This window comes from Nycticebus coucang, chromosome 2 (genome assembly GCF_027406575.1).
Source record: "Nycticebus coucang isolate mNycCou1 chromosome 2, mNycCou1.pri, whole genome shotgun sequence".
Classification (NCBI taxonomy): Eukaryota; Metazoa; Chordata; class Mammalia; order Primates; family Lorisidae; genus Nycticebus; species Nycticebus coucang.
The window spans coordinates 45646739-45770612 of NC_069781.1; the positions used below are offsets into that span (position 1 = coordinate 45646739).

The 123874-nt window shown below is 44.5% G+C and overlaps 2 protein-coding genes across 4 annotated transcripts; one reads left to right on the forward strand and one right to left on the reverse strand.

Moving 5' to 3' along the window:
• Window positions 1-10660: 10660 nt before the first annotated feature.
• On the reverse strand, window positions 10661-31070 carry CHMP5 (charged multivesicular body protein 5). Its single transcript, XM_053570723.1, has 8 exons — window positions 30830-31070; window positions 29971-30075; window positions 28423-28469; window positions 23247-23340; window positions 23043-23114; window positions 18650-18758; window positions 15806-15918; window positions 10661-11935 (listed from the first exon to the last, which is right to left on the reverse strand). The coding sequence occupies exons 1-8, from the start codon at window positions 30896-30898 to the stop codon at window positions 11885-11887; spliced, it is 660 nt and encodes a 219-aa protein (XP_053426698.1). The 5' UTR covers window positions 30899-31070; the 3' UTR covers window positions 10661-11884.
• Window positions 31071-31260: 190 nt separating this feature from the next.
• BAG1 (BAG cochaperone 1) lies at window positions 31261-75504 on the forward strand. Of its 3 annotated transcripts, none has more exons than XM_053570716.1 (7): window positions 31261-31794; window positions 33639-33767; window positions 35269-35351; window positions 38284-38397; window positions 44280-44387; window positions 45459-45521; window positions 54310-57827. In XM_053570716.1, exons 1-7 carry the CDS (start codon window positions 31653-31655, stop codon window positions 54418-54420), a joined length of 750 nt encoding a protein of 249 aa, XP_053426691.1. In that variant the 5' UTR covers window positions 31261-31652; the 3' UTR covers window positions 54421-57827. The 3 variants fall into 3 exon arrangements, with proteins under 3 accessions (XP_053426691.1, XP_053426683.1, XP_053426687.1); XM_053570708.1 differs by lacking the exon at window positions 54310-57827 and adding an exon at window positions 75371-75504 and having other exon boundaries at window positions 31508-31794; XM_053570712.1 differs by lacking the exons at window positions 45459-45521; window positions 54310-57827 and adding an exon at window positions 46354-46637 and having other exon boundaries at window positions 31508-31794.
• Window positions 75505-123874: the final 48370 nt, after the last annotated feature.

Consider the following 123874-nt stretch of genomic DNA (forward strand, 5'->3'; position numbering starts at 1 on the left):
GTACTAAGTGCTACACTGTTAAGAGTGGCTAATTCCAGACAAGCGCAGGGGCTGAGGAGGCCACTCTCCTCAGGGCTTCTTCCCCAAGCATTGGAAGGATGCTTCCTTTTGTTTGGCCAGAAGGCTTCTTGGATTGGCCAGAGGACACTTTGACAACCCAGAAATACGAGGTGGGATTGATTAAGACGCTGGGCGTTTGTTCTTTCCCACAGATGGGTAACATATTCTCTCGCAAGAGAACACCCCGCTGGGCTATATTCTGAAGCACCGGGACACGTTTGATCCCCAGATGCTGAAAAAAGAATGTATGGTTTTCTTCTGCACCCAGGCCTGCCCTCAGTATCAACTCTCCACTGGTGAACAATGGCCCACAGAGGGTACTCTTAATTATGACACCATTTTTCAATTAGATACTTTTTTGTAAATGAGAAGAAAAGTGGTCTGAAGTACCCTATGTGCAAGCTTTCTTTTTCCTCAGGGACAACCCCCACTTGTCCCACAACTCCCACAGTTTCACAACTGTGTGAAACCTATCAGATAGATTCAGCTCTCCTGGCTGTAGTAACTTCCCCAAATGGTCAGGGATTCCCAAGGGAGACGCTGTCACAACCCAACCCCTACCCCTACACCTTCCTCTGTGTGTTCAGAAAACCCCAGGAGGGAGGCTGTGTCAAGAGTTTTTTCTGGTCCACTGGGACCCCCAAAAGGCAACCATATGCATCTTTGTGTCTCTTAGTGGAGACTGCTGGTGGTGAAAGGGGAAGTGCATGAGTATACACGCCATTTTCTCTGGCAGATTTGAAGCAAATTAAGGTTGATTTAGGAAAATTTTCTGAATGACCCTGATAAGTTACACAGATGTTCTCCAAGGGTTAGGACAAAGCTTTGACCTCTCTTGGAGAGATGTAATGCTACTACTAGATCAATCTTTAACTTTTAATGAGAAAAATGAAGCCTTGGAGGAATCTAGGAAAGCGGGGTGATTTGTAGTTCATGTCCAATACTGATGGCAGTATGTCTCCTGAGGAAAGGGACAGATACCCCACGGGAAGACAGGCAGTTCCCTTTGAGGATCCTGAATGGGACCCTGAGAAACAAGGTGACTGGTGGCGTAAACATTTTCTTTTTCTTTTTCTTTGCAGTTTTTGGCCAGGGCCAGATTTGAACCCGCCACCTCTGGTATATGGGACCAGTGTCCTACTCACTAAGCCACAGGTGCCGGTTGGCGTAAACATTTTCTTACATGTATCCTGGAAGGTTTATGTCGGTCCAAGAAAAAGCCTACGAATTATTCTAAGTTATCTACTATTAACCAGGAGCAAAATGAGAGTCCCTCAGCCTTTCTTGAGTGGCTTAGGGAGGCAAGGAGAAAACACACTCAGTTAACACCCAACTCCTTAGAGGGCCAAATTATTTTAAAAGATAAATTTATCATTCAGGTGGCCCCAGACATTCGAAGAAAACTCCAGAAATTGGCTCTAGGCCCAGATCAAAACCTGGAGAATCTTCTTAAAATGGCCACGTGGTCTTTTATAATAGAGATCAGGTGGAAGAGAAGGAAAAACAGAGAAAGGATAAAAAAAGAATGACAGCTCTAGTAATGGCACTCCAACAAACAGGCACCATCAGGGGCAGAGGGAAGCCAGAGGAGCTAAGAACAAGTGCTTCCAATGTGGTCAGGCTGGCCACTTCAGGAAGCATTGCCCCCAGCAGCACCACCGGCTGGGCAAGTCACCTGACCCCTGTCCAGAATGCAAGGGTGACCACTGGAGGGTGGCCTGTCCTCAGAGGCAAAGGCCTCCGGGAACAGTGATCCCATCAGCACCCAAATTGGACTGAGAGTGCCCGGGGCAGATTCTCATGGCTCCAGCTTGTGTCATCACCCCTCAGGAGCCCTGGGTTTGCCTCATAGTGGAGGGCTAGGAGATAGAATTTCTTCTGGACACTGGAGCAACCTTTTCTGTACTTCTCTCTAACCCTGGTCTTTTATCGCCCAAATCTGTAACTCTACAGGGGGTGTCAGTTTCCTCTTTTTAAATTGCTTATCCATTAGCCAGGCATTGGTAGAACTTGCCCAAAATCCTGGCAACTCAGTCCTAACAGGAGGATTGTTTGAGCCCAGAAATTGGAGGCTACAATCAGTTATAATCACACCACTGCAGACCAGCTTGGACAACAGAGCAAGACCAAATCTCTTAAAAAAAAAAAAAAAATCTGGCGGCACCTGTGGCTCAGTTGGTAAGGCGCCGGCCCCATATACCGAGGGTGGCGGGTTCAAGCCAGGCCCCGGCCGAACTGCAACAAAAAAATAGCCGGGCATTGTGGAGGGCGCCTGTAGTCTCAGCTACTCGGGAGGCTGAGGCAAGAGAATCGCTTAAGCCCAGGAGTTGGAGGTTGCTGTGAGCTGTGTGATACCATGGCACTCTACCGAGGGCCATAAAGTGAAACTCTGTCTCTACAAAAAAAGAAAGAAAAGAAAGGAAAAAAATTGCTTATCTATATTCATTGTCCATTTTTCAGTTGGAGCTGCTGTATTTGTATTGCTGATGGTTTCTTGTATGTTGTAGGTATTTGTCCCTTGTCAGTTTCAGAGACTTAAATTGTCTTCTCTTCCATTATGTCTATTAATTTTGTTCTTTGTTGTACCCAAATCCTTAATTTTGACAGGCCAGCTCCCCCCAAAAAACCTTACTGTCATCTTTAGAAATTACCAGGTGTATTGGTTTGGGTCCTACCCGGAGAGAAGAACCCCATTTATTGAGCAGGAACCACATTTTTTTGAAAAGGGAAAGTTTTATTTAAAGACTTAACTGTAACAGGGGACTGGAATAATAAGGGATTAGTCTAACTAGTTGTAGCCACTACCCGTAGGGCTGAGGTAAGAGTGTCCAAAAAAATCCCAGACCAGAGCTGAGGTACAGACTTTTAGAGGATGTGCCTGTGTCTAACTAGGTGCCAAGGAAGTTGCCAGATATTCTTCTGGAGTGCTGGTAAAAGCCATTCTTTGGAAGGTGTCTCACCAGAGGCACTCTACTATAACCATCTGTGGAGAATACCATAAGTTTCTGGCTACTGGCCACTATACACTGCAATAGCCAGGCAGTAAGGAAGTCATGTGCACTGAGGCACTAGATAATGGAGAAGTTACCCACACCATAGAGGCCTGTCCAACTGAAACAGCAGCAACAGAAGCAAAACCCTTTCCTCTTGCAATCTCTCTCCAGTGCCCTCTACTGACAAAGTTTAATACCTGCCAGCTGGCAAAGGATAAATATTTAAAGGGCCCTAATCCATATTACAGAGTGGGTGCTAAACACAAATACAGAACTGAAAGGCAAACTCAGAACCAGGCACATTGGAAAATCTACTCATTATTTTCAAAACTTGTAATTAAATAGAAGTGAACAAATATTTATCTCCTTTTTCCTATATAAACAGTACCTTCACAACACACAAAAACCTATGGCTGAAAGGTGGTGAAAGCAGTGTTGAGATGAAAATTTGTGACTATAAATACTTACTAAAAAAATAAGTCCACATAATGGACTATTATTCATCAATAAAAACAAACAAAGCTGATGCAGTGGAGCACACCTATAGTCTCCGTTATGAGAGGCTGAGGCAGGAAGATCACGTGAGCCAGGAATTTGAATCCAGCCTGGATAAAGCAGTGAGACCCCAGCCCTAAAAACAAACAAAAACCCCAAAACAAATGAGCTATTAAGCAATGAGAAGATTGGAAGAGTGGAAAAAACTCAAATGCATATTGCTATATTAAAGAAGGCAATATTAAAAGGCTATAAACTATATAATTTTAACTACACAATGTTTTGGAAAAGGCAAAGCTATGATAACAGTAAAGAGATCAGAAGATGTTAGTGGAAGAGAGAGATGAAGAGAGCACAGAGAATTTTTAGGGCAGTGAAATTATTCTGTATAATACTACAGTGGTGAATACATGTATTTATACAGTTTTTATTTTATTTTATTTTTTTTGTAGAGACAGAGTTTCACTTTATGGCCCTCGGTAGAGTACCGTGGCGTCACACGGCTCACAGCAACCTCCAACTCCTGGGCTTAAGCGATTCTCTTGCCTCAGCCTCCCGAGTAGCTGGGACTACAGGTGCCCGCCACAACACCCAGCTATTTTTTTGATTGCAGTTCAGCTGGGGCCAGGTTTGAACCTGCCACCCTCGGTATATGGGGCCAGCGCCTTACCGACTGAGCCACAGGTGCCGCCCAAATACATGTATTTGTACAGTTTTTAAATCCTCTAGGATGTACATCAAGAGTGAACAATAGGCCAGGCACAGTGGCTCACACCTGTAATCCTAGAACTCTGTGAGGGCAAGGCAGGCAGATTCCTTGAGTTCAGGTGTTTGAGACCAGCCTGACCAAGAGGGGACGTATAATCCCAGCTACTTGGGAGGCTGAGGAAAGAGGATCAACTGAGCCCAAGAGTTTGAAGTTGCTGTGAGCTGTGACACCACAGTACTCTACCCAGGGCAACAAAGTCCCCAACCAAAAAAAAAAAAAAAAAATTTTTTTTTGATGAAATTACCAAGAAAAAGAAATTACTAAAATTGGGGATGAAAGAGGAGGCATTGCTATTGGCCTTACAGAAATAAAAAGGTCGACTTGGTGCCCATAGCACAGTGGTTACAGTATCAGCCACATACACCGAGGCTGGCAGGTTCGAACCCAGTCTGGACCTGTTAAACAACAATGACAACTGCAACAAAAAACAGCTGGGCGTTGTGGCAGGCACCTGTAGTCCCGGCTACTTGGGAGTCTCAGGCAAGAGAATCGCTTAAGCCCAAGAGTTTGAGGTTGCTGTGAGCTGTGACTCTATGACACTCTACCAAGGGTGACATAGTGAGACTCTCTCTCAACAACAACAAAAATAAAAGAAAAAAAGGAAAGAAATAAAAAGGTTAGTATGGGGCAGCACCTGTGGCTCAAAGGAGTAGGGCGCCAGCCCCATATATTGGAGGTGGTAGGTTCAAACCCAGCCCTGGCCAAAAACTGCCAAAAAAAAAAAAAAAAAAGGTCAGTATGACCTATGAGCAACTGTATGTCAACAAATTAGATTAGGCTTGGTGCCTGTAGCTCAGGGGCTAGGGTGCCAGCTACATACATCAGAGCTGGCAGGTTTGAACCCAACCCGGGCCTTCCAAACAACAATGACAACTACAACCAGAGAATAGCTGGGCGTTGTGGCGGGTGCCTGTCGTCCCAGCTACTTGGGAGGCTGAGGCAAGAGAATGGCTCAAGCCCAAGTTGATGTGAGCTGTGATGCCCCAGCATTCTACTGAGGGCGACATAATAAGACTCTTGTCTCAAAACAAAACAAGTTAGATAAGATACAGTGGACAAATGCCTAGAAAGACACAGACTTCCAAAACTGACTCAAGAATAAATAGAAAACCTGAAGAAACCTATAATGAGTAGAGTGAATTAGTAATCAAAAAACTTCCCATAGGCTGGGCACTGTAATCCTAGCACTCTGGAAGGCCAAGGCAGGAAGATAACTTGAAGTCAGGAGTTAAGAGAACAGCCTCAGCAAGAATGAGACCCCCATCTGTACTAAAGTAGAAAAATTAGCCAGGCATTATGGTGGGCGCCTGTAATCCTAGCTACTACGGAGGCTGAAGCAGGAGGATTGCTTGAGCCAGGAGTTTGAGGTTGCTGTGAGCTAATGTGATGCCACGGCACTCTAGCATAGGCAACAGAGTGAGACTCTCTCTCAAAAAAAAAAAAAAACCCGAAACAAAAACTTCCCATAAAGAAAAGCTTAGGACCAGATGGCTTCACTAGTGAATTCTACCACATGTTCAAAGAGGAATGAACACCAATCTTTCACAAAGTCTTCCAAAAACTAGGGGAGGGGGGAGTGACTTGCCAAATCATTTCACAGATGAGAATCTTTACTTTAGGGCAATTACCACCTACTCTTTCACTGCAGAAATTGATGGTAACAGCCCAGACTGCTTGTCCATGAAATTGGATTCAGAATGATCAGGCACCCTAGAGCAACAATTCTTAACCTTGGCTACAACTAAAAACTACCTAGGGAGATTTTAAAAATCCAAATGTCCATACTGTATCTAGATATATTATATCAGAATCTATGGGGGTAGGATCCAGGCAACACTATTTAAAAAAAACTCTCTAAGTGACATAACTACAAGAAAACATAAAACAGCAGTTCTCAACCTGCGGGTCGCAACCCCTTTGGGGGTCTCCTGCATATCAGGTATTTACATTACGATTCATAATAGTAGCAAAATTACAGTTATGAAGTAGCAATGGAAATAATTTTATGGTTGGGAGTCACCACAACATGAGGAACTATATTAAATGGTTGCGGCATTAGGAAGATTGAGAACCACTGATATAAAAGGATAGGGATGATAGAAGTGCCAACTTTCTAATCTATTGGATTATTCCAAATCCTTTACTCCTGCCAAATTTCCTACAAGTACCCGTACTCAATTCTTCCACCTTATGGTTAACAAGTGAAATACTGACCAGTGAGGTTGTCTAGTGTTGGGTATAGGAGTAATGATCAGAAGCTTTGTGGTACCTGGGACTCTATACTACAGGACTCAACCTCTCCACTTTCCTTAAATTTACTGACATTAATGTAAACCTGCATGCACTACAGTGTAGGCATGCACTTTGGCTTTTACTCAATTATTGGAAGAATTAGAGTGACAAAAATTAAGGACTCTTCGGGTAAGTGGAAACTGTATGAGAAGAGGTGAGGAATCGTGACTATAGGGTGGTAGAAACAAAGCAATTATTAGAGCATAAAATTGAAAAGTGGGACATGTCATAGAAGCTGTAGAGGAATTATTCAGAACTTATTCTTTTAACCTGGATGGAGGTGAAACACATTTTCTCTAAAAGTATCACAAGAATGGAAAAGTAAATATCCAGTGTACTCAGTACTAATATGAAGCCAGTAGACAATCTAATACATACCCACATAAGAACAACTCAATTCAAGTTGAGGGGAGGGGGAACAAGTAAGGGGGGGAGAGGGAAGAAGGGGAAGGAACTGACCTGCTCCTATTTTTTTTTTTTTTTTTGTAGAGACAGAGTCTCACTTTATCACCCTCGGTAGAGTGCCGTGGCATCACACAGCTCACAGCAACCTCCAACTCCTGGGCTTAAGTGATTCTCCTGCCTCAGCCTCCCGAGTAGCTGGGACTACAGGCGCCCGCCACAACGCCCAGCTATTTTTTGGTTTGCAGTTCAGCAGGGGCCGGGTTTGAACCCGCCACCCTCGGTATATGGGGCCGGCACCCAACCTGCTCCTATTTAATGGGCACAATGTAAGGGTATAAAGCACATCTTTTGGGTGTGGGGCCCAACTATAAGAGGGAATCTACCTGACAAATGCAAATATTGTAACCTAGTTGTTTGTACCCTTACATTATCTGAAATAAAAAAAAGAGAGAGAGATATGGAGATTTGGTTTTACTGCCCAACCAGGAGTGCTGTAGCAGGATCATCACTCACTATAGCCTTGAACTCCTGGCTCAAGTGATTGACCCACCTCAGCCTTCTGAATAGATAGGACTACAAACAGGAGCCATTATTTCCAACTAATTTTTTTTTTTTTTTTTGTAGAGACAGAGTCTCACTTTATGGCCCTCAGTAGAGTGCTGTAGCCTCACACAGCTCACAGCAACCTCCAACTCCTGGGCTTAAGCGATTCTCTTGCCTCAGCCTCCCCAGTAGCTGGGACTACAGGCGCCTGCCACAACGCCCGGCTATTTTTTGGTTGCAGTTTGGCCGGGGCCGGGTTTGAACCCGCCACCCTCGGTATATGGGGCCGGCGCCCTACTGACTGAGCCACAGGCGCCGCCCTCCAACTAATTTTTTTAAAAAAATGTTTAGTAGAGATGAAGTTTACACTATGTTGCCTAGGCTGGTCTTGACTCCTGGCCTCAAGCCATTCTCCTGCCTTGACCTCCTAAAGTGTTAGGACTGCAGGTGTGAGCCACTGCATCCAGCCTATTCAGCAAGTGACAGGAACCCAACTCTAACTAGATTAAGCAGAAAAGGGAGTTTATTGGCAGAATCCTCAGAGAGCCCACAGAATCAAAGGAAGGGTTGTAAAGACCTGGAACACTGACAATTTCAAGGAAGAAAATTCAGAGTTCCGTGTCATAAGGATTCTTTCATTCTGTCTCTCATCTTGGCTCTTCTCTGGCCTTCTCATGCTGTCAGAGTTATTTTAAAAAATAGATTCGATGGCTCGGTGCCCTTAGCACAATGGTTACAGCACCAGCCACATATACCGAGGCTAGCGGGTTCCAACCAGGCCCGGGCCTGCTAAACAACAAGAAAACAGCCAGGCATTGTGGTGGGCACCTGTAGTCCAGCTACTTGGGAGGCTGAGGCAAGAGAATTGCTTAAGCTCAAGAGTTTGAGGTTGCTGTGAGCTGTGACACTAGAGCACTCTACTGAGGGCGACATGGTGAGACTCTGTCTCAAAACAAACAAAAAAAATAGACTCAAGAGTTTAAAAAATTAGACTCAGATAGGTACAGCCTACACACATAGACACTCCTATACACTGGAAGAGTAAAGATAGTGCTACTCTAAAATCAACATATTCCTAAAATCCCATGGTTAGAATAGGGTAGGCAGTTTCCTAAAAGAAAGAGAATGATGTTCTGAAAAGACTAAGCAGTAAACCATTACAGATAGGCAGAGGCCAGGTCATAGGCAGCTTCTTAAGTCCTGCTGGACGTATTACAGAATCATACAAGAATTTAAGGCAGGGCTCGGCACCTGTGGCTCAAGCAGCTAAGGTACCAGCCACATACCCCTTAGCTGGCAGGTTTGAATACAGCTCGGGCCCACCAAAAAACGATGACTTCAACCAAAAATAGCCAGGCATTGTGGCAGGCACCTGTAGTCCCAGCAACTTGGGAAATGGAGACAGGAGAATCGCTTGAACCCAGGAGTTAGAGGTTGTTGTGAGCTGTGATGCCATGGCACTCTACCCAGGGCAATAGCTTGAGGCTCTGTCTCAAAAGAAAAAAAAAGAATTTAAGTCAGATTTGTATTTTATTTATGTATTTTTTTGAGAAAGAGTCACACTTTCTCATCCTTGGTAGAGTGGTGTGGCATCATAGCTCACAACAACCTCAAACTCTTGGGCTCAAGTGATCCTTTTGCCTCAGCCTTCTAAGTAGCTGGGATTACAGGCACCTACCACAACACCCCGCTGTTTTTATTTTTTATTTATTTTTTGCAGTTTTTGGCCAGGACCGGGTTTGAACCCACCACCTCCGGTATATGGGGCCTACTCCTTGAGCCACAGGTACCACCCCTGGCTATTTTTAGAGATGGGGGTCTTGCTCTTGTTCAGGCTGGTCTCGAATTCCAGAGCTCAAGCAATCCACCCAAAGAGAAATGTTTGCTGAGAGGGAACACCAAGAGCTTAATTTGTATATGTTAGATGTTAGGTAACAGCATTTAAATGGCAATGCTCAGAATTGAAAATATGGGTCGCAGGTCTAGGCTAATGACAGTTATTTTGAGTCATTAGTGCCTAGGTAATATTTGAAATAGTGGATGAAATTTCTCAAGGAATGCATGGATAAAAACTATTATGGAAGAAATAGTTAAGGGGATGAGTGAAAAAGAGGGGTGGCGCCTGTGGCTCAGTGGGTAGGGCGCCAGCCCCATATACTGTTGGTGGTGGGTTCAAACCCGGTCCAGGCCAAACTGCAATAAAAAAATAGCCAGGCGTTGTGGCAGGCGCCTGTAATCCCAGCTACTCAGGAGATTGAGGCAAGAGAATGGCCTAAGCCCAGGAGTTGGAGGTTGCTGTGAGCTGTGATGCCACAGCACTCTACTGAGGGCAATAAAGTGAGACTCTGTCTCTAAAAAAGAGAGAGAGAGAGAGATATGAGCATGGAAGAGATTAAGTGGCCAGATTAGAAGAAAAACCAGAACTCAGTGAAGCCAAGCAGGGCTTTAAGAAGGTAATGATGAATAATGAAATGATTGTTCCTAGTGGAAGACTTCAGAGGGTAAAGTTAGGAGGGATGGGAGAGGGTCAGACCTCTCTGAACCTATAACTAGACCACAGACTCCTAAAGAGAGGAACTGTGATTGCTCTTGTTATCCCCTGGGCTAGTACAGAGACTTCTACAAAGCTGCCATTCATAAATGTTTATTAGTTTGATCTGTAGACACATGAAAGTCTGATGCACATGGCACTATGGCCAGGCTGGAAGGGAAATGCTGCTGGCAAGAGGTTGAGGATAGGAAGATAAGAACATCAAGCAGCCTGAAATCAGGCAGGAGTTTGAACTTGCTGTAGCAATCCAGTATCTACCAAGAAAAGAATGAAGACTTGCTTTTTTATTATAATCCTGTAACGAAAAGAGCATGTTGCAGTTAACAAAGTACTTATGACCATTACTTCAATTATTCTTTATAAAATCTTTGTAAGTTAAGCACAATTTTATTAATAAGGAAATAGAAGTTTAGGGAAGTTGAGCAGACTAGTCAGTATTTAGTGGATGGTAGACCTCCCAAGGCCCAAGCCCAAGTTGTTCCTTGCTATTTTCTCTATAACACAGCACTATGGTTAATTTGTTTTCTGGAGTAAAGTCTTCAGCTGGAGTGATATTATTAAAATGATATCCTTTTGAAAAATATTTATTGAGTATAAATAAATGTCCTATACATTAAATATCAAGAAATATTCATAATTGAATACAAGTCAGGCTGTAATACTGAGGGAACCATAGAATCAAGATATCTACTCATGATACAGCAGTGGTAATTCCATTCCCATATTGGACACAGTAATGATTTGCTCACAAGACACAACAAAACTCATCAGAAAAAGGCTATCACTTTAACAGATCTATAATGCCCCAACAGAAAAAAAAAATTTTTTTTTAAAGAGACAGAGGCTCACTTTGTCACCCTCGGTACAGTGCAGTAGTGTCATAGCTCACAGCAACCTCCAGCTCTTGGGCTTAAGCAAATCTCTTGCCTCAGCCTCCCGAGTAGCTGGGACTACAAGCACCTGCCACAAAGCCTGACTATTTTTATTGTTGTTGCAGTTTGGCCGGGGCTGGTTCAAACCCACGACCCTCGGTATGTGGGGCCGGCGCCCTACTCACTGAGCCACAGGCACTGCCCAGAAAATGTTGTGGTTTTTTTGTTTTGTTCTTTGAGATAGGGTCTCACTTTGTTGCCCCTGGTAGAGTGCTGTGGCGTCACAACTCATAGCAACCTCAAACTCTTGGGCTCAAGTGATTCTTTTGCCTCAGCCTCCCAAGTAACTGGGACTACAGGCGCCCGCCACAACAGCTGCTTACTTTTAGAGACGAGGTCTCACTCTGGCTCAGGCTGGTCTCAAACTTGTGAGCTCAGGCAATCCACCCGTCTCGGCCTCCCAGAGTGCTAGGATTACAGGCATGAGCCACAGTGCCCGGCCTTATAAAATGGTTTTGAATCAGAATATGAATAGCCCCAATAATTTCATCTCTGTCTTATCAATTTATCATAGAGTTACACTGTTAAAGATTTTAAAGATTCCCATTTCTTTGATTTTATTTTAAATGATCATTAATGAATGAAAATAAGTCATACAAAGCCAAAGATACTCTTAAGTACGTTAGCCTTTCATAAGAGAGAAAGGAATCAAATTTTAGTACAAAGAAAGCATCTTCAAAGGGATGAGTCTCTTACTGGGGTTGGGGGGGAAGCAATGTAATTAACCTTTCTTTCAAAGAAAAGAAAAAAACCTAAATCTGTTATGGAAAATTCGGAAAGATCACACATTTCCCAGTCCCACAAGGTATGTTCATTTTATACAAGGTACTTGAATGATGCAAGTCTATGAAGCAGGAATCTGTGGCAATCCAAATTCATCCACCAGGACTCCATCCTGTGAAAAAGAAGCAATGCTTAGTGCCATTATTTTTCACTTGATAAAAAAAATGATTATAATCATTTAATAGCCAAACTCACTTGCAAGTATTTAATCAATCAAAACTAAAATCCCATCCTAAGATAAGAATGAGCTTTGGCATAAAAGGTGAAGGAGGAGGTGATGAATCAGAAAAAGAACTAGAAAGGATCAAAAGAGGGGTGGTCCTTTGCAGGGTAAGGAAAGAGTAAAAGAGGGAGAAAGAGACATGTAAAAGTAAACCTGGAAAAAAGGAGGCTGGTAGTGTCAAGGAAGAAGGGCTGAGGACTTAGGCCTTGCCTCCAGATTCTCGTTTTCACTCTGATCCCTAACGTGGACCAGGCAGTCAATTCCATGCCATACTTTACTACAAAATCATAGGCAGTGATACTACTATCAATTAAAAACCCATATCTCTGGCCAGGCACGGTGGCTCACAACTGTAATTCTAGCACTCTGGAAGGCTGAGGCGGGTGGATTGCTTAGCTCAGGAGTTCAAGACCAGCTTGAACAAGAGTGAGACCCCGTCTCTACTAAAAATAGAAAAACTAGCCAGGCATTATGGCAGGTGCCTGTAGTCCCAGCTACCCTGTTTCCCCGAAAATAAGACATCCTCTGAAAATAAGACCTACTTACAGGCAAGATAAGACGTCCCCTGAAAATAAGACCTAGCGCATCTTTGGGAGCACACCTTAAAATAAGACACTGTCTTATTTTCGGGGAAACCGTATACTCAGGAGGCTGAGGCAAGAAGGATTGCTTGAATGAATCCTATTTACTCAATTTTGATATGAGGACAGTTAACGACAATTAAGGTCACGGTGGGGGTGGGGGGAAAGGGAGAGCAGAGAGAGAAAGAAGGAGATAGGGGTGGGCAAAGGAAGAGCAGAGAGAGGGAAGGGGGAGGGGGGTGGGGCCTTGGTGTGTGCCACACCTTTTGGGGGCAAGACACGATTGCAAGAGGGACTTTACTTAACAAATGCAATCAGTATAACCTGATTTATTGTACCCTCAATAAATCCCCAACATTGCTTGAGCCCAGTTGTTTAAGGTTGCTATGAGCTATAACGCCGTAACACTCTACCTAGGGTGACAGAGGGAAACTTTGTCTCAAGAAAAACAAAACAAAACATAAAACAAAAAATCCATATCTCCACAGCACATTTAACTTAGGAATCTGCAAGTTTCTAAAGGTAGAAATAGGCTTGGCACCCGTAGTTCAATGGTTAGGGTGCTGGCCACTTATACTGGGTCTGTCGGGTTTGAACCCAGCCAGGGCCTAAACAACAATGACAACTGCAACAACAACAACAACAAATAGCCTGGTGTTGTGGCAGGTGCCTATAGTTCCAGCTACTTGGGAGGCTGAGGCAAGAGAATCACTTGAGCCCAAGAGTTTAAGGTTGCTGTGAGCTGTAATGCCACGGCACTTTACCGAGGGCGACATAGTGAGACTCTGTCTCACATAAATAAATAAATGAAGTAAAATAAAATAAAAGAAAAGTGAAAATAACATAGATGTTTCAGGGGCTTGTTACTAGGGAATTGAAAAGATGGGCTATCGTAACGTTAATAAAATTTATTTCATATGTGCTGAGAAAAAGCAACCTATGCACCTGGAACCCTGAAGCAGCCAGAGAGGTGGGCATGGAATATGGTGGGCAGCAAAGAAAGGTAAGACTACTCCAGGCTTTAGGGAGAAGGGAGGAGTATGAGAGAGGAAGATGTACATTCACAGAACTCAGCTAAAAGGAACCTGAGAAATTACCTGCTTCCTGCCCTTTACTCTCTACATTTTATAGGTGGGAAAAACTGATGAGGTTCAGAAAGAAGACATGAATTTCTATAGGGCTGGAACTGGCTTATAATAAACAAATATTCTGTTTATTATATTGTGCACACTCAATATGTATGTGGGGAGAAAAGGCAAACAACAGTGCTATAAATATCCAGAGGCAATAGAAAAAAATCTATACCAGGAACAAAGACAGAATGACTGAGATTTTATAAGCAGTAAAATAATTTTATTTATTATAATAATAACCATGTAGATTTGGACAGGGGTTTAAGTTTGCTAAGTCTTTTACATATAAGATCTAATTTGCTTAACACAACAATTAGGTGAGATACTTGTATTTTATGTATTATCCGTATATTATATATATTTTACTCTTTCCTTACCCTGCAAAGGACTATCCCCCTTTTGATCCTTTCTAGTTCTTTTTCTGATTCATCACCTCCTCCTTCACCTTTTATGCCAAAGCTCAACATTATCTGTATTTTATATATGCAAGGAATAGAAAAGCTCAAAACAGCTAAGGGTTTGTCATAGTGCCAAGTATGCTGATTCTTTTTTTGTTTTGTTTTGCTTTGTTTTATTGAGGTATAATTTACCATCTTTACCATTTTTTTTTGTAGAGACAGAGTTTCCACCGCCCTCGGGTAGAGTGCCATGACGTCACACAGCTCACAGCAACCTCCAACTCTTGGGCTTACGCGATTCTCTTGCCTCAGCCTCCCGAGCAGCTGGGACTACAGGCGCCCTCCACAACGCCCAGCAATTTTTTGGTTGCAGTTTGGCCGGGGCTGGGTTTGAACCCACCACCCTCAGCATATGAGGCCAGCGCCCTACTCACTGAGCCACAGGCACCACCCCATCTTTATCATTTTTAAGTGTACAGGTCAGTGGTATAAACAGATTTATATCCTTTCCCTCACCTTCATCTTCCCCTTCCCGGCCTCTGGTAACTACCAGTCTACTCTATATCATCCTGATGGCCACTATTTTAGTTCCCACAAATGAGTGAGAACACGTAAAGGGAAAGAGATTATTCATTTCTATTTTCAAAATAAAAGATGATCACTGTAAGAAATTTTCAAGGAGGGGCAGGTATGGTGGCTTATCCTATAATCTCAGTGTTTTAGGAAGCTGAGGTCTGTGTCTGGCTTAATCCAATGGCCTCCAGTTCCATCTAGGTTGCTGAAAATGCCAGGACTTCACTTTTTATACAGCTGAATAATATTTCATTGTGTGTTTATACATACATTTTCTTTTACCTGTTTATCCATTAATAGCACTAAGTTTGATCCCATATTTTGGCTATTGTGCCCTGATCCTTGATTCTTTTACCTTGTTGAATTACAATCTTTCCATATTAAGTTTTATATTGAAATTATTAATGCCTATGGTAAAAAAGAAATCCACTCAATTATTAACTAGTGTGTCTGGAGAGTGAGATTGTTTTTTATACTGCTGTCTGGCAAACCTCGTGCATGTGTTGCTGATGCTTTTCCAGGAAATGTCTAAAATCTATCAACAGTATCCAGTGCTAGCTTATAAAGAATATATAGGTTATTTTTTTTGTTGTTTTTAGAGACCGAGTCTCACTTTGTCACTCTCAGTAGAGTACCGTGGCATCAAAACTCACAGCAACCTCCAGCTCTTGGGCTTACGTGATTCTCTTGCCTCAGCCTCCCGAGTAGCTGGGACTACAGGTGCCTGCCACAACGCCTGGCTATTTTTTTGTTGCAGTTTGGCCGAGTCTGGGTTTGAACCTGCCACCCTTGGTATATGGGGCCAGCACCCTATCACTGAGCCACAGGTACGCCCTGATTATATAGGTTATACAAATTGTTAGTGTATAAAAACATTCCTGAGCCTCAGTGACACTATTTAATACAGCTGGTTCATCATCCAATGTAGGAAAATTGGGCTCTCCAGGGTTCCCAAAATAATGACCAGGACTGTCTTTCCTTGTTCTAACTTAAGGCTACCTTTTAGAATCCCAGACTGGTGGCCAAGCACAAAACCTTACCATTTTGCATAGAAATTATAGAAAAAGATTTCACCTTGTTTTTTGTGTCAGTGGGAACACCTTCTGGAATTGCAGGTGCAGATGCTGCTTCATCCAAGTAGGAACTATCTTCATCAGCCAGAAGCTCATCACCCAGTGCATCCAACTCTGAGATTGAAATAGCATTTCAAAAACAAGAAAGAAAGAAAATTGGTAGCTAATGTTAAGAATGTTAGCCCAAATGATTTGTAATGAGATGAAAATGTAATTCCAAAGGGAAAGGGATTATTAATTTCTATTTTCTTGGTTTTTTTTTTGCAATTTTTGGCCGGGGCTGGGTTTAAACCCACCACCTCCGGTATATGGGACCAGCGCCCTACTCCTTTGAGCCACAGGTACCGCCTTTCTTTTCTTTTCTTTTTTTGAGACCAATGTTTTAGGAGTCTGAGGTGGAAGGATCACTTGAGGCCAGGAATTCAAAACCAATGTGGGTAACATAGCAAGACATCTCCTTCCTCCCTAACCCCTGAGGCTCTACAAAATACTTTAAAATTAGCTGGGCATGGTGTCATATGTCTGTAGTCCCAGCTACTCAAAAGGCTGAGGAGGGAGGATTGCTTAAGCCCAAGTTCCAGCCTGGGTGACAGAGCAAGAGCCTGTCTCTAAAAATAAAAACTAAAAAAGAAGAAATGTTCAAGGAAACATGTGATAAAAATCCATGAAATACAAAAAGCAAAAATAAAAGTAAAATAATCAGCCTTTTCTTTGTCATGGCAATGGGGACCAATTCATTGTCCATGGCGAATGTATCTTGCTCTGTAAACCTCTATCTTGCTCTTGCTCTGTTAACATCCTTCTTCCTCAATAAACTCTGTTTCATGCTTGTGGGGGGTAGAGGATGGAAGTAAAACAACCATTTCTTCATAGGTCACAAGGCCTCAGTACAGGCAGTCCCCGAGTTACAAATATCTGACTTATGTATAATGCTCATTTACGAATGGAAGCTATTATAGTAAGTCCCCAAGTTACAAACATCTGACATACAACTTGCACTTGTGAATGGCAGCTATTAAAGGTTATAGGTAAATGTACCTATTCTAACTTACATACAAATTCAACAAACCTACAGAACCTACCTCATTCATAACTTGGGGGCTGCCTGTATTTCTAAGACTCTAGGATTATCAGTTGACCAATTCAAAGTAGAAAATTCTCACAGTAACAAATATAAAAAGTTCTCTTATTTATTGACGGACTTGAAAGAACGTAGTGAAAGAGGGCGTGAGATTGTTGTATGCTGTGTGACCATCATGTGAAATCAGACTTTAAAAATAAGTCTAGGGTGGGCAGCGCCTGTGGCTCAGTGAGCAGGGCGCCGGCCCCATCTACCCAGCCCCAACCAAACTGCAACAAAAAAAATAGCCGGGCGTTGTGGCGGGCGCCTGTAGTCCCAGCAACTGGGAGGCTGAGGCAAGAGAATCACCTAAACCCAGGAGTTGGAGTTTGCTGTGAGCTGTGATGTCATAGCACTCTACAAGGGTGATAAGGTGAGACTCTGTCTCTAAAAAATGAAAAAAAAATAAGTCTAGGGTAAAGTGAGTTGGAAGTAGCCAAGAGGAATGACAATAACAGGTACAGACTCATCACAGGAAACTCAAGCAGAAATAAAATAATAAGGAAACGAATGGAAAAAAAATAAAAGGTTCTAGACAAAAACAGACCACAGAGAGAAAGCAGCAGCAGTAACGTGACAGAGGAATCATTTGCTAGAAACCAGTGCAGGCTGGTTCTGCCATCTACCCAGTTATCCATGCTAGAGACTGACAACCATCCTTGATACCTCCCACCTGCTCCCCATCCAATCATTAACCATTCAACCTCCTAAAATTTCTTAATTCTGTCTACTTCTGTTTCTGCTACCACCCTAGTCTCAGCTGCTGACATCTCTTATGTGACTAAAGCAATAACTTTTAGACTACTCTCCGAGGTCACACAAGAACCCTTCCTATTTTTTCATACTAACCCCTACTCATTTTTTTAGGTCCCATACCTGTCCACCACTACTAACAAGATTAGATTCCGCTGTTATTGATCCCATAGTACCCCATTATTTCTTCCCTATAGTTGGTGCTCTAGTAATTAATTACTTAAAGCAAGTAGTTTATGTTTCTCCCCCTGGTAGAGAAGCTTCATGAATGCAGAGATCATATTTGTTTTCTCCAGTGCTGACTCTATAGCACCTAATACAGTGCCCGGCATGTAGCAAATGCACACGAAGTCTTTGCCAACTATTATTTCTTTTTTTATTTTTTTTGTAGAGACAGTGTCTCACTTTATGGCCCTCGGTAGAGTGCCGTGGCCTCACACAGCTCACAGTAACCTCCAACTCCTGGGCTTAAGCGATTCTCCTGCCTCAGCCTCCCGATTAGCTGGGACTATAGGTGCCCGCCACAATGCCCGACTATTTTTTGGTTGCAGTTTGGCTGGGGCCGGGTTTGAACCCGCCACCCTTGGTATATGGGGCCGGAGCCTTACCGACTGAGCCACAGGCGCCGCCCATCAACTACTATTTCTTAATCTGCTTTGCAGTTCTGAAAGAGAGGACTCCGAGTAGGGAAACAGGGAGAACAAAATCAAAAGGAAAATACCAGGGAAAGGCCACATTGACAACACTTACAGAAACCAAATAGCAGGATAGCCTTTGCCTGGACTTTCCTTCAGAGTTTATGGATCCCACTGTTGTTGGTGGAGTATGCAATTCTGATGTGGCCCACAGATTGTACCACAGACTAATTTTCAGGGAATCCAAATAGGAATTTTTAGTAGCATTTGGGAAAACGTCCCAGTTGTTCATTTCAGATTCTAAAACTAAATATACATTGCTTTTCTCATAACTTACCAGCTTCTAGGTCATCTTCATCTAATTCTGGGGTGCCATAACTGCGACTCAGTGCTTCTTGGATTTCATTTGCATCTTCCATCATATCCTCTAACTGGTCTTGTAAATCCTACAGAAACATATATAACAAGGTTTTCGTACATTTTTACAAGTCTCCCCTAACTATCTCCTTCCTCTACTAGTGGATCTCAACCTTCCTAATGCCTCGACCCTTTAATACAATTCCTCATGTTGTGGTGCCCCCCCAACCATAAAATTATTTTTATTGCAAAAATAACTTAATGGTTGGGGGTACCACAACATGAGGAATTGTATTAAAGGGTCGAGGCATTAGGAAGGTGGCAAAATGTTAACTTAAGAGTGATGCCTGTGGCTTAGTGGGTAGGGCGCTGGCCCCATATACCATGGGTGGCAGGTTCAAACCCAGCCCTGACCAAACTGCAACAAAAGAAATAGCTGGGCGTTGTGGCAGGCGCCTGTAGTCCCAGCTACTCGGGAGGCTGCGGCAAGAGAATCGCCTAAGCCCAGGAGTTGGAGGTTGCTGTGAGCTGTCACGCCACGGCACTCTACTGAGGGTGATAAAGTGAAACTCTGTCTCTACAAAAAAATCAAAAATGTTAACTTAAAAACAAGAGTAGAATTGGTCAGCTTGCTTTTGATTTTCAGGTGTCTCATGGAAATCAACAGTCCTACTGCAAGATGCCCATCAGTTTTCTACTATTCTAGGAAATTTTACTTGAAACATTAAATGAAGCAACATCTAAACTTACATTTTTTCTAGTTAAGAGAGAAAAGACAGTAATTCAGATAAGCAAATTACTTTTCTCAAGTCTGACAAAGACAGACAACAGCAGATACAACTGGGTGGTATGAAAAGTTGTACTGGGCCCACTCTGGATAGGAAAATAGAAAGGGTGTTATGATAGGCTTGGTATCTGAGATTAGGCTGGTGAAAAAAATTGGCTGAAGCTATAAATCATCTGTGAATGATTTAGCTGTGTTTAACTGGGAGACTACTACAAGGCAAGGAAAAATATGAAACAAATCTGAGAAATGGCACAGTGTAACACAGGCTGCTGGTAAAATGGTTAGGAGTGTGGACTCTACTCAGTTCGAATTTTGCTATTCCTCAGAGAGAAGAAATTTCTCTAAGCCTAACTTCTTCATTTGAAAATGGGATTCTTAATAGCCATATCTCACAGGGCTATAGTAAGAGGTATTGAATAGGCTCGGCGCCTGTAGGTCAGCGGCTAGGACGCCATCCTCATACACCAGAGCTGGTGGGTTCGAACCCAGCCTGTGCCTGCCAAACAACAATGACAACTACAACCGAAAAAATAGCTGGGCAGGGTGGCACCTGTGGCTCAAAGGAGTAGGGCGCCGGCCCCATATGCCGGAGGTGGTGGGTTCAAACAAGGCGCCGGCTCCATATGCTGGAGGTGGTGGGTTCAAACCTAGCCCCGGCCAAAAGCTGCAAAAAAAACCCCCCAAAAAACTGGGCATTGTGGCAGGTGCCTGTAGTCTACCCAGCTACTTGGGAGGCTGAGGCAAGAGAATCGCTTAAGCCTAAGAGTTTGAGGTTGTTGTGAGCTGTGAGGCCATGGCACTCTACCAAGGGCAACATGAGACTCTGTCTCAAAAAAAAAAAAAAAAAAACAAAAAAACGATGTGTGGCACCTGTGGCTCAAAGGAGTAGGGCGCCAGCCCTATGTACTGGAGGTGGTGGGTTCAAACCCAGCCCCGGCCAAAAACAGCAAAAAGAACCAAAAAAAAACAGGATGTATTGCAATAATACATGTAAAACATGAAGCACCTAGTACTATATACATTTTGTCGTGTTAAGGATGTACAGAACAACAATAAGCTCTTTATATATTGAAATTCCACACAGAGCAGAACAGAACTAGCGTTGACAAAGCAGAGGTCTAAACCAGTACCACTTATCTGTCAGAATTTCTAGAGCAATACAGGCATTTTAAAATTCCCTTCTAGTCCCCAAATTAGAATAGGTTTGTTCAGGACAGTAGTCTTTCTAGTCTTTTCCATATAAAAGTGAAAGAGAAGAAAAATGGAGGAAAACAATTTTTTAAAAGAAAAACCTTTGGCTCAGCACCTATGGTTCAGCAACTAGGGAGCCAGCCATGCCCAGGCCTGCCAAACAACAATGACAACTACAACAAAAAAATAGCCAGGTGTTGTGGCAGGCACCGGTAGTCTCAGCTACTTGGGAGGCTGAGGCAAGAGAATGGCATAAGCCCAAGAGTTTGAGGTTCCTGTGAGTTCTGATGCCACGGCACTCTACCCAGAGCAACAGCTTGAGACTCTGTCTCTAAAATAAAAATAATAAAAATAAAAGAAAAAGCTTTGCTTTTCTGCAGTTCCAAGTGCCAAACTACCACTGTACACATGTAACCTTCTGCTATACAGAGAAGCAATGGGTGAAGCAATAATTAAAAGAGAGAGAAGATAACATAGAATAAGCAGATCATGTCAAGCTTATACCTACATATCAAGACAAGCCTCCAAAGATCACCTACGAATAGCATTCCTAGCAGTAGAATCCAGAATAGACACAGAAAATACCTCATCATACAAAGAATTAGTTGGTTCAGTATTATACGAACAAAAGCAATACAGACAAATACATAAAAGCACTAAGTTAAAAAGAACACCAATACACTAATGTGCAGAAACTGAAAAGTAAAAAAGGATAAAAACAGAACTACATACACACCCAACCATATACAAAGGCAAAATAAAAAATGAGAGCTATAAAACCATGAAAATGTTTACAAGTATTTTAGGCAAATAAATGTAACCAAAATTCAAGATATACATACACCACACACATATATATACACACATATACACTACAAGAGTTAAAGGGATTCTCCACCTATCATGCTGACTATCTACTGGAAGAACAGAAAAAGAGTAATAAAGCAGGGAGACAGACAGACAACCACAGGCCAAACGTGGAGAGACACACAAAAACTCAAAAAAGCCAAAGTTTCTCCTACTTTAGCTCTAACTAAAACACAAAAAGGAACCCTAAAAGCAGAAAATAAAATTGCATTTCATTATATTTTATTATCAAATACTGCCACAAAAAAAGGCAAGCATACACAGAACATTTTTCTCAATCTCCTAGAAGATATCCTGAAGATATCCATGTGAGCAGACACTTGCCAAGGATTAGAGATGGCCAATGACAGTCTAAGGAGAGGCACTTGAAAAAAGTAAGGGAGCGTAATGACTTCACTCTTCCTCAAGATCAGTACTGCCAGAGAATAAAGTTAATTTCTCTAGTATAAAGTAATTGCTCACTTAACAAATACTGCTTGAATTGGACAGGACTGCCTTATCTTCTTTAATACCCTCTTACTCATCAACCATTAAATACTTTCTGAGCCAGGCCAAGCATTGTTCTGGGCACCTGGAATACAACAGTGAACAAAATCAAGTCCCTGCCCTTCAGGAAACAGCAATTTTAGTCAGGGGTAAAAAGCACCATTATATATGCAGAAAGAAAGCTTCTTTCCTTTGATCAGTCACTACCTACTCCATCTTCCATCCCTGCTTGCCACTTGAGCTGTTCACCTGATAGTTGGGAGGTGAATCCAAGCTCTTAGGGTTCACCTCCCTGGCTAAAACCCAATCTCAAGAAGAAATCCTAATTTTAAGGAACTAATAACACTATTAAAAATCTAGAGAGAATTACTAAAAATGGGAGCCAACTCTATGCCAGGAATTGAGTTAAGCACTTTACAATATATATCCTCATTCAATACTTGTGACTATCCTGGGAGGCAGGCAGCAACAATGCTACTTTATAATAGAGGAAAGAGACTTCACTAGTTCATTTATTTCATCCTCATTATACAGATGCTTCTTTATTTATGGTGGAGTTATACCACAATAAACCTACCGTAAATTGAAAATACTGTTAAGTAGAAAACAAATTTAATATACTAGCCTAAAAACATCATAGCTTAGCCTAAGCTACCTAAAACATGCTCAGAACTTACACTACAAAGCCTATTTTATAATAGTGTTGGGTATCTCATGCAGTTTACTGATTACTATCCTCAACATGAAAAACAGAATAGTTGTACAGGCACTTAAAGTATGGTTTCTACTAAATGCATACTGCTTTCAACACCATCATAAAATTAAAAAATCCTAAGATGAACCGTCAGAAGTTGGAGATCCTAAGTACATGTTTGTGGTATCGGGATCCCTGTATCAACAATGAGGATACTGAGATCTTTGATATCCTCCCAAAGTTACTCTTACTAGAAAATGGCAAGCCTGCAATTTGATCCCTTTCCTGTGCTCTTCCCAATATACACACATTCATTTGGATTCTTTCAAAAACCAGCATATATCTGACCTCAATCTGGTCAATTTTCACTTGCTTGTATGCTTTTTTCATTTCTTTTACTCCCAGTTTCATAGCATCCACCTAAAAAAAGGTAGAAGAAAACACAATATTTTAAGAAGTCATATTGGTTACACTCTTTTAAAAACCACAAGTAAAGAACATAAGAGGAAAACAAAAAAAATAAGACAATAGGAAAAGGTAGTTTGGGAATACCGTGGTCTTGGTGTCCTTCAGTGACTGGATGGTGTAATTGGCTTGTTCCATGTTAAAAGACTGTTGGGTGAGATTGTCCCGCTGCTGCTCATACCTTTTTAGAGTCAATTGAGAATGGTGAATGAGAGCCTTTCATAGAAATCTTCAGGAAGAAATGCTAACTTTAAGGAACTAATAACATTATTTAAAATGTATCTCTCACTAAATAAGAGAATTTAAAAAAAAAAACAACCTTAAATATTAATATGCAGAAAAACTGGCAAAAACAATTTAACCACTCTAACACAAATATCATTTGATGCGTCTCTCCAGTCTTTTTCCTTTGCATGTACAGTCATAGGTTGCTTAATGACAGGGATGTTCTGAGAAATGCATCATTAGGCAATTCTGTCACTGTGTGAACATAATAGAGCAATGGTCCCCACCTTTTTGGCATTAGGAAGAGAATTTTTCCCTGGATGGGGGTTGGGGAAGATGGTTTTGGGATGATTCAAGTGCATTACATCTCTACCTCATATACACAGGCATTAAATTCTCACAAGGAGTGTGCAACCCAGACCCCTACATGTGCAGTTCACAGTAGGGTTCATGCTCCTGTGAGAGTCTAATGCAGCTGCTCATCTGACAAGAGGTGTGGATAGAGCTTAGGCGGTGATGTGAGCAGTGGGGAGAAGCTGTATATACACTTGAAGCTTCACTCACTTGCCTGCTGTTCACCTCCTGCTGTGTGGCCCAGTTCCTAACAGGCCATGGTCGGGTACTAGTCCATAGCCCAGGGGACAAGGTCCACAGTCATAGAGTGTGCTGACGGAAACCTAGATGGTATAGCCTACTCCATGCCTAGGTTATATGGCAAATAAACTATAAACATGTACAGCATGTTGGTGTGCTGAATACTGTAGACAATTATAACTCAGTGGTAAGTTTTTGTGTATCTAAACATAGAAATGGTATAGTAAAAATATGGCATTATGATCTTATGGGACCACATCAATGTATATGACATCTATCATTGACTAAAATGTTGCTATGCTGCAAATGACTATATCTTAGTTATAACATTATTTGACACTTAATATTATAGCATTTGCTTTTTTTGGTATGTTGAAACACACCTCAATATATGCCTTTAGGATTATTTATTATGATAAGTTCCCAAAGAGGAAATCTTGGGGCAAAGAGTAAGACTATTATTAAGGCTCTCCGTATGTATAACTGAATGTTTTTCCAGTAGACTTAACCCATGAGGACAAGTATTATATTTCATTAATCTTGTATCCATAATTCTGAAATAAAGTTTGAATCAAATCATTATCCTAGCTCAAAGACTTATGTCACTGTAGTCTTTATACAATATAATACTTGACTATCTATCCAAGCAGAAGAAAAATGGTCAACTCATGGTATAGGCAAATGGTAGATTATTATGATTCCATTAAAAAGTATAGCTGGGCATGATGGCCCACACCTGTAATCCTAACACTCTGGGAGGTCGAGGTGGATGGATTGCCTGAGCTCACAGATTCGAGACCAGCCTGAGCCAGAGCGAGACCTCATCTCTAAAAATAGCCAGGCATTGTGCTGGGTACTGGTAGTCCCAGCTACTTGGGAGGCTGAGGCAAGAGAATTGCTGCAGCCCAAGAGTTTAAAGTCGCTGTGAGCTATGACACCATAGCACTCTACCAAGAGTGACAAGTGAGACTCTATCTCAAAAAAAAAAAAAAGTATAAAGTTTCCAAAGAATATGTTGTTTTATTTTTGATATAGGGTCTTGCTTTATCATCCAGGCTAGAGTAGACTGGTGTTATCATAGCTCACTAAAACCTCAAATTCCTAGGCTCAAGGAATCTTCCTGCCTCAGCCCCTCAATTAAGTGGGACTACAGGTTCATGCCACCATGTGCCCAACTAATTTTTTTTACTTTTTTGTAGATATGGGATCTTACTATGTGGCTCAGGCTACTCTTGAACTCCTGGCTGAAAGCAATCCTCCCATCTTGGCCTCCCAAAGTGCTAAGATTACAGGCATGAGCCACCACATCTGGCCCCAAAGAACATTTTAAAGAACAAGGAAACACTCATGATATAACGTTAAGTAGAAAAAGATAACCTATACACACACTATAATTTCACTTTCTTCTGAAAAGTTATATGCGTAGATACCACATATGCACAAGAGGAGAAAAGAAAAAACATTCAAAAGGTGGTTATTCCTAAAAGTAGGAATGTAGGTAAATTTTCTTTTGTTCATGTTTATGTATTTTCCAAGTTTCTACGGTACACCTATATTCTTTTTATAACAATAAGTTACTTAGGCCAGGAGTGCTGACTCATGCCTATAATCTTAGCACTTGGGAGGCCGAGGCGGGTCAACTGCTTGAGCTCATGAGTTTGAGACCAACCTGAGCAAAAGCAAGACCCATCTCTACTGAAAATAGAAAAATCTGAGGCAAGAGGATCACTCGAGCCCAAGAGTTGGAGGTTGCAGTGAGCTATGACGACACAGCACTCTCCCAGGTTGACAATCTGAGACTGTCTCAAAACAAACAAACAAACAAAAAAACCCAGTAAGTTACTTCTAAATTTCAATGCTACCAGCTCGGTGCCTGTAGCTCAGCAGCTAGGGTCCCGGCCACAGGGTCTGGTGGGTTAAAATCTGGCCCGGGCCTGCCAAACAACAACAACTACAAAAACAACAAAAAAATGGTCAGGTGTTATTACAGGAGCCTGAAATCTCAGCTACTCAGGAGGCTGAGGGAAGAGAATCGCTTAAGCCCAAGAGTTTGATGTTGCTGTGAGCTGTGATGCCACAGCCCTCTACCAAGGGCGACATAGTGAGAGTCTGTCTCAAAAAAAAAAAATTTTTTTTTTTTCAATGCTACCAATTAGGAAGGTAATCATTTTTTTTTTTTTTCTTTTTTGTAGAGACAGAGTCTCACTTTATGGCCCTCGGTAGAGTGCCGTGGCCTCACATAGCTCACAGCAACCTCCAACTCCTGGGCTTAAGCGATTCTCTTGCCTCAGCCTCCCGAGTAGCTGGGACTACAGGCGCCCCCCACAACGCCCGGCTATTTTTTGGTTGCAGTTTGGCCGGGGCTGGGTTTGAACCCGCCACCCTCGGTATATGGGGCCGGCGCCTTACTGACTGAGCCACAGGCGCCACCCAAGAAGGTAATCATTTTACCCAACTTTCTTTATTCTTTCTTTTTTTTTTTTTTTTTTGGAGACAGTCTCACTATGTTGCCCTCAGTAGAGTGCCATGGCATCACAGCTCATATTAACCTCCAACTCTTGGGCTTATGCGATTCTCTTGCTTCAGCCTCCCAAGCAGCTGGGATGACAGGCGCCTGCCACAACACCTGGCTATTTTTTTTGTTGTAGTTGTTATTGTTTAGCAGGCCTGGGCTGGGTTCGAACTCACCAGCCCTGGTGTATGTGGCTGGCGCTCTAAGCACTGAGCTATAGGCACCAAGCCATTTTACCCAACTTTCACCATTCTAGGCATATAATTTCTTTTTCCAATTTGATCTAATGTAAAAGGAGGAAGATGGTATCTGATATCTTCAAAAGGTCATTTTAGGCTCAGCACCTATAGCACAGTACAGTGCCAGCCACATACACCAAGGCTGGTGGGTTTGAGACTGGCCCAGGCCAGCTAAACAATAATAACAACTACAACAAAAAAATAGCTGGGCGCTGTGGTGGGCGCCTGCAGTCCCAGCTACTTGGGAGGCTGAGGCAAGAGAATCGCTTGAGCCCAAGAGTTTGAGGTTGCTGTGAGCTATGACACCATAGCACTTTACCGAGGGTGACAACCTGAGACTTTGTCTCAGAAAAAAAAAAAAAAAAGTCGGGCGGTGCCTGTGGCTCAAGGAGTAGGGACTGGCCCCATATACTAGAGGTGGTGGGTTCAAACCCGGCCCCAGCCAAAAAAAAAAATATCATTTTAAAGTAGGAAGAGAGCCAGGAGGAGTGGTCCATTCCTATAATGCTAGCACTCTGGGAGGTGAGAAGATTTCTTGAAGCTAGGAGTTCAAGACCAGCCTGGACAATATAGTGAGACTCCATCTCTACAAAAACTTAAAAAATTAGCTGGAGCCAGGCACAGTGGCTCACAGTTGTAATTCTAACACTCAGGGAGGCCAAGGCAAGAGGATCACTTGAGGTCAGGAGTTTAAGACCAGCCTGAGCAGAAATGAGACCTCATCTCCACAAAAAGAGAAAAATTAGCCAGGCATTACACCTATAATGCCAGTTACTCAAGAGGCTCAGATAGGAAGATCATTTGAACCCAGGAGCTATGATGACACCACTGCATTCCAGCCAGTGTGACAGAGCAAGACTCTGTCTCAAAAAAAAAAAAACAGAAAAGAGAAGAAACTGGGTGTGGTGGCACACATCTATAGTCCTAGCGACTCAGAAAACTGAAGTGGGAGAACTGAGTCCAGGAGTGTTACAGGGAGGTGACTATACCACTGCACTCCACCCTAGGTGACAGGGTGAGACTTTGCCTCTTTGAAAAAAAAAAAATAAAAGGAAGAAGTAGAGAGATATCAATAATCTTCTTCTTTATTTGCTGATTTTGCCTGACCTCTATAATTTTGTAGATGATCCCATGAACTGAACAGTCCACACAGGTAAGCACTAAAAATAATATTTGGCTTCTGCTCAAAATTGGGACATAATCACCTAAGAACAATTATGGACCCTTAAATCTATTTCAGTGAGAGTGAAATATTCAGGATTCCTAACCTTTATGAGCAAACAAAAACAAGAAAGCAACACTCTGACTAATAATGGAAGAACCAAACCCTACAGATCTAGCCAGTCTGTTAAGAGCAGCCATTAGCCACATAGAGCTACTTAAATTATTAAAATTAAATGAAATATAAACTTATAATTCCTTACTCACAATAGCCACATATGGCTACTGGTTACTGTTCTGGACACACAGATATAGAACATCATCATGGCAAAAAGTTCTATTTAGATTATAACAGATGTTGCTGAACATGTAGGGGAGAAAACCTAGCTAACTATATATAATTATATGTCAACGAAAACTTGTAATTAAATCAAGAATGCTTAGAAAATGGTATAAAAACCTGAAGGACTAAAAGACCGTTTGCCTTTTGGTTAAACATGTTAGAGGGAAAGAGCTTATGTGTAAAACTTACATCCGTTTTTGCTTTAAAACCCGCAAGGCTTTCTGCTTGACCATATTCTAGGGAGAAAAACAGATTCAATAAAAAGAAAGAAGAAAACATACATGTAGTAAATCTCTCATATCCTGAAACACACATAACTAACTACTACTTGCTCTCTTCTTCAAAGTACTTAAACAGTGGTTCCTGGGATTCCATTCTCCCCCCCACCCCCAACAGATATCTCTATGGTCCAGTCTTTAAGCCATAGCTCTTATCTTCTTTTATCTTTCTTTCCCATATTCTAAACTATTTCCCCTTTCCCCAATCATATTATCTCCATCTCTAGTACCAACAGTGCTGATTTTGTATATCTAGCTACCTTAGGGAGATGGATAGCCTATCAACCCAAACTCAGCATGCCCAGATTCCTCAACCTTATCTTACCTTGGAAATAACTAACAATGGCCCTACCAATCTCTCACCTCTCTACACTTGAAAACCTTTACATCAACCTCTGTCTCCTGTTTCTTCATGCACAGTCATCCTGTTAACTGATTTTTCAGAACTCACTTTGAAACTGATTTCTTTCTTGTCACTCTCATGATTACTATCATGGTTTGGGCTTCATTCCACACCAGGAACTAAGATGGCTAAGAAAATTCTTCCCTTTCTATAGTGTTCCATGTGTCATTTTGTCTCCTCTAGTGAAGAAGGAAAGGCAGATATTACTTTATAGACACTAATAACTAACTAATATTTACTGAGTGCTACTATGTACTTGATCTTGTTTAATTCTCACACTATAAAGTAGATATTATCCCCATACAGATGGAAAAAATTGAGGTTCAGTGATGCCCAGTCTCACATCATTAATAAGTTGTGGACCTGAAAGAAACAAGACAGTTCCACACCCACAGTTCACGAACTTAAACAGAGTACTGTATGTTCATACCTAACAGAAGCACAAAAAATAAGTTAGGTGACTTTATTAAGATCACAACTAAAAAGGTAGTAATAATGTTAGTATTCAAACACTGGTCTAGTGCCTAGTTCTGTAATTTCTCCCAGCAGGCTGCTCCTTAACCAGTCTATGATACTGACCTAACCTGACCAGCCTGGCTGCTCACTGATCCTGAGCACAGCCTGAAACCCCGCTCACTCCCTCCACGGGGCCCCACCCCCTGCAGTCTCCCCTATCTTGCACACTTTTGCCCAAGGCCAGCTGAAAACCTGGAAAAAGGATGGGGAAACATCAGTAGGCACATTGTTGCCACCTGCTCAGTAGAATATGCTAATTCTCATGTACAAGCTTCTAGACACATGGTCAGCATCTTCTTTCCATCAGACCACACCCCTGCCTCCCTTTTATATTCATCAGCAACCTCAACCCCACCCTCCCTGTGAAGGGTATAACAAACCATAAGCATCTCTTCTGTATCCTTCACCAGCCCCTACTACAAGGCTTTATTTCTGCAGGTGCTCAAATAAGGCTGTCACTTGCTCCAAATCAGTGTTCAATATTAAAAAAACAAAATTAGGCTGTCACAGCACCTTCTGAGCAGTTGCTGTCTACCTTACCTTTGCAGGACCCTCTCTCATCTTCTTGATCTGATCCTTATACTTCACTAGCTCAGCATCCAATCGAGAAATCTTCTTGTCAATGGATTCTGCCCGGCTGTCCACCTTGGAGGAAAATATCAAATGCAGTGATAATTACTGCAATACTCTTATACCAGAAGGAGCAGGAGAGGAATATAGAGGAAGAAAAGGGAAAAACAAAGAGAAGGATGAAAAACAGTGGAGATTCCCAGTCAGAAATACTGGGGAGGGCTTTTATAAACTATACCCCAACCCCTCAAATTGATACACCACACCCCTTCAAGTGTCTGGAACAGAAAAATAGAGAATCACTGAGCTGAGTTGGAATTTCTCTGAAAATTCGGCCTGAGAGCTCAACCAGTAGGCACGTTAAATGCCATTCCCTAGATTTGGTGGTGGTTTAATCTGAGGGGTTAGGGTTCTAAATTCACGTTACTGGGATCCAGAACTGAGGTACAGATCAAGCTGAGAGTCCTGTCGTGAGCAAGAGAGGAAGGATGGAAGAGGGGTATGGGGACAGGCTGGACGAGGTGAGAAGGGTGTATGGATCTAGGGCTAGTAGGGATGAGGGGATCAAAGCCGGAGAAAGTGAATGGGGTGATGGGCATCAGAATAGGTTGGGTGCAGACAGGGCGAGGTAGTGACGGGGTTAGAGAGCCCCTTGTTTGTGGCGTCAGTAATGACTTGGGTAACAGGGACGAAGGGACGAATACAAGGTGGAGAGGGAAGGGGCCCAGGACAGGCAATAAGGTGGAATAGTGGGAGAACTGGGCCAGGGGTAGGCGGGGTTGAGGGTCTCGGAGGCCCTGAGCCTAGTTATGCATGGTCAAGTGCCCACCGTGCCAATGCAGTCAGTCAGGCTGGGCGGCGGAGCCTTGGGTTTCGCTTTCCCGAAGAATCGGTTCATCTTGGGCGGCCGAGGAGAAACCCAAACACCAGGGCAAAACTAGAAACGGAAGTAGAATCACTCCTGCCCCGACTTCCGGCTCCTCCAAGCGCAAGCGCAATGTGCCTGCTAGTGTTTCCCGATCCTTTTTCCGGTTTTCAGAAGAGCCTTCTGGGGAAAATGCGCAAGAGGATTGGGGAGACCTGGGGGGAGACCGCAAGGGGAGGGGCCCAGTTGGAGGGAGTGTGGGCGGGGCTTAAGGTGAGACAGGCGGGGCCTAGGTTTAGTGGGTGGGGCTGATGGCGGCATTGGCAGAATGGGGCGGGACTAGAGGGGGGGGCCGGATCTGAGGGGCGTGGCCGGGAGGCCGGGGAGGGGCCAGGAAGACGCTGGGCGGGGTTGGGAGCTGCCGGGCTCAGCTACCATCGCTGGGCTGTCAACAAGCGCGGGCCTGGCGGAGCACGGCGGCGCGCGGAGACCGAGAGGCAACCGGGAGCGGCTGGGCTCCCGGCGGCGCGTCCCTCGGCAAGGCCGGGAGCCGCGCCAGTCGGAGCCCCCAGCCGAGCGCGGCCCTCCTGCCTCTCAGCGTACATCAGTCCGGAGTGCAGCCAGCGGATATGACCGACCCACCAAGGGCGCCGCCGCCGGCGCTCTCAGGCCGCGGGTGAAGAAGAAAGTACGGCCTCGCTTGGTCCGGAGCGAGGAGGTGGCCCAGAGCAAGGAGGTGGCCCAGAGCAAGGAGGCGGCCCGGAGCGACGAGGTGCCCCTGGGCGAGATGTCTCGGAACGAAGAGGTGCCCCTGACCGAGGAGGAGTCCCTGAGCGAGGAGGTGCCCCTGGGCGAGGAGCTGCCCCAGAGCAAGGAGGTGACCGGGGAGGAAATGGCGGCAGCCGGGCTCACCTTGACCATCACGCACAGTGAGTTCTGGGCGGCCGGGTGGGCCCTGGTGTCGGGCCCGAGGATCCGACAGGGTTTGTGGTTTTGCCCACGTGTCCTCCGGAAGCATGTGTCCTTGTGTTTGTCCTGGCGTCCGAAGTGTGGGTTCTTGGCTGTGTCCGAGGGGCCAGCTGTCTCGGGCTTGTGTCTGCACTCCTTTCCACGTGGCCAGTGTATTTTGTCTTTCGCTATTTGATACTGGGTGTTCGAACGTGTCCGTGCTTCACGTCGTGAGCCTAGTTGGATGTGTTTATGTGCCCGCGCAGTTACTGTGGGTCTTTTTGTCAGGCTTATATTTAGCCAGGTTGTGTACGACTTTCGTGATAACTCGTGCTTGAAGGATGTTTTCTGGGGGTCGAACGCCTCCTGTCGGCTGTTTGGACTCTGGGTCCAAGCATTACATTATGGGTACCCTTTGGGTCTGCCTGTTGTAGAAGTTGACACAGAATTAAACTATGTCGGTACACTGGTGATCTGAGACTATAAGGTTGTCTCAGAACCAAATAGGGGAGACTAGAGGATGTTGGAATCTGGAGATCCGGATTCTGGATCCTGCAGTTTTGAGTGATCTTGGAATGAATATCTCGTTTCTAGGCATTGGTATTTTCTCCGTGAAGTGGAGTTGATAACTCCGGTCCCCACCCACCTCATGGGGCTGTTAGGGGAACTCAAAGCTTGGTGTAATGCACTGAACACAGGCTACCTCCTTATTTTCCATGTCCCTGGAAAAAAATCGGCATCTCTGCTTCAAAAGAATATTCTCTGGTGTTTGTATTCATTTGTTTATTTACTGAGCACCAGCTATGGGTGTACTGTAAGTGTGCCCAATGAGAAGGACTGGGAAAAAAAAAACAGTCCCTAGCCTGTTACAGTAAAGAAGACAACACCAGTACAAAGCACTCAGGGTACAAAGGTACCGGAGACAGATGACTTGTGATGAAAAGTATGGGCTTTGGGGCAGTGTATGGCTCAAAGGAGTAGGGCACCAGCCTCATATACTGGAGATAGCAGGACCCAGCCCAGGCCAAAAACGCCAAAAAAAAAAAATAGTATGGGCTTTGTAATCAGCTAAATCTGAGACCAAGTTCTGACTCTACCAGTAGGGCTTTTTTTTTTTTTTTTTTTGTAGACGAAATGAATGATTTATTAAGGGTTGGCTGGTGCTCGCGGGCTTTTATAGGTAGGACTTAACTGGACTTAACAATTTGCTTGTCTGTGAAATAGGAAATAACAGGTACTATCTACTTCATAGGGTTCTTCTGAGGATTAAATAAGATATTGCATGAAGGTGGCGCCTGTGGCTCAGTTGGTAAGGCGCCGGCCCCATATACCGAGGGTGGCGGGTTCAAACCCAGCCCCGGCTGAATTGCAACCAAAAAAAAAAAATAGCCGGGCATTGTGGCAGGCGCCTGTAGTCCCAGCTACTCGGGAGACTGAGGCAAGAGAATCACTTAAGCCCAGGAGTTGGAGGTTGCTGTGAGCTGTGTGATGCCACGGCACTTTACCCAGGGCCATAAAGTGAGACTCTTGTCTCCACAAAAAAAAAAAAAAGATATTGCATGAAATGAGCTTAGTATAGCCACTTATGCATGACAAGTACTAAAAATGTTAGCTGATATCATTAATATTGTTAATTATTATAACAGAGGAATCAAATCCTTGAGCAGGTCACCAGAGGAAACCAGGGCAGATGAGAGCAGGCTTTTTGGAGTGGATGACATGTTAGGTCTCAAATGGGTAAATATCAATAAGTGTAATGAAGAGTCAGCCTGTATTGGTTTATGCGAAAGACTCACCTTTATCAAATGCTTTTCTTTCTCTCCAGGCAATGAGAAGCACAGCCTTCATGTTATCCCACAGCAGGGCAGCAGTGAACCCATTGTCCAAGACCTGGCCCAGATTGTTGAAGAGGCCATAGGGGTTCCACTGCCTTTTCAGAAACTCATATTTAAAGGTAGGTATTTCTCTTCCAGCTTTGAACCCTTATGGCTAAAGGAAAAATATGAAACTACTTAGCTTTTCCTAATGGTAACTTTTAGTTTTCAAACTGGGACAGTCTTTCATACTTGATAATTCATGTCTTCAACTAATATTTATTGAGGAACTGCTGTGTGCAGGACACTTTGAAATATCTAGAGCAGGTGTCCACAAACTGTGGCCCGCGGGCCACATGAAGTGGTGTGAATTGTATTTGTTCCCGTTTTGTTTTTTACTTCAAAATAAGATATGTGCAGTGTGCATGGTTTTGTTTATAGTTTTTTTTTAAACCATAGTCCGGCCCTCCAACGGTCTGAGGGACAGCAAATTGGCCCTCTGTTTAAAAAGTTTGAGGACGCCTGATCTAGAGAGATTTGAAGTCACATGAGGATGGCAGAAATCTCACCATTTTTGGTGAAGTACATGGGCAGTCTTCCTTGGTTAGGTTAGATCTTCTCCCCATTATATGTTCACATGGTATCCTCACTACTTCTATTGAAATTGCTATTAAATAATTTCTTAGTTGTTTAACATTTGGTTTTTCTGTTAGAATAACAAATTCCATGAAACAACTTCTTTGTTTCCAGTGCTTGGCATTGTACAGACTCAAGGGCTTTTTATTTTCTATTTTTTTATCTTTTTTTATTTTTTTTTTTGTAGAGATAGGATCTCACTATGAGGCCCATGAAAAGGTTTTGTCCTGGCCTCAAGCAAGCTTCCCACCTCAGCCTTCCAAAATGCAGGGGTTATAGGCATGAGCCACCATGCCTGGCTCCAAAGAAGGTTTTTTTTTTTTTTTTTTCCAAAGAAGGTTTTTAAACAAACTTACCTGGGCCCTGGAGGTGGCAGGCCCAGCAGATGATGCTGATTTCTATCAGGACCCACTCCTCTACCCTTGTCTTCTATCTTTACACTGCCATTGAAAACTCAATATTGTGGTTTCTGATAAGGGCAGATTTATCGGACTGGGTGTTAGTCATTATAAAGAATTTAGTAATAGGAAGCATTTTTCTTTATATTTCATAGTGTAACTTCTTGTCTTTAAAAAAACATTTTATTTCTGAATTATAAAGGCAGTAGAAATTCATGTTTTGAAATAGAAGGAAGCAGAAAAAAGAAAATATTCCCCTGGATAAAGCTCCTCATAATAACACGGGGTCATTAAAATTCACCGTGATATTGAAGTTTCCTGAAAAAATAAGCTTTAATGCCTACAAAGTCTTCTGTTGTGTGGATGTATAATCAGTCCCCTATTCCTGAATATTTGGCTCTTTGTAGTTTCTCATTATTATGAATAGGGTTGCACTGAATATTATCGTATAATAGTTATTGTGAAGTTATTTGTTTAGGATAAATACATAGAGGTAAAATGAGTGGGTTACTCATTAGTGAATACAGTTGTCTGTTTCCTGTGTCCTTGCTGAAGTTGATTTTCAGTATTACACAACTGTTTCATCTTGGCATGCCTTTGTTTTCAGGAAAATCTCTGAAGGAAATGGAGACACCATTGTCAGCACTTGGAATGCAAAATGGTTGCCAGGTTATGTTAATTGGAAAAAAGGTAAATTGCTTTTTTCACCAGAAATTTTTAGAATCAAATGACTTAGGCCTTTTATGCATGTTTCTGTTTTGAAGACAAAATTTGAGACCCAGATCTGAGACCCAGATTGGTGAAACACTTCTCTCAACAAATAGTCTTTTTGGGCGGCGCCTGTGGCTCAAAGGGGTAGAGCGCTGGTCCCATATGCCGAAGGTGGCGGGTTCAAACCCAGCCCCGGCCAAAAAAAAAAAAAAAAAGAACAAATAGTCTTTTTGTTTTGTTTTTTTTAGAGACAGAGTCTTACTTTGTTGGCCTCAGTAGAATGCCATGGTGTCACAGCTCACAGCAACCTCCAGCTCTTGGGCTTAGGTGATTCTCTTGCCTCAGACTTCTGAGTTGCTGGGACAACTGTTTGGTGCTCACCACAAAGCCTGGCTATTTTTTTTAATTGCAGTTTGGCTGGGGCCTGGTTCGAACCTGCCACATGGGGCCAGAGCCCTACTCACTGAGCCACAGGCTCTGCCCTCAAGAAACAGTCTTTGTAGGGACGCGCCTGTGGCTCAAGGAGTAGGGTGCAGACCCCATATTCTGGGGTGGCGGGTTCAAGCCCAGCCCTGGCCAAAACTGCAAACAAACAAACAAAAAGACTTTGTTTGGTGGAATTAACCCACTTGTTGGTTAGGCTTTCCCTTCAGGAATTAGGAATGATTGCTGCCTCAACAAGGTAGCTTTTGACTTGGTGGCAGAATCTCAGTCTAGTTATTAAAATGGTATTTGGTGGGCGGCGCCGGCCCCATATGCTGAGGGTGGTGGGTTCAAACCCAGCCCCGGCCAAACTGCAACAAAAAAATAGCCGGGCGTTGTGGCGGGCGCCGTAGTCCCAGCTGCTCGGGAGGCTGAGGCAAGAGAATCGCGTAAGCCCAAGAGTTAGAGGTTGCTGTTAGCCGTGTGATGCCACGGCACTCTATCCGAGGGCAGTACAGTGAGACTCTGTCTCTACAAAAAAAAATGGTGTTTGGATCAGGCTTTATCCACTTGGGGTGGAATTTGCAAGATTAATAGCTTTTTTTTTTTTTGTAGAGACAGAGTCTCACTATACTGCCCTCAGGTAGAGTGCCGTGGCGTCACACGGCTCACAGCAACCTCTAACTCTTGGGCTTACGCGATTCTCTTGCCTCAGCCTCCCAAGCAGCTGGGACTACAGGCGCCCGCCACAACGCCCAGCTATTTTTTGTTGTAGTTTGGCCGGGGCTGGGTTTGAACCCACCACCCTCGGCATATGGGGCCGGCGCCCTACTCACTGAGCCACAGGCGCCACCCAGATTAATAGCTTTTTGTTGAAATAAACCTGTATATATATTAAAAGCAATACTCTGTACAGTTTCAGGAGCCTCTCTTCCTTTAATCACCCTTTTAACTAAAATCTTCCACAGGGGGAAAACCCTCTTTGACTGGAAGGACAGTTTCAGACTAAAGAACTGATTGGGGGAGAAAAAGAGTCCGTGGGTGACAGCAGCCCCTTGGGTGATGAGAGAGGGCTGTGGCCAGCCTTGCATTGTGACACAGTGGAATTGTTGAGCATATGAAGTTCCTATATGTCCAGTGAAGAGGCTGAGTAAAGAGGGCAGGTATTAGCAAAGTGGAGGCAAAGAAGTTGAATCCAGACTTGGAACTACCAGGAGACTTGGACTAAGGATTTGGCCACAAAGAGGAATGAACAATAAAGGATGATATAACAAAGCAGGAAGCTGCTGGACCTGGCTACCAATTGTTTAGGTGAGAGAAGGGAAAATATTCTAAATTTCTTGCTTATGTGTCAGGGAGAATGGTGATGGGCAGCAGACAGATCCCAAGGGTTGAGTTGAAGAAGCCATGTGATCTTTAGTAGGAACTGACCTGGGTGTGTGGAGCCAAGTCTGAACTGAATTCTGCTCCACCTCTTTTGGGCTGTGTGATCTTAGGTTACTTTACTACATTAAGCCTCAGCTTCATCATCTGTATGCAAAATAGTATCTTCCTCATAAGATTGTGAAAAGACTTAAAAGAAAATACAGGTAATGTGTTTAGGATAGTGCCTGACATATTGGGAGTGTTCATTTAAAGTATTCATCATGGCTCGGCGCCTGTGGCTCAAGTGGCTAAGGCGCCAGCCACATACACCTGAGCTGGCGGGTTCAAATCCAGCCTGGGCCCATCAAACAACAATGATGGCTGCAACCAAAAAAAAAAAGGATAGCTGGGCGTTGTGTTGGACACCTATAGTCCCAGCTACTTGGGAGACAGAGGCAGGAGAATCACTTGAGCTCAGGAGTTTGAGGTTGCCGTGAGCTGTGATGCCACGGTACTCTACCCAGGGTGACAGCTTGAGGCTCTGCCTCAAAAAAAAAAGTATTCATCATTGGGCAGCACCTATGGCTCAAAGGAGTAGGGCGCCGGCCCCATATACCGGAGGCAGTGGGTTCAAACCCAGCCCCGGCTGAAAAAAACTACAAAAAAAAAAAAAGTATTCAACATTGTCCTCATTATCATCATATTAAATAGGAGAGCTCAGCTGGAGGCTGACATTTAGGAATTCCATTTAAAGGAATAGAATTCTTCCTGTCTTGCCATTCTGGATTCCTCACAGGTATTCACTATATTTACTCCTTAGGCTTCAGCCTGGCTGTTCATCAGTCTAGGGCTGAGGCTAAATCTAACACTTGAATTGGCTCCATTCTCTCAACCCACGCTATATCAGGGTCCTTACCAGAATGTTTACCTAATACCTTCTCTCTCCTCTGGAGTCTTCGTAAATAGAAAACCTTAATGTATAACCCTTTGACTTGCTTTCCAAAATGCAGCAGACCATTCTTTGTTGGTGAGTGATTTAGCCCAATTTTGGTCAGATTTTTTTCCTGACTAAGGCTACTATTCTTGGTAATTATTGACTTTATTTTATTCTTAACCATTTTAGAAAAGTTCAGAGGAAGAAGTTGAACTAAAGAAATTGAAAGATTTGGAGAAGTCTGTGGAAAAGATAGCTGACCAAGTGGGAGAGTTGAATAAAACACTTACTGGAATCCAGCAGGTAATCTCGTCATGGACTTTGACTTTCTGCCTTTTGTAGGAACTTTATGGGTATAACATGGGTTACAAGGTCAGGCTTTGCAGTCAGACTCCCAGGATTCAGATCTTGGCTCCACCCTTTCTCTTACTGTGGGTAAGTTTATCTTTCAAGTTTCTCATACTGTTAAAAGGAAAAAATGGTAATATTTCCCTCTTAGGGTTGTTGTGAGGATTAAATAACGTAGGTTGAGCCTGATACATACTGAGTGCTTTTTAACTGTTGTTAGGGTTGTTACTGTCAGAGCCCAGCCAGCATCCATTTGTGCTCACAGGAGAGCACCTTCCATGCTAGGATCATTTATTGTCTGAAATAAAACAGGTAGTGTCAAAGAAAAAGTACCCAATGTACTCACCCTTACTATGAAACTAATTTAGGACCTTCACATGAAAGCTATAACCCAGTTACAACCTAAGAATAGGGGGAAGGGGGAAAGGGAGGGGAGGGAGGGGGGAGGTAGGTGGGGGAAGGGGGATTGATGGGATTACACCTGTGGTGCATCTTACAAAGGTATATGTGAATCTTAGTAAATGTGGAATGTAAAGTTCTTGCAAAATAACTAAGAAAATGCCAGGAAGGCTATGTTAACTAGTGTGATGAAAATGTGTCAAACGGTCTATGAACCAAGTGTATGGTGTCCCATGATCATACTAATGTACATAGCTATGATTTAATAAAATAAATAAATAAATAAATAAATAAATAAATAAAAAACAGGTAGTGTCCCCTGGTCCATATTGTAGTATGTTTGGCAAGACAAAGAATATTTTGTTCCTTCATAGAAGGTCCAAGTTTAACATGATGTTGTTGGAGGGATGCTGTATATGGGTGATCATTGTATCAGGTTGATTCAAAAGTAATTGCAGTTTTTGTGTTGTTGAAATTTGCCATTTGGCTGGGCACAGTGGCTCACGCCTGTAATCCCAGCACCGTGGGAGGGTGAGGAGGGAGAATTGCTTGAGCTCAGGAGTTTGAGACTCATCTGAGTGACAATGAGACCCCCGATTTATGAAAAAAATGGAAAAACCCAGCCAGCCACTGCTGCAAGCGCCCGTAATCCCAGCAGCTTCCGGAGGCTGAGGCAGTGGGGTGCCTACGAGCCCAAGTCTGAGGTTGCGGTGAGCTACCACACCCACTGCACTCTGCTCAGGGGCATGGGGTGGGACTCTGTCTCAACAAAAAAACAGAAATTTGCCATTTGGTGCTGGAATACATTCTTAAATAAATGTGATTATGTTCTACATTTTAATGCACACTTCTCACTTTATTTGTTTTGCTAATGACTTAATACTTGCTGTTTATTTTATATTTATTTTGGACTATGGAAATGATGTTAGACAAAAAGCACATTCGAGTGATTTTCTATTCAAGTTCAAAATGGGTCATAAAGCAACAGAGACAACTCACAACATTAACAAGCATTTGGCCTGGGAATTGCTAACGAACGTACAGTGCATTAGGTGGTTCAAGAAGTTTTGCAAAGGAGATGGGAGTCTTGAAGATGAGGAGCATAGTGGCCAACCATGGGAAGTTGGCAACAACTCCTTGAGAGCAATCACTGAGGTTGATTTTTTTTTGCTGTTGTTGCTGAGACAGAGTCCCACCCTATGCCCTGAGCAGAGTATAATAGCATCATAGCTCACTGCAACTTCAGACTCAAGCAGTGGCCATCCCGCTGCCTTAGCCTCCATTTTTTGTTTGTGTGTTTTGTTTGTTTTGAGACAGAGTCTTACTATGTCACCCTCAGTAGAGTGCTGTTGCGTCACAGCGCATAGCAACCTCAAACTTGTGGACTTAAGCAAATCTCTTGCCTCAGCTCCCAAGTAGCTAGGACTACAGGCACCCACCACAACATCCAGCTATTTTTTGGTTGCAGATGTCATTGTTTAGCAGGCCCAGCCGGACTCGAACTGCCAGCTTCAGTTTATGTGGCTGGCACCCTACTCACTGAGCAACAGGCGCTGAGCCTGAGGCTGATCTTTTGGCAACTATATGAGAAGTTGCCAAAGAACTCAACGTCAACCATTCTTCGACTGTTAGGCATTGGAACCAAATTGGAAAACTGAAAAAGCTCAGTAAGTGGGTGCCTCATGAGCTGACCGAGAATCAGCTGACCCATTTTCAAGTGTTGTCTTTTCTCTTATTCTATGCACCAACAACGAACCATTTCTTGGTCAGATTGTGCCATGTGACAAAAAATGGATTTCATGTGACAACCAGCAAGAACTAGCTCAGTAGCTGGACTGACGGGAACCTCCAGAGCACTTCCCAAGGCAAAACATGTACCAAAGAAAAGGTCATGGTCATTGTTTGGTGGTCTGCTGCAGGTCTGATCCACTTCAGCTTTCTGAATCCTGGTAAAACCGTTATGTCTGAGAAGTGTGCTCATCAAATCTATGAGATGCACTGAAAACTGCAACACCCGCAGCCAGCATTGGTCAACAGAAAGGGCCTAATTCTTCTGCCTGACATCACCTGACGGCATGTTGCACAACCAGTGCTTCAAAAGTTGAATGAATTGGGCTACAAACTTTTGCCTCTTCCACCATATTCACCTAACCTGTGGCCAACTGACTACCACTTCAGGCATCTCTGAGAACTTTTTGTAGGGAAAATGCTTCCACAACCAGCAGGATGCAGAAGATGCTTTCCAAGAGTTGAATCCTGAAGCACAGATTTTTTATGTGACAGGGAGGAACAAATTTATTTCTCATTGGCAACAATGTGTTGATTGTAGTAGTTCCTATATTAGTTAATAAAAATGTGTTTGAGCCTAGTTATAATGACTTAAAACTTATTGTCCAAACCCACAATCACTTTTGCACCAACCTAATATTAAATTCCCTATATTAAGGCTGGCCGTGGTGGCTCAATAATCCTGGCATTCTTGGGAGGCCAAGGCTGGTGGAGTGCTTGAGCTCTGAAGTTCGAGACCAGAGTCTCTAAAGAGTGAGACCCCTGTCTCTAAAAATAGCTGGGAGTTGTGGCTAGTGCCTGTAATCCCAGCTACTCAGGAGGTTGAGGCAAGAAGATCACTTGAGCACAAGAGTTTGAGTTTGCTGTGAGCTATGACGCCACGACACTCTATCAAGGGTGACAAAGTTAAACTGTCTCAAATAAAAGTTAAATTCCTAGCTCGGCGCTTGTGGCTCAAGCGGCTAAGGCGCCAGCCACATACACCTGAGCTGGCGGGTTCGAATCCAGCCTGGGCCTGTCAAACAACAATGATGGCTACAACCAAAAAATAGCTGGGCATTGTGGCAGGCGCTGTAGTCCCAACTACTTGGGAGGCGGAGGCAGGAGCCCAGGAGTTGGAGGTTGCTGTGAGCTGTGATGCCACAACACTCTACCCAGGGCAACAGCTTAAGGCTCTGTCTCAAAAAAAACAAAGAAATTAAATTCCTTATATTAGAGATGGGGTATAGAAGCCCAGTAAAGATTAGGAACAGCCCAAGACCACTTTTTTCTTTTCCTCTTTTAAATGTATTATAAAATATTATAAATACATTTTATAGTATTAATGGTATGTATTTGTGTTTTAATTACAAAATTAATACATGCTGATTGTACAAACATTGTAAATACATATATAGGCACTAAAATGGTAAATAAAAATTACCTATAAGGCCCTGACTCAAAGATAACCACTACTGTAGCCTGAAATATATTTTTAATCTTAAAAAAATTTGACACAATGTTAGCACAGTTTCTAAGTTGTTCTCTTATTAGATAAAAAAAATTGTAACATTTTCCTATGACATTAAAAATGATCATGGCTGGGTACGGTGGCTCACACCTGTAATCCTAAAACTCTGGGAGGCTGAGGCAGGAGGATCCCTTGAGCTTAGATATTCAGGAGCAGCCTGAGCAAGAGCAAGACCCTGTCTCTACTTAAAAAAAAAATAGAAAAATTAGTTGTTGGTTGCTACCTTTGGCTCAGTGAGTAGGGCGCCAGCCCCATATACTGAGGGTGGTGGGTTCGAACCCAGCCCCGGCCAAACTGCAACAAAGTGTCTGTAGTCCCAGGTACTTGAGAGGCTAAGGCAAGAGAATCGCCTAAGCCCAAGAGCTGGAGGTTGCCATGAGCTATGACACCACGGCACTCTAACAAGGGCGACAGAGTAAGACACTGTCTCTAAAAAAAACAAAATAATAATAATACTAAAAGAAAAATTAGTTGAGTTTTATAGCAGTCATCCTGTAGTCCCAGCTATGCTGGAGGTTGAGGCAAGAGGATTGCTTGAGTTTGAGGTTGCTGTGAGCTAGGCTGACACCACAGCACTCTAGTCTGGGCAATAGAGTGAGACTCTTGTTTCCAGGAAAAGAAGATCATACTTTTCAAAGCTTTTATAATATTTTATCGTATATGAATATATCACGGTTTACCTAATCGAGTCTCTATTGTTCATCATTTAATTTTATTTTTACCATTATATGTCATGCTTCTTTGAATATCCTGGGACATAAGTCTTTTCGAATCATTTCTGTTATTTTTGGTTAGAATAAATTCTTTGAGTTGGGATTTCTGGGTGATGTTTAAAGCTCTTGCTACATGTTGCATCTGTATCTTTAACCCTTGGCTTTGATAACTGGTGTAGTGTGTTTGGCAAGGCAAAGAATATTTTGTTATAGTAGATCCACATTTCGTAAACATTCTCAGAGATCCCTGTTGTCCAACTCATGTCACCAGCTAATTGGTCATCAGACTAAGCAATGTAAGTAAACCGTAAGACAACTTACTACAGATAAAGGCTACTACCATTTGTTAGCACTGGTCTATGCCACAAATTATGTTAAGCATCTACATAAATTCCTTTTTATCTTCACAATAACCTCATGGGGTATGGGTTTCATAATCTTAATTTTATTTATTATTTTTATTTATTTATTTTTGAGGCAGAGGCTCACTATGTTGTTCTCCTTAGAGTGCAGTGGCATCACAGCTCACAGCAACCTCCAACTCTTGGGCTTAAGCTATTATCTTGCCTCAGCCTCCAAAGTAGCTGGGACTACAGGCACCCACCACAATGCCTGGCCTTTTTTTTTTTTTTTTTTTGGCCAGGGCCGGGTTTGAACCTGCCACCTCCAGCATATGGGGCCGGGGCCCCACTCCTCTGAGCCACAGGTACTGCCAATGCCTGGCCATATTTTGACTGCAGTTGTCATTGTTTAGCAGGCCCAGGCGAGGCTCAAACCCGCTAGCCTTGATATATGTGGCCAATGCCCTACTCACTGAGCTTTGGGCACCATCCTATTTATTTATTTATTTTTGAGACAGAGTCTCACTCTGTCACCTTGGGTAGAGTGTCGTGGTGTCATAGCTCACAGCAACCTCAAACTCTTGGACTTAAGCAATCCTTTTGCTTCAGCCTCCCAAGTAACTGGGACTACAGGCACTCAAAAATCTTCATTTTAAAAATAAGGACACTGAGACATAGGCTAAGTAAGTAAGTAACTTACTCAAGATGACAAGCTAGTAAGTGGCAGTCAGGATTCAGGCTCAGGCCTATATGACTCTAGAGCCTGTGCTCTTAATGTCTGCCTCTTGTGTGCAGATATATACTTGTGACAGGGGGCCTCCCTGGATCCAAGCCTTAGGAGACGTTTTCAACCCTAGTAGGCCATATGAAATAGAGCAGCCTGCAGCCTGGTCAGATGCTTGGAATGGTCTAAGGTCAGCCTTTCTGGGTTTTCTAAGAGTTGAAGTTGTTTGTCTGAGATGTGCTCTGGCTTTTCAGGTCTATGGTGGACTCAGGGTATGGTTATTTCACCAGTACTGTGGCATGGAGTATTTCCATCAGCCTCAAGGGATGGGACCCTTGCAATAACGCATTATTCTTTCACAGGGTTTTTTGGCCAAGGATTTGCAAGCTGAAGCTCTCTGCAAACTTGATAGGAAAGTAAAAGGCACCATTGAGCAGTTTATGAAGATCTTGGAGGAGATCGACACACTAGTAAGTAAATATTTAGCTGAGAAGAACTAGTTTTCTTTGTATTTCAGTCAATTTCACTCTTTCAGTAATGCACTCCTATTGCCTGAGCAAACCCATCACCTGAGAATTCTAGGCATCTACCGTGTGCCAGACTCTGTGCTAGGTTGTAGGTGAATACACAGATTGATAAAAATGGGTCTTGATTTCTAGGCACTCACAGGCTACCATCACAGGACTGGCAGGGACCAGCAGATGACAAATCTGTATTTATGTATGCTAAATAACGTGTAATCATCATGAAGCTGGAACCTAAGTAGTCTATGATCTCATAGTCAGAGAAACATATTCCTTGATATTGGGTGACTGATAATCCTACTGAGCTCATTAACTATGCAGAATTCAGCCAGACCCAGATCTTATGGTACTATTGAAAAGTACCATAAGATGTGCTTAAAAAGTACATCGACATCAGTTCTCCTTTACAGAGTTGACAATAATATCTCTAGCCTGATACTTCCTTCTTGAGGGTGAACTGCTCTGTCCTAATGGTGATTCTATTGGGAGGGTGGGGGGCAGGGTTTGTAAAGAAGAAGCAGAAGGCTCAGGAGGCTGAGGCAAAAGAATCGCCTAAGCCCAGGAGTTGGAGGTTGCTGTGAGCTGTGTGACACCATGGCACTGTACTGAGGGCGATTTATTTATTTATTTATTTGTATTTTATTACAAAAATAAATAAATAAATAAATAAATAAATACATAAAATAAAAAAATTAAAAGAAGAAGCAGCAGCAGAAGGTATTTTTCCTGGTGCTGGGAGCACACAATTTTGCCAAAGTATAGTATCCATACATAGGAAACAGTGAAAGAACAAAATCCATTTTTGGATCAGTATCTATGGCCCAGACATGGGAACAAAGGTACTTTTATAGGGATAAGAGCTATGGAAAGTGCCATCTGAGATACAGACCTAAGGAAAGGATTCCTAAAAGTACACAGACCTGTGACTTGCTTGATGTACTGTAGGTGTTTTTGATGTATCTTCAAGTCATGTTCACTGAGGATTGTAAGTTTATGTGTCAACTTATTCTTCCATAGATCCTGCCAGAAAATTTCAAAGAGAGTAGAGTGAAAAGGAAGGGTTTAGTGAAAAAGATTCAGGTGAGTTACCTAATAACACACGACAAAGTATAATGTGTTAATGTGGTGGTGTATGTGTTTGTAGTCTATGTGGTTGGGCTTTTTTTTTGATTCCTGTTTGTTTTGAGACAGTCTCACTTTGTCTCCCTCTGTAGAGTGCCATGGTGTCTTAGTTTACACCAACCTCCAACTCTTAGGCTCAAGCGGTTCTTTTGCCTCAGCCTCCCAAGTAGCTGGGACTACAGGCGCCCACCACAACGCCCAGCTATTTTTAGAGACAGGGTCTCACACTTGCTCAGGCTGGTCTCGAACTTGTGAGCTCAGGGCAATCCCCCTGCCTTGGCCTCCCAAAGTGCTAGGATTACAGGCGTGAGCCACTGTGCCCAGCCCCTGTTTGTTTATTGGCATGAACCTAGAACATCAGAGAAGAGTTCCCTTCATTTCCCTGTAGTTATATTTAGATTTAAACTATTTAGGGAGGAAACTCAGTGGAGAACATATGGGGCTGATATATTACACAATTCCAGAAGGCAACGTACATGTGTACAGTGCTCCCTGCAACTGTGCTGTTGCAGTGCTGTAACATTGTAACCTTGAGACAAGGCTTCCTTCCTGCCTTTACCACCTTTTGGGAGGTGGTTGGCCTAAAGTATGGTCAGAAACCCTGGTCCTATGCTTCCTCTCTTTTCCTCCCCTTGTCTTGAAGCCCAGGCCAGGTGCCCGTCTTTATCTATACACAGCCTGTTTTGAGTCTCACCTGCAGGTTTCCCCAAATGGCTCAGCAAAGAGCCTTGTGTGGGCAGTAGTTGGCTAGTCCTAGATGGGCCCTCACTGCCCCATGTCTATCTTTTAGGCATTCCTAGCTGAATGTGACACAGTGGAACAGAACATCTGCCAGGAGACCGAGCAGCTGCAGTCTACAAACTTGGCCTTGGCTAAGTGAGGTGCAGCAAGGAAAGGTTACACTGCCCTGAAGAACAGCACCATCAGCTCTGCGCTCTCTGAAACAGAGGTTTCCTGATTTTTCCAGGGCTGCCAGGGGCAATTGGCCAATTGCTAATTTTCCTACTCCTATGCCGGTTCTCAATGAAAAAGTATTGTCTTTTTGATCTCAAGTAGAGCTCCTGTCTGTTTTCTTGTTCTATGTGTGACTGTGCTGACTGGCAGCCTATCTTTTCTGAACAGGGCCTCCTCTGCTTGACCTTGGGGAGCTTTATGTGGGTCGGTAAGAGTTCTCAGTTTGTCCAGAGCCAGTTCTGGGTTTATAGTCCACCATAGTCTTCAGATAGGTGAGGGCTTTTGTTTTTTGCCTTTAGGATCCTGTAGTTCCATAGATGTAAAACCATTATCACCAGGAGTTTGCATCTATTCAGGAAGGTTGGGAATGGCTTGGAACAAGTATGTGCCACACAAATAGTCCAAGTATCCCTTATTGTGACCTAATTCCAGAACATCTGGCTAGGTTGTTTATAGACCTTGTCCTCACCTCCCAGTGACCCTACCTAGTCACAAGCCTGAGATAAGAGGGGCCCATTCCTGGGATGGGGTTTGTGGTCAATGCATGGATTTCCTCATTCCCAAGCAAATCTTTGGAAGGTTAGAATATGGTCTTGAGTGTGTATTTGAAACCAGGCCAAAACCATGGCTTAGCAAGGGCAAAGATGGGAGCCAGCATGAATGACACAGGCAGGTGGTAAAGTCAGCCGTAAATGTCTCTGGAGCGACATGCACCTCCTTCAAAGGCATTTCTGTTAATCATATCCTTCTGAGATCTATATTTCCTTCAAGTCTGTTCCTGTCCATTTTGTGGACTATATCCCCTCATTGTTATTATGTGCCCATCATCAAGCAGAAGAGTGTTTTGTTTTTTCAATTGATGAGGAGATAATTTGTATAAAGTTGAGAGTGGCTGTGTGTGCTATAACTCTCCTTAATCCTGTCAGCTGCTATCACCTCATTCTTTAGCACAGTGCTCCGGAGACATATTCCTAACAGGCCACTCATTTGGCAGAGCAGGAGTCACTGAAGTGTCAGGAACTTAGAACTGGGTAGGCAAGGTTTTAGACAAGGCAATGGTAGAGTTAGACGTGGACAAGGCTCAGGGGCCTAGCCCATACCATCCTCAGCTTTAGTCAGAGTGGTTCAGTGTTGATCTATTTTTATATAGTAGCTATGTGGCCTTGGGCCCCAACACTTAATGAAAAGTTATTGTGTGCTGGACCCTCTTATATAGTTCTGTATCTATCTATCTGTCTATCTACCCTGTTTCCCCGAAAATAAGACAGTGCCTCATTTTAAGGTGTGCTCCCAAAGATGCGCTAGGTCTTATTTTCAGGGGACGTCTTATCTTTCCTGTAAGTAGGTCTTATTTTCGGAGGATGTCTTATTTTCGGGAAAACAGGGTATCTATCATTTAATTCTCATATAACCCAAGAGGTAGATAGACAGGTACTATGTTCATTTAGAGATAAGGAATCTGAGAGAACTTAGGTAAGTTGCCCAAGGTCATAAAACGAATGGCAAAGCCAGAACATGCAGCTGGGCAATTGATTTCAGAGCCAGTGCTTTTAATCTTAATTGTACTGCTGTACAACCAACGGGGTTGCACACATTCATGCTCTCATTCTCTCTTCCTTCCTCTCCCTCTGTTTATCTTCCATGTTAGTGTTTCCACTTCCTCTTTGGCCCTCTCCAGTTCATTCTCCACAGAGCAGCTCAGTGATCATGAAGTACAAATCATAATCCTGGCAGTCCCAAGCTCCAATGGCTCTCCGTTCTCTTAAGATAAAGGCCAGACCCTTACCCTATGCTTTCTCCTGTCTCAGTTTGAGCCTTTCTCCTATTTGCTCTCTGCTGTCAGCACTCTGGTCTTCTTTCAGGTCCTCAGATACATGGTTTCCTCTCATGCACGGCACTCTTTCCTGTCTTTGCACATGCTGCTACCTCGCTTGGACAGCTCTTCACCATCCTTTCACCCCTACCACTTTCATACATAGCTCTATTCATCTTTCAGAATTTAACTCAAAGGTCTCTTTCATGGAGAAAATTTACCTACTGTCTGAGACCATATTAGCCTCCCTGTGGTATCTTCTTATAGCTTCCCATAACTTTTCTTCCATTGAATTTATCATGGCCTGTGATGGTTTATTTCTGGGATGATTTGATTAGCATTTGCCTTTAACATGAGACTGTAAGTTCCTTGGGTTAAGGACCTTCTTTGGCTTGTTCACAGCACTGTTTTAAGCACATTGTTTTATATATAGTGGGACCTCAATAAATATTTGGAGAATGAATGATTGTTGAATGCATGCATCAATAGTGAAATTTTCATAGCTGCACTTCACCACTCAGCACTGGAATTTACAGAGTTAACAGCCACTTTTGTCTTTCCTTTTCTCTCTCTTTTTTTTTTTTTTTGAGACAGAGTCTCACTTTGTCACCCTCAGTAGAGTGCTATGGCATCATAGCTCACAGCAACCTCAAACTCTTGAGCTCCAGTGATTCTCTTGCCTCAGCCTCCCAAGTAGCTGGAGTACAGGTGCCCACCATAATGCCTGTATAGTTTTAGAGATGGGGCCTTACTTTTGCTCTGTCTGATCTTGAACTCCTGAGCTCAAGCAATCCACCCGACTTGGCCTCCCAGAGTGCTAGGATTACAGGTGTGAGCCACTGCGCCTGGCCCAGCCACTTTTTTTTTTTTTTAAGGGTTGAGAAAAGAGGCCCTAAGGCATGGACTACCGGGCAAATGTTCAAGGTGGCAACTGGGGCCTGGGCACACAGAGCTCACCCTCACAGATCTGCTCATCTGTGAGGAGATATAGGAGTATCTCTGCCAGTGAATGGGGCCTGCTTTCCTGTGACATGGTAAGTCCTACCATGAGGGGAACAGATGCGGATATGTGATCCCAGCCTCAGACCTGGAAGAATTCTCCCACACATTATTAGTCAGTAATTTCTTCTTACCCTTGAAGGCACAACTGAAAGATAACCTCTTATCTCATAAGAGGTGCCCTTCTTCATATGGTAGTCAGGTCTCTTGTAGTTGAAAGTACTAGAAACCCAATTCCAAAGAGATTGGGCAAAATACAAAATTTATGGGCAGGATATCACATTATCCCATCTAACTCTGAGATGGTCAAGGGCAGCTGGGCTTTAGAAACACTGCCCAGAATCATTCTCCCTACCTCTTCTTTTTGCATGTCCACATCATCCTCAGTTCTGCTGCTTCCACAAAGTAGGGAGCTGGGCTGCCAGCAGCTCCCATGTCGCATATCCTGCAGCTTCACTACAGAGGGGAACTGCCTCTGTTTTCTTACTTCCAATTTGAAAATGGGTTAATTAGCAATGGCCAGGCAGAAGGGTCACATGCTATAGATAAGGCCTTTCAGGGCCAATGCTTAGTTTTGACATGGTTCTCCGAGATGGGGCCACAGATTCCAAATCTGTAAGTGGAAAATTAGGTATTTCTTCTAAAACGGAGCCTATTCAGGCTTAATCTTTGTGATTCCTGAGATTATGAGTGGAAGGAAGGGTCACTGAGGAGATGCTTGGCTGGGCTGTAGCACTTAGGTATAAGAGGGGCTTTCTATTTAGGGCAAAGATTTTAGATGTTTCCAGTATCCACTTCCTCCTGCAAAAAGTGAACTCCTAATTTTAAGCATAAAATGTGACCAACCAAATAATAATTATGTCTCAATCTCCTTGTTCCATCATGGCCAAGAGACATTTTTGCCAGTGGGATATAAACCAAGTATGTATATGTTGTGGGAAATGTCTTCAGAGGCAGATGGTATGCCCTTTCTTCCTTTCTGTGGCCTGGAATGTCTCAGACCTTGAGGTGGAAACTGATGAGGATGGCAGAGTAACAATATGGAAGGAGCATGGTGCTGTCATACTACATAGGTCTGTGTCGTTTTTGCTACCGTCATTTTGGGTTTTCTGTCTCTTACATCCAAACTTCATCCTACATCATTCATACACAGGAAACAAGCTGATCAATAATAGTAGAAGACCCTACAGATGACCTCCCAGTCCCTGCCACCTGCGAGTTCGTTAGCAACAGTTCCTACCTCGTGTTCCCATTTCAGTGGTCCAAGGAATGCAAATTAATGCCTTCCTTGCCCTCACTTTTCTTTTGGACCTATTTTCCACACACATTTCCTGCCCTTTCTGCCCACCCTAGAGCAGGAATCTGAGACTGTAAAACTGTTCCTACCAGACTAGCCTCTCTCCTGCCACCATTGTCAAGAGGCTCCTCCTATAGGCTTTGGGCAAAAGAAGATATTTGACATATACCACATGCTAGATTCTCTGGTGGGATTTCTGAATGCTGTGTGTCCCTGTGGGCCATTGTGTGAGTGCATGCATGTGGTGTATTCCTGGGGCTTTGTCTAATGTTAAAATATTTAATACCAATCAGAATGGGTGTTGACCAAAAGAGCAGAGCAGGGTCTGGAAGTCATCCTGCTGTACCAGGAATTAACCCTAGACACTACATACTGGGAAACTTGGGTTTCCAGGGGACGATCTGGGTGGCCAGGGTGTGTTCGGGGAGCATTGAAAGGGCTTAGGATAGCTCCTGTTTTCAATTGTTGAAAATCTAGTTTAGTATTACAACTAGCAGTTCACCGGTACTGTGTGCGCTGCCTGAATATCAGCTGTGGCAGCATCACTTGTGTGCACGTGTGTGCATGTCTCAGAGTGCTGGCACAGCCCAGGAGAAAGTTGTGCAGGGTGTGAGTTGCCCCTCTCTCACTTGAGTTCTTGGCCTGAGTGACAGTGCTGGCTGGGGCAGACAACATCCTGGGGTCAGGGGCTGGACTTTCAAACAGGCAGAAGATAATTGGGCCATCTGAGGGGACATGTTATGGGGTTGAGGACCACCAGAGGGATGGAGAGGAGCTGGACTTCAGATTCAGGGGAGGATACTAAGGAGGACAGTGTAAGATCTGTCCCCCACCTGTGCCACCCCCAACAACCAGCTCCCTAAAGTAGCCAGAAACACTGACCTACTTTACTGGGTTGGGCTAGATCTTTTATATCTATTTTATTTATTTTATTTTTCATTTCATGTCATGTCATTTTATTTATTTATTTTTTTGAGACAGAGTCTCACTATGTTGCCCTCAGTGGAGTGCTGTGGTGTCACAGCTCACAGCAACCTCCAACTCTTGGGCTTAAGTGATTCTCTTGCCTCAGCCTCCCAAGTAGCTGGGACTAGAGGCGCCCACCACAATGCCCAGCAATTTTTTGTTGCAGTTGTCATTGTTTAGCTGGCCCTGGCCAGGTTCAAACCCACCACCCTTGGTATATGTGGCTGGCGCCATAACCACTGTACTACAAGCCGAGCCATGTCATGTCATTTTAGTAGAAAGGAGGTGTCTCACCATGTTGCCTAGGCCAGCCTCAAACTCCTGGCCTCACCAGTCCTCCCACTTTGGCCTCCCAAAGTATGGGGATTATAGGTGTAAGCCACCATGCTCAGCCCTGGATCTTTTATGTCAAGTCATATCTTCTCCGTGCCCACCACTGTTTTCCAACCTAAAACTTCATGGTTTGCGGTACTCCTGTGGAGTCAGCATTTGCCATCCTTCACGATCTGGATGTCCTGTTTGGTTTTCCTAGAAAAACAAGGGTGAGACTACCTTCTTAAGAACTATAACATACCCTTTAGGGACCTGGCCTGGCCCACCTAGACACCCCACTGAGCTCTGTCCACCCTGCCCCCTGGAAGATTTCGGCTTCCTGAACTTTGAACCATCACTGTGTGCTGATGACTGCCAGGTCTGTCTCCAGCTCAGATCTCTGTTTTACCTACTCATGAAATTGCCCATTGCACATCTCTGCTAGGATGTCCCAGAGGCTTAACTGTCCACAAACATCACTGCCCCCTCCAAACAGCTACATACCCCCAAGATGTCACTCAAGTCCACAAGTTAGGAGCCCCCATGTTGCCTCCACCTTCCCTTCCCCTCTCACTGCTAGTCACACACTCAACCTGTCCTCAACCTATCAATCCTATCTCTTAATCACAAGAGTCTTTAATTAGCCTAATCCTTTTCTTTTCCTTTTTTTTTGTTGTTTTTTTTTGTAGAGACAATCTCATTTTGTCACCCTCGGTAGAGTGCCATGGCGTCACACAGCTCACAGCAACCTCCAGTTCTGGACTTAGGCGATTTTCTTGCCTCAGCCTCCCATGTAGCTGGGACCACAGGCATCTGCCACAATGCCTGGCTATTTTTTTGTTGCCGTTAGGCCTGGGCTGGGTTTGAACCCGCCACTCTCGGTATATGGGGCCAGCGCCCTACTCACTGAGCCACAGACTCCGCTCAGGATGATGTCTTGTTGCTCCTTATATTTCCTCAAATACAAACTTCTTTTTTTTTTTGAGACAGAGTCTCTCTATGTCACCCTCGGTAGAGTACCATGGCGTCACAGCTCACAGCAACCTCAAACTCTTGGGCTTAAGCAATTCTCTCACCTCAGCCTCTTAAGTAGCTGGGACTATGGGCACCCGCCACAATGCCTGGCTATTTTTTGTTGCAGTTGTCACTGTTGTTTAGCTGGCTCAGGCCGCGTTCGAATCCCGCCACCTTCGGTGTATGTGGCTGGCGCTGTAACTACTGTGCTATGGGTGCCGAGCCACTCAAATACAAACTTTATTTCACATCCCAAGGACTTTTCTTCTTGTCCATGGTCTCAGTTACCTCTTATACTAACTCTGAGGTTTTACTCGTGAAGAAACTAACAGCAAATAGGTGACCTGATATACCAAGGCCACATTCCAATCCAGTTTACCTCTCTGACTCATGTCTCATTTTACCTCCCCCATTCTACCTTAAATTTTATCCTCTAGACCAGTGGTTCTCAACCTTCCTAATGCTGCGACCCTTTAATACAGCTCCTCTTGTTGTGGTGACCCCCAACCATAAAATTATTTTCTTTTTTTTTTTTTTTTTTTTGTGGTTTTTGGCCAGGTCTGGGTTTGAACCCGCCACCTCCGGCATATGGGACCGGCGCCCTACTCCTTGAGCCACAGGCACCACCCATAAAATTATTTTCATTCTACTTCATAACTGTAATTTTGCTACTGTTATGAATCGTAATGTAAATATCTGATATGCAGGATGTATTTAGGCAACCCCTGTGAAAGGGGGTCGTGACCCACAGGTTGAGAACCGCTACTCTAGAATATCTTTTTATATTTCCTCAGATACAAACGTTCTTTCCCTTTTAGACCTTTCCAAACTCTCTTCTACCTGGAATTATCTTCCCTAATTTCTTTTTTTTTTTTTTTTTTTTTGCAGTTTTTGGCCAGGGCTGGGTTTGAACCCGCCACCTCTGATATATGGGACCGGTGCCCTACTCCTTTGAGCCACAGGCGCCACCCCAATTTCTTTTTTTTTTTTACTAATTTCTTTTTCCTAGCTTATTTCTGCTTATCCCTGAGGGATGAGCTTAAATATTACCTTCTCCAGGCAGTCTTCCCTGTCCTCGCCCGTTCCCTGCTCCCCTGACACCTTGTGGGCCCATCTGAGCCTTGAGCTTTCTGTGCTGTAATTGGCTGACCATCAGCCTGGCTTCCCCCTTAAAGTGTGTTCAAGGAGGTCTGTGAGGCTTCGTATAGTAAGTACTCAATAAATAATTATTGGCTGGAGAAATTTAAGAACAAAGGAGGTTACCTAGTCAAGGGCAGAATGAGGAAAAGAACCCAGAGTTTCTATCACCTCTCCCTACCCCCACCAGCTCTAGCTTTCTGCATGGATCCAGGTCCCTTCTCTGAATTATGCTTGTGTTCATTCTTTTACAGGTAACGGTCAGGGGATTCCTTAGGCCAAGCATGTGTGAAGGAAGAAGTGGATCAAATCTTGCTTTTTCAGACTTGCATGCACCAGAGATGGGGCCCATCCACGCAAGCTGAGGTTGGGGGTGGACTTAGAGCCTGAATTCTGCCACTGATCAGCTCTGTAACCTTAGACGAGCTGTTTCCACTCTCTGTGCCTCAGTTTCCTCACCTGTAAAAATTGTAAATAATAATAGTGTTCCTCTCAGGTGGGACGAATTGAAATAATGTATATAAAGTGTAGCAGCTCGTATAGTCTATGGCTAGGAGGAGTAAGAGTTATAAGTAACACCAGTAGCTCAATGATGGAACACCTTGGTGAAAAGGGCATGAGAAGGGATTTAGCTCTCCTAACAAGCATGAGAGTGCTCACGAGATGAGAGTGTTAGTGAATTGGCAGTCTCTACACCTGTGGTGTTGAGAGGCATGAGATCAGCCTTATATTAGGCTGGGGAGAAGGCAGTCGGGAGCGTGCGCATTCTATTAAGGACCCGCTTACTCTGACTCTGTCTCCTCTCCTGCCTGCAGAACACCAGCACAGTGTCTCTCTGCGGAAGCTTACAAAGCTTTGCTATAGACTGCTAAAGGTCTATTCTTCTAAGACTACGTCACCCTCAAAGACTATCTCTCTCTCTCTCTCCCTTCTGCTGAAGCAAATAGCCCTCAGGCACCTAAGAGCAATTGTTCTCAAGCAAGGTAGCTCAGTGGTCCAGGTCCAGAACCTAGATAAACCAGGGCTGGAAACCAACCAGTCCTGCACCCTGATAAGTGATATCCACAAAGGGACACCGACAATAAAGTATTTGGCTCTTTGGCACCCAGTAATCTGGATTTTGATGGACTGAGGGAAAGATGAGGCTGCTGTGTGGGAAGCTTGTCCCGAGCCTCTTCGTTTACCTATGTGAAAGGGTGAGTGGAGGGCCTTGAGGATGCTGGCACTGCTGCCTTGGGATGCAGACCTAGGGCCAAGGTAGACTCGAGGTTTAGGGACAAATTGGTGTTTGAGCAGGAATAAATGATAGAATGGGGTTGGGGGAGGCTGTCACACTCCACTGATCCATTCAGTGTGCCAGAGTCACCTCTTTGGCCTGAACCCCACAGCCTGTCTGCACCACACTAGCAGAGAGCATGCCCTGTCCTGCTGAGCCTGCCTGGGGAGATCACACTGATGGAAGGTGCCTTGGGGACCAGGCAGGGTCAGACTCAAGGGCTTTGAGGCCAGGCTCCAGACTGTGGTGAGAAGGCTGGGCCTATTGAAGGGGCTAATCTGGGGAACAGGCAGGGTGCCACCCTGGCCACCTTGGAGCCATTGAAGGTGTCTGACCAGGGGCATGGAGAAGAATAATCAGCACTGGTTACTCAACATGGATGAGAAGACTCCTCTCTACAGAGGTTAGGCCAGAATAGCTATCACTGCCTTACCATTCTTGAGAAAGTCAGCTTTCCTGCAAACATTGACATTTCTGAAAGACAAAAGAAAAGGGAAAAAAAGGCAAGAATTAGATGACTCAGCTCTAGGCTCCAGGGGTCTGAGGACAGCTGCTTCAGGAGGCTTGGCCCAGCCATTACCTAACCTGGAATTCTTCAAGGAAAGGTATCCTCCAGACAATGGGGCTGTCAGAAAGCTGATGTGGTCTTAGGTTACATGAACAGAGACAAAGAATTAGGGAGAGCACAGTTCTAGCCCATTCCTCACTAGCTATATACCACTGGAATTATGTCCTATACAATAAAAAAATTCAGTTATTATATGCCAGGCATTGAGAATACATGATTTTAACTAGTTTTCATACCTCTCTTACCACTGTGAAGCAGAGGGAAGAAAGAGGCAGAGGTGGGTACTGTGGTCCACTACCCAGAGCCTTCCTGAGGACTGAGGCACTAATTTCCCCAGCTGTCAGGAGGATTGGCCAGCAAGAACTTCCCTAGGAATTACCTTGAGAGAATGGAGCTGCCTGGACCAGCCCATATCCATTGACAGGTTGATTAGAGTACAAAGGCCCTGACCACCTAGTCTCAACTTAGAACAATGCTATAGGGCCAGCCCAGCTCCAAAGCTCCCTATAGGATCCCCTGAAGCCTCTGTTGCACTATATCAGCATCTGGGTCTGCTTCCCTCACCCTTTGTGGGTGGCACTCCCAAGACCACTCCCCAGTAAGCTGCATGCAGATCTCAGAGACTGTTTCCTCGGACATTTGACTGAGCTATGACAGAAACTCAAAGAGGTAAGGCAGTGCCGTTCATTAAGGCAGAGCTAAGATTTTCACACAGGTCTGTCATTATTCAGGGCTTCACACACACAGTTGTTCCCCTCAAAGTCTTGCTGAACTGCGTATAGGATGTAAGCAAACTGTGATGTGACTGGCAAGTGCAATGGGCAGATGAGGGAGCTGATTGCCATGCCTAATGGCACAGGTGGAAGGAAGGGTGTCTAAGTAACTTAGAGAAGAGCAGCATGCTTTCTCTCTTTTTTTGCAGTTTTGGCTGGGGTTGGGCTTGAACCCACCACCCCTGGTGTATGGGGTCGGCGCCCTACTCCTTGAGCCACACAGGTGCCGTCAGAGCAGGATGCTTTCTGAGATCTCTGAAGGGCTGTCGTCGGGCTGAGGGAGGGAAGCACTGCTTGTCTCCATCCCACAGAACAGAGCTCATCAGTATGAAGGGGCTGCGTGGAAACTTGGGTTCCATCTGAGGCACAATTTTCTCAGGGTTGCATCTGAGGCACAATTTTCTTAGTGGGAACTATGCCACAATGTCGGAGGCTGTCTCCAGAAGTAGAGTCCACCATCACTGGAGGTAGGCAAGGCAATGTGGTTTTAGCTTCTGGAGATGCTGTCACAAGAGACTTCTAAGGCAGAGAGGAAGAAGGGAACCCAGACTGTCACCTCTGGTGTGGTTTAAGCCTGGCCTTGGGGGATTGAAATGTAAATCTGGACTTGTCACTTGTCACTGCACTGCTTAAAAACCTTCCATGTAGGCTGGGCAGTTCACACCTGTAATCCTAGCACTCTGGGAGGCTGAGGTGGGTGGATAGCTTGAGTTCAGGAGTTCGAGACCAGTCCCTGTCTCTAAAAAATAGTCGGGGCATTGTGGCAGGTGCCTATAGTCCCAGCTACTTGTGAGGCTGAGACAAGAGCATTGCTTAGCCAGGCGTTGTGGCGGGCACCTGTAGTCCCAGCTGCTTGGGAGGCTGAGGCAAGAGAATCGCATAAGCCCAAGAGTTAGAGGTTGCTGTGAGCCATGTGACGTCATGGCACTCTACCTGAGGGTGGTACAGTGAGACTCTGTCTCTACAAAAAAAAAAAAGAGAGCATTGCTTGAGCCCAAGAGTTTGAGGTTGCTGTGAGTTGCTGCGAGCTATGACACTGCAGCACTCTACCAAGGGCGACAAAGTGAGACTCTGTCAAAAAAACAAAACCATTCCATGTCATAATTGCCAAAAGTAAAAGTGACCCAAATGTCCTTCAACAGGAGGATGAATAAGAAATATAATGGGTACTACTTAGCAATAAAAATGACAAGTAATTGATTCACACAACATGGCTAAATCTCAAAAATATTTTACTGAGCAAAAGACTAAGCAGGAAAGACTACATGCTGGGAAATTCTAGAACAGGCCAACTAATCTATGGTGAAAAAAAGATGGCCAGGTGCTGTGGCTCACGTCTATAATCCTAGCATTCTGGAAGGCCAAGGCAGGTGGACTGCTTGAGCTCAGGACTTAGAGACCAGCTTGAGCAAGAGTGAGACCCTGTTTCTAAATAAATAAATAAATAAGAAAGAAAAAGAAAAAAAATAGAGTAGTGCTTGCCCCTAGGGGGTGCAGTGGGGTGGAGATTGAGTAATGTGAGGGAAATTTCTGGGGCAATGGAATGTTCTGTATCTTTGTAGGGTTTTGGATTACACAAAACTCATTGATAAGATTCACTGAGTGATAAGATTTGTGAATTACATGATATATAACTGTTGGGGAAAAGAAAAGCATTGAAAAAATATATATATAACCCCTTCCATTGCTCCCCTCTTGTGATCACTAAACCTCCCTATGGACTTGAGCTCCTTAGTCTTATATTTAAGGCACTGCATGAGCTGACCTTAAACCTGGTCCTTGGGCTCACTTTCCAGTACACCTCTAATGTCCATAAGCCCCAGCTGTTCCTCTCTGCTCACTGTTCCTGGAATATTCTGCTTTGGCTCATGGGGTGCCCCCTGCCTGAAATGACCTCATCCCTGTTCTCCTATTAGATCACACACTCCTTTCCAAGCTCAGATGCTGCCTCCCAGTGAAACTTTCCCTGATGTCCCCCACAGTTTCCTGAGCAGACCTGGATTTAGGCTTCTTTCACCCTGCCTCCCTCTGGACCTGAGCTCCTTGGGCTTCCTTTACCTCTGCTCCCTATCAGCCAGAGCACTCCTTAAAGATATAACTCACTGTTCAGCACCCTTCAGTGCCTCCCATTTCACTCAGAGGAAAGACCGCATTCTCACGTTGGTCCACTATACCCAGTATAGTTCCCAGTTACCTCTCTCATGTTTCCTGTCTCTCTGTCCAAGGCCCCCCAGCCACATTGGCCTTGCAGTACTTTAACACTCTAGGAATGCTCCCACCTCAGGGCCTTTGCATTGGCTGTTCCCTCTACTTGAAAACCTCTTCTCCCAAATAGCCACAAAGCTCACTCCCTCACCTTCTTCAAAGATTTACTCAAATATCAGCCTCTCAGGGAGACTTGCTCTAATTTGGAATTGTAACCCACTCCCAATCCCTACCACTCCTGAGCCCTTAATCATCACCTAATATACTGTGTAACATACATCGTCCCTGTCTCATTTATTGTCTTTCTCCTCCCCTAACCCACTGGATTTAAGCTCCATCAAGACAATTCTTTTTCTGTTTTGGTTATTGATTTTCTTTTTAAATTTCAGGTTAATGTGAGGATATAAACAACTACGTTACTATGTTTGCATTTGTTAGGTAGAGTTCCTCTTGTAGTTGTGTCCTGCACCCAAGAGGTGTGCCATATATCCTTATGTTGTGCCCTTTATTATTATTAATATTATTATTATTTGAGACAGATTTTCAAGCTGTCGCCCTGGGTAGAGTGCTGTGTCATCACAGCTCACGGCAACCTCAAACTCTTGGGCTTAAGCAGTTCTTTTGCCTCAGCCTCCCAAGTAGGTGGGACTACTAGCGCCTGCCACAACATCCAACTATTTTTTGGTTATAGTTGTCGTTGTTTGGCAGGCCCCACCTGGATTCGAACCCTCCAGCTCTGGTGTATGTGGCTGGCGCTCTAGCTGCTTGAACTACAGGCGCTGAGCCTGTTGTGCCCATTAAGTAGAAGTACATCAATCTCCCTCCTCCTCTCTTGCCCCTGCTTTGCTCCCCCTTCCACCAACTTGAACATTGTTATGTCTTAAAGTTTCAGGAAAGTATCTGGCAAAATAGCTGTGAGACTGCAGAGGTGCCCTAGGCCCTGAGGAGGCCCTACCACAGGTCTATGTATCCATCCCCAGGCTAGGGCTTCAGAAAGGGGCTCTCACATGTTCACAAGCCTCAGTCCCAAACCACAGCCTGTCACATCAAAACAGGAGCTCAGAGGACCAGGACTCTGTTAGCACCCTCCATCCTGCAGCCAGCATACTTGTCTGTCTCCCCTAACGGCTGGGACCCACATCTCCCTTTTGCCTCCCCAAGCTCCAGCCCACTAGTTGCTCAGTGCAGCTTTCAACTGGAACAATTCCTACTTCACAGCTAGAGAAACTCAGGCCCCAAGAAGAGAGGGGACTTTGGCCATTCTAGGCTAGAATCAGGATTGGGACCCAAGTTTCTTTTCTCCCAGCCCAGGACTTTCCCCACCACAGTGGCAGGTGCACAGGCAGAATGAAGGTGTATGCAGACAGCTGAGGCCTCACGGGGTGGTCCAGGCTCTACTTCTACCTCCACCCTCAAGCTCACCAATGAACAGAGAAGGTCACCAAGGCACAGAAAATCCAGGTTCTTCCCACTCACTCCTGTCTACAACAAGGAGAGCAGCCAAGGCCAGGGCAATCACCCACTGGCTGACAGCCATGCTGAGCCTGATGGTATAGCCTGAGCTAGCTGGGGCCTGGGTTGGGGAAATGATGGGACCTGTTTATAAAGCTGATCCACACTCTTATCTGGGGCCAGATGGAGAGGCCAGAGTTAATCTCTGTCCTCTGGCTTCTGGAAAGTGCTTGCTCCAGGCAGAGATGCTGAACTCCTGGTGAGATGGGGCTATGGGTATGGAGCTGGCAGATGTCTAAGGTGAGAAAAATCTTGAACAACTTGCAAAGTTGATTCCAGTCTGAGGGCTGGAATAGGGAGAGGAAAGTCAAAGTAGCAAGAGAAAAACTGAGAGAGAGAAAGAGAGAAAGGCCAAGGTAGAGAGAGAGGGAAAGAAAAAAACAACCACTGGAAGGTGGCAGGAGGCAGAGGAAGGGGCTAGGGCCAGGTTCCCTTTGCCAATGTCTCCACCAACCCTCTTTGGGAACTCAGAAAAGCTGCTCTTCATCAGATAACCCATACATGAAATAGAGATGATGATTCTGGCTCTGCTTCCTCCTGGGGTTGCTGTGAGGACTTGGGTGGTGACAGCAGATGGGAAAACATTTTGCAGAGTATGAAAGTGAGGCATGAATGTAAGTAGAAATGATACTTTCATTCATTTTTTTGTACCATAAAGTAAATGCAACAAACAGACAAAAAAAAGGCAAAATAAAAAATATTAAAGGAAGATGCCCTCGTGCTTTGCAGGTATTATTTCTTTATTTGCATTTTAGCATATTAAATATAGACAAGATTCTTTCTTTTTTTTTTTCTATAGAGGATAGAGTCTCACTTTATCATACTCAGTAGAGTGCTGTGGTGTCGCACAGCTCACAGCAACCTCCAGCTCCTAGGCTTAGGCGATTCTCTTGCCTCAGCCTCCCGAGTGGCTGGGACTACAGGTGCCTGCCACAACACCTGGATATTGACAAGATTCTTTTGAAGAAAAATTGACATCTAAAATTTCCCTATACTCATACAATATTTATGAATGAATAATTTTGTTATCTATATTCAAAGAATTTCTGATTTGTAAAAAGAAATTTTATTTACTTTTTTTTGTGAGTAATCTCAAACTCTTGGGCTGAAGTGATCCTTTTACCTCAGCCTCCCAAGTAGCTGGGACTACAGGCGCCTGCCACAATGCCTGGCTATGTTTTAGAGATGAGGTCTCTCTCTGGCTCAGGCTAGTCTTGAACTCATGAGCTCAGACAGTCCACCCACCTTGGCCTCCCAGGGTGATAGGATTACAGTGCTAGGATTACAGACATGAGCCACCGTGCCTGGCCTAAATGTATTTCCTTAATTAATTTAGATAAGTGATTTTCAGCTCCATCTGTAGGTTAAATTTTCTTTGGAAAATTTTTAAAATACAGATGCTCACATGTACTCAGTGCTAAATTGAAACTAGTAGATTAACTACAGGCCTACATGAGAGAAATACTCAATTAAATTCAAGTAGGGAGGAGTGGGGAAAGGAGGTGGGTAAGTTCCCACTCAACAGGTACATTGCACGGCGTGGCACATTTACTGAGTGAAGGACACAACTACAACTCGAACTTTTTTAACTTCATGTTAATATGAAAACTTTTTTACAAAGATAAAAAAAATACAGATGCTGAACTTTACTCAAAAATATTTATTTTTTTATTGTTTATTTACTTTTTTTTTTTTTTGAGACAGTCTCGCTGTCACCCTCAGTAGAGTGCTGTGGCGTCAATAGCTCACAGCAACCTCTGACTCGAGCTCAAGAGATCCTCTTGCCTCAGTTTTCCTATTTTAGTAGAGACGGGGTCTCGCTTTTGCTCAGTCTGGCCTTGAACTTGTGAGCTCAAGCAATCCACCCGCCTCAGCCTCCCAGAGTGCTAGGATTACTGGCATGAGCCACTGCGCCAGGACTATAATCCTAGCACTTTGGGAGGCTGAGGCAGGAAAATCAGGTAAGGCCAAGAGTTCAAGACTACCTGCCAATTTCATTGTTAATGGCTTTGAACAAAGAGAGTTCTTCACATGAGAGATCTGCTTTCCTGAGACTCCTTGGGGTCCCAGCTTTGTCTCTGGCCTCCTCTACCTGCATGAAGCTCAGGTGAGCACCTCTAGGCTGAGCAGGTTCAGCCCTCTCCAGCTTTGTCTCTGGCCTCCTACCTTGCACATGACGAAGCTCACGGGCCTCTCTTCATTTTTGTCAGGTGCCAGGTTAGAGTGAGAAATGGGCAGAGGGGAGCAAAAGGGTTTGTCTTCTTTGTGGCAGGAAATGGCTGTTGATGATTCTAGCTGCTGCAAAGGACCAGGAAGTTTGAATTATGCATCCCTCAGAGTACAAAGCAGCATCATGGCAGCCAGTGGAGTGCAGAGCCCTACCACTCTGACCCCACCCAAGGTCTCTTTCCTTAAACAAACACCTCCTAGATTCACTCACAGTTACAAACTTCCTAATCTGTCCTTCCATCAAAATGTGAGCTTAACTCCTATATCCAAATGCTGTTGGACAGCACCACCATGGGTGTCAGTGCATTCTGGTAAACCTCATTCTTTAATTCATAATTTGTCCATACATTCAATAACAGTTTGACGAGCAGCTCAGTGCCGTGGCCCATGCTGAGTGCTTGGCTATGGCAGGGAGTAAGTCAGACACAGTTCTAGTCCTCATGAGCCTGTGGTTAAGTGGGGCAACAGGTACTAAACGAGCAGCAGAATGGTATCATCACTATGAATGAGACGTGCTCAGTGCTGTGAATGTTCCACCTGGGAGACCAGAGAAGGCCGAGGGTGAGAGGCAGGACAGGCTATAACCCACTGGAACTGTAGACAGAGGATACAGATGTGTGAGGGCCCTGAGGCAGGAAGAAACTTGTCACATCCAAAGAACAGAGAAGTCATTCAGGGAGGGAGAGGTCAAGGAGCAGGGGGTGACCTGAGAGGGTCCTAGAATGATCAGTGGGGGCCAGATCAGTCTTGGTCTCTGCTCCCTCACCCCACCCATGTTCTAACAACTTCCAGTAGTGCCTTCCTGCTGAGTGTGTACATTCTGCTTCCTATCCTAAATAGCTCTTTTTTTAGACATGGTCTTGCTCTGTCGCCTTGGCTAGAGTGCAATGGTGTTGTCATGGCTCACTGCAACTTCAAGCTCCTGGGCTCAAGCAATCCTACTGCTTCAGCTTCCCCCATAGCTAGGACTATAGGCATGCATGGGCCAATTTTTCTATTTTTTATAGTGATAGGGTCTCATTCTTACAGGCTGGTCTCAAACTCCTGAGCTCAAGTGACCCTCCTGCCTCAGTCTCCCAGTGCTAGCATTTGCTAGCATTACAGGCATGAGACTCCACACCCAGTCCCTAAATAGCTCTCTAATCCATCCCTGCTCCTCCACACCTACCACCATCCCCCAGTCCTAGACTCTGTTGCCTCCAACCTGGCCACCTTGGTAGTGTCCTGACTCATGTCCCTTGATCTCCACCTGCCATTCCAAACCACTCTGCATGTAGCAGCCACAGCAAACTTCCTGAAGAGCAAAGCTAACCAAGCCATCCCTGCTTAAAATGCTGTAAGGGTACCCACTGCCAACAGGATGAAGGCCAGGCTCCTTAGCCCAGTGTTCAAGGCCCTTGCATATCTGATTCCAACCCACCTTTCCAGCTTCATTTCTGCCCCATCCAACCCTGCACCAACACTTCTTTTTTATTTTTTTATTTTTTGAGACAGTCTCACACTGTCACCCTCAGTGGCATCATAGCTCACAGCAACCTCAAACTTTTGGGCTCAAGCAATCTTCTTGCCTTAGCTTCCCAAGTAGCTGGGACTACAGGTGCCCAGCACAACGCCTTCTAGTTTTTTATGCTTTTAACAGAGATGGAGTCTCACTTTTGTTCAGGATGGTCTTGAACTCCCAAGCTCAGGCACTCTTCCCACCTCAGCCTCCCAGAGGGTTAGGATTATAGGTGTGAGCCACCGCCTGGCCTCCTGTACTTCTTTAGTTCTGCCGAACCCTTTGCACAATTTATTCTCTCTGCTGGCAATGCCAGGTCTCTCTATCTCTCCACTCCCATTCTATAAAAACCAGTTCACCTGGGGCGGCGCCTGTGGCTCAGTCGGTAAGGCGCCGGCCCCATATACCGAGGGTGGCGGGTTCAAACCTGGCCCGGCTGAATTGCAACCAAAAAATAGCCGGGCGTTGTGGCGGGCGCCTGTAGTCCCAGCTACTCGGGAGGCTGAGGCAAGAGAATCGCGTAAGCCCAGGAGTTGGAGGTTCCTGTGAGCTGTGTGATGCCATGGCACTTTACTGAGGGCCATAAAGTGAGACTCTGTCTCTACAAAAAAAAAAACAAAAAACTAAAACCAGTTCACCCATCCTCTCTTATGAAACCTTCCCTAACTGCCCTTCAGCAATCTGGACGTATTCAAACACCCGCTCCCATGGCTCCTTCCACCTCCTCTACCAGGCTTGCCCCTGCACTCTGGTGGTATTTGCTTATTCACCTTGCAGACTAAATTGTAAGCTCTCTGAGGAATGAGGACAATGTTTCATTTATCCCTGTGTCCCTGGTGGCCAGTCTTGAGCTCAAAGATGTTGACTGACAGATCCCAGGGTGGGTTGGAGGACAGTGGGCCCAAAGGCAGAGATGGTACCCACTTTGGGGAAAAAGCTCTGAAGGGGAAGCAATTGTTGTTGCCACTGATCTCTTCATGTCCCTGGGACAACTGGGAGAGCCCAAGAGAGCCCCTGGCACATACGAGACCCCAGGTGGCATGGCCTAGGTCAGAGTGCCTGGTGTGTTCCTCCAGCCTGAGCCAACCCTTCTTTCCCTCTCCCTCTTATCTGGGATGAAGAATAATACAGGGGACAGTTCTGGACCAGGAGTGAGGTGACCTGGGTTGTTCACTCAGTCAACAAGTAAGTACCTACTATATTCTGTGCACTGTTCTACAGTTGCCAGGGATTCAGCTACATTTAAGACAGAGAAAGTCCCTATCTCAAGGAGCTTACATTCTAGTCAGGTAACAGACAACAAAGAAATATGACAATAAATACCTGACAGATTATGTAGGAGAAAAATCAAGTGGTGCTAGGAGTGAAAAGGGGAGGAGGCTGCCCTTCTACACAGTAACACAAGAATAGAGAAGGAACAAGTCCTGCAAAGATCTGGGGGAAGAGCCTGCCAAACAGAAGAACTGCAAGTGCAAAGTCCCAAGGTGGTGACAAGTGCAACTGGCTCAAGAGAAGTAAATGCCAGGGAGCCCGTTGTGGCTAATGGAGTGAACAAGGAAGTGAGTGGCAGGAGGGGAGGGCCAGGTCGTACCAAAGTCCCAGCCCAGCCACCCTCTTGGGTGCATGTCTTTCCCCCTTTGGGCCTAGACATGTTCTCTGAGAAATGGGCTCACCAGTACTCCCAGGGCAGCTGTGAGAACCTGTTAGTGTGAGATGAGATGTGTGCAGCCACTGTGATTCCAAGGAAGGGGCTTGGGTGGGGATTCCTGGAATTAGGGCAGAGGCCAAGGCCTAAACACTGGGCACCTACACAGGTTCTGGGATCAATACAATTAGGACAGAGATGTCCCCAAACTGGGCTCAGGCAAGGAAGCTGGGGAATTCCTCCATCTCCTGCCTTAGATCAAAGTAAAGACCTAAAACTTGCACCTTATCTGGGCCAATACTCCACAGCATCTCACCCAACAGCTTCCATGCTGTCTGCTCAAGCTTAGACTGATGCCCAGCACTTCCAGGAATACAGCCTCCCCCTAATGATGACAATGCTGGAGTCATCAGGTCTGAGTCACTAGTCCTACTGATGGGTGGAGGGAATAGCAACCTTGTTTGCCTTAAGATAAATGAGCTGATCTCATGGAGGCTTTGGGCCTACCAGATGGCCTGGCCAACATGGCTTGCCCCTGGACCACCTTCCCCAGTCCCCAGCCCACATCCTGCTCTACCCTGCCTCCAGACTCAAGCGCCCCCACTTGCCAATATACCTGTGTAAGCAACCTGGGTGTGGCCATCTACTCTGGGGTAGGCTGGTCTGGACCCAGCCAGCTCCACATCCTGTCCTGTCCTAGGCTTCTTAGCCACCCCACTCCATGTCCCACGACTAAAGACCATTCTGCCCATTATACCTGGTTCAGAGTTGCAGGGCCCCACACATGGGGGCAGTGAGAAGAGACTTCTTTAAGGGGAGTCTACTTTTTATCTACTTTTGGGATTTGACTCCAAGGAGGACTTGATGATGAAATGGGCTGAAGTCATTCCTCCATGGGGGCACCCACGCTGCTGTTCAGTGGACACTTACCATGAGGCACCAGTCACTGTGCCAGCTCCTGGGTCTGCAGAGATGAATGATACCTAGAGCCTTATGCTCAAGAAGCCTGCAGTTCACATGTGGTGGGGAGGTGGAGAAGACACACGAGCAGGTATTTATAAAATTCCGTGGTCAGAGCAGTGATAGAAATAGTGAAAGGGATATTCCTTCCTCTTCAGTATCCTGTGGAACCTTTGCTCAGTATGTCCAAAAGTCAACCTACCATCTCCTCTCTGCCCATAGTTGCCCTACCTCCTAGTTCCCCCACATGGGTAGACAGTACCACTGTCATCCTTATGCGCTAGGCAGAATTATCTTGAACTTCTTTTTTTTTTTTTTTTTGAGACAGAATCTCAAGCTGTCACCCTGGGTAGAGTGCTGTGGCATCACAGCTCACAGCAACCTCCAACTCCTGGGCTCAGGTGAGTCTCCTGCTTCCGCCTCCTAAGTAGCTGGGATTACAGGCACCCACCCACACGCCTGGCTATTTTTTGGTTGCAGCCATCATTGTTGTTTGGCGGGCCTGGGCTGGATTGGAACCCGCCAGCTCAGGTGTATGTGGCTGGCGCCTTAGCCACTTGAGCCACAGGCGCCGAGCCCATCCTGAACTTCTTTCTCTCTTTTGCATTCAAGGACTTAGGTATTACTGATTCACCTCCTTGCTACCTCTCACATCCATCAGCTCCTCTGCATTTTGTTACTCATGTTTTCTCTCTGCCTCCGGGCTCACCTCCTCCAATTTGTCCTCCATTCTGCTTCCAGAGTAATCTTTCTGAAATACAAAAGATATCATCCTTCTGCTCAATTATGATTGATCATTTAAAATTATTCAACCACTATTGACCTGAGGATGAAAATCAAACTCCTTGATATGATATACAAATTGTTCCATGACTGGGCATTTGTTGTCTCTCTCACTTCCACTCTGGCCATTTACGCCTTCACTCTGTCAGACAGAACCACCTGCGAGCTTTTGTCCCTCCAAGCCTCTTCTCACGCTGCTCCCTCTGCCGTGCATGTCTCTCTATTCCCTCTTTTGGGCTCTCCCCCCAGTACCTTGGGCCACCCCAGTTTGGGCCCCACATCTGCACAGATGTTCATTCTGGCAGCACCTGTAATATTCCATGGTCCTATCTTACTCATGTGACTATCTCCCATTCTTTCTTATTAAAGAGAGGCAGGGGACATCTGATTCACCTCATATTCCCAGTGGACATTCCTGCACAGGGCCTAGTATATGTGTATTGACTATGTGAATACACCTGGCACTTCATGAAACTTCAGTTCAGCAAGGAGCTCAGCTTCAGATTCTTGGTCAGTTGGATCGAGAGGTTTAGGGAGTACTGAGGACCAACTGGGCTCCAGTGGGCTTAGTGGATCTAGCCATTAATATCCTATACTGTGTCCACATAGGTAGGAACAGAAGTGGCGCTTTTTTCCAGCGACCACATTTTCTATTAGTTCTTTGTCAACCTGGCTGGACAGCCAGAAACCCAGCATCTCCCCCTACGACCTAAATGTGGTGTTTTATCTCCAAAGCATCCCCCAAGACCATGCTTTGATCACCTCCAACTGGGAGGGATTTTCACACTAGTCCTCATCCCAGAAGTGGGACTGTACAAAAGACCTGGTATAAGCCAGGTGTGGTGGCTCATGCCTGTAATCCCAGTACTTTGGGAGGCTGAGGTGGGTGGATTGCCTGAGCTCATGAGTTTGATACCAGCCTGAGCTAGAGCAAAGTCCTGTCTTTAAAAATAGCCAGGCATTGTGGCAGACACCTGTAGTCCCAGCTACTTGGGAGGGTGAGGCAAGAGAATCACTTGAGCCGGAGTTTGAGGTTGCTGTGAGCTATGATGCCATGGTACTCTACTAGGGGCAACAAAGTGAGACTCAGTCTCAAAAAAAAAAAAAAAAAAGACCAGTGGTGCCCATAGTTCAGTGGGTAGTGTGCCAACCACATACACCAAGGCTATTGGGTTTGAATCCAGCCCGGGCCAGCTAAAACAACAACAACTGCAACAAAATAGCCAGGCATTGTGCTGGGTACCTATAGTCCCAGCTACTTGGGAGGCTGAGGCAAGAGAATCACTTGAGCCCAAGAGATTGAGGTTGCTGTGAGATGGAACGCCACAGCACTACTGAGGGCCACATAGGGAGACTCCATCTCAAAAAATAAAAAAAGACCTTGTGTTCTGAGGTCATGGCTCATTTGAACATTTCTTTTTTTTTTTTTTGTAGAGACAGAGTTTCACTTTATTGCCCTCGGTAGAGTGCCATGGCGTCACACAGCTCACAGCAACCTCCAACTCCTGGGCTTAGGCGATTCTCCTGCCTCAGCCTCCCGAGTAGCTGGGACTACAGGCGCCCACCACAACGCCCGGCTATTTTTTTGTTGCAGTTTGGCCGGGACCGGGTTTGAACCCGCCACCCAGGGTATATGGGGCCAGCGCCCTGCTCACTGAGCCACAGGCGCCGCCCTCATTTGAACATTTCCATTTATCAGTATAGCTAGTGGCTTACTCCTCTGAGCATCCATACAAAACAGCTTAGAACAAAGGCTGTCATGAGACCCTTTTTCTTCTCTTCTAGAACTCTGAGCATCTTTAGAAAGATCAGAGGTTAGCTGGGTGTTGTGGCGGGCACCTGCAGTCCCAGCTGCTTGGGAGGCTGAAGCAAGAGAATTGCTTAAGCCCAAGAGTTTGAGGTTGCTGTGAGCTGCGACGCCATGACGCTCTACCATGTGAGGATGAATAATGAAACTCTGTCTCAGAAAAAAAAAAAAAAAAAGAAAGAAAGATCAGAGATTATCACAGCCAGGTACAATGTGATAGACCACTATTAATTCTGTTCAGAATTAATTAATAGTGGTCTGAATTAATTAATTCTGTTAGAATCCTTGGGTCGCAAGAAATGCAAGCAGACTTTTGTAACTTAAATAAAACAAGAATTTTCCCAGAAGAATTTTCTGGGGTTGTCTTAGGTTGGACTCACCCAGAAAAAGACCCTAAGAAAAGATATTAGGTTCCAAGTAGTGTGGGGGAAGGTGATCCCAGGGAGCACTTGCAAGAGAGTACAAAGACGTAGGCAGGGAAGGGAAAGGGACCAACAAAGCTTGCAGTACCACAGAGGGTACCATAGAGGAAACTGGGTCTCAGTCCCAGCAGGGAGGGCTGGGACACTTTGTGGAACACATCTCAGAGTTAAACCCACTGAGGAGTAATGGAATCAGAGTATATCCACCAAATCCCAACAGTCACTGGTGGAGAGGTGCTGGAAGAGAGACCCTTAACTCCCTGGCACTATTGGCCTGCTCCTTTCACATCTCTGGACTTCCAGAGAAAGCCTCCCGGCAAAGGACCACAGGGGCTGCAGATGGAGGCTGCAAGCATGCGCAGGAATGGTGAATGGTAAGGGACTCAGTGCCTGCTATCATAGCTGCCTCCTCTCCCACAAATTACATGAAAATCTAAGAACTAGGCTCCCAAAAGAATTGGTCTCAAAAAGCCTAAATTCGGCTTGGCACCTGTAGCTCAAGCAGCTAAGGCGCCAGCCACATACACCTGAGCTGGCAGATTCGAATCCAGCCCGGGCCTGCCAAAACAACAATGACAACTATAACCAAAATATAGCCGGGCGTTGTGACGGGCGCCTGTAGTCCCAGCTACATGGGAAGCTGAGGCAAGAGAATAGCTTAAGCCCAGGAGGTGGACGTTGCTGTGAGGTATAATGATGACACAGCACTCTACACAGGGTGACAGCTTGAGGCTCTGTCTCAAAAAAAAAAAAATCCTAAAGTCATGTGTCTATTTTCTGGTCAGGAGAGGTGAGAGATTTTGATAGGCAGTCCCACAAAGATTGTATCCAGTGGGGGTGAGTAGGTCTCCAGCAAACTTGGGATCCTATTACCAAAAGGAAAAATGTTGGTCAGACAAAATCCACAGATGTCACATGCTGTTCCTTCACCTGCAGAATGAATTCACTCACAGGAGTCCAAGGCTTCATAAAGATAGATCAACAAGCCCCCTACCCACTGTGTGTCTCCTGGTCACAGTGTGCTACACAGAGTAACTCTTACAGTCGGGACACTGAGTCCTGCTGCTCCCAGTGGCCTTGCAGTACCTTAGGGGTGAGCCAGGTGGCACCTGTGCCTGCCCTGGTATCTGGAGACCTTGTCTGTGTGACCTTGGGCAAGTCGTTCAACTTCTTTTTTCTTCTTTTTTTCTTTTTGAGACAGAGTCTCACTCTGCCACTAGAGCATCATTGTAGCTTACAACAACCTCAAACTCTTGGGCTCAAACAATCCTCTTGCCTCAGCCTCAGTCCAAGTAGCTAGGACTACTGGCATGCACTACCTTGCCTGGCTACTAGTTTTCCTATTTTTAGTAGAGACGTGGTCTTCTGTTACTCAGGCTGATTTTGAACTCCTGAGCTCAAACGATCTACTCATCTCTGCCTCCCAGAGTGCTAGGATTAAAGGTGTAAACCACCACACCTGGCCAAAGATTCTTTTTCTTTTTTCTTTTTGGAGACAAAGTCTTGCTTTGTCACCCAGGCTAGAGTGTAGTGGGTCGCCACAGCTCACTGCAACCTCAAACTCCTGGGCCCAAGCAATCCTCCTGCTTCAGCCTCCAAAGTAACTGGAACTATAGGCAGGTGCTACCCTGCCTGGCTAAGTTTTCTATTCTTAGTAGAGATGAGGGCCTCACTCTTGTTCAGGCTGGTCTCAAACTCCTGATCTCAAGCAATCCTCCCACTTTAGCCTCCCAGTGTGCTAGGATTACAGATGTGAGCCACCGTGCCCAGTCTCATTTCACTTCTGAGCCTCTATTCTTCATCTGTAATTAGGGCTACCACTTGTGGTTGTACGGAATGTGTCCTGTTTGTCTCCAGGGAGTGCCATTTGCATTATATTCTACAGCACTGAAGTGTGTACTGAGAATAGTGGCGGGTGAGCTACCCAGCAGCAACCTTCAGAGGCCATGCAATATGCCCAAAGGATTGTGGGGTGTGCTGGGAAGCCCCAAAGCTTTATTTTATGCTCTTCTACTCCCCTACGTCTCTTTGGGAGCTGTAACCATACTCTCCTATTATGAACAGGCCTACCCTTCACAGTTGGTGGGGGAGAAGTATGGTTACAGACCATGTATCCTAAACTTTGTGGACTAAAAAAATCAGGAGACTTTGCCTATCTCCTTTGGTATATAAAAACCCAAGAAAAGACTTTGATTGGGTAAGTCATGTGCTCATCTCTGAGAGCAATTAATGTGGCCAGAGATTGGACATCTATGTTTGGCCAGGTTGAAGTCACTGGCACCCTGTTGTTGACAAAGGAGCAAGATAAAACAAGTAGCAATCATGTGGCCTGGCAGGCTATAGTTCAAACTGTTTCCTTCTCATGACCCTCCCCTTCCATGTCCAAGGTGCCCCTGGGTTGGTACACACCCTCTTGAGGGAGTGCACTCTCTTCCAGGGAGGTTGCTCTCAGCAGCCCAGGGACATTGGTCCAAGACAAGTGAAGGAGACTTCCGGTTTTCATACCAAAGGCACTTGATAAATTTTGCCATGTCAATTTGTTGACAGGTGAGGCCTTAGGGCCTATCTGCCCCTCCGTGGTGATTGTCTCTTGCCCGGCCTGAAAGCCACCCAGAGAACTCTGCTGCCCTCTGTCTGTGGTGATCTGGTTGTGGTCTCCTGCCCAGGGTGCTGGTCCTCTCTCCCAGCCTTGAGGAGTCCTTGGAACCTCACTAGGACCTCCTCCTCTTACCCTGTCCAAACCTGTGTCCCTTCCTCTCTGAGACTGAACTGAGGAGGGGAGAGGCTGAAGACAGACACTGGCAACATGAAAATAATGGGGGCCAAACCTTATTTGATCATGGCTCTGCCACTCACCAGCAGTGTAACATTGAGTACCTTCCTTAATCTCCTTGGGTGCTAGTTTCCTCTTTTATAAAAGGGGTATAACAGGCTAGGCTCGGTGGCTCATACTTATAATCCCAGCACTTTGAGAGGCTGAGGTAGGAGGATCCCTTGAGGCCAGAAGTATAACACAGTGTGACTCCCATCTCTAGAAAAAAATTAAAAATTAGCCAGGTAGGGCAGCGCCTGTGGCTCAGTCGGTAGGGCGCTGGCCCCATATACCAAGGGTGGTGGGTTCAAACCCGGCCCTGGCCAAACTGCAACCAAAAAATAGCCAGGCGTTGTGGTGGACGCCTGTGGTCCCAGCTGCTCGGGAGGCTGAGGCAAGAGAATCGCTTAAGCCCAGGAGTTGGAGGCTGCTGTGAGCTGTGTGAGGCCACGGCACTCTACCAAGGGCCATAAAAAGTGAGACTCTGTCTCTACAAAAAAAAAAAAAATTAGCCAGGTATGGTGGCATGGGCCTGTGGCCCTAGCTACTCAGAAGGCTGAGGCAGGAGAACTGTTTAAGCCCAGAAGTTTGAGGTTTCGATGAACTGTGAACATATCACTGTACTGCCTTCTATACCAGGCCACAAAGCAAAAGTGAAACCCTGTCTCCAAATAAATAAATGAATAAATAGATAAATAAGTAAATAAAAGGAGGACAAAAATAGCTTCAGGATAGGATTAATGGGATAATTTTTGTTAAGTATTGTAACTCAGCTTGGCACACTGAGAGCTCTTCCTCAAGGTGGCTGTGGTGGTCACCATGCTTTGTGGACCTGGTTTGGGGAGAGGGGAATTACAGGTTACAATTAAGGCATCAGATCTCTCCCAGGCTTACCTCACTACAGCCACAAATCTACTCTAACCCCCTGAAAAACCACACACTCTCAAGACTGAGAAATGTCTCCAGGGCAAAAGAAGCTTCTCACTTTCACGATACCAGAGTTTTCCACTGTCCTCAGTGGCCAAATTCTAGGACGGTAAGATACACTGAAAGGTCTATGGGGTTTCTGGGTACATTGGAGCTTTGTTCTCTGCTGTTTCTCCCTTGCTGCCTTGCTAGAGAGTTTCTAAGACCTAGGAACTTAGATACCTATCCAACCCTGCCCTACTGGTCTCCTTCATCAGGCCTGACATTGTGGAATAGATGCTTTCGGCCTCCCAAGGGGACTTCCTGTTCCTGGAAAAGTTGAATCAGAAGACTCTGAATGCTTGTCATTCCATGTCACTGGGAATATAGGGGTAAACTATGCAGTTTGATCATTTAGGGAAACCAGAAGAAATGATCTTCATATATTGGGAGTTTATTTCTTTGTGCTCCAAGAGCTATGCTAAAAACTTTACATGTACTACATATTATATAATCCTCACAAACCTTATGGGGTAGGCCTTACAATTATATTCATTTTACAGATGAGAAAAGTAAGGCTCAGAAATGTTTAATGTCATGGCCAAGTCTCCAGGATTATATGTGGCAGCACTAGCTTTCAGACCAACGTCTACCTGACTTTAAATGTCAGAGACTTCTTACTAGATTCTCCTGCCTACGAGAGATTCTAGTTTCAAATGTACACACCCAGAAACCTGCCCTGGCCCAGTAACTGAAGTGGGAGGGGTACAAGGAACCAAACAATTGGAAGTGACTCTTCTGAAATGTATGACCAAGCCTTGGCAGGAAGTTGTCAGAATAGTCGAGAGTGGACCACGGGTGGAGAGAACCTTCTTGAAGTTGGGCCCAGCTAGGGTCTAGAGTCCCTGAAAATAGGGACGCTCTGGAAAGCAATCAATCCAGAAGCCCAGGAAGAAGGTGGAAGGAGCTGCCACACATTTCCTGTAGCACTGATAGGTTCAGCATGCAGACCCTTGTGACCCCAGCTGATGTCTTCCACACAGCCAGCTGCAGTACCTATGGCCAGGCTAAGTTAGACGCGAAGTATCCAAAATACTGTCTCTCTGCCCTACCCTGCCCGCCACAACTGGCACTCTACTTGTCACCCTTTGTTTTTTTTTGTCAAGGCAGAGTTCTACCCTGTGCCCTGAACAGAGTGCAGTGGTGTCGTAGCTCACTGCAACCTCAGACTCTGGCTGTGGGCATCCTGCTGCCTCAGCCTCAGAGGCCGCTGGGATTACAGGCACTGGCCACTGCACCCGGCTGGGTTTTTCCATTTTTTTCATGAGTTGGGGTCTCATTCTCGCTCAGACAAGCCTCGTACTCCTGAGCTCAAGCAATCCTCCCGCCTCAGCCTCCCACAGTGCTGGGATTACAGGTGTGAGCCACTGCGCCCCACTTGTCAACATTTTTTTTAGCACTTTTGTTGTCCTAAGCACTGTTATAATCCCTTTCCATATATTAATTTACTGAATTCTTTGAGCCACAGGCACTGCCCAACTTACTGAATTCTTAAGAAACCCCTAAGGAATAAGCGCAATTATTCCCATATTACAGATGAGGCAATTGAAGTACTAAGTGGTGAAGTATCTTGATCATGGTCAGCCAGGGTGAGAGGAATCCTAAAGGGCAAGTCTCCAGAGGGCAAGGAGCTTCAGCAGCCTTTGGGTGTTTTCCTGAGCAGAAGTAGAGAGAGAGTTGGGCTGCTCCGAGTGCTCTGTGCCTTGGGGAGTGGGTAGCTGAGACCTCGAGGTTATACTTCCTCCTTCTCAGTGAATTTCTCCTGCCTGGCCCTAAGGCCCACCCCTCTCCCTGATGCCCTCTCTTCATGGAAAATGTGGTCTGGCCATGGACTCCTCAGCCTTCCTCTTCTTTCCCAGATTTGGAGAGGTGTCCCTGGACTCTCACCAGAAGTTCCTCCTCTGGATATGTCCGGCCGTAGGGTCTTCTGCTGTCCCTTTCTGGGAATCTACGCTTGCTGAGGACCCAGGCTGATCCAGGATGGAAAGGCTGAAGGAAAGGGCAGTGTAGTTTAGAGAAAAATCAGATTTAAGAATAAGACAGCATTGGGTTTGAACCCGCACGTGGCCACTCACTACAATTGGCAGAATAAAGCTCCCATCCTCCCAAATGTCTGTATCCTTACCCCCTAAACCTCTGAATGTTACTTGACATGACATAAGGGACTTGGTGACCGCGAATAAATTAAGGGTCTTGAAATGGGGAGATTATCCTGGATTATCTGGGTGGGCTTGGCCCACAAAGTTTCTTAGGAGGGATGCAGGAGAGTCAGAGAAGGATATGTGATGATGCAGGCTGAGGTCAGAGTGACGTGGGCCCTTGGGCCTCCAGACGCTGGCAGAGGCAAGGGACAGTTTCACCCCCTAGAGCCTCGGGAAGGAACAACTCTGCTGACTCATCTTAGACCTGTGCTCTCCAGAGTGTAACATGATACATTTGTATTGTTTTATGCCTCTGAGTTGGTGGTGATCTATTACAGCAGCAATAGTAAACTAATCTAGCAAGTTCCTCAACTCTGGGAGCCCAGATTCCCTCTGTAAAACAGTAATACTAATGCTTACCTTGAAAGGTGTCAGAAAAAAATGTGTACTAAAAACCTGGTTCATGACACAATTTAACAAATGGCGCTGTTATGAAAAGGAAGGAGAAAAAAGAGAGGAGAAGCAGAAAGAGGAAGAGGGTAAGAGAGAAGTTTGGTGGTGAAGAGAAGTTGGGTGATGGGCCCAGGTCCCATGAAAATCTGCCCAGAATATGACGTGGCTTTAATTCGTTTTTAATTCAGAACACTCTTACCCCCTTAGAATACCCTTACTATACCCCCCAATACACCCTTCTGAAAACTTTGCCTTCTGAGTGAAAAACTGATGTAAAGAACAGGTACAAGAGGCTGCTCCAATTTATGCCTCTGTACCCCCAGTGGTTCCATCCAACCAATGGGAAATGTCAGGTTGGTCGTTTGACCTTTCAATTTTCCAGGCTTGACCAACAATAGCCTGTGCGGGAATGTACAAATCACAAGCTGAATTCTTCTTTTGTAAAGGAGCAGAGTGGGTGGCCTGAGAGAGCGCTGTCACCTTTGTGTGTGTGTACGTGCATATGTGTGTGTGTGTGAGAGAGAGAAAGAGAGAGATCCAACTGCCTCCAGTTTCTCTACACCCTCCACAGTTTCCTTTTAACATTCTGGTTGGTGTAAAATGATATCTCATTGTGGCTTTAGTTTGCATTTCCCTAAAGACTGATGCTGTTGGGCACTTTTCCATATGCTTTTTGGCTGTTTGCTTATTTTTAAATGTCTGTTCAGGTCTTTTTGCCTACTTAAATAAATTGGCTTGTCCATATTTTTATTGTTTTGTTTGTTTTGTTTTGAGATAGAGTCTTACTCTGTTTCCCTGGGTAGAATCCCATGGTGTCATCATAGCTCATAGCAACGTCAGTTTCTTGGTTTCACATGATCCTCCAATGCCCAGCTAGTTTTCTTATTTTCAGTAGAGATGGGGTCTTACTCTTCCTCCAACTCCTGAGCTCAAACATTCCACTCACCTCAGTCTCCCGGAGTGCTAGGATTACAGGTATGAGCTACTGCACCTGGCCCATTTTTTTTTTATTGTTAATGTAAATTCATTGTTGGTGGCTGTGTAAAATGATACCAGTAATTAATGTGAAGAATTGCTTTTGCAGTTATTTATTTATGTTTTTGAGACAAGGTCTCACTATATTATCCAGACTGGTCTCAAACTCCTGGGCTTAAGTGATCCTCCTGCCTTAGCCTTTCTCAGAGCTGGAACTATAGGTGCACACTACTGTACCCTGCTGTTTGGCAGTGTTTTAAAAAATTACACATCAGTCCATCCTATGACCTAGTGATTCCACCCACAATAAATAAAAAACATATCCACAGGAAGCCCTATACATAAATATTCATAGGAGCTTTGTTTGTAATAACGCAAACTGGAAACAATGTCATTCAGTTGGTGGGTGCATAGATAAACAAACTCTGCTACATCAATACAATGGAATACCACTTAGCAATAAAAATGAAGTAAGTGTTGATACATACTATAACATGGATGAATGTCAAAGATATTATTATTCCTGGATGCAAAAGAGTACACATTGTATCATTCCATATAGAATAAAGTTCTACAACAGACAAAGCTAATTTATGGTGATAGAAACGGATCAGTGGTTGCCTTTAAGGTATGGTGTGAGGAGGGCAGGAAGGAACTTTCTGGGGTGATGGAAATGTTTTATTTATTGTTTAGAGTGGTGAGTATAGTGCTGTACACATTTGTCAAAAATCATCACATTAGGCTTGGCACCTGTAGCTCAGCAGCTAGAGCGCGGCTACATACACCAGGGCTGGTGTGTTCGAACACGGCCTGGGCCCACCGAACAACAATGACAACTACAACCAAAAAATAGCTGGGTGTTGTGACAGGCGCCTGTAATCCCAGCTACTTGGGAGGCTGAGGCAAGAGAATCACTTAAGCCCAATCACTTTATGCTGTTAGCTGTGATGCCACGGCACTCTACTGAGGGCAACATAGTGAGACTCTGTCTCCAAAAACAAAAAGTCACATTAAATATTTAAGATCTTGTGCATTTCATTGCATGTAAATTATATCTGGTTAAAAAGAAACTGAATTATGCCTCAATTTTGAACTGCTACCACCAGGTGGCAATGGTGCCTAATTCCCAAGAGTTCAAATGTAGTTTGTGTCGTGACAAATTTGTAAATCATTCTGTTTATGTGCTCTTTAGCTGAGCATTGTGGTGCCCTACTCACTGAGCCACAGGCACCGCCCTAGACATGTATTTTTAATAGTATTAATAGTATTGTTTCTGTTCCTTCCTCTTTTTTCCTCCCGTTCAGCACCGTGTTTTAAAGATCTGTTTACCTTGGGCAGCACCCATAGCTCAATGAGTAGGGCACCGGCCACATACACTGAGGCTGGTGGGTTCGAACTCGGCCAGGGGCCAGCTAAAACAACAGTGACAACTGCAACAAAAAAAATAGCCGGGCATTGTGGCGGGCGCCTGCAGTCTTAGCTAGTTGGGAGGCTGAGGCAGAAGAATCATTTGAGCCTAGGAGTTTGAGGTTGCTGTGAGCTGTGATGCCATAGCACTCTACCCAAGATGACAGCTTGAAGCTCTGTGTAAAAAAAAAAAAAAAAAAGGGTGGCACCTGTGGCTCAAGGAGTAGGGCGCCGGTCCCATATGCCGGAGGTGGTGGGTTCAAACCCAGCCCCGGCCAAAAAATCACAAAAAAAAAAAAAAAAAAAAATCTGTTTACCTTGGGCTTATATCTAGTTAATGGCTCCCCAGTATCATAGAATATTCCAGTTATGTGCATACATCACATTTTACTTATATCCATTCACTCAGTGATGGATGTCTCATTGCATCCAGCTCTCCACCACAAATAACTTTGTGATAAAATATCCTCTTACATATCTCTATCTCACGGACCTATGTGAGAATTGCTGTAATTATATAGCCAGGAATGGGATCCTCCCCATTGCTTACTCATAGTATTCATTTCTTTGTATCTTTTTATCCCCTTCTACATAATAAATTTTCTTCAAAATTTTTGTGTTAAAACAGTTAAATTTAAGCAATATTCTAAACTTTTAAATTAAAGAAAATATTTGCTGTGAATCTTTTTACTTGTCTCCTTGTAAAATATGTAGTGTTGTTTGTGACATGGGTAAGATCAATAGTATTATCAACTAAGATCTGGATATCTCAACTGATAATCATAATTTTCTTCTACTGAATAAACTTCCCTGGCTTTTTTGGTGATAAACAGTTGAATTTGAGCAACATTCTAAATTTTAAATTAAAGATGATATTTTAGAACAACTTTTAAGGCAAGGTTTCTCAACAGTGGCACTATTAACATTTTGGGCCTGATAATTCCTGGTTATGGGGGACTGTCTTGTGCACTATAAAATGTTTAGTAGCAACACTGACTACAACCCACCCACAAGCAAAAGTGTCTCCACACATTGCTGAATAAGGGACCAAATTTGCCTCCAGGTGAGAAAGATTATTTTAAGGTAAAAGAAGTCTGGAATTCATTTGGTGCCTTTTTCTAGACGTTTCCTTCCTTCCTTCCTTCTTTCCTTCCTTCCTTCCTTCCTTCCTTTCTTCCCTCCTTCTTCCTTCCTCCCTCTCTCTCTTTCTCTCTCTTTTTCTCTCTTTCTTTCTTTTTTTTTGTTTCTGAATATTCATAACAGCTTTATTGATAACAGCCAGAAACTAAAAACAATCCAGACGTCTTTCAACAAGTGAATAGTTACACTGAGTTACACTCATACTGTGGAAAACTACTCAGTAATGAAAAGGAAAGACCTATTTATTGTTGCACTCTTTCTTTCTTTTTTCCAAGACAGAGTCTCACTCTGTCACTGGGCTAGAGTACAGTGGTGTATTCATAGCTCACTGAAACCTCAAACTCTTTGGATCAAGTGATCCTCCTGCCTTAGCCTCCTGCGTAGCTGGGACCACAGGCATCTGCTACCACACCTGGATACGTTTTCTATTTTTTTTGTAGAGATGGGGTCTTGCTCTTGCTCAGGCTGGTCCCAAACTCTGAGCTCAAGCAATCCTCCCACCTCAGCCTCCCAGAGAGTGCTAGGATTATAGAGGTGAGACACAGTGCCTGGCCCATTACCTTTCTTTTAATTAAAAAATTTCACCCTAATCTCATCTGCAGATTTGTGTTACAAGGTCCCTATTTAACCATCCTCCCCTGGTGTTTAGGTGTTTAGGTGGCCTCCATTCCTCTGGGGCATTCTTCTTCCGCTTCTGGAATGCCTATAACTCGTATGTTGGAGCGCTTCATAAAGTCCCATAATTCTGACAGTGAACATTCTGCTAAATCTCTCTTCTTTTCTGCCTCTTTTACTATCTGAGTTATCTCAAAAACTTTGTCTTCTACCTCTGAAATTCTTTCTTCTGCATGGTCTAACCTGTTGCTGATACTTTCCATTGCATCTTTAAGTTCCCTAATTGACTGTTTCAGTTCCTTCAGCTCTGCTATATCCTTCATATCGTTCATCTCTTATTTGATTCTGTTTTTGAATTTCCTTTTGGTTATTTTCCACTTCATTAGCAGTTTCCTTCATTGTTTCCATCATTTCTTTCATTGTTTTCAACATGTGTATTCTAAATTCCCTATCTGACATTCCTAACATTTCTTTACAGGTGGAATCATCTGCAGTAGCTACCACCTCATGGTCCCTTGGCGGGGTTGTTCTAGACTGGTTCTTCATGTTGCCTGGAGTTTTCTGCTGATTCTTCCTCATGAGTGATTTCTTTTATCTGTTTCCTTGCCCTAATTTTCCTTTCACTTCCTCTTGCTCTTTAAGTTCTTGTGCCTGTGGATGCACGTGGATAAACACAATGGCCTTCCCCATGCACACACCATCTCGAGATGAAGAGACTCCCTGGGCAACGTGTGGGGGAAGGGATAACACATCCTCCATGAACTGCCACGTGTTCAGCTTGCCAGGTCTCTCAATAACCACTAGTTTATTAGAGGCTGTGAGAAGCTCTTCTGATGTCTATTTTTCATCAAGTGTTTCTCAGATTAAGAGATTATAGAACCCCTCCCCAATTTGACAAATATCTATTAAGACTCCTCAGTTTAGGGAATGCCTTAAATGTTAACAACATACACCTTAGATATATATTGCCTTCAAAAGCCATTAATTTGTTCATTAATTTATTCAACAAACCATTGAGCATTCACCATGCTAGATACTAAGGCTACAAAGACTACTTGTCCCCTGCAGCCCCTAGATTAGTGAGGGGACAGATGGAGGCAGACTCTGATGAGTCTGACTGTACTGGCAGACAGGACAATGGCTAAGCCAGATGTTTGGGAAACTTTGGACCAAGTAATTAATTCTGACACTGGAGTCTGATAATCTTCACAGAACAGGCAATACTTTATCTGAGCCTAGAATACAAGTCTGAGCCCCTTACATCTTTGCAGTAGAAGCTTGTTAGAAATGCAGAATCTCAGGCTCCACCCTAAAACAACCAAATCAGGGCAGGGCCTGTGGCTCAAGGAGTAGGGCACAGGTTCAAGCCCGGGTCACAGGTTCAAGCCCGCCCCCGGCCAAAACTGCAAAAAAAAAGAACAACAAAAAAAACCCCAACCAAATCAGAACCCGCACTTTAGCAAGATTCCCAGCTGGTCCTTATCTACATTAATGTTTGAGCAGCACCGTCTTAAAATGGCACACTCCCTTACAAGAATGTAAACAGAACAAAGATGCACTCTTGTGTGGCATCTTGGCCCAGGGCTGACCTAGTGGCCTCAGTGCCAGGCCAAGCAGACAAAGTAGGAAGGTAAAACAAGGAAAGGACTGGTAGTGGCAACAAATGTCTTCTCTCCTGGCCCTCATCTAGCAATGACTGTGATTCGGCTGCAGGTATGCAAGTATACAGGGAACAAGGGTCGATAATGAAGCCATACCCGGGGTCCTTCCTGCCTCGATGCCCGACATGACAGGGTGAGCATAATGGGTATGGCTGAGAGGACAAGAACAAGCAGGATGCAGAGGGGAGAGGGATGCTTCCAATCACCCTCACCCAGAGACCATCTCTGCCCTGCACTGGCAAGTGGCCAGCCACAGGGCCACAGAGCCCAAGGCTCTGTATGGAGAATTTTTTGATTTTTTTCCTCTTGATCTTCAGTTCTGGTCATGGGAGGAAGTGCAGGAAGCATTCTGGGCAGTCCAACCCATCAGGAAGCAGAGACATTCAGGGCAAGTGTACCCAGAGGCTGAGCAAATAGATGGGTTTTGCAATCTCTTCCCCTTCCCAGGGAGCACATTTGTCCAGGCCTGGACCTGGCCACTACTATGGCAAGCTCTGTGACTATGGTGAGACTGCAGGCCAGCTGGGCCTGCGGGAGGATTTAGGAGAAGACTTTTCTCACAGACTTGAGCCTGTGGTAGGTAGAGGGTGATTAGCCCAGGTAGAGAGTATCTAAGGGGAAATGAAACTGAAAACCACAACATCAATAACCATAACACAACAAAACAAAATATAGAAATGCCAATACCCACCTTACAGCAGTTTCCCTGCCCCTGCCCCCAGGAGGAGGTCTTGTGTGAGAGGCATCCCCCCCACACACACACGAGGCAGCTGTCTGTGCCTGCCAGAAAGCCAGAGCACATGAGCTGAGTTTCCAATGTCCAGAAGCCACCAGGATGGAGATTTCTTGCCTTTCTACCTAACTATTCCATAGGTAAGTCAGGCAGGAATCTGGTAGGCAGAGATGGGATAGGGGAGATGGCATTTCAGGCAGAGAGAAGGATCCAAGCAAAGGCCCAAAGGCAGGACCACACGTGTCTGGACGAGAAGGCTATCAACTTACAAGTCTCTAACCAGGCCTGATTAAGCTGGCCCTGCTGTGTTTTCCACTCTCCAAGGACACTAGTCACACCCTTATCACTGGTGATAGAGGTCCATGTTTGCTTCCCAAGAACTGGGCTAGTTCTGACTCCTATCCCGGGAGCCCACTGAAGTGCGGCCCAACCTAACCTTCCCTGGAAGAATGAGCACTTCCCTTACCTCTGCAGTAGGTACTCAGGACAGATAGTTCCAGTGGAGCTGCTGAAGCAGCCCCACTCCCACACACAGCCTGCATCAGAAGGGTCCCTGACTACTGCTTTCTGAAGAAAGAGTTAACTCCAAGAATTCACTGAGGTGCTTGACCCTAACCAGGCCAAAAGCATATCTGGAGGCAGATTCTTTGGCTGGGACGTTCCAGGGTCAGCATGTTTGTTCCTGATAACTCGAGCAGAATGGGATGTGTGTGTCTCTTAAAAAACAAAATAGGCCAGGCCCTAGGACTTTTCAAACCTCCTACCTCCTGGCTCCTGGCTCTGAAAATAAGACTGTAATTTCACAACCTAAAGACTAGGGCGAGTATGGTGGCTCATGCCTGTATTCCCAGCACTTTGGGAAGATAAGGCAGGAGGATCACTTGAGGCTAGGAGTTAAAAACCAGCCTGAGCAACATAGCCAGACTTTATCTCTATAATTTTTGTTTAAAGCCTGGTGCAATTGTGTGTACCTGAAGTTCCAGCTATTCAGGAGGCTAAAGAAGGAAATTTGAGGTTGTAGCACGCCATGACAGTACCTATTATAGCTGTGAATAGCTATTATACTCCAGCCTGGGCAACATAGCATGACTCTTTCTCTAAAAGAAAAAAGAAATAGGGTGGCGCCTGTGGCTCAGTGAGTAGGGCGCCGGCCCCATATACGGAGGGTGGCGGGTTCAAACCCAGCCCCAGCTGAACTGCAACCAAAAAATAGCCGGGTGTTGTGGTGGGCACCTGTATTCCCAGCTGCTTGGGAGGCTGAGGCAGGTGAATCGCGGAAGCCCAAGAGCTAGAGGTTGCTGTGAGTCCTGTGACATCATGGCACTCTACCGAAGGCGGTAAAAGTGGGACTCTGTCTCTACAAAAAAAAAAGAAAAAAGAAATAATAATAAAATAAAATTCTGATTACAAAAGTAATTTGTACTCATTATAGAAACATTGGAAAACAAAAAAATAAAATAAAAATAAAGGAAAAAATAACCTTCCCAATTCCTCTTAAAGGCAAATTCTTTGTACATTTTGATAAATTTCTTTTCTTAATTTCAAATCAATATGAAGGGTACAAATTGTTAGATTACATTGTTCTCACTTCCAAGGTAAAGTTCAAGTTGTAGTTGAGCCCTTCACCCAGGGGGCGTGCTGAACACCCTCACATTAGGTGAGATCCTACCAATTACCCTCCCTCCTCCTGCCAATCTTGCTCCCCTCTCCATTCTCCTCCCTCCCCTTACTAGACTATATTAAGTGTTTTATCATTTGTGTGAATGTGTAATTGTTTATATATTGGTTTCATATTAGTGTTGAATACATTGGATATATATTTTTCCATTCTTGAGATACTTTACTAAGAAGAATGTGTTATAGGCTGGGCATGGTGGCTCATGCCTGTAATCCTAGCACTATGGGAGGCTAAGGTGGGTGGATTGCTTGAGCTCAGGAGTTAAAAAGCATCTCAGCAAGAGCAAGACTCCTGTCTCCTCTCTAAAAAAAAAAAATAGAGAAAAACTAACCTGGTGTCTTGGCAGGTGCCTGTAGTCCCAGCTACTCAGGAGACAGAGGCAAGAGGATCACTCAAGCCCAAGAGTTTGAGGTTGCTGTGAGCTATGATTTCATGGCACTCTACCCAGGGTGACAGAGTGAGACTTTGTCTGAAAAAAAAAAAAAAAGAGTGTTTCAACTCCATCCAGGTAAACATAAAAGATGTAGTCTCTATGTTTTTTAAGGCTGAATAGTATTCCGTGGTATACATATACCATTTGTTAATTCATTCATGGGTTGATGGGCACTTGAGTTGCTTCCACAACTTGGCAATTATGAAATGAGCTGCAATAAATATTCTGGTGCAAATGTCTTTGTGGTGAAATGACTTTTGTTCTTGTATCTTTAGTGGCCTTTATTGATAAAGCTTAACATCTGTCAGTTGGCAAAAGAAAAACATTTCAATTGTCCAGCTACATTTTTTCAGAGCAGGCAATGAAGGTTGAATTTTAAGCTGAACCACAATAGATTAATTAGCACAATCCCAAATCCAATTATGACTGGTCCAGCTGGTGCCCCCCCAGATTGCTCAGTCACCTATGCTAAGAATGGAACTGATTACTAAAAAGAGATGCAATCAGCATGGAAAAGCAGTGCAGAAAAGTAAACTGGTCACCAAGCAGTCTCCGCTTTCCAGGGAAGGGAAACACTTGGTAAAAAGGAACAATTGGCCAGGCGTGGTGGCTCACACCTGTAATCCTAGCACTCTGGGAGGCTGAGGTGGGTGGATTGCTTGAGCTCACGAGTTGGAGACCAGCCTGAGCAAAAGCAAGACCCATTTCTACTAAAAATAGAAAAACTGAGGCAAGAGGATCACTTGAGCCAAGAGTTGGAGGTTGCTGTGAGCTATGACGCCATGGCACTCTACCCAGGGTGACCGCTTGAGACTCTGACTCAAAAAAGAAAGAAAAGAAAGAAAGAAGGAAGGAAGGAAGGAAGGAAGGAAGGAAAGAGAGAGAAAAAAGAAACAAGCACTCAGTCACTAGACAACTTATCTTTCCTTCCTAGAGATCAGGGACATCGCACTAGGGCTAATTATGGTTTGGAAAGGTATTCCTCAAGAATGTCTATTTCCTGGGTGGCGCCTGTGGTTCACTCGGTAAGGCGCCGGCCCCATATATGGAGGGTGGAGAGTTCAAACCCGGCCCTGGCCAAACTGCAACAACAACAACAAAATAGCCGGGTATTCTGACGGGCACCTGTAGTCCCAGCTACTCGGAAGGCTGAGGCAAGAGAATCGCTTAAGCCCAGGAGTTGGAGGTTGCTGTGAACTGTGTGACGCCACAGCCCTCTACCAAGGGCCATAAAGTAAGACTCTGTCTCTACAAAAAAAAAAAAAGAATGTGCATTTCCTTTTATTCAAACATGCTGTGCTCCCCAAGTAGACTTCTGATTTTTCTTCCACAATACCACAATACTAATTGGGGGAACAGATGTGAGCAGTGGATATATATATGATGATGTTTGGAAAAGGACATCACCTTCTGTGGACCAATAAATTGGCGTTCAGTGGTTAAATCAGCCTTAGGCAGTGTTAGTGAGAGTAAGTCTTTCCTTACAGAACCATAGCATACTTTGTGGTCTGATCCCTTGGGGAGAGAAGCTAGTTTCTGTCCTGGGGAAACTGAGAACCGGGTTTTAGCCTCGAGGGACTCAATCAGAGTGCTTTCCTGAAGGAGCTGGAGCCTGCACCCTAGACAACATCATTGCTAGCACATTCCCCAAGGGAGAACCCTGCAAAACACATAATTGGACATGGATAAAGCCTATTCTATAAATGCCTAAGCAACAACCATTATCTGACTGCTAGACTTTTAGGCTGTTTCCAGTCTTTCATTATTACAAACACATATATGTATCACACAAGGCTGAACATCTTTGTGATTAGTAATCATTACTGGCTGAGATTTTCCTATTGTTTTGTTTTTGTATTTCAAATGGTTCCCTTAGGATAGATGATCAGAATTAGAAATAAACTGATGTAAAATCCCATCCTCCTCTATTTGGGGGGGAAAGAATATGAACATTTTATAGATTCTCTAGAACTCTGATCCAAGGATTTTAGAAGTTTAGTACCAATTATAGTCCCACTGGAGATCATTTCAGGACATCCTGACTTCCATAGAACATTACAGTGTAAAATGTGTGTGTGTGTGTCTGTGTGTGTATGGGTGCTCAGACATAAGCTCTTTATTTCCATTTCTCTAGTTACCATTTGGATTAGATATTCATGCCTGTATCTGTTAATCTCTTGCCTTCTTTTGAGAATTATCTATTTAGGTTCTTTACGATTCAGAAGTATTTTATTTCAGTCTCTGGGGAATTTTATGTCCCAGATTTTTTTTTTTTTTTTTTTTTTTTTTGCTGTTTTTGGCTGGGGCCGGGTCTGAACCCACCACCTCCGGTACATGGGGCTGGCGCCCTACTCCTTGAGCCACAGGCAACACCCTATGTCCCAGATTCTTTATCCTGTCATTTTTTCGATGGAGAGGGGCTCTGCTCCCACCTCCAAATCCTTTGGAAATTCCCTGATGAATCCAAGTTCCTTTGGCACAAGACTGTGCTTGGGTGGGTAAGAACTTCCAGTGAGGGCGGTGCCTGTGGCTCAAGGAGTAGGGCGCCGGTCCCATATGCCGGAGGTGGTGGGTTCAAACCCAGCCCCGGCCCAAAAAAAAAAAAGAACTTCCAGTGAGACTGGAAACAAGAGTATTAGAGTCTTGAAACATGCAAAACCTGTTGAGATTTCATCCTCAGATGGAGATTCTTTAAAGAAAAGGGAGTAATATGTGTATAATTTTATTTTCTCTCTCAAGTTTTTACACCCCAGAGCGACTCTGGATGTTTTTCTTCTCTTTATTTTTAACTCAGAATGAATCTCTAAACTCTGTTCTTCTTAGAAGGGTTCAAACACATATCTAAATAAAATGTGTCATTTTATTGTGGTGCCTGTGGCTCAAAGGAGTAGGGCCCAGGCCCCATATGCCAGAGGTGGCGGGTTCAAGCCCAGTCCTGGCCAAAAACTGCCCCCCCCCAAAAGTGTCATATAAAGTGTTGTTTTTTTTTTGACCACTCCCACTGTGTTGCTTGATTAGCCTTAAAAGAAAGAAAAAAGAAAGTGCTTTGTTTAAGTCATGTGATGAATTATCAGAGAATCTCTTCACCACCCACTGAGCTCTGTGCCTTCTTTGGCTCAGGGGTAGGAGAAAAACTTTCTTTCTCCCTCCTCCACCACTTTTCCTTCTAAGACTGACTCAGAGAATGTGGTTTTCCCTGAGAAAACTGTGCACTTGGTGGGAAGCAGGTGGCAAGTATAAGGCAGTCGTGTGCGTTGAAGTTAAGTGTGGCACAGTATGTGTGGGAATGCAAGAGGTTACAGCAACTCATTCATGTGTGGAGTGGGACTTAATAATGGTAATCAAGGGACTTTGGGGAGGAGAGGCCATTAGTGGTTACCTTAAATGATGAACAGGGTTTGGAAATATAGTAAAGAAGCCAGAAATACAGTAAAGAAGTCTCTATCAGCTCTTGTCCACTGGTACCACGAAGGAATCCTGGTTCTGTTGCTGCTGAAGATAGTTGCATGTCTGACATCCATCCATTTGTCCATGTGAACATGTATGCATACATTCATCTGATGTATCATTCATTTGTTCATTCTTCTGCAATCCCTCCATCTTTCTACCTATTCTTTCACTATCTACCAAGGCCCTACTCTATGTGTGATCAAGGCACAAATACACGTATTAGTAAGACAAGATTTTCACCTTTAAGGAACACACAGCCTAGTCATTAGCTGGATGATTTAAAAATAGGTAAAAAACACAGGGCAGCAAGTACACCCTATATATGTGCACAGTACTGAAAGTGTGCTCATATAATGTCCCTTTCCCCAAATAGCTTTACCTGACCACCCAATCTGAAATATGTTCCTATTTAGCTTTTTTCTTTTGTCTTACAAGCATTTTATTTAATCCACAGACTAATCATACACAGTGATTTTACTCTATTTTAAAGATGAGAAAATAAACTCGGAAAGCTAAAGAAACTTTCTAAATTTCACCTAGCTAATTAAGTAGCAGAGCTTGATTGGATCCTGAATTTGGCAGACTTCAAAGCCTCTGTCCTTAACCACACTACCATCATCAGATCATATTCAATAAGTACGATCTTGGTTACATTTAAAAGTGTACCAAAAAATTAAAGTAAAAATACATCAACGGGGCGGCGCCTGTGGCTCAGTGAGTAGGGCGCCGGCCCCATATGCTGAGGGTGGTGGGTTCGGACCCAGCCCCGGCCAAGCTGCAACAAAAAAATAGCCGGGCGTTGTGGCGCGCACCTGTAGTCCCAGCTGCTTGGGAGGCTGAGGCAAGAGAATGGCGTAAGCCCAAGAGTTAGAGGTTGCTGTGAGCCATGTGACGCCACGGCACTCTACCCAAGGGTGGTACAGTGAGACTCTGTCTCTACAAAAAAAAAAAAAAAAAAAAAAATATCAACGGTATTAATAGAGATTACCTTAGGGGATTATCTATCATGCATATACTTTTTATTTTTATAAGTGTTCTATAATAAATGTGTATTACTTGAATAGTCCAGACTAACAAAAAATGGTGGAGCGAGGGAATAAAGAACTTTTGGTCTGGAACTCCTGGAAAAGATTTAGGCTGTAGGTATAAACACAAGGTCTTCAATATGTAAGTGAGGACTTAAACAATTATTGTCGATGAGATTGCAATGCAATGTGTAGAATGTGTAGAACATAAATAGAATTATGAACAGCAACACTCAAGACATAGGGAGGAGAAGAGAAGTCAGAGTATTAATTCCTCTTTCTAGAAACAGAAACACTCCTAGAAAATTCCTATAAATCGATAAAGCAACATTACTAACAAGCTCGTGCCCTTTATATGAAAACATGCCACTCATCAGAGACTTAAACAGATATGCTGATGAACTGCCCATGCTTCTACTGCAAGTTGTTATCACAATAATAATGATTACTATTTAGCTTCTTATTATTCTTTCTCATAATATTCTTTTCTTTTTTTATTATTAAATCATAGCTGTGTACATTAATGCAATCATGGGGCACCATACACTGGTTTTATAGACCATTTGACATATTTTCATCATACTGGTTCACATAGCCTTCCTGGCATTTTCTTAGTTATTGTGTTAAGACATTTATATTCTACATTTACTAAGTTTCACATGTACCCTTGTAAGATGCACCATAGGTGTGATCCCACCAATCACCCTCCCTCCACCCATCCTCCCCCCTCCCCTCCCCTCGCTCTCCCCCTTCCCCCTAATCTTAGGTTATAATATTATTTTCTTTCAGGGCATTTATCACAATTTGTTATTATATACTTAATGGCTTTTTTCTTTTTGCTTAATATGTCTCCCCTAGTTGACTGGAAACTCTCTAGAGGTAAATTCTATGTCACTTCTGCTTATCATTGAATACTCAATGTCCATGTTTGGTACATGGCAGGCACTCAGCAGATATTCATGGAATCAACTGATAAATAAGCACTGACCAAACCCCCCTGGGAGATTACCACTGAATCAGTGGTTCTCAAAGGGTAATATTTGGACCAGTAGTATTAACAGCACCTGGGAACTTCTTAGAGTGAAAATTCTTGACCCCACCCCAGACCAGAGAATCAAAATCATTAATGTGTTTTAACAAAGCTTCTGGCCATTTCTGTTGCATACTAAAGTTTGAGAACACTGTACTAAATTAATAAAAGATATCTAGTATATTTTAGATACCTGTGGATTTTAACACAGAGGTAAGAGTGATTCTGCCTTAACTGGGAAATACTTCATGGAGAAGGTGATATTTTCAAGGCAGCTTCCAGCTAGATAAGCCTTGGAAAAGCAATTCAGACAGAGAACTGTATACCCAAAGGCACATGGACATGGATGAGCATGGCCTTTGGAGAGATCTATAAGTAGTTCTGTGGCAGAGTCCTGAATGTGGCAGGAAATGGGATAGCACTGAGATAGAGACGTAGGCAGGGGTCTTGAAGGCCAGGTGTTAAGCAGGGAGGTAACATGCATCGTACTCCTCCGTCCTGCAGCTGTTCTGCCTGTCCAGAGTTAGGCTTCTCTGGCCTCACTCTGGCCCTACTCCTGCCTTCTCTCTTCCTCTCTTCTTCCCCTCCTCCCTCTTCCCTTTCCTTCTCTCCTCCCCTAGGGGTGGGACAGCTGAGCTCCTGGACTAACTCCGCTCCTCTTCCACCTGGCCAACCCACTGACGTCAGCTCTGCCTGAGCCTTCTGGTCTGAAGCTCTGGAGCCAGGCCCAGCCTGGCTGCTCAGACAGGGCAACACTCAAGTTTGAGCAGAGGGGGCCACGCAGGTGTAGTTACTAGAGGGGTGGGGGGCTCATCTGGGCCTTCCAGGGCTCTAGGGAAATAGTCTCTTTCCCTGGAGACTTCCTGCTCCAGAAGACAGGGCAGCAGAGTTAAGGTTGAGGGTTTCTTGGGACTGAGGCTTGCGTCACTCAGCACCATCTTCCCCAGGAGACCTGGCTCCAGGCTTTATCCTCTGCTCTTTGGTGACTCACAACAGAATTGGTCTCCAGGATCTTTAACTTAATTATGCCTGGCAGTGAGGAAAGTTGATAACAGCCTTTGTACCAGTAGATCCTATTCATTGAGCACTTGGTGTACTGGCACTGTGAGTTACCTATACCTGTAGTTCTCAACTTTATGCACGCCAATGCCCCTTTCTCATAGCAAATGTTCTGCAATGCTACCTTTAGCACTACATATATATAACCAAACTACATCTTGGATTCATAAAAGTAAACCATAAAATGTCACAACTAACATAAAGAGAAATAAAATTTATAACACAAGATATATATTTAAATACGTACATGCTTCTACAGAGCCCTGCTAGAAGAGATAGTAGTCATAAGCTGGCACCTTACACAGATTCCTTGTGAATGTGCAACAGGTATAAATGAAGACTAATACAGGTGTGTTACATTATTAACTCAAGTACCACCAGAATGGGAGGCGCCCGTAGCTCAGTGGGTAGGGCGCCGGCCACATACACGGAGGCTGGCAGTTTCGAACCTGGCTTGGGCCAGCTAAACAACAATGACAACTGCAACAACAACAACAACAACAACAAAAATAGCTCAATGTTGTGGCAGGCACCTGTAGTCCCAGGTACTAGGGAGGCTAAGGCAAGAGAATAGCTTAAGCCCAAGAGTTGGAGGTTGCTGTGAGCTGTGATGCCACAGAACTCTACCGAGGGTGACATAGTGAGACTCTGCCTCAAAAAAAAGGCACTGCCTGTGGCTCAGTGGGTAAGGTGCTGGCCCAATATATTGAGGGTGGTGGGTTCGAACCTGGCCCCGGCCAACTAAAATAGCAGTGGCAATTGCAACAAAAAATAGCTGAGCCTTGTGGCAGGTACCTGTAGTCTCAGCTATTAGGGAGGCTGAGGCAAGAGAATTGCTTAAGCTCAAGAGTTGGAGGTTGCTCTGAGCTGTGACACCATGACACTCTACCGAGGGTGACATAGTGAGATTCTGTCTCACAATGGTTTTGGAACCCTTTTGTCTAGGGGTGCTGGATGTCCTTTGATGCTTAGGACACTTCTACACAATGATTAAGTTGTCCCTTGTTCTCCACAACTTACATTTGGTCCATCAGGTGTTCACTTCTCTGACATTACAATTACATGAGCCTAGAACTGAACTCTGTTTTACAAATAATCACAATGTATTTTATGCACTTTTAATATATATTGGATTTTTCAGGAATGTAATTGTCACGTATATGTATCAGGGCCCCAACAGGAACCAGCTCACTCAAGTTAGGATGATTCGAGGAGGGTTAATTTACAAAAGAACTAATTACTAGAGTGTAGACAGGTGTGACGGAGCCAGAACGGATGGAGCAGGAGCCCAGCTCTGGCAGCAGGAGAGCTATCACCGCCACTATGCCCAAGGAGTAAGGGGAGGGAGATTACTAGAACGTGGAAGGGGAGAGAGGGCTGCAGAGTGGGCAGAGTACTGCAGACAGTACTGGTTTCCTAGGGTTGCTGTAACAAATTACCACAAATTTGGGTTTCCAAAATCATCATTACAACTAAAAATGCCCCTACAAATTTCTAACCCCCTGTTCCCAGGGAGTAGCATCATCCCGTTGAGAACCACAGATGTATAACATTTCATTTAATCCCTACAATCATATTTTGACATGGGTACCGTCTCTATTTTACAGATGTGGGAACAGGATCAAAGAGGTCAAGCAACCTGCTTAGGTCATTTTGAAGTAGAATTGGGGCCCAGCCTCAGATCTGTTGACACTGAAGGGCTGTGTTCCTAATTGCAAAACTGTACTGCCCCTTTGTACTCTAAGTCTTCATTAGAGGAAAAGGGTGGGGAAGGCTGAGGCAGAGAGATTCCTGGAGGAGGTCAAGTCTTACTCTTTGTAAAGAAGAGGGACTCCATGAGAATTTTACTTGTCTCAGTATGTTAGGCTACATGTAATAGCCTCAAAATCTCAGTGGCTTAACAGTATAGAAATCACTTCCAGGAGGAGGTCCCACCATCCTCAGGGCCTTTTGCTTCCAGCCTCATAGATGGAGGAAAGAGGGTATGGAATATGACTTGGGATATGCCACACCGAACGTGGAAGTGGCACGCATCTCCTCCACCCTCCTTTCATTGGAACTCTGTCACATGCCATAACTAGATTCGAGGGGAGCTGGGAAACACGGTCTATCCCTGCACTGACTCTGCAGAAGGGGTTTTGAACTCTTCCAGCTCCTACACCTGGAACTTAAAGGAGACTTAAGTTCAAGTGTCTTCTGAACTGTTGATCTGTTGCTTTGGTTTGAATACATCCCCCAAAGTATTTGTGTTAGAAATTTAATCTTCAATGTGACAGTGTAGGGAGGTGGGACCAAATAGGAGGTGAATAATGTCATTAGCTCAGGAATGAGTCACGGGTCACTTATTGAGAGAGTGGGCTTGTAAAAGTGAGTCTCTTGCTTTTTCTTTTTTTTTTTTTTGAGACAGAGTCTCACTGTGTCACCCTTGGTGGAGTGCTGTGGTGTCACAGCTCACAGCAACCTCGAACTCTGGTTGCTTAAGTGATTCCCTTGCCTCAGCCTCCCAAGTAGCTGGGACTACAGGCGCCCGCCACAACACCCAGCAATCTTTTTGTTGCAGTTGTCATTGTTGTTTAGCAGCCCTGGGCCCTGGTGTATATGGCCAACACCCTAATCACTGAGCTATGGGCGCCAAGCCACTCTTGCATTTTTGTTTTCACTCCTCCTGTTCTTCTGCTTTTCACCAGGGGATAAGGGAGCACAAAGGCATCTTGATATGGGACTTCCCAGACTCCATTACTATGCAAAATACAGTTTCTTTTCTTTATAAATTAGCTTATGGCATTCTATTATAACAACTCAAAACAGACTAAGACATTCATTCAATGATCATCCTCATATCACATCTTCTTTTAGGACATCCATTTCTTCCTTTGCTGGATGGCTGTGGAACTCATCTCTCATATCTGCATAACTAAACCAGATTTAACAGGAGGAGTAGCATCTAGTTGGGAGAAATTATGACAAAAGCTACTCCCACCTGAGGTCTGTCCTTGTCCAACAGCTTTCCTGACTCTACTTTCACCTTCTGCAGCCAGGAAAGCCCACCAGGAACTCCTGGTGTGGTTGCTGAGGAGGCAAGGATGCCTCTTCCTTCCTCTGAAGCTTCAAGCACCCACGGCTTCTCTGAACACTGACATGGTTGGGGAAGAAGAGTTCAGAGAAATGAATAAAGAATTGGAAGCCAGATACTAGAATCAATCTGAGGACCCTGGCCAGGGCCTTAGAGACCCAGTGAAGACTCTAGGGATCCAGGCATCCAGTTTAACGAGCTGCTGGAGCTGTGACCAAGGAGCCAGGGCCGGGGCAGGAGTGAGTGATATCATTCCAATGGACACCCATTGTTTTTTTTTGCAGTTTTTGGCTGGGGCCGGGTTTGAACTCGCTACCTCTGGTATATGGGGCTGGCGCCCTACTCCTTTGAGCCACAGGCACCGCCCGGACACCCATTAATTAATCTTTCCCAAACCTCTTTCCAAGGTTTCAACTCTCCGACACCCAAACCACATACTTATACTGGGACTTATGATGTTTCTACAATGTCACCTTGACCTCTATCTGGTCACTTGATTGGGGTCAGGTAACTGATCCATGCTGGAGCAATAATTTTTTTATTTTTTGAGACTTTGTCACCCTCGGTAGAGAGCTGTGGCGTCATAGCTCACAGCAACCTCAAACTCTTGGGCTCAAGTGATCCTCTTGCCTCAGCATCCAAAGTAGCTGAAACTATAGGAGCCTACCACAACACCCAGCTAGTTTTAGAGACAAGGGTCTCTCTCTTGCTCAGGCTGGTCTCGAACCTGCGAGCTCAGGCAATCCACCCATCTCGGCCTCCCAGAGTACTAGGATTGCAGGCGTGAGGCACCGTGCCAGGCCATGGAGCAATAATTTTGAAGAATGTTGAAGAGAGAAAATACAGAGTTAACTTCACGTAAACTTCCCTCTAGCTGATCAGCCCAGTAACATAATTTTTAGGAGCCCTTGGCAGCCATGTTTTCCTCACTGTGTCTACCTAACCAAGCAGAAGAAGGTGGTTCAATGAGATAGAATGGAAGATGAAGAGATTCCCAGGGGCATTTGAGTTTCTGGTTCTATTTCCTTCCTGAGGGCTGGCTATAATCCAGTCCTGTGTCTCTGTGAGATGTCCTAGTATCATTGGAATTGTTTTCCTTCTTAGTTAAGCTAGTTTTGGTGAATTTTTGTTATTACGATCTAAAGATTACTAAGAAGGAATGTATGTACTTTCTTATCAGAGGTATTTACTCATTTATGATATATTTGTGGAGTAACCTCTATGTCCTAGGTAGTATGCACGGTGCTAGAAATTCAGAATAGAACTCCATCAGGGACCTTCTACTTGGTAGTGGCATAAAAAGCTAGGGCAGGAACAGATCTCAAGCAAGTATTATACAGATAAAGTTCTCAGGTCAGTAACTTTAATAAACCTCAGGAACTGCATACATTTAACTTTTTACAACCTGTGTAAAAGGAAGTATAATCCTTATTTTACAGTTGAGAAAGAAAGTGGAGGCTCAAAGAAGTTAAGCATGTACCAAAAGTTAGTGGCAGGGATAGGATAGCGACCCAGAGTTTTCAGTGGCCGGAGCATGTATTTTTTTCTAAACACCTTGCTAAAATGTCAGAGCGAAGCCGGGTACAGTGACTCATGCCTATAATCCCAGCACTGCAGGAGGCTGAAGCGGGAGGATTGCTTGAGCTCAGGAGTTCAAGACTTGTCTGAGTGAGAGTGAGACTCCGAGTCATGAAAAAAATGGAAAAACCCAGTCACGCACTGTGGTAAGAGCCTGTAATCCCAGCGGCTTCAGAGACTGAGACAGCAGGATGCCCACAGCCTGAGTTTGAGGTTGCAGTGAGCTATGACGCCATTGCACTCTGCTCAGGGCATAGGGTAGAACTCTTGTCTCGACAAAAACAAACAAACAAAAGAAAAAAAAAAAAGGAAAAAATAAAATAAAATGTCTGGGGGAAGCTTGCCCCTTTTACTGCATTCTTCCTCTTCAGCCAGGATGTTTCAGTGAGAGGAAGACGATGAGGCTGTTCCAGAGAACGATATCCACCAATATTTGAAATCTGCTTGGCTCAACTATCCTGGACGCTTTCTGTGATCGCTAAGTTCTGTTCTCAACTAAAAGCTGGGTTTTGATGGGGTCCTCAGAACGGGGAGTGGGAAGAGTTTTAGTAGGGTGTTTGTGAGTTTCACTGTGTGATTTCCTTTTTGTAAGACCGGTCTCTTCTGGAGGCTGCCATATTCCACAGTAGCATATTCCATGTCCTGGGGTATGGGAGCTGCTGAGGTCAGAGCAAACCCTGCTCAGGCTCTGACCTGGAACCCTGACTTTCTCCCTGGATGCCTGAGAACTTTGACAATTTGGCCCAGTGATTGGCAAACTGACAGATGCCAAGTCTCAATAAGGACCCTGACTTCCTCCCAAGATAGGTGCTAAATGGGCATTTTGTGTCCCTATAAAGGGGCAGCCACTCAGGGAGGATCCTCTACCATAGGCTGCTGGCTCTGCTCTGGACAGCTCTGGTGTGTATCTGAGCCATTTCCTTCTCCAATTTCCCACGTGACCAGCCTTTGTCTCGTATCACCACTTTGAGGGGGCGGGAGGGTTCCTGGCACAATAAATCTTTGATTGGGAAGGTGGTTTTATCATTTGAAAGGAAAGAAAGTTAAAGAAAGAGGACTTATACGTGATGAACGTGTTCAGGGGGTAATGTAAGAAATGTGAAAAAGAAGGACGGGTTCCCAACTGTGCATGGGGTGACAAAAAAGGGATGAGCCTGGGATGGCAGAGCAGGGTTGAGAAGGTGCCGGTGGGAATCACATCAGGAAAGCTAGCCGAGGTCTGAGTGCAGAAAAGTGTCAGAGGGTTAGAAGAGAAACCAAGACACATGGTGCAGTCTCCTTCCTCTCCAGAGGACAAACTGTGGTCTGCTTTGATGTTAAGCTCCATTGATGTGCTGAAGCTATTAGACACATTGGTTCCAAGTCTGGGAACACAGCACAACATTAGAGGTGGGGGCGGGGGTGTCATGGCAGCCTCTCACTGAAAGATGACCAGAGGACCCCTAGTGTGGAGCCTGCCAAGAGAAGGACTTAACAGCATCTACTCTGGCTGAGCCTAACTCATCTTCCATTCCTTTAAGATGTTTTCTATTTCCAGCCTCTGTTCTTCCCTTGTTTCTGAGACAGCATCAGCATTCCCAGAGTAACGAAAGCAAGATCACTAGATGGGCCACAGCACTGAGTGACATTGGATATCCCAGACCATTCTCACTCTGGCTGCCTCAGTCCTACAAGCAGAGAATAGCCAGGAAAACCCTCCTTGCAGCCCACAAGCCTTCACTGTCTCCTGACCACCACTGTCTTCTTCAGGGGCATGCTGCTCAAAATGGTTGACCGTCCTTTCTATTTCTGCTTTCCAGATTCTTATACTGTCAGCACTCTGTCGTCCGGCTTCTGCCCTGTTCCACTGCACAGAAACTGTTCCTGCTAATGTCATCATTAGTCTGGCGTCAAGTCCAGGGGCCATTGCCTATTGACTATACTTCTTTCTTCTTAAAAATCTCTACTCCAGGGGTTTTTAACCAGGGATTTTTCAATCCCTTGGATGGTCTTTAGGAAGACACAACATATAGTCCCTGGAATTGTTATACAAAGCATTATACATATGTGCATTTTTCTAGGGAGGATGGTTCAGGGCATTCACTGGATTTTCAAAGAGACCAATTAGCAGCCACAACATAAGGACCAGTGTGCCCTTGGAATCTACATGGGCTAGGATTAGGTTTGTCTAGGAGGGATCCAACATAACGATGGCTTCTTTGTCTTTTTAGTATGTAGAAGCAAACCATCAGGGCAGGAATGACAGCTTTGTCCCATGAAGTCTTTGTAGTTCTCATAGTTCTGCCAACTCTTAGGGTATAACCTTCAACCTCACAGTACAAGGTGGTGCCATCTCATGCTCTGAGCAGCACGACGGAGGGAGGAACAATGAATAGGATATGCTCCGTTGTCTCTCAAGGATTCTAGGAGCTCCGGTGTGATCGTTTCCACATGTGTATTATTGGTCCAAATTTGGTTACATGGTCACATCGATTCACAGAGAGGCTAAGAAATATAGTCTTTATTTAGCTAAAAATTCTATCACCATGAACGAATGGGAGAACAGATAGGTGGGATAGCTAGCAGCACGTTTCAGAGCTTCCATGACTCCACGGATGGTGGATAGATGCTGTGTACTGGTTCACACAGAATCCCCTCCACCTCCCGCTAGTACACAAGAGCTGAGAAGTCACACTTCCTAGACTTTATTGCAGCTGGCATTCCAAATATGCTTTAGGAATTGCCATTAAATAAACCTGCATGAGACTTGAACCTGAAACTAAGTAAGGAGAGAGGCAGCAGGTGGGGCATTCATTGTGCAGGTGTGGATAATGGTGGATTGGTTTCGTAATCCCCAGCTTCCTGGTCCAGTAGCTGCCCGTGACAGGAGTGGTGGTGACAGCTTCTCTCATCACAATGGCAGACACAAGGTGATTCCAAGGGCTTGCAGTAATTTCTTGAAGCTCCATTTAGAGTCTACTCCTCCAGCTCTTCCCGCAATGTTGTAAGCCAGTTTCTCAAACTTTAATGTTCATATGAATGGCCTAGGATCCAGACAAAATGCAGATTTTGATTCAGTAGATCTGACATAAGATCTAAGATTTAATTTTGTGTAGGCAAAAAGAGGAAGCCTAATGAACACATGTATATGTAAAAAAAAAAATCTAAGATTCTACATTTCTAATCAGCTTGAGGGTAATGCCTGATGGGTAAGATTAGTTGTTAGGTTTTTTTTGGAGACAGAGCCTCAAGCTGTCGCTCTGGGTAGAGCGCTGTGGCATCACAGCTCACAGCAACCTCCAACTCCTGGGTTCAAGCGATTCTCCTGCCTCTGCCTCCCAAGTAGCTGGACAGGCGCCTGCGTCAGGCGTCATTGTTGTTTGGCGGGCCTGGGCTGGATTTGAACCCTTCAGCTCAGGTATATGTGGCTGGTGCCTTAGCTGCTTGAGCCACAGGCGCTAAGCCATAAGATTAGTTTTTTTGTAACGTGATACTAGAGTGTCCTTTGCTCACCTATACCTGGTTACCTGGTTATAAATTCCTTTCTGCTAGTTTTTTTTTTTTTTTGAAACAGAGTCTCATGTGTCACCCACGCTGGAGTCCAGTGGCATCATCATAGCTTACTGCAACCTTAAACTCCTGGGCTCCAGTGATTCTCCTATCTCAGGCCACCATTCTGGTATAGCAAATTCTTAGTCAGAATTAACCCCTGTAACAAAAGACAATTAACAAGAGAAAAACAAACAGAAATTTATCGGCATGTGTATTTTATACATACATGGGAAATTCCCAGGGAACGAACAGTTCTCAAAGAGAAGTGACTTTGAATTGCAGCTCATATAGCATCTTCAACAAAGAACAAGTCAATTTTTAGAGTAGAGACAAGACAAAGGAACAGGTCTTTGAGTCTATAGGGGCAGCAAATTGTAGGAAGGCAAATAAAATGGCAGATAAAGACTAGTTAGTAAACCTGGTTTTATAGATTCCTCTGGTGCTGTCTTTGTGTTGTTAAGCTCTAAAATTGTCTTTAGTGGTTAGCCTTTGTCTTTCCTGACATAGAGGGGAGAAAGGTCCCTTTGCTTCCTTGTTTTGTTTTTGTTTCACATTAGTATAAGAGTATACATGAGTAGGTTACCTTGTTTGCATTTGTTAGGTAAAGTTGTAGTTGAGCCCTTCACCCAGAGGCTATGCTATATGTCTTCATAGTGTGTCCATTAGGTGAGAGTCACCAATCCTCCTCCCTCCTCCCCACTCCTCTCTTCCGGCTTCCCCATTTGAATTTAATTGTGTTTTTCTCTTGTGTGGCCATGTAGTTGTTCATCTACTGGTTTCATATTAGTATTGAGTACACTGGATACCTACTTTTCCATTATTGTGATACTTTACTAAGGAGAATGAACTTCAGCCCCATCCAGGTAAACACAAAAGATGAAAGTTTCCATCCTTTTTTATGGCTAAAAAGTAGTCCGTGGTATACATATACTGCAGTTTATTAATCCATTCATGGGTTGATGGGCAGTTGGATGGCATTTTTGTTTTTGTAAATCTTCTCAAGTGACTGCACCTCAAAATAATCATTATGCCAACGTGCTATATTTGGGGGTGGCATATTCTGGTCTCCCACAGTGGATTTTGATGGCCCTATTTCAGCGTTGATTTTACTCAAGTGTTTATTCTAGATATTTGTTCATCTTTTAATTGTGCATTCTTTTCCTTGTCTGGTCTGTTCTGTTCACGGAGGCTGCATGTCGTAAGTTTGGAAGGAATGGAATGTGTTGATTGGGTCCATATATGGGGGTTATATGTCAGGAAGCAGAGGACCTGTCTTGTTTTTAGGTATGGTAATTGTCCTCCCTAGTGGGCTGTAGTTTTTGCCTGGGGCAAAATCCCCACTGCAGGTGGCTATTTAGGACAAGTGTCAGAGGGAACACTTGCTTCAGATACTCCAGGAGCAGTTGCCCAATTAACCACTCCAAGGAATGGCCCAGAGCCCTCTTTCAATTGTATTTATTGACTGTAACTTTAGGGGAGAGTTCTTTCTCAATCTTTCTGTTTTTACAACATTCTCGTGCATGATTTTTTTTTTTTTTTTACAACTGTCATCAATCTTTCCTTTCTTTTCTTCCTTTAGTGTTAAACTTAGAAGGGTCTTGTGTACTTCTTCTTTCCAGTATTATATATATTCACCTATTTTCTTCTTTTACTTTTTTATGATTTCATGCTTTACATTTAAATCTTTAAACCATCTGGAATTTATTCCAGTGTTAGCCATGAGTTGGGGCTCCGACTTAATTTTTTTCCTAATGGTGAGTTGGTTGTACCCACCATGTTTTCCACATGTGGGCTTTTAAAATGCAGCTCAACCCTAAAAGCTCCATAAAAGCTTATGAGTTAAGGATAGAAAAGTGAGGACTATAATTTAGCTCCTAATTTCTGCTACATTACTGCTTACTCTGGGACTCTGGCAAATCTCAATGCTCCTGACCAATGATTTAAGACTGAGAGGGCTGGGCGGCGCCTGTGGCTCAGTTGGTAAGGCACCTGCCCCATATACTGAGGGTGATGGGTTCAAACCCGGCCCCGGCCAAACAGCAACCAAAAAATAGCCGGGCGTTGTGGCAGGCACCTGTAGTCCCAGCTACTCGGGAGGCTGAGGCAAGAGAATCACTTCAGCCCAGGAGTTGGAGGTTGCTGTGAGCTATGTGAGGCCACGGCACTCTACCGAGGGCCATAAAGTGAGACCCTGTCTCTACAAAAAAAAAAAAAAAGACTGAGAGGGCTGAGGCAGAGAAGAAGATTTGCAGAGAACTCTCTAGGGGAGGTTAATCGTTGCAGTGTCTCACAGCCCTGTGAGAAAGTCACTCAGCCTTAGAGAAGCTGTGGGCTCCAAGATCTACTCTCTAAGTCCCTCTTCTTTCTCCAGCACCCAAGTCCTTTTCCTGCTTCCTCAACATCCGGCTCCAAACCAGTGAGCCTAACTCCTCCTGGGTCCCCACTGCATTTTGCCCATATCTCTAGAGCAATTTTTGTAATTGTTGAATGTCTGTCATGGGTGAATAATTTGTTGATAAAGTTATCGTGCATGAAGGGTGCCATCTGCCAGGTGCAGGGGAAAAAATGCACCAAAAGACATGGAGTTGCTACTGCCCCATAGACACATTCATCTGTGTCATTTGTTGAGGCACCAGGGGGTTGGTGGCACAGTGGTCGGAACCACACCGCAGCTGTGACTTTGATTAGGCTGCCTGAGCTAAGGAATCCTTATTCTTTTTGACCAAATACTAGGTTCTGGAGATAGCAGGAAGAGTTGACTTTGTCTCTTTCTTCAGGGAAATATAATATATAATCTGGTGTGAAAGTGTGTAGAAAGAATCTTAGAAGAAATTTGGGGCAGGGAAGAATCAGGCATATCAAGACCTTCAAAGAGAGCAGGCAATGTAGTTGAGTTGGAGAATGCTCCCTCAACTGTAAAAACAAGTGCAACTGAACCAGCATTTCCTGTGCTCTGAGTATGTCTGAGGCTTTAAACTTTTTTTTTTTTTTAGATGGAGTCTCAAGCTGTCACCCTGGGTAGAGTGTCATGGCATCACAGCTCACAGCAATCTCAAACTTTTGAGGTTAAATGATTCTCTTACCTCAGCCTCCCATGTAACTGGGACTACAGGCGCCCGCTACAATGCCCAGCTATTTTTTGTTGTAGCTGTCATTTTTTTTTTTGAGATAGAGCATCCAGCTGTTGCCCTCGGTAGAGTGCTGTGGCATCACAGCTCACAGCAACCTCCAACTCCTGGGCTTAAGCGATTCTCTTGCCTCAGCCTCCTGAATAGCTGGGACTACAGGCGCCTGCCACAATGCCCCACTACTTATTTTTTTGGTTGTAGTTGTCATTGTTGTTTAGCAGGCCCCAGCTGGCTCAAACCTTCCAGCCCTGGTACATGTGGCCACGCGGAGCCATGAGGCTCTAGACATTTTGTGTGCTTTCTCTCATTTAACCCTCACAGAAACCAGGTGGCATTACTGGTTCCATTTTGTAGATGAGGAAACTGAGCCTCAGAGAGGGCAGATGATTTATCTAAAGTCATAAAGAGGCAGCCACAAGCAGAAGCCCAGGTAAAGGAAAGGGTTTAACTTTGGAGAGGAGAATGACCTAATGTTTGGCCAGTCCCTACACCCTCTCCTTCTTCTCTCTGGAACTAGTTGGTGTATTTGAATAGTTTTTGTCCTCTGGGCCCTTGCTCTGGCGGTTTCCTTTGCCTGCAATGCCTGTCACAGCATTTCTCTTCCAGTGAAATCTTACCTTTCCATTAAAGGCCTGCTCCATGTCCTCATCCCCCTCTCTGCTCCCCTTCCATGGCTTCTGTAGCCCCCCAAACAAGGGTCTAGCCTAGCCCTTTGGATCAAATTCATACCAGGGCCCTGCCATCCCACAGGCTGTTGCTCACAAACTCTACCCATTTTGATATCTCCAGGGCCAAATACATGGTCTGTCACACATACTTGTTAAATAACTGTAGGAAGAAAAACAATATATATATATATATTTTTTTGAGACAGTCCTACTCTTATCACCTACGCTAGAGTGCCATGACCTCAGCCTAACTCACAGCAACCTCAGACTCCTGAGTTCAAGCAATCCTCCTGTCTCAGCCTCCCAAGCAGCTGGCACTATAGGCAGGGCACCATGCCCAGCTAATTTTCCTATTTTTAGTAGGGGGTTGTGGGGAGGAAGGGGTCTCACTTTTCTCCGGCTGGTCTTGAACTCCTGAGCTCAAGCAATCTTCATGCCTTGACCTTGCAGAATGTTAGCATTACAGGTGTGAGCCACTGTGCCCAACCAGAAAACTGACATCATTCTGAGCACAGTCAGCACTCAGGGCTTACCTTGTTCACAATCCATCTGTCTGAATCCTCACCCAAAGATTAGCTAATATAAAGCTAAACCATAAAAATACCCACTCTTTTGACTTGCCTTTTGCATTATATCCTTGGGAACCATCATTTTTTCCAAAAGATACTTTGCACTTTGAGAATTAATCAAAAGAGAATTTCTTAATTTCCAGGTGTAGTTTAAAAAAATTATAGTGAGATACCTATAACAAAATTTACTCAATAATTTTCATTTGTGCAGTTCAGTTGTGCTTACTATATTCATGTTGTGAAATCTCCAGAATTTTTTATTTTACAGAACTGAAACGGTGTACCTATTAAATAATAACTTCCCATTTCTCCCTACCCCAGCCCCTGCAACCACCATTCCCATTTCTGTCTACGAATCTGACTACTTTAAGTACCTCGTGTCAATGGAAACACACAATATTTGTCTTTTTTGTGACAGGCTTGTTTCACGTACTAGAATGTCTGTAAGATTCATCCATGTTGTAGCATGTATCAGAATTTCCTTCCTTTTTAAGGCTAAATAATATTCCACCCAGGTGTAGCTTTTTTGCTTGTTTATTTAACTTTCAGCTTTCCTATTGCCTCTATTATCTTTCAGTTTCTATTTTTGCTATTATTTTCTAGTTTTAATGCATTGTGATCAGAGAATGTTATCTGTACTCATTCTACTTTTTGAAATGTATTGAGGTTTTTGTTTGCTTAGTTTTTTTTGTGGTCTTACATGTGATCATTTATAAATGATTCATGGACACTTACAAATAGGGTATATTCTAGGTTTTCAAGGTACAGACTTTTGTATCTTTTAATTCAATCGACCTCACTATTTAACAAATCAAGTCCTCTATAGCTATACTTATTATATGGTTTATTGGCCAGTTGGGCTAAGAAAAGTGAGTTAAAATTCCCTTCAATTATTGTATTTATATTTCCCCACATATTTCCGGTCATTTGTTTTTGCTTTATAAATTCTAATGCCATCTTATTTTATGCGTATTTACAACATATCTTCATTGTAGCTCTCAGACTTTATCACTTTATAAAGACTTTATCAACACTTTATAAAGTTGTTCTGTGTCTTGTTTTCTGATTTTTTGTGTGAATTCAATCATGCCTGATTTTGGTTACAATATTGTAACCTCTGTTTTCCTGTTGCTTGTATTTGCACCTGGGCATTTGTTTTTGTGTAGCCTTTTACTTTTGACCTCTCAGAGGAGCACTGTTTCAGATGTAGCTCTTGCACTTGACACTAGTTGCATCTTATGTTGTGACTCCACGGAGATGTTTCTAAAGAGTGAGATCACTGGGTCAGGGATAAAGAGTGCTTTTGTAGCTTTTAACCCTCTCATCCAAAAAAATTGTTTTTCAGAGGCTGGACCAATTTATCCTGTCACCAGCCATTTAGAATCAAGCCATTTCTCCACTTCTGCCAGCACAGCTATTATACTAGTGCTTAAATTTTTAATAGGTGAAAATAGGATCACGTTGTTTTTCCATTCGCTATTCTTCGCTTTATCAAATTCTAGTTTAAGTAAGTTAAGATGGAAGAAAGATGAAATCAAAACAAAATATCTTTTTCACAGATCTTCAATGAGATTGATGAGTGGTGGGGTTTCATTTCTTTTCTTTATTTTTAGAGACAGAGTCTCACTTTGTCACCCTTGGTAGAGTGCAGTGGTTTCACAGCTCACAGCAACCTCCAGCTCTCGGGCTTAGGCGATTCTCCTTGCCTCAGCCTCCCGAGTAGCTGGGACTACAGGCACCTGCCACAATGCCTCGCTATTTTTGTCGTCGTTGTTGCAGTTTGGCCAGGGTCAGATTCGAACCTGCCACTCTGGGTATATGGGGCAAGCACCCTACTCACTGAGCCACAGGCACCGCCCGATGGTGGAGTTTCTTATTCTTGATTCTAGTAGTGACAGTGAATCATTCCTTTCCCACAGGCTCCTCAGGCCAGGAGAAATCATCTATGTCCCTTCCTTAGGGCCCTGCACCTTGCTTTCTCTCCTTCCATAGGTGAATAGGTAATGTACCACAACAGGAAGGTAGGGTCTGGAGTTAGAATGAATAGATTCAAATCCTAGCCCCATCTCTACCTAGCCACTTATTAGCTGGGTGATACATGGCAGTTACTTAACTCTCTCTGTGCCTTGGTTTCCTGAGGCAATAATTCTCAAGGGTAATGAAGATTACAATAGTAAAGCCTCTTAAAATTGTGCAAAATAATTAACATGGGCAAAGGATGCAGAAGGGCTCATACTGTTGGCTCTGCTTCTGGAAGATTCTTTCCCGCATTCTGACTTTGAGGTTCTTGTGGAAGACATTTCCTTCTTACATGACCTAGCATACTGAGCCACTGTGTTTAGTCTGAGACCGGGCAGTTCCCTAATACAAGCGAAGCCAATCAGAGTCCTTTACTGGGATCTCTGACATTGGGACATGAGAAAGGAAGAAACTCTCAGATGTGAAATCCAGGCTCCTGGCAACCACGTTTCCAGCCCACAGAGAAAGCCTGGCTGCAAGAATGAGGTTGATGGATGGAAAGAGAAGCAGGTGCTAGAAGTTGGCATTGTTAGAATCCCCAGTTCCTGCCAGCTCCAAGGGCATCCTAGAAGCCAATAAATACCCCATTTTCCCTGCGCTCACTTGTATTGAGTTTCTTTCACTTGCAACCAGAAAGGAGTTTTCATGCACCTCCTAAGGCACCTTAGGACAATACAGATTGTGAGGTCTCCCATGTGTCTGTCCATGTCTCTCCAAAAGGCCAAAAGCTCTGGCAGAACCCTCTCTGAGACACCCCCTCACACACACGCACACACACACACTCCAACTGGAGTGAGCTGTGTTCCCTTCCCTGTCTGCACACGCCGCTACTTCTCCACACACACCAGAAGACAGCTGTGTCAATGCCCAGGCTGCAGGAACTGCACTTGCTGAACAGCATGTCGTCCCGGAAATCTGTGTCCTTCTCTGTACGCCTCTTGTCTTTTTCTCACTGCCCTATTCAGTAACTTCACAAATATATAATGAGCACCTGCCACGAGCCATGTCGGTCCTGGGGTCCCAGAGAGGCAGCACACACCAGCCCCGAAGTATGCGTCCAGAACCCTAACCACTGAGTACAGGTGCCAAGCCTATTTTTTTTATTTTAATTAATGAATTTATTTATTTATTTTTAGAGACAGAGTCTCACTTTGTTGCCCTGGGTTAGAGTGCTGTCGTGTCATAGCTCACAGCAACCTCAAACTCCTGGGCTCAAGCCATCCTCCTGCCTCAGCCTCCTGAGTAGCTGAGACTACAGGTGCCCGCCACAAATTCTGACTAATTTTTCTATTTTTAGGACAGATAGGGTATTGCTTTTGCTCAGGCTGGTCTCAACGTTCTAAGCTCAAGTGATCCTCCTGTGTGCCCCCTTTTTTTGAGACAGAGTCTCAAGCTGTCACCCTAGATAGAGTGCTGTGGCTTCACAGCTCACAGCGACCTCCAACTCCTGGGCGCAAGTGATTCTCCTGCCTCAGCCTCCCAAGTAGCTGGGACTATAGGCGCCCGCCACAACGCCCGGCTATTTTTTGGTTGCAGCGGTCATTGTTGTTTGGTGGGCCGGGCTGGATTCGAACCTGCCAGCTCATGTGTATGTGGCTGGCCCCTTAACTGCTTGAGCTATAGGCACTCAGCCCTGTTCGGCCCCTTTTCTGCACTTGTATAACCCCCACTCCATGACTTTGTTAGAGCAGATTCTCCTACCTTTTTAAGAGTGCATATGTTTTTATCTGTTTGAGGAGACAGGTGGAGTCCTGTGAAGTATGGTACAAGGTAGGGTAGGGATTTGTACTGTGTATGGAAATATTTGCAACCATGTGAAACACCACCTGCCATTCAACAGTATGTGCACAGCTGCGGCAGTGCCTCAAGGCTCCTGTCATGGTGAGCTGCCTTTAACTATAGGCCCTTGCCCAGTGAGGACTCTGAGTATAGTGTTACTGTGGCCATGTTTACACTCTGGAACTCGCCTCTGTCTCACCTGTCATTTGCTATCTTCTTTTTTTTGAGACAGAGTCTCAATCTGTTGCCCCAGGCTAGAGTGCTGTGGCGTCAGCCTACTTCACAACAACCTCAAACTCCTCCTCAATCCTCCTGCCTCAGCCTCCCAAGTAGCTGCGATTACAGGTGCCCACCTTAATGCCTGGCTAATTGTTTCTATTTTTAGTGGCGATGAGGTCCTGCTCTTACTCAGGCTGTTCTCTTAACTCCTGTGCTCAAGTGATCCTCCTGCCTTGACCACCAAGAGTGCTAGGATTACAGGCATGAGCCACCATGCCCATCCTTGCTATCTTCTTGTGACTCTGTGATCACTGAAGTTTGAGCTCCCAGCCTCTCTCATTCATTCCTTTTTTCAGGGAATCATTATTGATGCCTCCTGGGTGGCCAGCTCCATGCTTGCTGTTATGGATATAAGGATAATGTTTTGCCTTTAAGCTGACCCCTGAGTTAGGAAGAGTGGGGAAGAGATGGAGGAGAGATATAAGTAACAGCATACAAGAAGTGATATGGCCCCAAGGAAGAGAGGGAGAGTGGTGAGGAGGCACAGCAGAAGCCCAGGGCAACAGAGTGAGACTCTGCTTCTAAAAATAAATAAACTAATTCATTAAAATAAAATAAAAAATAGCCTGGGCACTCGTACTCAGTGGTTAGGGTGCCAGACACATAGAGAGAAGGCTTGGGGTGGGGATTCTGATGTAGGGAGGTAATTGACACATCCATACCCTCACCCACTAGATTCCCTCTGCCTCTACCCTTCTCAGCACTTTACAACTTGGACCTTTGATTGCTGCAGCTGCAAGCTCTGTTCCCCATCCCCCAGTTCCAGGACCTGTGCAAATGGAGTCAGGAAACATTTAAATAGCCTCACCACCCCCTGTCTGTTCTCCATCCCACACAAACATTTGAACATCAAGAGCTCAGCACTAATTACCTTCCCAGACCTCTGATCCAGATGCTACCAACTGAACTCCTTTGAATCTTCTATGCTGCAATTTATGCCTGGGACTCTGGGCTCAGGTAACCCCCTGGGCTCCTAAGCAGTATGGGGGCCCTGGTTTCTCTTGTCCCTAGGTCAGGGCGACCACCATGGGCGTCTATGCTGGTCCTAAATTTGTATAGGGGCTCTAGAACTGTAGGCCAATTTGCTAAGACTTCTGTGCTTTTGGTCCCTCTGAGTTCCTGGTCCCACCCTAGGCACTCCTCCACCCTCCTCCACACCTCCCCCAAGCCAACATGTTTAGGCTGTCAGAGCCAGCTGCAGAGCTGTATAGCCCTGCTGGCAAGAGACAGGCTAGCTCCAGAGAGTTGGCTGGAGGGAAATGCAACGGATCACATTTCTTCAGCTCATGCCAAATATTATTCAGACATAACTTTGCAGACAGACACAAATTGCTCATCCAATAAACACAGAAGGGCTAATCCCAGGACAATTATCAAAGTGGGGAAAGATGAGAGAAAGGACAGTCACAATAGAGTTTTGAGAATGGCCAGGTATGGCTGGCCTGAGGGGAGGTGGTGAGACTTCCAGGCACTCCTGGGGTTTTCTCGTTAGAGGGCCTGAAACCCAGCACCAGGCTTTGGGATTTGCTGTCATCATGACATACAAAGCCCGCGTCGGTGTATACACTTTCCTGTGGTGAACGGCAATGAAGAAATCTATGTAGGCCAGGCAGTTTTTGTGCCTCAACAGACCTCACTCCCATGTAAAAACTGTCAGGTGGAGAGCTGGCTGCAATGTAAGACCTACCACCACGCATGGATGAAATGTGCTCAAGCCTTTTCTGTATTTGCAGAGTTCTCGGGGGACAGTCCCTCCTTGCCTGGAACCTCTCACTTCTGGCTGACAGGTGTGAGAGCACGGCGAGCTGAGACACAGTATCTTCTGTCCACACCAGAGGGCTGGCCAAACTGTTAAAAGTTGTTTTCCAGCCCCTTTCTTGCCAGGCCCTTCTAAATGGCCCCTTGAGCTTTCGCCCCCAGGGACTCAGCCCAGAGATGAGAGAAACCAGACCTTCGCCTGAGGCCTAACCACTGGACTCCAGAGAGAGGGAGAACTCGATGAGGCCTCCGGAGACAGCCTGGCTTCTTGCACTGCCTGCGCCGGGCCCTGTGCCATGCCACTAGCCCTCTGAAGTGTACCAGTGGAGAGGGTCCCCTTTGGGAGAAGGAGGCAATGACTAGATCAGGGTAAAGGCATGAAAATAATCATCAACTTTTATATAGTCAGAATATTTTGAAAATGAAAGCTGAGAGAATAACATTCTCTAAAGGGCCAGACTATAACCTCAGCTGGAAGTACAGTGAGGATGCTATGCCCCTGGACCTTGATGGGAACAACATGCCTTCTGGCATAGGTGGTCCTGACATAATCTGGAAGGCTGAGAGGAATTCCCAGGCAGTGTAAGTGTGCTATTTGTGGTTATTACTTTTTAAATAAGGCACTGAGAAGTTAGATAACTTGCCCAAGTTACATATTTAATGACCAGAAGGCTTCAGAATCTGCATTTTTAATCTGACTCTGCTATATTGCCCACAGGCCTATGGAGAGATATAGTGGTTTCAGAAATCAGTTTCAGAAATATCCGGTTTTGTGGGAATCCTTAGGAGGGGTAAGGTTTGGAAGTCTGGCGTCCCTAGGCATGGGATGATATCTTCAAGGCACAATCCTCAGGCAGGTTTCCAGTGAGGACTTGGGGTCTTTATAATTAGGGTGAGGAACCCTCCAACTGTTTCCAGAACAGAGAAAGTTCTCGGTAGGTGGGACTTTCAGTTTTAAAACTGTAATTGTGCTGGGCAAACCAGGACAAGTTGGTCACCTATCTGTAACAAAAGGACTGGGCCCACCTGCAGCTCAGCCAAGCCTTATACTCACATGCCAGTGACCACAAAATGGCATGCTCATTAGGAAGATGTGCAGAACAAAAGCAACTGAGAACAGCTCTCCCCAGACCCTTGGGAAAGCCAGACTATAATCTCAGGCGGCAGCACGAAAATGGCTGCCTCGCACCCTTCTCAAGGAGGGACAAATCTTTAGACTGCAGTGGTTCTCAACCTTCTTAATGCCTCCTAATGCCGCGACCCTTTAATACGGTTCCTTCTCTTGTGGTGACCCCCCAACCATAAAATTATTTTTGTGGCTACTTCATAACTGTAATTTTGCTACTGTTATGAATTGTAATGTAAATATCTGATATGCAGGATGTATTTTCATTGTTACAAAGGGGTTGCGACCCACAGGTTGAGAACTGCTGCTTTAGAGGAAGGAGTCACCCTGAGCTCACTGGGCACGGTCCTGCTCTATCACATATCTCTCCTGGAACTATGCCTTCTCCCTCAAGAGCTTATAAAGTTTCCATGGTGCTTGGTTCAATGTTAGTCTCCCTCTAGAATGTTTTAAAAATTAACTTGGATCACCATGGCAAGCTGTTCAGCAAGCCCTTTGGCCCATCACCTCTACCATTTATAGCACTCTATCGTTTTCTCCTTCACATCACATACGGTTTAGTGCCTTGTTTCTCAAGGTGTGATCCACATATCAGCAGCACTGTTACTGCTTGAGAGCTTGTTAGAACAGCAGAATCTCTCCCTTAACCTAGTCAAGCAGTATCTGCATTTTAACAGCTCCTTGATGATTTACATTAAAGTTTGGCAAGCGCTGGTGGGGAGGGGAGTTCTTGTTTTATCTGAGGGTGGGGCACTCTCTTTAGCACATCTTTTTTTCTTTTTTTTTTTTTTGAGACAGAGCCTCAAGCTGTTGCCCTGGGTAGAGTACAGTGGCATCACAGCTCACAGCAACCTCCAACTCCTGGGCTCAAGCATTTCTCCTGCCTCTGCCTCCCAAATAGCTGGGACTACAGGCCCCACCACAACGCCCGGCTATTTTTTGGTTGCAGCCGTCATTGTTGTTTGGCAGGCCCAGGCTGAATTCAAACCCACCAGCTCAGGTGTATGTGGCTGGCACCTTAGCCGCTTGAGCCACAGGCGCCGAACTTCTTTAGCACATCTCAATTGTACACTTTCTGTGTACAAAGTAGTCTGCTTTTAGGGGACAGAACCCACCAAATGCAGTTATGAGGAAATCTGAAGCTCAGAATAGTGGTTTAAGAGGATAAATTAAGTACAGTAGTTCCCTCTTCTACTCAGAGATCTGTTCCCAGACCCCCAATGGGTGCTTGAACACACACACATGTACACACACACTGTGCTTTTGATCTGATTACCAAGACAGCTACTAAGTGACTGATGAGCACACAGTGTATACACTGTGTATAAGTGTAAGCTGGATAAGCTGGACAAAGGGATGGTGCACGTGCTGGGTAGGACAGGGCAGGAGATAACAGGATTTTATATTCAGAGCACTGCACAATTTAAAACTTAGGAATTGCTTATTGAATAGTTTTGGACCACAGTTGACCTTGGATAACTGAGACCTCAGAACGTCAAACTATGAGTAAGGGGCGACTACTGTATATGGCATCTGGGCTTGGCTTTAAAATAAGCCTGCAGGAGTCGTAGGGCAGTTGGAGGTACAGAAGAAGCAAACATGGCTATATGCTGATACTTTAAAGTGAAGAAAACTTGGGGAATTACACTGTTCTCTCTACTTGTGTGTACTTTTGAAACATTCCATAATAAAAATTTGAGGACATTGTAAAAGATTACCTAGCTGCTCAAAATAAATCTGTTTCCTAGCCAAGTAAAGTCAATCCGAGGACTAAGAATTTCCAAAAGAAGTTGCTCAATCCCTGTCAGAGACTTTTGGAGGATGAGTGCAGAAGGGAGAAGTTTGGAACATTTGTCGTGTGCAAATGATTTCTAGTTTTGCAAAAGAAAGGATGGTAGTCAGCTTTTTTCCCCTATTACTTCAAACCAACTTTAGAGGAAAAAAGGAGGGGAAATCTGCCAGTCCTCATAACTGGTCTGTCCAGGGGGAGTCAGATATTGTGCACCAGCACACACGCCTCTTGCTTTTTTATTGGCTTAATTCTCAGGCTCTTCATCCATAATGGCTATAGTGGGTTGAATAGTATACCCCCTAAATCTAGAATTGACCTTATTTGGAAATAAGGTCTTTGCAGATGCCATTAGTTAAGTCAAGGTGCAGTCGTACTGGGTTGAGGTGGGTCCTAAGTCTAGTGATTGGTGTCCTTATGAGAAGAGGCAAGGAGACCCCAACAGAAGGGAATCACACACAGAGCCATGTGAAGATGGAGGCAGAGATTCAATGATGCAGCTGTAAACTAAGGAATGCCAAGAACCTCCAAAATCCATGAAGAGGCAAGGAAGGATTCTTCCCTAATGCCTTCAGAGAGAGCATGGACCTGCTGATATCTTGATCTTTTGGCCTCCAGATATGTGAGAGAATACATACGTGTTATTTTAGGCTGCTGGGTCTGTGATAACTTGTTACAGAAATCCTAGAACACTAACACAATACTGTCACTAACTCTAGGGAAAAGGGAGAGCCTTTTCCTCAACACTTGCAGCAGAGGTCCTGGGGGACTACAGGACTTTGCTCATTAGGTTCCCCTGTGCCATGTGTTGATCCCTGAACCAATCACTGTGGCCAGAGGGATACAGTGTTCTGACTGGGCCAGACGTAAGTCACCTGGCCTACAGGGAAGCCCATGGTTAGACTGTCCCCAGTCACATGGGGAAGAGTGGGAGTCTCCTACCAGAAGAAGTAATGAAAATGAGGCAGATAAAATCAATATAAGTTGATTCTGCAAACTAGGCTCTTATTCAAGAATAGATTTTTAAAGATATAAAGAAAACAGATTTCTCAGAAGAAGCCATGGCAAAGTCAATCAAATATCACTTTTTTCACAGTCACAAACTGACAGATTACAGAGCTGTATTTGAGAGTCTGTTTATCAGCAAATTGGGTCTTCAGCTAGGCTTTTAATAACCTCTGGCATGATAGTACAAGGAAAAGCAACCTTCTAAATGACTCAAGTGAACTTTTTTTTTTTTTAGAGATAGAGTCTCACTATGTTGCCCTTGGTAGAGTGCTGTAGCATCACAGCTCACAGCAATCTTCAGCTCTTGGGCTTAGGCAATTCTCTTGCTTCAGCCTCCCAAGTAGCTGAGACTACAGGCGCCCACCACAACACCCAACTATTTTTTGTTGTTGGTGTTGTTGCAGTTTTTGGCCAGGGCCAGTTTTGAACCCACCAACTTTTGTATATGGGGCCGGTGCCCTACTCACTGAGCCAAAGGTGTAGCCCTCAAGTGAAATTTTGTCATTATATTTGTCCATTTAGCATGCACCCCCACCTTTTTTGGAAGAATTTTCCAGTGCATATAATATTAAAGGGACTACAGAGCCATTATTCCCAACATAGAAGCAGAAAGAGGAAGTTTTTTTTTTGAGACAGAGTCTCACTATGTTGTCCTTGGTAGAGTATGGTGAAGTCACAGCTCACAAGAACCTCCAACTCCTGGGCTCAAGAGATTCTCCTGTTTCCTCTTCCCAAGTAGCTGGGACTACAGGCGTCCGCCACAACAACCAGCTATTTTTCTTGGTTGCAGCTGTCATTGTTTTTTGGCGGGCCCAGGCTGGATTCAAACCCTCCAGCTCAGGTGTATGTGGCTGGTGCCTTAGCTGCTTGAGCCACAGGCGCCGAGCCAAGAGGAAGATTCTTTTCTCCTCTACCTGGTAGCTAGGTCTCAAGCATGCAAATTGAGGACTGGGGATGGAATCCTTCTGGGGTGATACTAAGAGGCAGGGGTGATTAGAAATTATTCATGACAGCAGCAGCAACATGGACAATCTTGAAGTGGTTTTTTCTTTTTTTTGAGACAGAGTCTCAGTTGCCCTGGGGTTAAGTGCTGTGATATCACAGCTCACAGTAACCTCAAATTCTGGGCTCAAGAGATCCTCTTGCCTCAGCCTTCCTAGTAGCTGGGACTACAAGTACCCGCCACAATGCCCAGCTATGTTTAGAGACTGGGTCTTGCTCTTGCTCAGGCTGGTCTTGAACTCCTGAGCTCAAGCATTCTGCCTGTCTTGGCCTCCCAGAGTGCTGGGATTATAGGTGTGAGCCACCTCGCCTGGCCGGTTGAAGTTGATGATACTAAGTAATCACTGGCAGTGTTAGCCATGGCAGAGAAGTGTTATAATTGACTGTTTTTTTTTTTAGTCAAATCCCCTGATTGGTACAATGATTTATTTAAAGGATTCAGGTTAATTTATGTTTAACAGTGTTTTTACTGTTCCAGGACTTTGCTTCCCCTCTGTCTTTTCTTTTTTATTTTTTGAGACAGAGCCCCAAGCTGTCACCCTGGATACAGTGCTGTGGCATCATTGCTCACAGCAACCTCCAACTCCTGGGCTCAAGCGATTCTCCTGCCTCTGCCTCCCAAATATCTGAGACTACAGGTGCCCACCACAACGCCTGGCTATTTTTTGGTTACAGCTGTCATTGTTGTTTGGTGGGCCTGGGCTGGATTCAAACCCACCAGCTCAGGTGTATGTGGCTGGCGCCTTAGCCGCTTGAGCCACAGGCGCCAAGCCACCTCTGTCTTTTAGTTTGACATGAAAAGTGAAGGTTTGTTGTAGAAGGCATTAATGAAGGTGTGATATTTTGAACTATGGAGATGATTGTCCTGCTCTGTTCTGTTGCTTAGACCCTAGCTGGAATGCTACTTTCAGTTCTAGGCCCTGTTGAATACCCAGGTAGTCAAAGCCTGATCAAAGAAGAGTGATCAGGACAGGGAAGGCACTCGACCATGAAGCATGAAGAACAGTAGAAATGGTAGGTGTTGGTCAGCCAAGAGAAGAGTTCTCTTCAGGTTGCGCAAAGGCACGTGACTGATTTCTTTAAATCACCGAAAGACTATCAGGTTGAAGAGAAGTCAGTTCATTCTCTATCTCTAAGAAGTAGACCTGGTATCACTGATGAGCTATAGACATAGATTTCAGCTTAATACAGATGCTTCTTTACTTACAATGGGATTTCATGCTGAAAAACCCTATTGTAAGCTAAAAATGCATTTAAAACTTCTAACCTACTGAAGATTATAGCTTAGCCTAGCCTACCTTATACATGCTCAGAACATTTACATTAACCTACAGTTGGGCAAAATCATCTAATACAAAGCCTATCTTATAATAAAGTGTTGATGGTTGCATATCACTAGCCTGGGAAATGATCAGAGCTCAAATAATGAAGTATGGTTTCCACTGATTTATAACACTTTCACACCATTGTAAAGTTGAAAAATCATAAATAAAACCATGGCAATTTGAGGACTGTCTAGGAAGTCTTAGTAGTTTGGCCAGTGATATCTACAATGGAGTAGGCTGCCTCACAATATAGTGAGCTTCCTCTCACTCAAGGTGTGCACGTAAAGCTGGATGAAGTCTCAGAGAGTATCCTGTGTGTGAATAATCCCTCACTGGATGAAGTTGGGGTTGGTGTCTTTCCCTATTTTCCCTAATCCTGAAATCTGACCAAGTTCAAGTCTATCAGGCAGATTGGAAAGAGTATAAAAATGGAGGTGAGGCTTGGTGCCTGTGACTCAAGCGGCTAAGGCGCCAGCCACATACACCTGAGCTGGAGGGTTTGAATCCAGCCTGGCCTGCCAAACAACGACGGCTACAACCAAAAAAAAATAGCCAGGTGTTGTGGCAGGTGCCTATAGTCCCAGCTATTTGGGAGGCAGAGGCTGGAGAATCACTTGAACACAGGAGTTGGAGGTTGCTGTGAGCTGTGATGCCACAGCACTCTACCCAGAGCAACAGCTTGAGGCTCTGTCTCAAAAAAAAAAAAAAAAAAAATGGAGGTGAATACACCAAATTGTGAGTTATTTGGGAGTACAAATCCCTGTTACTATATTAGCTCCAGAAAGAAAAAAAGAAAAAGGTTTCAAGGACTGCCTTATTTCCCATTCTTCACTCCCTCTATTCAGTCCTCTTGCCACGTGACTTGGAAGTTCTTTGAAATTCTTCCCACCAGAGACAAAATATATTTTCCTGCTCCACTAGTATATTGGATCGGCCAATCAACTTGTTTTGGCTGACAGAATGTGGGTGGAAGTGACCATTCCAACCATAGGCCTTACAAGGCATCAGGGTTTTTTTGCTTGCCCATCTTGTGCTTCTGCCATTACCGTGTGAAAAACATGCCCTTGATAGGTACCACAGAGTGGAGACACGTGGAATAGACTCACTAGCCACTTAGAGATCTACAGCCTTAAGCAGAGTTGTCCCAGGCAACCCCGTGGATATACATGAGAGAAATAAATGCTTGACTATTACATGGCCCTTAGATTTGGTGATAATTTATTAAGCTGCATTATTGTGGAAATAACAGACAGAAAGATCGCCCAACAGACTTACAGATAAAGCATTGAAGGCAGTTCTAAGGCATTTTTGGCCTTTCTAAGAGCGGAGGAAGCAGTTCTTGGAAAGATTACAACTGGGCACTCAGAACAAGCATGGACAGCTGTTTATTTGTGTAGTGATGAATTAAAGATGGTTACAAATTCTTTGGCACATGTCTTATCAATACGTGGAATCTATTTCCTGTCCCCTTGAATCTGGGTTGGTTCTGTGGCTTATGCTGACCAATAGAATGTGGCAAATGTATCGTTGTATAACTTCCAAAATTTAGCCTTAAGAAATCTTCTGTTGGGCGGCGCCTGTGGCTCAGTGAGTAGGGCGCCAGCCCCATATGCCGAGGGTGGTGGGTTCAAACCCAGCCCCGGCCAAACTGCAACAACAAAAAAATAGCCGGGCGTTGTGGCGGGCGCCTGTAGTCCCAGCTGCTCGGGAGGCTGAGGCAAGAGAATCGCATAAGCCCAAGAGCTGGAGGTTGCTGTGAGCCGTGTGACGCCACGGCACTCTACCGAGGGCAGTAAAGTGAGACACTGTCTCTAAAAAAAAAAAAAAAAAGAAATCTTCTGTTCCCTCCTATGCATTTAGTATGTTCCTTCTTTTTATTTATTTATTTTTTTTGAGACAGAGCCTCAAGCTGTCACCCTGGGTAGAGTGCGGTGGCATCACAGCTCACCGCAACCTCCAACTCCCAGGCTTAAGCGATTCTCCTGCTTCCACCTCCCAAGTAGCGGGGACTACAGGCGCCCGCCACAACGCCCCTGGCTATTTCAGTTGCAGCCATCATTGTTGATTGGCGGGGCTGGGCTGGATTCGAACCCGACAGCTCAGATGTCTGTGGCTGGTGCCTTAGCCACTTGAGCCATAGGCACCGAGCCAAGTATGTTTCTTCTTAGAACCCAGTGGCCATGCTACACATATCAAGAAGGCCAGGCAGCCATGTGGAGGTCCACCTAGAGGAGAACTGACACACCTGACTGAAAGTTCCAGCTGAGCTCCCAGCAGGCAACCAGCACAAGTCTCAGCCATGTGAGGTTATTTGTAACTCCAGATATTCCATCACCACCGCCAACACCATAGAAAGCAGAAAATCACATGGTAATACACAGAATTGTAATAAATTGTTGTTTTAAGAAATTCACTTTCGGGCGGCGCCTGTGGCTCAGTCGGTAAGGCGCCGGCCCATATACCGAGGGTGGCGGGTTCAAACCCGGCCCCGGCCAAACTGCAACCAAAAAATAGCCGGGCGTTGTGGCAGGCGCCTGTAGTCCCAGCTACTCGGGAGGCTGAGGCAAGAGAATCGCTTAAGCCCAGGAGTTGGAGGTTGCTGTGAGCTGTGTGAGGCCACGGCACTCTACCGAGGGCCATAAAGTAAGACTCTGTCTCTACAAAAAAAAAAAAAAAAGAAATTCACTTTCAGGTAGGGTTTCTGAATAATAATAAATCAGGAGTTGGCAACCTTTTTCCATAAAAGATCAGATAGTAAATATTTTAGGCTTTGCAGGCCAGAAGGTCTCTGTTGCAACTACTTAATTCTGCTAGTGTAGCATGAAAGCAACCATAGACAATACATAAACAAAATAACATGGCTGAGTTTTATTTTTATTTTATTTTATTTTTTTGAGACGGAGTCTCACTTTGTTGCCCTTGGTAGAGTGCTGTGGCGTCATAGCTCATAGCAATTTCAAACTCTTGGACTCAAGTGACCCTGTTGGCTCAGCCTCCTGAGTAGCTGAGACTACAGATGCCCACCACAACACCCAGTTGGTCTCAAACCCCTGAACTCAGGCAATCCACCCACCTCGGCCTCCCAGAGTGTTAGGATTATAAGCACGAGACACCGTGCCTGGCCATCATGGCTGGGTTTTAAAAAATCTTCATTTACGGCAGTGCCTGTGGCTCAAAGGCATAGGGCGCCAGCCCCATATGCTGAAGGTGGCGGGTTCAAACCCAGCCCCGGCCAAAAACCACAAAAAAAAAAAAAAAAAAATCTTCTTCGGGCAGCACCTGTGGCTCAAAGGGGTAGGGAGCCCCCATATGCCAGAGGTGGTGGGTTCAAACCCAGCTCTGGCCAAAAACTGCAAAAAAAAAAAAAATCTTCATTTACAAAAACAGGTAGTGTAGGTCACAGCAACCTTTTTCTGAGGCACAGTGGCTCATGCCAGTAATCCTACCACTCTGGGAGGCCAAGCTGGGTGGATTCCTTGAGCTCAGGAGTTCAAGACCAGCCTGAACAAGAACACCACCCTGTCTCTACTGAAAATAGAAATACTAATCAGGTGTGGTGCACGCCTGTAGTCCCAGCTACCAGGGAGCCTGAGACAAAGAGGATCTCTTGAACTCAAGAATTTGAGGTTGCTGTGAGCTATGATGCTGCAGCACTCTATCACAGATGACAGAGTGAGATTCTGTCTCAAAAAAAAAAAATGTGGTGGGCTAGATTTGGCTGACGGGACCTGCTTTGCCAATTCCTGCAATAGATAATTGAAACAGAAATTGGCATAGTGTTGAATTTGGGACCAGGAAGCTAGCAAAGTCCTGAAGAGTAAGGAGGAGGACAGTAGGGAAATTGTTACTGGGACCTAAGTTACATATTGGTAACAAGCAGTAAAATGGAGAAGAGAAAATGAACCATTTGAAATTGTAGCCTGGAGATTCCAGACACAATGTTCAATGTTCAAACTAACTCCCTTCAGTTGTCTATGAAAAAATACTTTAGCTCCCTATGAAGAAACATAGGAAGAAGAAAGTATTTTGTTTCAAGCAAAATTTAAAGGAACTGCAGGGAAGGGCGGCGCCTGTGGCTCAGTGAGTAGGGCGCCAGCCCCATATGCCGAGGGTGGCGGGTTCAAACCCAGCCCCGGCCAAACTGCAACCAAAAAATAGCTGGGCGTTGTGGCGGGCGCCTGTAGTCCCAGCTGCTCCGGAGGCTGAGGCAAGAGAATCGCGTAAGCCCAAGACTTAAGAGGTTGCTGTGAGCCGTGTGACGCCACGGCACTCTACGCAAGGGCAGTACAGTGAGACTCTGTCTCTACAAAAAAAAAAAGAAAGAAAAAAAAAAAACCTACAGGGAAAAATTAGTTACAAGACCTTCACAGTAAAACATGGATTTGAGGTCAAGCTTGTGGCTGTAAGACTCAGTTGAGACCTCAGAAAGATTTAAAGCCATGCTCCTTAAACCTCTCATCTAAATGAAAGTGTTTCTAAGAATCTTAAGTGTTTGTCCTATACCACCCCTTTCACAGTGTAAAGGAGGCAAGGGCTTGAGATTTTGGGGTATAGTTTTTATCTAATGGAGTAAAACAATAAAATTCGTGGAAAAACGAAGGTGTTTCTTCCATAAAAGAATTATACCAGCATAAGCACGAGTGGCTTCAACTAAAATAAACAAAGGCAGTTGAAAATGAAAAGAGGACACTGGACACCCATCTTGAACAAGTTACTGGGCTACAAACAAAGGCTATTTCTTTTGGAAAAAGAGAAGTGACTCAAAGGAGGGAGCCAAGAGCCCAAAGGGTAGATGTCCACAGAGAATCACATTACTTGCCCCCAGCGAAGGGGGAATTGGCAACAAGTACATGATTACCTCTCAGGTTTGCTAATGACTATTATGTGCCTCTTAAAACCATGTTTTTTAATTTTTTTCCTTTCCCCTCCTCTATCTTAAGTCATTAAGCAATATTATGTGGCTCTTATTGATCCTCTTTCTAAATGGGGATATCTATTGTGGTTTTGCTCTCCTTGTCTTTCCATTATATGTTGGACATGTAGGGGAACAATAGCTTTAAAGAGAAGTTGCAAGTTTAGTACAAATAATTTTTTGGACTATAGTCATGTATTGCTTAACCATAGGGATACTTTCTGAGAAATGCGTCATTTGTTGATTTTATCACTGTGCAATCATCACAGAGTGTACTTAAGCCTAGATAGTATAGCCTATTACATACATAGGCTACAGGCTATTGCTTTTAGGCTATAAAGGTGTATGGTAGGTTACTGTACTGAATCCTACAGGCAATTGTAATATAATGGTAAATATTTGTGTATCTGAACATATCTAAATATAGAGAAGGTATAATTGTCATTTTCTTTTATTTTTCTTAAACTGCCGAGGGCAATAAAGTGAAACTCTGTCTCTACAAAAAAAAAACAAAAAAAAAAAAAACAGCAGTTACTTAGAGGCAGACGTGGTCCGGTCAGAGATAAAGCAGACCAGTCAAAAGCTGAAGTCACTGCATTGGGGGATTTTCAAGGCATTTTATTTTGCTTGCTGGCTTTCTGAAGGGCCAACAATATAGCACCATCTGCTTGTTCGGAGAGTGTGCTGAGAAAGCTGGCCAAGGCTTTCAGACAAGTACCTGGAAAAGCTTCGCCAGAGGGTCTTCCTCCTGCCCACTCCTCTCATCACACAAGAGTGGCAAATCACCAGGAAACCACCTCACAGACTTGATTTGGCTCCTTCTGTGTTTGTGAATTAACCTTTAAAAAATCTTTAAAGGACACTCATTTTTCTTCAGTTAATAATATTATAAAGACTGCACTATTTGGTTGCATTCCCAGGAACCTCAATTCTTTAGGGATTAAACTAAATGGCTGGTGTCATCCCATAGAAGTGTCTCAAACATGATGAAGATTATGCTAAGAAATAAAGTTTTACAATGGCTCACGCCTGTAATCCTAGCACTCTGTAAGGCTGAGGTGGGAGGATCCCTTGAGCTCAGGAGTTTGAGACCAGCCTGAGAAAGAGAGACCCCGTTTCTACTAAAAATAGAAAAAATATTCAGGCTTTACTAAAAATAGAAAAACTACCCAGGCGTTGTGGAGCACACCTGTAATCCCAGCTACTTGGGAGTCTGAGGTTGCTGTGAGCTACAATGACACCATGGCACTCTACCCAGGACAACAGAGTGAGACACATGTCTCAAAGAAAAAAAAAAAAAAAAAGAATCCCCCAGAGAAGTGATGCTTAAGGGTGGGCTTTAGGGGTCTGTATTTCCTTATTGTGATTTTGAAGTGTTCCTTTTTGGAAAGCTTCCCCTGGTTTATGAAGAAACCAAAACAGCCACATGGAGAGGCTTTTGTGGCAAGGTCATTCTGAGCTTCCTGGCCAGCACCAACCGCCAGCCATGAGAGTGAGACTGTTCTGGAGCTTCCAACTGTGCTCGTGCCCCAGCTGACAAGCAGGTGAGGCAGAACTGCCCAGGCAACTGCAAGGCTGTGAGAAATTGTTAACTTTCAAATCTTGGTAAGATGCTAAGTTTTGGGTGGTGTGTTATGCTGTGATAGATAACTGAAATAACGGCTTACCATGTGCCAGGCACTATTCTACGCCCTTCCTTCTGATCTATGAGAGTAAGAACAGAAATGTAAACTGTCAGTTTACATTTCAGAAGAGGGCACTGTGGGAAGGCAGAGAAAAGGCCACTAACCTGTGGAAGGCAAGCTGCAGGGAGAAGCAGAGAGGTGATGATTCTGCAGATGAGCATTGGATGGGCCAACTGCCAAACCTAAATGCCAGCTTTTGGCCAGTCAGCACTTAACTTCTTCCTCCAGATATCTCACCTGACAAGACCAAGTTTTCACCTGACAAAGTTGAGCATGGAAAGAGCTGAGGGCCGTAGGGAAGAAGGTTGCCTGGGTCTGTCTATCCATTCTCTAACACAGTGGTTCTCAACCTTCCTAATGTCGCTACCCTTTAATACAGTTCCTGTGGGTTGCGAGCCACAGGTTGAGAACTGCTGCTTAACATCAGTGCAGCTAAACAATGCTGTCCTGAGGGTTTCTAGACATTCTGGACTTTGCTGAAGCAAGACCTTTAGCAATTCTAGGTACCTCTGGCTCAGGGGCTGGTGAGACTGGTGCTCAGGCCTCAGTGGACTCTGCTTGATCCCGAGGAATAGGCAATTAGCAAGTGTTGGGTTTTGGTTTGTTTTCATTGATTTCTAGCCACAGAGGGTCCTGGGACAGGTCTGTAACCCCCATCCTCCCCTTAATCCTGTTTCCTGGACACAAGAAGGAAACATCTATGTAAGACACATCTCCATTTCCTCTCCCATTTTCAGATGGACTAATCTGACCCATCCTCACTCATTGACTGGGCAGATTTTTCACCCTAGACATAGGCTGTTGAGGTCAGCTTCACCCTTACCAACTCCTTGGAGAACAACTCTTGACTTTGTGTTCTAAAATAACTTAGAAATAATTTCTTGCTTCTCCCCTGTCCATACATCAAGATGGTCGGTCATAAGTATTCAATTACAAAGTATTGTAATAAATATGTATTTAGTGCCAACCATCAGAAATTTTTTGCCTTTATGGAGTTGAGGGAGACAATAAATGCATTATGTGGGGTGGTTTGATACCCACTCTGAACAAATTAAGCAGGTGAAGCAGATTTGAGTAGGAGATGATTCTACGTAAAGGACTCTGAGATCTCTCTCTTGTGGTGACATTTGGTGGATCTTAATGAAACATTGGGGAAGAGTGTTTCAGACTAAGTGAACAGCCTGAAGAAATACGGCAAATTCAAGGAATTAGCAATTAGGCTAGTATGGCTAAAGCTGGTGCAGCATGGTAGACTGTAATAGAGGGAGATAGGAACCAGAGTGGACAGGGCTTCTATGGACCACTTAGTAGGCTGCCATATAACCCAGGCTCAG

Bases quoted from the DNA above. Each gene is read 5' to 3' on its own strand.
- CHMP5 (XM_053570723.1), bottom strand. From the start codon at position 30,898: ATGAACCGATTCTTCGGGAAAGCGAAACCCAAGGCTCCGCCGCCCAGC. The intron at 23,115-23,246 runs GTATTCCCAAAC...ACCTTTTTTTAG, and splicing joins TGAAGGACACCAAGACCACG to GTGGATGCTATGAAACTGGG. The intron at 11,936-15,805 runs GTGAAATCTTTT...TCTTTTTCACAG, and splicing joins CCACTGACACAAAAAACAAG to GATGGAGTCCTGGTGGATGA.
- BAG1 (XM_053570716.1), top strand. From the start codon at position 31,653: ATGTCTCGGAACGAAGAGGTGCCCCTGACCGAGGAGGAGTCCCTGAGC. The intron at 33,768-35,268 runs GTAGGTATTTCT...CTTTGTTTTCAG, and splicing joins TCAGAAACTCATATTTAAAG to GAAAATCTCTGAAGGAAATG. The intron at 35,352-38,283 runs GTAAATTGCTTT...TAACCATTTTAG, and splicing joins TTATGTTAATTGGAAAAAAG to AAAAGTTCAGAGGAAGAAGT.